A 127,028-nucleotide genomic window follows, 5' to 3' on the forward strand; every position below is an offset into this window, starting at 1 on the left:
GTAAGCCACAGTCACTTCTCTCTGCAGAAAGCCCCAAGCGGACACGTATGGCACGTGACAAAGGCATCTTACGAAAGCGTGGCTGAGGCAAAGAGTTTCTGTGATGGAAGAGGCTCTTCACCCTGAATAACCTCAGGTACAAGCCGGGCCTAAAAAACTTCGGTTTGGAAAGCACCTTGAACCATGAGCTTGTACACGACCCAAGGCAGACACCTAAAGTATCTGGCAAACCCACTGCTCTGTAGCATTTAATCTTTTGTGTCCATATTCCCGGTGATAATTATACTTATAGTTGTATTTGTAACCGTGCGCAAAGCGGATGTGTGGTTTCTTGACCAAATAACTTGCGATCATTGGACTTCTGGGCAATTGTTCACGGATAGTTTTTCATCTATCTCTTTTTTGAAGTTTGTTTATGTATTTATTTTGAGAGACAGAGAAAGCACACACGTGAGGAAGGGGCAGGGAGGAGAGGGAGAGAGAGAATCCCGAGCAGGCTCTGCATCACCAGTGCAGAGCCTGACGCGGGGCTCGCACTCAGTAGCCGTGAGACCGTGATCTGAGCCGAAATCAGGAATCAGGCGCTTAACTGACCGAGCCGCCCAGGCGCCCCAATGGATCGTTTTTTAAACAGGATAAATTCATGGCTGTCATGCAGACAGACTAGAATAGGTCAGAGATGATAGTGAACTCATTGACAAGTTGGACGACTAAGACATTACGGGTGGTTCAAATTCAAAGATCCACACACATATAAATAACGCTGAGAGGGACTTACAGATGGTGCAAAGTTGGAAAAACTCAAAGCGAAAGGGAATTCTATGGTATTTCCACGTATCAAAATGTATCTGCGTGTGTGTGGACAAGAGCCATTGGCGCTGTTCCCAGCCATCTACAATTCACAGACACAAAACAGCTCAAGGACAATGAAAAGCACAGACGCTTCACAGAATTGGATAACCCAGAAGGGGGTTTAGACCCCACCTGCCTGTTTTTCCATTGAACGCGCCCAGTAATCATTTTGCTCTGGTTCAACCGTCTTTCACATTTCTCCCTACATTGTCCGGTTTAACCCCCTTATTTCACAGATAAAGAAAAGGAGGCCTAGGTGAAAATAGCAGCCGTAATAATGTATCAGCCACAAAGAAGGGCAACCACATCAGAGGATCTGGGACATTTGCTTCTCCGGGACTATGCTGAACCTGTACTTTTTTGGTTTTTTTTAATGTTTATTTATTTATGAGAGAGAGAGAGAGAGAGAGAGAGAGAGTGAGCATGAATGGGGGAGGGTCAAAGACAGGGAGAGAGAATCTGAAGCAGGCTTCACACTGTCAGCACAGAGCCCAACACAGGGCTCCATCCCACGAACAGTGAGATCGTGACCTGAGCCCAAGTAGGACGGTTAACCGACTGAGCCACCCAGGCGCCTCTGGACGTGTCCTTCTGGCCGTTACTTCCCAATCTTCCTGCATTCCCTTTGTTGTTTTATTTCCACAGTTCCTTTAATTGACCTGTTGCTTTTCATTTCCTAATATCATCACTGGGCCAACCTTGTTCTTGCCCTGGGTCAAGGTGACAGGCTAGCTTGCCTAGTGACTTCACATACCTGACCTCAGCCACTGTCATTTTATTTGCCAAACTTTGAATAAAGCAGAGCCTTATGTTGTTCCTGCATCGTGGGTACCAATGACTATCTACAGCTAAACCTGAGGTTTGCGATCAGAAAACAAGAATTGCTTTGAATCCCACAAACCAAAAGTAGATGAACCTTAAGTATCTTTTCATTAGCTTGCTGGTTTCTCAGTTTCAGTTTTCTCTCAAAAGAGCTAAAGAGAGGGGCGCCTGGGTGGCTCAGTCGGTTAACCTTCCGACTTCTCAGGTCATGACCTCACAGTTCGTGGGTTTGAGCCCCGTGTCAGGCTCTATGCTGTCATAACAGCTCAGAGCCTGGAACATGCTTCAGATTCTGTGTCTCCCTTTCTCTCTGCTCCTCCCTGACTTGCACACACTCTCTGTCTAACAATAAACAAACGTTAAAAAAAATTTTTAAAGGGGCATCTGGGTGGTTCAGTCGGTTGAGCATCTTACTTTGGCTCAGGTTGTCATCTCACAGTTCTTGGGTTTGAGCCTCATGTCGGGCTCTGTGCTGACAGCTGCTTCACATTCTGGTTCTCCCTCTCTCTCTCTCTATCCCTCCCTGGCTCATGCACGTGCTCTCTCTCTCTCTCAAAAACAAATAAAAACATTTAAAATATTTAAAAAAAGAAGTCTGCCTTCCCAGAGTGTACAGTTCAAACAGGGGTCTTGATATATACCGTGGGCTGAAAATGCCTTGAGTCAAGAATGACAGGGACATGAAACAAACAGGAAATCAGACGGCAAGGCTTCTCAGTCTGCAAGTGCGATGGGACAAGATGGAGGACCAGTGGGTCAGATTTCCCAGCCTACGGCGCACCTGAGCAAGGTCCAGCTGCGTGTAGGGCTTAGGAAACATGGTGACAATCATCCAAGGAAGGTAAAAGTAACAAGGAACCAGAACATTCAAAGTTACCTACAAGAAAAAAATATATATATATATAAAAAAAAAAAAAGGGGGCGCCTGGGTGGCTCAGTCGGTTAAGCGTCCGACTTCAGCTCAGGTCACGATCTCACGGTTCGAGCCCCGTGTCCGGCTCTGGGCTGATGGCTCAGAGCCTGGAGCTTGCTTCCGACTCTGTGTCTCCCTCTCTCTCTACCCCTCCCCCGTTCATGCTGTGTCTCTCTCTGTCTCAAAAATAAATAAACATTAAAAAAAATTAAAAATATATATATATACAAAGTTACCTACAAGAGAAAGTACCTTGATTCATTTCGGTTGGCATTGCTTGCTCTAAATAGTATGGCGTTGGCCTCCCTATACTTGCCTAAGGGAAAAGATTTGTGGTCCTGTTGTTCTTTCTTCTGTTTTACTGACAAACGAAAGGGCAAAAGGTAGAAGGCCACTCCCAGTTGGCAAAGTTCCGACACTAAACCAGCTGAACTAAGGAGGACACACATGAGATTGGTGTGGATGAGTCCAGATAGAAGTAAGTCATAAGGAAAAAAAAAGTCATATAGTAAACAATACAGAACGAATAAGGGAGGAACAGAGTGAGAGACCACAACCAGTTTCACTAGATGGTTACTTGTTATAAGGCTCTTTAAATTCATATTGAGACTGGATTCACATTGTTTAAACTTGACACTCCAGAGGGAGGTCAGATCAGGCATTCTCAAAGAATGGGATCTTAAAATGCCTACCCTTGGTGTGGTATACGGTAGTTTGGGATAGGGTGCCACCTAGTGGTCGATGGTAAATTTATGTTTTCAAGTTAGGGGTGGGTAGGCAAAGTCAAAGGTCTACACTGGTACCGTCCAAGGCATCTGCAACGAGAGCCACATATGTGGGAAGTATGTAGACAGCTGAGGACCATGCGGGTGTTAGCAGTTTCTGTAGAAATGGACAAAGGTTGTGGGAGGCATGTGTTGAGAATAGAGATCATGAGTGATGATTCTAGGTTTGACCCCTCATCCCTGCAACCAGGCCATTCTTCTGGCCTAAGAATCTGTTGGATGATCCAGGGGCCACAGGCACTGAGCCTTACTCTGGGCCCCCAGCTCTTAATTCAGGAATGTTTTGGACCAGCTGTATTGACCTGAAGTCAGAGAGGGTCATGAATGAAGACTATTTGTGCTGAGGGTACTTGAGGAGTGCCCCAGAGTCCTAGTGTATATTGTTTAACCCCAGGTTTAATGAGGGTCACCTGGCCCTGCACATATCCAGGCTGATATATACACACAGGAGGCATGGGCCTAGGAGGGGCAGTGGAGCTTCTGGAAGGCCTAATGTGACCTTGGCTTACCGGCACTTTTCCATTGGCAACCCACCAGCACACGCATCTATCCTCAGATTTTTTAGGTTCTGAAGCTAGCACCTCACTCTATCCCAAAGAATGCTGCTGATCAATGTGCTATTTCCAGACTCAACTCATATCCTTCTGGACCCCCTGGATATGTTTTTTTTTTTTTTTTTTTTTTTTTTTTTTTTTTTTTAATTTTTTTTTTTTCAACCTTTTTTATTTATTTTTGGGACAGAGAGAGACAGAGCATGAACGGGGGAGGGGCAGAGAGAGAGGGAGACACAGAATCGGAAACAGGCTCCAGGCTCCGAGCCATCAGCCCAGAGCCTGACGCGGGGCTCGAACTCACGGACCGCGAGATCGTGACCTGGCTGAAGTCGGACGCTTAACCCACTGCGCCACCCAGGCGCCCCCTGGATATGTTTAAAAAAAAAAACAAAACTGTTGGATTTGCCTAGTGGGATGATTGGCTTCCTTCATTTGGAACCAACTATTGACATTCACCAATACACCTGACAAGCAGTGGGTGAGAAAATGAGGCCCCAGAACTCATGTGTACGGTGGGCAGAACAGCCTGCTTTGTTGTGGAAGGTTCACGGAACTTCTCAACTATCATTGATTGTGCAGGAACATTGAAGACAGTTACATAACCGGGGCACCCGGGTGGCTCAGTCGGTTAGGCGTCCGACTTCGGCTGAGGTCACGATCTCACAGCTCGTGAGTTCGAGCCCCGTGTGGGGCTCTGTGCTGACGTCTCAGAGCCTGGAGCCTGCGTTGGATTCTGTGTCTCCCTCTGTCTCTACCCCTCCCCTGCTCGTGCTCTGTCTCTCTCTCAAAAATAAATAAACATTAAAAAAATTTAATAAAAAAATAAACTCTTTAAAAAAATGAATCATAAGCCTTGCATGTGATAAGGTTTCATCATCGAACATATACATCTATACACAAATGCAGTCTAGAGACTCTAAGATATCATCAGGAACACAGGCTCTTCAAGCTTTTCACTCCTCCATCCCAAGACTTTTGTCTTCATGGTATAAGATGGCTGTTGGGAGTTCCAGCCATCACATTGACATTCTGGGCACAAGAATAAAATACTGGGTGAAAAGAGAGAGGGAGAGAGAGAGAGAAACATGTATCAGTCTTTTAAAGCAGTTTTCCAAAAACTGCCATATGACTTTAACTCCTTGCATCTCATTGGCAAGAACTCAGTCATGTGACTGTATCTAGCTGCATGGGAGACTGGGAAAATGGGAATGTTTGATCCAAACAGTTTTATGATAAGCTAAAATCAGAAATTATATGACTTTGGAAGATGAAGACAAGTTGGGAGAGGTGGCTAACAGTCTACCTCAGACACATTCCCATATTACACTATTTAAACGGGAGGGGATGTGTAGAAATTTAAGAAATTAGGGGCACTCGGGAGCTCAGTCAGCTAAGCGTCTGATGCTGGATCTCGGCTCAGGTCACAGTCTCAGGGTTCGTGAGTTTGAGCCCCACATTGGGGTCTGTGCTAACAGTGCAGAGCCTGCTTGGGATTCTCTCTCTCCCTCCCTCCCTCTCTCTCTCTGTCCCTCCCCTCTTGCACACTCTCTCTCACTCTCAAAATAAATAAACTTTAAAAATAGAAATATTATTTTTTTAAAAAACAGCTGCATGAAGAAAAAAAAAAGAAAGAAATTGGCTACAAGGGGTGATTGGAAAGGGGTAAAAAGGAGAGAAGAATAGGAATGGAGTAATACAGATGAGGACAGAGTTATACTCCTTCAAGAATATCTTTTTGTTACAGAACGATAGTAATGCTTCACAAGCCCTTCACATTTTCCCCTCCAAAAAATAAACAAGTTATAATGAGGATGTGGTGGGAATCCAAGATGTAATGCAAACAGTAACGCATGAACCTGTATTGTAAATAAAACACAAAATCCCACTGAAGGGGGGAGGAAGAAAAGAACCTTGGAAAACAGGATCTTGTCTGCATAATACAAGGTTAAAGACAAGAAAGAACTACATAAATGCTGTCATCTAGATAATAAATGTGCTTTCCAAAGGTGGGTTAACAATTCTGACACAACTTTATGTGTACTTTATGAGTAAATAAGTAAGAATATTGTATACAATGGAGAGCCTGGTTTCCCACCACTGGAAAAAAAAAGTTACAAATAAGAAACCCTCTAGTTTTGGATTGGAATCAGAAGTATCAGCATAAAATCATGTGGGTTTTTTTTAACGTTTATTTATTTTTGAGAGAGAGAGAGAGAGAGAGAGAGAAAACACAAGTGGGGGATGGGCAGAGAGAGAGGGAGACAGAATCCCAAGCAGGCTCCACACTGACAGCAGACAGCCAGATGTGGGGCTCGAACTCTGAAATTCGTGAGATCGTGACCTGAGCCAAAGTCAGGTGCTTAGCCAGCTAAGCCACTCGGGCACCCCTTAAAATACATATACAGATAGGGTCATACAGATATGTGTGTATGCATGGGTTAGTAGAGATACGTGAATTTCCTACATCTTTTCCCATGGAAAGAGCCTAGAAGCAATGAGATCCCAGTAGCCATGAGCACACTTAGCACGCAGATATCGGTCTCTATACAGCATTCTTCAGTAAAAGGACCAGGATTCCTTGGAGAGTGGTTGATTCAAGGTTTGCGGCAGGGAAAAAATAAGATGAATCCGGACTATTTTGTGGTGCCAGAAGTAAGGAAGGGCTGAAAACTGGAAGGGAATTCTCAAGAAGACACAGGAACCAAACAGAACAAGTTCTGAATGGCCAAAGCTAGAACAATTTGAGCATTAAAATAAATAAATGATGGTGCTGGATTATAACCCATAACATAAGATAACTATTACGAATCTAGACTGACATAAATAAATGAGAAAAAATTCTTACAGAAAAATCCAGTTGATGGATGTAGAAAGAAGAGGGAAATAGAAAACTCAATAGTAGGCAAGTACCACTGTATTAATTCCTTGCAGACAAGGTGGATGGTAAAATTAGCAGGCAAAATTTGAGGAGAAAAAGGATATTTAGATAATCTTGCAGTATCTACTCCAAGATAGTTCTGAACAGGAGAGGAAGACAGTATTTTACGTGGAGAAACTTCACAGGTTTAACCAAATGGTCGAGGTTAGCATGTAACAATGTAACAATGTCATAAACTCTAAATATGTCACACTGAGAAGGACAAAAGTCATTTTATGGTCTTCTTGCCCAAACTGTATAACCTCCTTCTAATCATGAGAGAACATCAGACAAGCCCAAATTGATGGACATCTTACAGAATTCCTGACCAACACTCTTTAGAATGTCAAGGTCCTGGAAGATAAGGAAAGATTACGGAATCGTCACAGATTACAAGAATCTGCGGAGAATAACAGCTCAGCGCTCTGTGAAATCCCCAAACAGGAAAAGGACAGCAGTGAAACGCTGCTGAAATTCTATTAAGTTCCGTACTTTACACAATAGTATTACACCAAGTTTAATTTCCTGGTTTTAACCACTGTACTTGGGTTATACAAGGTGTTAGATAAGAAACTAAGCGGGAAATACGTGGGAACTTTCTGAGTCATTTTTGCAACTTTTCCATATAAGCCTAAAACTGGTTAAAAATGAAGTCTTTTTTTAAAGGTACGGTTCTGGGGTGCCTGGCTGGCTCAGTTCATAGAGTATGCCACCCTTGACCTTGGGGTTATGAGTTCAAGCACCACTTTGGGCCTAGACCTTACTTGAAAAATAGAATAGGATAGGCGCCCGAGTGGCTCAGTCAGTTAAGCGTCTAACTCGGTTTCTGCCCAGATCATGGTCTCATGGTTCATGGGTTCGGGCCCCGAGTCAGACTCTGTGCTGACAGTGTAGAGCCTGCTTGGGATTCTCTCTCTCTTCTTGTCTCTCTCTCTCCCTCTCTCTCAAAATAAATAAATAAACTTAAAAAAAAAAGGATAAAATAAAATAAAAGGTGTGGTTCTATAAATGTGAGATTTGGTGTAAAAAATAATATATTTTGGTGTGAATAAATTATCATATCTAACAGTTGTTATTAAATATACTTCATACTGTTTTAAAGGGAAGCAGTTTAAAATTATTGCATTGGGGCACCTGGGTGGCTCAGACGGTTAAGCAATGGACTCTCGATTTACCCTTGGGTCATGATCCCAGGGTCCTGAGATCGAGCACTGCATCTGGCTTGAGATTCTCTCTCTCTCTCTCTCTCTCTCTCTATTCCTCTGCCCCTCTCCCCCAGTCGTGCTCGCTCTCGCTCTCTCTCTGTCTTAAATAAAAATAAATACATAAATACATAAATTGTTGCATTATGTTTTAATAAGAAATATGTCAAGAGTTCAGCTAAGCTATCCATGCTATCACTGCCTTGGCATTTATTTTGTTTAACCAAGCTGCCTGCAAGGGAGCCTAACTGTCATTAGCCCCCCATACAACCACATGCCCTAGATAATGACCCGAAGAGTCACAAGCCACTATAAGTTCCTGACATGACTTCCTCAACAGCGCTTGTGACCCACAGTCTCTCCTCTCTCCAGAGCCTTCCCCTTGTGCACCCCTTAGATAAGATTCCTTGTGAAGGAGTGCCTGGGGTTAAGACTCCCACTTCAGCTCAGGTCATGATCTTGCATTGCAGTTGGGTTCGTGCCCCACCGTGGGGCTCTGTGCTGGCAGCTTGGAGTCTGGAGCCTGCTTCAGATTCTGTGTCTCCCACTCCCTCTGCCCCTTCCCCCCACTCTCTGTCTCCCTCCCTCAAAAGTAAACATTAAAAAAAGAGTCATGGGGCTCCTGGTTGGCTCAGTCGGTTGAACGTCAGACTTCGGCTCAGGTCATGATCTCACAGTTCGTAGGTTCAAGTCTGGCGGGCTCTGTGCTGACAGCTCAGAGCTTGGAGCCTACTTCGGATTCTGTGTCTCCCTCTCTCTGCCCCTTCTCTGCTCAGGCTCTGTCTTTCAAAAAGAAATAGATGTTAAAAAAAATTAACATTAAAAAAGATTAAAAAAAAAAAAAAGACTCCCCACGGAGCTTTTGGTGTTTGAGTTGACCAAGATCCGGCCTTACCCAGGACCCCTGAAGCCCCCCCCACCCACGGGCAGAGATAAATGTGTGTGGCCCAGGTCCTGTCGCTCTCTGCCTGCACCCGACCTTGGCCTTCCCAAGTGGCCCCTCGACACGTGCTGTGCAGGTCCCCCCCGCCCTTGTGAGTAACAATGTTCCCTATTTCAATTTCTTTCCTGATCTTTTGTCGAACCACAGCTCCTCACCTGTGTGTCTGCATTTCTTCAACAAAGGTTAATTTAACAAAGTGATAACGAAAACATACGCTGGGCTTCTAGAATCAGGAAACGGAACAAAGAAAGTAGGGGTGTAGTGCACGAAACTGGGGTGGAGGGGAAGACTCGCACAAGCAACGTAAAGACACCGGGGACCCAGTCACCAGTAAAGCCGGTGGAAATTATTTTAAATATAAATAACAAAAAACCCATGAAATCGTCTACTTTTTCCCTGCCGCTGCCCTGGAGCTGACCAGCCGCGAGCTCACGCTCACGCAAGGTTCGGCTCCACCCTAAACCACAGAAGGCAATTGCTTTGGGGGGGGAGGTGATGGGCGACCCTACTGCTTTGCCAGAGGCGCTGAAGACCGCGCTCCCCCACCATGGCCCGGCCCGTGGGGTTGGCACCAGCTGCCAAAGCCTTGGTCAAGCGCCAAACCCATCTCTGTCCGCTTGCATCCACCTGAGATGAGCCTATGCAGGTCAGGCTGGTGGAGGCCCTTTGTGCCAGACACCAAAATTAGTCTAATTCAGGCTGATGACAAGAAACTAGGCGGATGGGTGGGCCTCTGTGACACTGACAGAGAGGGACAATGCTGTGAAGGGTTGGTTGCAGATGTGGTGGTTAGGGACCATGGCAAAGAGGCTCAGACAAGGACATTCGCGAGGAATACTTCAAATGCAAGAAAGGAACAAATAAAAAAAACGCAGATCCTGGGTGGCTCAGCTGGCTGGGCGTGGGCTGGGCATTGGACTCTTGATTTTGCTTCAGATCATGAGCTCACCATTGATGGGTTCGAGTCCCACATCGGGCTCCAAGCTGACAGTGAGGAGCCTGCTTGGGATTCCCTCTCTCTCTCCCTCTCTTTGTCTGCCCCTCCCCCTCCTCAAAATAAATAAATAAACTTAAAGAAAAAATTGGTGGGGCACCTGGGTGGCTCAGTTGGTTAAGCATCCGGACTACGGCTCAGGTCATGATCTCACGGTTTGTGAGTTTGAGCCCCGCGTCGGGCTCTGTGCTGACAGCTCAGAGCCTGGAACCTGCTTTGGATTCTGTGTCTCCCTCTCTCTCTGCCCCTCACCTGCTCATGCTCTGTCTCTCTCTCTCTCTCTCTCAAAAATAAATAAACATTAAAAAAAATTTTTTTTAATCTCTAGAAATGGTCCCAAGGACATATAGTCTATGAAGAAACATTTACTAAAAAAACAAAAACAAACAAAAAACTTAATAAATACAAACACTATCGTATTTATAATTTCTTTAAGTAGGTTCCACACCCGGTATGGGGCTTGAACTCAGAACCCTGAGATCAAGGGCCGCATGCCCCACTACTGACTGAGCCAGCCAGGCGCTCCAAGAGTATATGGTATTTGAGGTGAAACCTATCTACCCTCTTCCCCCCCACTCGCAACTCGGCGAGAGGAACACTCAAGACTAGCACAGCCAACAAAGACCACAGGACTCCCTCGCCCCCCAGCTCCCGGTTGGAGGGCTATTTCCTACCTGGGGCAGGACATCGCCAGTTTCATCTTGTCCCCATCAACCTAATGCTGAGGCTAACCTCCTGCGAGTGTGGCTGAGAAACGAGGGCTCCTTTCTTCGGCCCAGATCCCACACCCAGTACTGAGGCTCTACCTCCGATGTGGCACCACTGAGAATCCGTAGGGCTCTGATTGTCCCGCCTCAGCTCACCAGGTGGTGGTTCCATGCTGGAAGAGGCGAGAGAAAACGTGATGTTACTGCCCCCTCTCTACTGAGGGCTCAATTCCTAAGGCAACAGTGTCACTGGGAGGGAAGTGTGCCGCTGTCCCCATCCCCCCTTCAGAGTGAGGGCTCAGAGATTTTGCCTAAGGGAAGAAGCAGGCTGGAAAAAGAAAGCTCTTATTCTCTTCCAAAGGAACTGACTTCATCTGCTACCAATGTGGAGAAGTTCAAGCCTGAGGGTTCTCTGAAAAACAGGGGAGATTGTGGTGAAAGGCAATTGGGGGGAGACTGACACATTTATTGGACACATAGGCAAAGTATAGGCCAGCTGGTTTCCCTGAGAAACCCTGGGAAAGAGAGCTGGGAGGAACCTGCCTGGGATCAGAATAAACTCAAATACTGCGCTCAAAATCTAGCCAGTCAAAGGAGCCTGAAATTGATTGGTTTAGTCTGGGGAACAATTTTTGCACCAGGTCTGAAAATAATAGAGTAGCCAGTGGATGCTTACTGGAGTTTAACAGTGGTGTGGCCCAAGGAAGAGACATCAAAGAAAGCCCCCCCAAGCCCTCCACATCCAGGACAAGTGTGGACAAGCAGGCTTCCCCCAGCCCCAGGGTGACAGTAGAGGCTACCACAGGGAAGGGGGAGGAAGGAGAGGGAACAGACTACACTAAAACAATGCAGCCGGTCACTAAACAAATAAGCAAATAACAACAATAAGCCCTACTGGAAATGTTGCTACAGTATTATCTAAAATGTCCCGGTTAAGCATCCGACTCTTGGTTTCAGCTCAGGTCATGATCTCATGGTTCATGGGATCAAGCTCCGTGTAGAGGTTCATAGTGACAGCTCGGAGCCTGCTTGGGATTCTCTCTCTCCCTCTCTCTCTGCCCCCTCCCCAGCTTGCACACACACATGCACGCACCTGCTGTCTCTCTCTAAATAAAGAAACCCTTAAACATTAACCAATTAATCGAAATAAAATGAAACGTCCAGTTTCAGGGTGCCTGGCTGGCTCAGTCGGTAGGGCATGCAACTCTTGATCTCAGGGGCATGTGAGTTCAAGCCCCATGTTGGGTGTAAGGGTTACTTAAATAAATAAATAAACTTAATAACTTCCAGTTTCTGGGGTGCCTCGGTGACTCAGTCATTAAGTGTCCAGCTTTGGCTCAGGTCATGGTCTCGTGGTTCTTGAGTTCGAGCCCCATGTCAGGCTCTGTGCTGACAGTGCACAGCCTGCTGAGGATTCTCTCTCTCTCCCTCCCTCTGTGCCCCTCACTCACGTGCACCCTGCCTCTCTCTTAAAAAAACAAAAGAAAACATAAAAGTGGGAATTAAAGTGTGTGAAGAGGAAAAAACGTCACTCAAATACCAGCACACTAAATTCAGCAACATATAAAAATTATGCACCATGACCAAGAGAGATTTATCCTAGGAATGCAATTTAACACCTGAAAAACAATTATTTTAATATATCATGTCACTAAAATGAAAACAGAATTACAGGATCATCTCAATAGACACAAAAAAGCATTTGATAAAATTTAATACCTTTTAATGAAAAAAAAAACAACACTCAACAAACTAGGAACTGAAGGGAACCTGACAAAAGAGTGTCTATAAAAAACTCACAAATGGGACACCTGGGTGGCTCAGTCGGTTAAGCGTCCAACTACAGCTTAGGTGGTGATCTCATGGTCAGTGAGTTCGAGCCCCACATCGGGCTCTTTGCTGACAGCTCAGAGCCTGGAGCCTGCTTCAGACTCTGTGTCTCCCTCTCTCTCTGCCCTCCCCCACTCACACTCTCTCTCTCAGAAATAAACATTAAAACTTTTTTTAAAAAAAATTCACAAACAGGGGCGCCTGGGTGGCTCAGTCGGTTGAGCGTCCGACTTCGGCTCAACAAATAACATAATATCTAATAGTGAAAGTTGAATGTTTTCCCCCTAAAATCAGGAATAAGACAAGGATGTCCACCCTTGCTATTTCTGTTCAAAGTTACAACAGAAGTTCTAGTAAGGGAAATTAGGCAGGAAAAAAAGGCATCCAGGTTGGAAAGGAAGAAGCAAAACTGTGTCTAATCCACAGATGAAGTAAATGCGGGAGCACAAGGCAAACTAGGGGCAAAGTACAAACTACCACACACCCTCCACCAGGTGGGGCATGTGTGATATTCCTCAGGCACTCCTGGCTGCCCAAGGACAAAGGAGACGGAAAGAAAACCAACGGTTAACTTATAGAGCTAACTGTCATGATGGGACCTGAGTCTCCATCAGTTTACAAGTATCTTTCAAAATTACAAGAAAACGGTAATCTTTTTTTTTTTTAATTTTTTTTTTTTATCGTTTATTTATTTTTGAGACAGAGAGAGACAGAGTGTGAACAGGGGAGGGGCAGAGAGAGAGGGAGACACAGAATCTGAAACAGGCTCCAGGCTCTGAGCGGTCAGCACAGAGCCTGATGCGGGGCTCGAACTCACAGACCGTGAGATCATGACCTGAGCCGAAGTCGGACGCTTAACCGACTGAGCCACCCAGGCGCCCCAAGAAAATGGTAATCTTATCAATACCCTAATCTCCAGGAACTCTCTACTGTCTTAATGTTAATGCTTTGCTGGAGGGAAAAACAACCTTAGTTTGGCCATAGCTAGGCCTCCAGGATCCTGTGAGTCTCCTTTAACTTGTGAAAATCTCTTTGGGGCACCTGGGTGGCTCAGTCTGATTTCAGCTCAGGTCATGATCTCACGGTTCGTGAGTTCGAGCCCCGCGTGAGGCTCTGTGCGGATAGCTCAGAGCCTGGAGCCTGTTTCAGATTCTGTGTCTCCCTCTCTCTCTCTGCCCTTCCCCCACTTGCACTCTGTCTCTTTCGCTCTCTCTCAAAAATGAATCAGTAATAAACAAAAATTTCTTTTAACCCCTTTAAGAAACTTCCTCTTGGGGTGTCTGGGTGGCTCAGTCGGTTAAGCGTCTGACTTGGTTTCAGGTCAGGATCTCGCAGTTCCTCAGCTGGAGCCTCAGTTCAGGCTCTGTGCTGACAGTCAGAGCCTGAAGCCTGCTTCAGATTCTGTCTCCCTCTTTGTCTGTCCCTCCCCCATGCATGCTCTGTCTCTCAAAAATAAACATTAAAAAAAATTTTTTTTTAATAAAAAAGAAACTTTCTCTTGACTTTACCTCCCCCAGCTCCATGGTATATAATGAGCCACGCTTCACAGCCCCAGTGCAGCTCTTTCTGTCCACGGGTCCTGTCCCCGTGCTTTAATAAAATCACCTTTTTGCACCAAAGAGGTCTTCAAGAATTCTTTCTTAGCCGTCAGCTTCGAACCCCCACCATTCTAAAACCTCATCAATGTGACCTTGTATATAGAAAATCCTAAGGAATTACATGGAAAACTATTATTCAATTTTCATTAAAGTTGCAGAATGCAAGAACTGCAGAATACAAAGGTCAATTTTGGATCAAAATTGTCAATACAAAGTTGCAGAATACAAAAGTCAGTTTTTTCTATGTACTTTCAATGAATAATCTAGAAGTGAAATTAAGAAAATAATTCCATTTGAAATAGCATCAAAAAGAATATAATACTTAGAAATACACTTAACAAAACAAGTATAATATTATACTCTGAAAACTACAAAACATTGTTGAAAGGATATCTAAATAAATGGGGGGGGGGGAATCCCATATTTATGGGTCGGAAGACTTAATATTATAAGGGTAGCAATTCTCCCCAAATTGATCTAAGATTCAATGCAATCTCTATCAGAATAACCAGCTGATATCTTTATGGAAACTTATAAGCTGATTCTAAAATGCATATAGCATTGGGGCACATGCGTGGCTCAGTTGGCTAAGCGTCCAACTTCTGCTCAGCTCATGATCTCATGGTTTATGGGTTCGAGTCCTGCAACAGGGTCGGAGCTGAGCCTGCTTGGGATTCTCTCCCTCTCCTCTCTCTCTCCCCCTCCCCCACTCGTGCAAGTGCACTCTCTCTCTGTCAAAAATAAATAAACAAAACTTAAAAAAAATAAAATGTATATAGTATCACAAGAACTTCTGAAAAGCCCAAAACGATCTTGAAAAAGAACAACCTTGGAAGACTCACACGTCCTTATTTCAAAATGCAGTACAAAGTAATGGTAATCGAGACAGTATGGTCCCGGCTTAAGGTTAGACACAAATGTCAATGAACAGAATCGAGAGCCCAGCAACAAACCCATGTGTCTAGGGAAAACTGTGTTAAGTTTATTTATCTTGAGATAGAGACAGAGAGCAGGGGGAGGAGCAGAGTGTGAAAAGAGAGAATCCCAAGCAAGCATTTCGCTGTCAGTGAGCCAGCCGCGGGGCTCAATCCCACCAACTGTGGGATCATGACCTGAGCTGAAATCAAGAGTCGGAAGCTTAACCGACTGAGCCATCCATGCGCCCCTAGGGTCAATTTTTGACAAAAACACCGAGACTATTCATTGAGGAAAGAAGAGCTCTTTCAAACATTGATGCTGGCAAAACTGGATATCCACATGCAGACCATATATAAACATTAACTCAAGATGAACCAAAAACTTAAATGTAAGATCTATAACTACAAAACTCTTAGAAGAACACAGGGGTATATCTTCATAACCTTGGATTTCACAACGTACTCTTGGATATGACACAAAAAACATTAGCAACAAAGAAAAAATGGATAAATTAAGCTGCTTCAAAATTTAAAACTTTTACAACATGGGTAGACCCTAACAGCATTATGCTAAGTGAAACGTCGGAAAGAAAGACACATACTGTACTACCTCACTTATATATGTAATCTTTTTTTCAAGTTTATTTATTTATTTTGAGAGAGAGAGAGAGAGAGAGAGAGTACAAAAGCAGGGGAGGGGCAGAGAGAGAGAGAGAGGGAAAGAGAGAATTCCAAGCAGGCTCCACACCATAAGCACAGAGCCCAACTCAGGACTCTATCCCAGAAACCATGAGATCACAGCCTGAACCGAAATCAAGAGTCAAATGCTTAACCAACCAACCCAGGTACCTCTTATATGTGGAATCTTCAAAAATAAATGTAACTCACAGGTACAGAAAACAGATTGGTGGCTGTCAGAGGTTGAGGATGGGCAAAATGGGTAAAGTGGTCAAAAGGCACATACTTCCAGTTATAAAATAAATAATAAGTTCTGGGGATGTAATGTATAGCATGGTGTCTAGTTAATATGTTGCATATTTGAAGGTTTCTAAGAGAGTAGATCTTAAAAGCTCTCATTATAAGTGAAAAGTTTGTAACTGTGTATGATGGATATTAACCACACTTGTAGTAGTAATCAGTATGCAGTACATGCAAATATCAAATCATTATACTGTATACCTGAAACTAACATAATGTTATATGCCAATTATATCCCAATCTTTAAAACTTCTGTACTTCGAAGGACACTATCAAGAAAGTGAAAAGATAACCACACTATGGGAGCAAATATTTGCAAATCATATTTTTGATAAAAGACTTGTGTGAAGAATACTTAATTTATACAACTCAATAATAAAAAGACAATTTTAAAATGGGCAAAGAGGGGATATGGGCAATTTTAAAATGGGCAAAGAGGGCAAAGACTGGCTGGCTCAGTCGGTAGAACATGTGACTCTTGATCTTGAGGTTGTAAGTTCAAGTCCCACATCGGGGGTAGAGATTACATTAAAACATTTTTTAGGGGCACCTGGGTGGCCCAGTTGGTTAAACACCCGACTCTTGCTTTTGACTTGGGTCATGATCTCATGGTTCCTGGGATCGAGTTCCGTGTAGGGCTCTGTGCTAATGACACAGAGCCTGCTTGGGATTCTCTCTCTCCCTCTCTCTGCTCCTCTCCTGCTCCCACACTCCCTCTCTCTCAAAGTAAATTTTAAAAAAATTTAATAAAATATTTAAAAATTTTTTAATTAAAAAACATAAAAATGAGCAAAGAGGGGCATCCGGCTGGCTCAGTTGGTGGAGCATGTGACTCGTGGTGTCGAGCCCCATGTTGGACATGGAGATTAATTGAAAAAAAAATAAATAAATAAAATAAAAAATAAAATGCACAAAGGATCTGAACAGACATTTTTCCAAGAAAGATGTGCAGTCAATAAGCACATAAAAAGATGCTCGACATCATTAGTCATCACAGACTTGACAATCAAAACCGTAAGATATAAAATAAGAGATAATAACAAGTGTTGACGAGGATATGAAAAGAGCAGAACCCTCCCACACTGTTGGAGGGAGTGTAAAATGGTGCAGCTACTTTGGATGCGATTTGGAAGCTCCTGAAAAGATTCAGCATTTGAGTCTGAGCAATTGCACTCCTAGGTATACACCCAAGAGAAATGGAAACGTACGTCCACAGAAATACTTGCACATCGAGATTCATGGTAGCTTTATTCATAAGAGTCTCAGAGTAGAAATAATCAAATGGCCATCACGTGATGAATTAATAAAGCAACATGGTATTTACAAACAGTGGAATATTAGTTGGCTATGAAAAGGAATGGAGTGCTGATACAGGCTGCAACTTGGATGAACCTTGAAAACGTTACGCTAAGTGGAAAAAAGCCGGTAATAGAAGGCATACATTGTATGATTCTCTTCATATGAGATGTCCAGAATAGGCAAATCCTCAAATAGTCGGTTTGAGATACAAGGCAGATTAGTGATTGCCTGGAGGTATGGGAGGAGCAGGAAAGAGCTAGTAACGGGTGCAGCGTCTCTGTGAGTAGTGAGGAAAATGTTGTGGAATTTGATAGTGGTGATGGTTGCACAACTTTGTGAATATACTAGAACATACCAAACTGTAAACTTTTAGTGGGTGGATTGCGTGATATATGAATTAGATCTCAATATACCTATTTCTTTAAAAAAAGAAGCAAGAATGAGCAAAGAAACTGGTGACCGTGAAGGTGTATCTAAAACACATACACAGGGGCGCCTGGGTGGCTCAGTCGAGTAGGCGTCCGACTTCAGCTCAGGTCACTATCTCGCGGTCCGTGAGTTCGAGCCCCGCATCGGGCTCTGTGCTGACTGCTCAGAGCCTGGAGCCTGTTTCAGATTCTGTGTCTCCCTCTCTCTGACCCTCCCCCGTTCATGCTCTGTCTCTCTCTGTCTCAAAAATAAATAAACGTTAAAAAAAAAATTAAAAAAGGGGGCTCCTGGGTGGCTCAGTCGGTTAGGCGTCCGACTTCGGCTCAGGTCACGATCTCGCGGTCCGTGAGTTCGAGCCCCGCGTCGGGCTCTGTGCTGACAGCTCAGAGCATGGAGCCTGTTTTGGATTCTGTGTCTCCCTCTCTCTCTGACCTTCCCCCATTCATGCTCTGTCTCTCTCTCTGTCTCGAAAATGAATAAACATTAAAAAAAAAAAAAGGTTAAGGATTGCAGTTGATTAAGACATTGTGTATATAACATTTTTATTTTTACATTTATTTATTTTTGAGAGATGGAGAGAGACAGAGCATGAGAGGGTGAGGGGCAGAGAGAGAGGGAGACACAGAATCCAAAGCAGGTTCCAGGCTCTGAGCTGTCAGCACAGAGCCTGACACGGGGCTCGAACCCACAAACCGTGAGATCATGACCGGAGCTGAAGTCGGACGCCCAACTGACTGAGCCACTCAGGCACCCCAAACATATTGGGTATATAAAAAGTCATGATTTGAGAATAATTTTTTAGAAAGGAAATAGTCCTGGAGATAGCCAGGACATCAATTTATTCCTCTGAAAATTGTTAATTACAGGGAAAGAACTAAACACTTCTGCTTTTCTAATGTAAGTAGAACTCCAATGTGACCTGATATCTCCATGTGTAAGGGAACGTGTTTCAGTATAGAATTCTAGCTAGAGCTGGGGCTAGGGTAAGGCGAGTCGTGCCCAGGGCAGAAAATTTAAGCAGTCACTCACCTAGCCCTGATTCTAGTCAACAAACGCAGCAGCGTCCAAGTTAGAAAATTGTTTCAACCATTGGTGAAATAACTGACTCAGGGAGTAGTCATTAGTGCGGCTAAAATAACTACAAGAAAAACTGATAGGAAATGTACAAAAATCAGGTTGTCACTATCTGAATCCAGTGATCAATCTTAATGGCATGAGAAGTGAGAAAACCAACATCACGTGCCTCCTGGTAAGGGTACAGAAAGTACACAGCACCACTTAGGATTTTCAGGGGAAAAAAAATTTGAATCATAATGCAACGAAACTGGGGTACCTGGCTGGTTGGCTCAGTCTTGTGGAGCATGGAACTCTTGATCTCAGGATTATGAGTTTGAGCCCCACGTTGGGTGTAGAGACTACTTAAAAAATAAAGTCTTTAAAAAAATGCTTTTAATGTTTATTTATTTTTGAGAGAGACACAGAGTGTGAGCAGGAGAGGGTCAGAGAGAGAGGAAGACACAGAATCCAAAGCAAGCTCCAGGCTCCGAACTGTCAGCACAGTGCCTGATGCAGGACTCGAACTCATGAACCTGAGCCCAAGTCAGACACTTAACCGACTGAGCCGCCCAGGCACCCCAAAATTAAAATCTTTAAATAATAATCAGGATAATAATGCATTCAAACCTTTAAAACTGACCCCTAGTCTGCAAGAAATATTGAGCATAAAGGATTCAGTCCACAAGGAAGCAATATACAAGATCTCAAAGGAGGGACTTTATATTAGACTCTAATTTCATCGACAAGCCAATGAAAGGAAAAATAAGAGGGGAGGGGAGTGTTCTAGATTAAGAGAAACATAAGACTTAAAAGACTTAAAGGAAACACAAGAGTCATAACAACCAAATAAAACAGATCCTGTTTGATCTCGATTCTAAACAGAAATCACAAAAAGAATTTTTTATACAGCTGACGAAATTTGAGTATGGCTCGGTAATTGAATGATATTAAATGATCATTTGCATTTTGTTAGATGTGATAATGGCATTGTGGTCACGCAAGAAAATACTCGGAGATTTCTTTTTGAGTTGCATACTGAAGTGTTTAGAGGTGAATGGAACCATGGCTGGGATTTGCCTTAAAATATTCCAGCAAAAAAAACCTAACGAGGGGGAAGGGGCAGATGAAACAAGTCTGTGGTTAAATGAAGCTAGGGGATGGCCACATGGGGTTTGTTGTACTCTCTAGCTTTGGGGAAGTTGGGAAAGTTTCACAGTAAAAATTCCAAAAATATGGGTACACCATTATTCAACTAAAACCCACTGTGGAGTATGTGTCCTAGAGGAGCTCTTATTATCGTACATATGTTCAAAAGTGAGTTCTGCTTTGTAAAATGAAAATTGGAGATGAGTTCAATGTCTGCCAGTACAAGAACAGACAGAGGGAAAGTGATAAGAGGTTGTCCTGTCAGCAGCCACTCCCCGTCCCTCCTAGTTAATAAAATCCTGATTTTCTTTACCCCTCACAGAAATACCTTGTGAATGCAATGTGTCTTTTCACCAGTAACTGATGCAGCGGCAGGGAGGCAACCACCTGTGCCAAAGAGAGCTCAGGGCAACTGGGTGAGAGTCTAGGAAGTTCCACCACACTTCGTTGATTCTAAGGCACACAAGCTTTCATTTCTGAAATTGGCAGATTTCTCACAATTGATAGCATCTCACAAGCACTGTCACTGGATGGCTGTTGTAATGTGTTTGTCACTCCGTGTGTGTGTGTGTGTGTGTGTGTGTGTGTGTGTGTACAAACATGATCTGAAAACACATCCTTTGTGACATCTTCTGGTAAGATCCAGAAAGTACGAGGACTACAACTTTTAGAGTGGGTCTTCTTCTTCCCCCTCCTCCTCCCCCTCCTCTTTCTTCTTCTTCTTCTTCTTCTTCTTCTTCTTCTTCTTCTCCTTCTCCTTCTCCTTCTCTTCCTCCTCCTCCTCCTTCTCCTCCACCTCCTCCCCCTCCTCCTCCCCCTCCTCTTTCTTCTTCTTCTTCTCCTCCTTCTCCTTCTCCTCCACCTCCTCCCCCGCCTCCTCCCCCTCCTCTTTCTCCTTCTTTTTCTCCTTCTTCTTCTTCTTCTTCTTCTTCTTCTTCTTCTTCTTCTTCTTCTCCTCCTCCTCCTCCTTCTTCTTCTTAAGATTTTATTTTTAAGTAATCTCTATACCCAACATGGGGCTCAAACTTACAACTCCGAGATGAAGAGTCCCTCGCTCCACTGACTGAGCCAGCCAGGTGTCCCCAGAATGGGTCTTCTTGAGACAACACGGCACACTCTGTGAGGAGATGCTGCACTGGCAGTGTTCCTGATGGCACAGAGGGTAACATCTTCGGGGAGAACACAGACATGGAAGGTGCTGATTTAAAAAGTGATTTAGAATAGAACTCTGGTGACAAGGCCTTCTGAAAACACCAATTTCTTTCATTTCTATTTTCCTGTTTTGTATGCCCAGGATAATTTTTAAAGACTTATGTCAAAGTTTGGGGCATCTGGGTGGCTCAATCAGTTAAACCGTTCGACTCTTGGTTTCGGCTCAGGTCATGGTCTCGAGGTTTGTGGGTTCGAGCCCCACATCCTGGTCTGAGCTGACAGTGCAGAGCCTGCTTGGGATTCTCACCCCATAAATAAACTTTATTTTAAAAAAATATTTATGTCTAAGTTTAAAAGGGCCATTTTTAAGAGTATAAAACAAAACTTCTAAGGGATAAGAAAGCATTGCCAGTTTAAATGTCGGAATTTTTGTTTTTTTAGAACTTAAAAAAAAGTGTGCTTTACAATTGATGAAATGAGGTACCTCTCTATTAGGAAATAAGGCTTGTTGGGAATGCAAGCTGGTGCAGCCACTCTGAAAAACAGTATAGAGGTTCCTCAAAAAACTAAACATAGAAGTACCCTACGACCCAGCAATTGCACTACTAGGCATTTATCCAAAGAATACAGGTGTGCTGTTTCGAAGGGACACATGCACCCCCATGTTTATAGCAGCACTATCAACAACAGCCAAAGTATGGAAAGAGCCCAAATGTCTATCAATGGATGAACGGATAAAGAAGATGTGGTATATACATACAATGGAGTATTACTCGGCAACCAAAAAGAATGAAATCTTGCCATTGGCAACTACGTGGATGGAACTGGAGGGTATTATGCTAAGTGAAATTAGTCAGAGAAAGACAAAAGTCATATGACTTCACTCATACGTGGAATTTAAGATACAAAACAGATGAACATTAAGGGAAAGGAAGCAAAAATAATATAAAAACAGGGAGGGGAACAAAACAGAAGAGACTCTTAAATATGGAGAACAAACAGGGTTACTGGAGGGGTGCTGGGAGGGGGGATGGGCTAAATGGGTAAGGGATACTAAGGAATCTACTCCTGAAATCATTCTTGCCCTGTATGCAAATTTGGATGTAAATTAAACAAAATAAAATTAAAAAAAAACAATAAAAGCTTTCAACAGACAGGCCAATTCATAATTAATAAAAAATTCTTTTGAAGGTTAAAAAAAAAAAAGAAAGAAAGAAAAGAAAAGAAAAGAAGGCTGGGGAGCTTGGGTGGCTCAGTCAGTTAAGCGTCTGACTTTGACTCAGCTTAGGATCTTGGAGTTTGTGAGTTCGAGCTCCACGTCGGGCTCTGTGCTGACAGCTCAGGGCCTGGGGTCTGCCTCGGATTCTGTGTCTCCCTCTCTCTGTGCTCTTTTCCCACTCGTGCTCTCTCTCTCAAAAATAATAAACATAAAAAAATTTTTTGTTAAAGAAAAGAAGGCAGAAAGGGGAAATTCTTCTTGGCCCCCTTCATCCCCTTCCTGCTCTGGATAGTGTCAGGCCAGGGCACAGCTGTGGCAGTTATCTTGGGACCACCAGGGGAAGACAGAAAGGATCCCAGGGAGGCCAAGTTGCATCCTTACATTGCTGAGTCACTAATCTAGCAATGGAACATCGTACCTGCAGATTTCCATCAATGAGGTAATTAATGCCTGTATCACTTATGAGACTTTTACTTCGGAATCATGCTATAAAACTATACTGAATTAACAATTATCTAGTAGAGTACTGAGCAGTTTAAAATACACAATATAACTGAATATAAATAAATATTTTGTATATTTAAAAATATATTTTATCTAGATATAAACATATTTTACATGAATACTGTATATTTTATAAACATATATACATTTCTATCTCAAAAATATAATATTGAGTTAAAAAAAAAAAGCAAGTTTCAGGGACGCTTGGCTGGCTTAGTCAGTTGAGCATCCAACTTGATTTCAGCTCAGGTCATGATCCCAGGGTTGGGGATGGAGCCCCATCACTGGGTTCCATGCTATCGTGGAGCCTGCTTAAGATTCTCTCTCTCTCACTACCTCTGCCCATCTCTCCATCTCACACACTCTCTCTAAAATAAATTTTAGGGGCGCCTGGGCGGCTCAGTCGGTTGAGCGGCCGACTTCGGCTCAGGTCATGATCTCGCGGTCCGTGAGTTCGAGCCCCGCATCGGGCTCTGTGCTGACAGCTCAGAGCCTGGAGCCTGTTTCATATTCTGTGTCTCCCTCTCTCTGACCCTCCCCTGTTCATGCTCTGTCTCTCCCTGTCTCAAAAATAAATAAAACGTTAAGAAAAAAAAATTTTTAATAAATTTTTAAAAAAGGAAGTTTCAGAATAATATCACATGTGCAATACTTATATAAAGTTAAATGACTAATTCAGTGTCGTGTATGTGTTTTAAACAAGGACTAGAATACGTGGATACACGGACGAGAAGGACACATCTTCAGCGTAGTCGATACCAGTGGGAAGAGAGTAAGGGAAACGCAATCAGGACGGGAATATAAATGGGACTCATCTGCACCAATAATGATTTGCGTGTTTTTCAAAAAAATATCCAAAGCAAATGTGGCAAATATTAACTTTGTTAAATCCAACTGGTAAATAAACTTGTCATATTCTTCATTTGTGTGTGTGTTATGAAATACAATTATGAGGGTGATGATAAAACTCTCATTACTCAATTTTCACGTTTATAATTGAAATAATCTCAAATTCATACTGTAGAGCATAATAAAAATATGCTGAACATACATACATTTTTTCTTCACTTTTAAATTAGAAATGTTCACTGCAGATGGCGCCAGAGTCATGAAAAACACTAGGCTGTTGCCAGAATTAATTCTCTTCAAGAAAGATACCGATAGAATTGTGAAAATTCCATGTATGCTATTAAGACTTCTATCAGCAATAGCTGACATTTACATATGGGTGGCTTAGAATTCATGATAAAGATACAAATCTAAATGCCAACAAATTTGTAGAACTCCCAAAGGAGTAAAGGACCTCCTTCAGGAGGGCATGGGAGGAGAGGGGACGACTGACTTAATAGGTTGTTTCCAAGTCTTTTGCCAAAGGATTTATACTGGCCAGGGTCTAAGCAGGAAAAGAGAAACCACTCTAAGCATTTAAAACAGGGGAGGAAACCCCAGAGGGAATCTAATACAAGGAATTGGATGGAGGAGCAGAGAAACCTGGCAAGGGAGTGAGGCAACCCAGACCTTAGCGAGAGCAGGACCCAGTACTGCCTCCTCCTGGAGCAAGCGGGGAAGGGGGGTGGGGGATGTTCATGGAGTCCAAGGGGTCACTGAGCAAAACCAGAACTACCCAAGCCCGTTTGGGGATGAAGCCTTTGCCAGAAAGACTACCTGATCGCCTTCTGATTCCCCAATGATGCCTCTCATTGGCTGGGCTTAGCCAGGAGTCAGCTCACCTGGGAGCCTGGGAAACAGCCTGTAGGAGCGAGCCCGTGATACAGAGCAGAGCAGAGCCAAGAGCAAAAATGAGATCTCAGGGAGAGAGGATCCGATCCACTGGTTGTAACCTTCATTAGTTATAGTTAAACTTTCTTGGGACACCTGGGTGGCTCAGTGGCTTAAGCGTTGGACTTTGGCTCAGGTTGTGATCTCGGGATTCCCGAGTTCCATCCCATGGGGCTCTGGGCGATCAGCACAGAGCCAGCTTCAGAAACTCTGTCCCTCTCTCCCTGCCCCTACCTCTCCCCCACCTCCACTTCTGCCCCCTCTCTTTCTCAAAAATAAACATTAAAAAAACAGATTCTCTCTCCCTCTGCCCCTTGTCCCTCTCTGCACCCACCCCCACACGCATGTGTGTGCCTAAGTGCGCACTCTCCAAAAAAAACCTTTCTTGTTTCTCATTTTTTTCCTCATATTTATTTACGTTATTTTAGGGAGAGAAAGAGAGAGCATGTGCGATTGGGGTGAGGAGCAAAAGGGGAGAGAGAGAGAGAGAGGGAAGCAGGCTTCCCACGAAGCCTGATGCCCACGGCCCCGAGATGATGACCTGAGCCAAAATCAAAAGCTGTATGCTCAAGCGACTGAGCCACCCAGGTGTCCTCCTCGTATTTATTTTTTAAATGCTTCTCAACTCCGGTATACCTAGAGTCGTCAGATTTGGGGGATGGGAGGGAGAGACCCTAGATGCCAACTGAATCTGAATTTTAGATAAACAATGCAAAATTTGGAATACATATAACAAAAATTTTTAGTATTTATCTGAAATTCAAATTTAACTGGGCATCCTGTGTGGTACACACATTGTACACCATATACTAGGTATAACTCTAAATGAAATGCTTTAAAAATAAAACTAACTTGTGCATCCACCTCTACAAAAAACAAAACGTATCCTAGCTGCACGCGTGTAAGGGAGTAGGAAAGACCGTTTCACAGAAGTGGATGATGCCACTCTGTTCCACTCTGGCGACACAGGCTTTGGATATGGGGCCAGACGGAGGCAGTGGACTTGGGTGCAAGATTTAATGGGGTACCAAAAAACTCAGTAAGTAATCAAGATAAATAATAGTTTAATACAATATTTTTAAATAAAAATGAATGCAAAAAATCCACAAGGAAGAAAATATCAAAAATTTTAGTATGACTGGATCAGTAACAACGCTGTGCTGAGACACATTGGAACCTGAGGCAAAAGGAAAAATGGGTAATACTGATCCCATCTTTACTTAAAATATTGACATATTATTCAACATGAATATATTAATTCCTGATTTTTAAAAATATTGCCTTAGGGGCTCCTGGGTGGCTCAGTTGGTTAAGTGTCGGACCCTTGATTTCAGCTCAGGTCATGATCCCAGGGTTGTGGGATCAAGCCCTACATCAGGGTCCTCGCTGGGCATGAAGCCTACTTGGGATTCTCTCTCTCTTTCTCCCTCTGTCCCTACGTCTCCCCTGCCAGCCACTTGTGCGTGCACACACGCACACTCTCTCAAAATAAATCAATGTAAAAATATTGCCTTAAAACGTTATTTGTCTTGATTACTCAATTTCTTGGCACTTCCTTAAATGTTTGCACCTGAAGTGAGTGTTTAGCACTGTTTGGAACCATTTCAGGGTCACACAAAATTTACCAGATTTGGATCAAAGGTTAGTGGCACACTTTCAGTTACCAAATAGTTTTCCCTTAGAAGCTTGATTTGAATATCCAGTGAATAAAAAGTGAAGCTGGGATGGGAGCTTGATGTCCATCCCTGTGGATGTCACTGCTTTGGTGCAAAACCAGCAAAAATTTATGCTTTCACATCTCTGTAGTACTTCTTGGCAATTACGATTCACTGTGATGAGTTGGTTGCAAAATAATTTGTAGTTTCCATCAGAAGTTTGATTATGGGAATAACGACATTTAACTCTTTGCACCCTTAAAAAAAGCCAGATCAAGAGTCCAAGAACTCTTTTCAAGTGCCCGTTCTGACACTTACTAGCTGAGCAAGTTGGTTTACTTCTTGGAGCCTCAGTTTTCTCATCCAAAAAATAGGTTTGAGTATCCACGTCCATATCACGAGGATGTTGAGGACGAAAAGAAACAACGCAAAACCTCTTTATGAAACCGTAAAAGACCATACAAAAGTGTCACTACCCCGAACACTGAGGAATTCTCATTGTCTAAGTCATGCTGCATTCGTGGATATTGGCATGTTTGCTAAGCATAAGTACAATGATGATATTTAAAGACAGTATTTGGAGATTACAGCTGAGGTGATGGAGAGGGGATTCGTACCAAGAGATTGTTTCCATAGTGGAATAGAAGACTTGAAAATTACTAGTACAGGGGTGCCTAGTGGCTCAGTTGGTTAAGCATTTGACTTTGCCTCAGGTCATGATCTCATAGTCTGTGAGTTAGAGCCCCGCGTCTGGCTCTGGGCTGATAGCTCAATGGCTCAGAGCCTGGAGCCTGCTTCGGATTCTGTGTCTCCCTCCCTCTGCCCCTCCCTCATTCATGCTGTCTCTCTCTGTCTCAAAAATAAACACTAAAAAAAAAAAAAAAAGAAGAAGAAAATTACTAGTACAGCCTTGGGTAGTCAGGAACGTCTTCTTGAGGAGAGATGATGCCCGTGTTTTCAGGGAAGGAAATGGGTACTGGCTGTAAGGGAGGGTGTGGATGGGGTGGAAGCTGAGAAGGGATTATAGGCAGGTCATGAAGGGTCTTAACCCATTTTCAGGACTTTGGACTTGGTGCTAAGAGCAGTGAAGTGTTTTAAACAGAAGTGGACATGATCAGATTAGCATGAAAAACCTATCTCTGGGGGGCGCCTGGGTGGCTCAGACTTCGGCTCAGGTCACGATCTCGCGGTCCGTGAGTTTGAGCCCCGCGTCGGGCTCTGGGCTGACGGCTCAGAGCCCGGAGCCTGCTTCCGATCCTGTGTCTCCCTCTCTCTCTGCCCCTCCCCCGTTCATGCTCTGTCTCTCTCTCTGTCCCAAAAATAAATAAAAACGTTAAAAAAAAAAAATTTTTAAAACCTATCTCTGGCTAAATGAAGGCATTCTAGAAGTGGAGAGACTGGATGAGAAGGCTGCTGTGGCTCCTGTCTCAGTTAGAGGTGATAATGACCTGGGAGAGTGGCAGTGAGAATGGAAGGATCCATCAAATGGAGGAGGTAAAATCCAGGGACTCGGCTGGTTGGTTGGTTGGTTGGTTGGACGAGATGGGGGATGGAGAATCGGGAGATGGTTTGCAGTTATTTATTGCTATATGACAAGCACCCCAAATGTAGCAGTTTAAAAGAACAACTTGTATATCCACATGCAAAAGGATGAAGTTGGCCCCCTAGCTGGCATGATATATAAAAATTAATCCAAAATGCGTCAAAGACCTAAATGTAAGAGCTAAAACGATTTTTTTTAAAAAAGAGCCAAGAGGAGCCCGATGGCTCAGTCAGTTAAGCATCCGACTCTTGATTTGGGCTCAGGTCATGATCTCGAAGATGTGGGATCAAGTCGTGCATTGGGCTCTGCACCGAGCACGGAGCCTGCTTGGGACTCTCTCTCTCCCTCTCTTTGCGCCTCTCCCAGTCTCAGTCTCTCCCCACCCCATAAACAAACAAACATTAAAAAAAAAAAAACACATTTAGGGGCACCTGGGGGGCTCAGTCGGTTAAGCGTCCAACTTCGGCTCAGGTCATGATCTCACAGTTTATGGGTTTGAGCCCCACATTGGGCTCTGTGCCGACAGCTCAGAGCCTGGATCCTGCTTTGGATTCTGTGTCTCCCTCTCTTTCTGCCCCTCCCCTGCTTGCACTCTGTCTGTCTCTCTCTCTCAAAAATAAGTAAACATTAAAATATATATATTAAAAAAAAAAGAGGGGCGCCTGGGTGGCTCATTTGGTTAAGTGACGTGTCTGACTTTCGCTCAGGTCATGATCTCACCGTTTAGGAGTTCAAGCCCAGCATTCGGCTCTCTGCTGTCAGTATGGAGCCTGCTTCAGATCCTCTATCCTTCCCCCACCCCGCCCCTCGGCTGCTCACTCTCTCTCTCTCAAAAATAAACATTAAAAAAATAATAAAATTTAAAAAGAGTTAAAAAAATTATAAAATTCTTAGGGAAAGCAAGAATAAATCTTCATGACCTGGTTTATTAGATATGATACAAAAAGCAGAGTTGACAAAAGAAAAAATAGATAAATTGGACTTCATCAAAGTTAAAAACTTTTCTGCTTCAAAGGACTCAATCAAGAAAAAGACAAGTCATAGATGGGAGAAAATACTTGCAAATTATATATATGATAAAATATGACTTTTACAATTAACAATATAAAGAAGGGCGCCTGGTTGGCTGAGTTGGAAGAACACGCTACTTTTGATCTCGGTGTTGTGGGTTCGAGCCCCGTGTCGGGCTCTGTGCTGACGGCTCAGAACCTGGAGCTTGCCTCAGATTCTGTGTCTTCCTCTCTCTCTGCCCCTCCCCTGCTCACACTCTGTCAATCTCTCAAAAAATAGACATTAAAAAAAATTTGTTTTAATAAGAAAGCTGAAACAATTTCAGCAACAAAATAGCATAATACTGAATCGTAAACACAATAGAAAATAAACATTCATGAGTCCATAATGATAAAGTTTATGACTGAATAAGTAACTGAATGCGGGAGAAGAGACAGATCTCCCTTAGAGAAGGTAATCTATCTACATACACGCCTTACTGCAGGAGGTAGGACGTTCTAAACTGTCCTCCACTCCCCCACTGGAGTGTCGAACTGCATGTAATGACTCGCTTCCCAAGAGTAAAGTGTGGGGGTAACTTTACAGCGGAGAAGCCTGGCAGACACCCCAAGCCAGGTGATCAAGGGTAACATCGTCATTTTGCTAGGATGCTCTCTCCATTTGACATGAGAACAGCACGTCACCTCTGTGGTTTTCCACCTAAAACCCCATAATTTTAGTCTAGCTGTAGCTGAACTCAAGGGGTGCCGCCCTTGGGGTGCATCAACTTGAATACCACCCAAAGAAGTGCTGAAGGCAAAGAACTTTTTATCACTTGTTACATGGAAGGAGACCGATAGTTCTCGAAGCACTGTCTTCCCGTGGGATTAGTACAGGATGTTGTTATTCAGGCTTTCAGGGGGCAGGGCAGGGAGCTTGCATATACATTAAAGAACTTACACATATTCTCTCAGGCTCTTTGCCCCGACTGTGCATGCCTAACATGCTAACGGGCTAGTGCATATCGGGATGCTCAAAAAATGGCAGAAAACCCCACCTATAGGAGATCTTAGTATTATAACGACCTAAAAGCAACTTCAAAACAATTCAGGGGGACACAAATAATAATGAATAAAAAATGGGGTGCCTGGCTGGCTCAATCGGTAGAGCATGTGACTCTTGATCTGCGGGTTGTGAGCTCGAGCCCCATGTGGGATGTAGAAATTACTTCAAAATAAAATCTTAAAAAAAAAAAAAAAAAAAAAGACAATGCTGGGGGGCTTCTGTGTAAGATCCTCAGCTCCAGTCCAGCTCAAACTGGCTCACCTAAGGGGCTATCAGGTGAAACACCTAGCTGGGCAGTCTCCTTGGCTGGAATTCCTGGTTCTGCAAAACGAAACACATTCCTTCCCTGTTTTTGTCCCTTCCCCTCCTCCCTTCTGCTGAGAGCTTTGAACACTCTGATCTGAGTAACTCCTCTGCTGGGTCCTAGCTAACAGGGGCAGGGGTATCCTGAAATGACAGACCCCGTTGATCGGAGGCCCATGAAGTCATACTAGCAGGTGTCCTGGTGCCACTTTATCTGGTCTCCTGGAGGTCTTTTCCATGTCAAGAGACTTGGAATCTAAAAAATGCCTTTATTCTTCATGTTTAAGATTTCACTAGGTACATTTGGTAATTGTATCTATCTGTAGCGTAGTGCGGATTAACTACTTGCCCCACAAATTGTCTTGAATGATAAAGCAGGCATTCATACCCCTGGAGCCGAAGCCTATGTGTTCCTTGGTTGGTCCGGCCGTGCCTGGGTACATATTGATGAGGGAGCGTAAGACAAACTGAGGGCAAAGTACAGGCTAACAGCACCCCCGGGCCCCCAGGTGGAATATGTGTGATATTTCTTGGACACTCCTGGCTACCCAAGAACAAAGGAAAGGGGTTTAAGTGCTGGCCATGGTAATCTGGGAAACTCAGGCAAAAGAAATTTTAAATTCCCTTACTGCCTACAGCCCATTGACAAGTGCTTGAAATAGGCAGAGTGCCCTCCCTCTAGGAGCTCAGCTGCCTCCATGACGACACTTTGCTAGGGACAAAAGGGAATCTTGGCTTAGCATCATCCTGACCCCCAGGAACCTGTAAGTCTACTTTAACGTTACAAAAATTCCTTTGGAGACTTCCTTTATCTCAACACCCCCAAGATATAAGCTGGCAATCATATTCTAAGCTTATGGCCCCCTGATATACAGATGTGTGTATCTGGGTCTCATGACTGAGGTTTTACTAAACGGTAATAAATGGTGTTTTCCCAACAGCACCTAGCCTCTTAAGGTCCTGGAAACCTTGCTTCCGAAATTCCTTAGAGTCTTAACCTATCCCTAACCTCCTCCCTACCTGAGGATATATAATCAGTCACCCGTCACAACCCCAGGGCAGCTCTTTCTGCCCACGGGTCCTCTCCCATGTTTTAATAAAATCACCTTTTTGCACCAAAGACGTCTTCAAGGACTTTCTTGGCTGTCGGCTCCAGACCCCACCATCGCCCCAAAACTTCATCAATATGACCATTAACGTTTTGAATTGACAAGTTGGATGTCTGGGTGCCAGCTTCATAACCGTGAACAAAATATTGGGAAACCCAAATCAAAGAGCATTCTTCAAAAATCCTGACCAGTACTCCTTAAAGCTGTCAAGATTGTCAAGAACAAGAAAAACCTGAGAAACTATCAGCCAAGAATAGCCTAAGAAGACATAATGAATATGTGTAATGTCGTGTCTTTCGACAGGATACTGGAACAAAAAAGAGACATCGGGGAAAACTGGTGAAATTCACATAGTAATGTACCAATCAAGGTGGTTTCTTAGATGTGACAGACGTACCATGGTAACGTAGTCAAAATTTAAGAGGCTCACAACAGGGGACTCTAGGTCAGGAGTATACAGGAACTCTATGAATCGCCGTTGCAATCTTCTGTAAAGCTAAAACTATTCTAAAATGTTTTCTGTTCAAACGGCAACTGCAACAGTGCCTTCCCACAGAATTGTGGGAAATCAGCGAGAGCTTACAGGCCAAGTGCAAGGGGCAATGCTTAGCGCACAGATGACAGGTGTTACTAGTGCTATTTTACGTCAACTGCGGGAGGGACGAGAGCCCCGACACCAAGGTATTTTAATCACGATAAGCAAGAGGCACTCACCCCACGATCCCAACCGGCAAACCCACCACGCGCCCACAACTCCACGCGAGCGCACTTCCGGCCGGGCGCGCGCGCACGCACACGCACTGGCCGCCGGGGGCGGGGCGCGCAGGACGACGCCGGCGTGGGGCGGGGCTGGCCGCCGTTCCCACACGGGCGGCGGCCCCCGGAAGTGGCGTGTCTGGGGATGTCGCGGAGCGGAAGCCGAGTGTGGCGGGAGGCCGGCTGGAGACGCGGTCTCCTGTTGCTAGACGACGCGAACTAGCCTTCGTCACTTCCTCAGCCCGCCGTCTACCCACTCCCCAGGCCGGAACTCAGGGGCCCGGAGCCGCGGTGGGCACAGAGTCGTTCTCCGAGGCCCAGGACCGCGGCCCGCTCGGCAGCTGGAGTCGAGGCCACGCCACCCGCGGGGAAGAACCCAAGCTGGAGTGGGAAGATGGCTGCAGACAAGCCTGCAGGTGAGGCGCCCACGCCCGGGGCGGGCGGACCCTGGCGCTGAGTAGGTGGGGACTAGGGGGTGGGGACCCGAGGGTGACTTTAATTTGGGTGTGCGTTCCTCTCCCCCATCCTCTCCCTCGGCCGCCCCTAACGTGAGTCTTTGGGCCCCCTGGCCGGTAGTTTGTTTTTACGTAAGTGCCGTATGAAGCCGCCACCGACCGCCTTTGCCCCGCTCGCCGGAATTTCGGACTTACATTTGTGTAGCTACTTCACGGGCTTTTCGGTTTTCCAGGGGGGAAGGCGGATCACCCCGCAGCACACGGGTGCCTTATGTCCCCTGGCTCGGGATAGGGCTCACCTGGGCTATTTCGCCCACGTAAGCCTGCCTCTGGTCAGCGATGTCCTCTAAAGTTAGCTTTGTGAAAGCTATTTATTTAAATAGTCCTAAAACTGAAGTGTCTCTCTTCGTTCTGTGCTAATACCTTGCGCTTAGGACCTATTTTCCCCTAGTTCCTCAAGGTTAGCTCATTTAATTTCGACTGATTTCTTTATGGATTAGTACCCCATTCCTAGAGTCTTCTCCGTTAAGGTGTATAAAATTCTTTCCTGCCTGCCTCTGGGAGGGTCTGCCGTATGTTTCCTGTAAGAAGTGAATGTTCTCTGTGGCATCCAGGTTCATTGGAAGAACTTCACTCGCAGGTCTTAGAAGTGGTCAACACTTTGTCTCTTCTAAAGATTTCACTGTAAAAAGCCCATCTCAATATTCCGAAGGTTTCGATCTCAATGACTGATGGTCGGACTAGATTTGAAACGAAAGTGAGCCAGTCCTACTATCGGAAATTTGTTAAAAGATCTCTGCCGCAGTCGGCTGAGAAGGAAAACCATAGAGAAAAAGTTTACAAATTGAGGATAATAGAGTGTGCTGTAGAATGTTAGGTAGGCTGGTCCCAGGAGGCTTCTGGTGGGGGTGGTATCTGAGCAGAAACTCCCATGAAATGACAGAGTGGCCGTATGGAATGGGGCAGGCTGGATAGCGAGAATGTTCCAGGCGGGAAATCAGCGTGGCTTGTCCGGGGCCGGACCACGCTGTCCGACATCTTCCGTCCTTAACTGAAGGCAGCGTCTCTGTGTCCCGGGTTTACGGTTCCTACTTGGCCATATCCTTGCGCTTGCTTGGAATGAGCTTTTTATAAAAGGCCTAGGGCCTGTCCGGTTTCCAAGTCCTGCCGTGAAGTATTCCCGTACTTGTCCCTTCATTCACTCACGAAGATTGGGTCCCAGGCACCGTGTTGGATGTTGAAGAAACGGATATGACTCGCCCCGTGCCTCCGACGTGTCTGTTTAGTCTGTAAGGACCGCGCCGCTGGGTGGCAGTCCCGTCTGGTGACGTGTGCGACGCGTAACGTGGCGGCGTAACGCACGTGGTGGAGGAACGAGGCCCACGGTGATTCGGGGCCGTGTCTTTGGCTGAAGCTTTGTAGCCACGTGGTAGGAAACGTCTCACCTAGATGACGTTACGTTCGTCTCCAGCCGAGTGTTGAGTGTGGTCTCCTTGAATCTGGCCTCGTCTCCGTCCCCGCTTCACCTGCTGTGATTCTAGCCTTTGTCCCTAATGTCTCCCTCGCGCGAAGCCGCCTTCCGACTGCCGTCCCTCTCTCTTCCTGTCCGGTCTGTTCTTCGCACTGTTGTCTTTTGATGTCTGAGACGCTAATTGCAGCAAAGCATTCCGACGCCTGTACGCTTTCTAAGCTTATGCCATGTCGTGTGCAGCACATCCTCTGTCCTTCATGTCGTTCGTGAAACTTCACCGTGTGTTTCCAGCCGACGTTTCCGTATCCGCACACCTCGCTCTTCACCCCAGAAACGACTCTTGGACATACTGTTCTTCTGAGCTGCTGAGTGGTAGTGCCTTCGATTTTCTTTTCTCTTTGGTAAACACGCTCCTCGTTCAAAGGCTTTTTTTTTTTTTTTTTTTTAATATTAGTAACGTTTTTTAAAAGTTGATTTATTTTGAGAGAGAGAGAGAGGGGGCCGAGCAGGGGAAGGGTGGAGGGGGACAGGGGGTGAGAGAATCCCAAGCAGGCTCCACACTGTCAGCACAGAGCCTAATGAGATGTGGGGCTCAAAGTCACCAACCATGAGTCCACGACCTGAGCCAAGATCGAGAGTCAGACGCTTAACCGGCTGAACCACCCGCGTGCCCCTCAGGGTCTAGCTTATATGCTGCTTCATCTCTGAGCTCCTGAGCTCAGGGCCCTTGTCACGGAGGGTAAGAAAAGAGACCCATGAAAGCATTTAAGAAAGTGACCTGATCACAGCGTGGGAAGGGGGAGGTTTCAGTGAAAGGAGACTGGGAGCCCAAAGACTAGGTAAAAGCGGCTAGTGCTATAGTAATTTATTCAGTAAATACTTACCCATGGCCTGCCTTGCCAGGCACTGACATAATCTCTGTAATCATGGAGCTTATGGTATGAAAGACAAACACGTAAACTAAAAAAATACTTGTGAGTTTAGGTTGTGATGAGTATTGTGAAGAAAAGGAAGTAAGAGGACCACGGATAACTGAGAGCAAGGACCCTGTTAAGAATGGATTGGTTAGGGGCGCCTGGGTGGCTCAGTTGGTTAAGCGGCCGACTTCGGCTCAGGTCACGATCTCGCGGTCCGTGAGTTCGAGCCCCGCGACGGGCTCTGTGCTGACGGCTCAGAGCCTGGAGCCTGTTTCGGATTCTGTGTCTCCCTCTCTCTCTGCCCCTCCCCTGTTCATGCTCTGTCTCTCTCTGTCTCAAAAATAAATAAACGTTTAAAAAAAAAACTGTTTAAAAGAATGGATTGGTTAGAGAAGGAAACACTCTCTTAGAGGTAACATTTTGTGACTGATTGGGTATAGTAGGTAAGCAGAAAGGCTTACTCTTTATGCAAGGTTCTTAGTTGAACCTCAGTTTCTCATTTGCAAAATGGGGGTCCTAATAGGTTTCCAACTTACTCATGTATTTTTTTTAACATTTTATTAAAAAAAATTTTTTTTACGTTTGTTTATTTTTGAGAGATGAGTTAGAGAACAAGTAGGGAAGGGGCAGAGAGAGAGAGATAGAGAATCTGAATTAGGCTCCAGGCTCTGAGCTGTCCGCGCAAGAGCCCAACGCAGGTCTCGAATCCACGGACCGTGAGATCCTGACCTGAGCCAAAGTCGGATGCTTAACCGACTGAGCCACCCAGGCACCCGTGAGATTTCATTTCTAAGTAGGCTCTGCACCCAATGTGGGCCTCGAACTTACAACCCTGAGATCAAGAGTCGTGTGTTCCACCGACTGTGCCAGCCAGGCGCCCTCTAACTTTTAATAGCGTTTTAGTTTATTTACTCACAGGGTTGTTGCTTGTGTGCTTCAGCTGAGGTCAGGTGTTTGTTTTGGCTCACATCCTTTGAGAAGCAGAACCCAATTCAAGTGCTCTCAGCTTGGAAGGTGCAAACGCAGAGTAGTAGAGGCGAGAGAGGAGAAAGCCAGGCCGAGGGAGGTGCAGTATGTTACATACTTGGCTCTTGTTCCTCCCTGAGCTGAGAGAGAGCAGGCCGCTTGCATGTGGGGTTTTTCTGAAAGGGCTGCAGGAGACACTACCCTTCAGGATAGTCCATATGAGAGAGAAAAAAGGGATAGCTTAGCTGTCCAGCTTCCTCCTGTTTCCTGTTTCTAGTTGGTAAAGACTCATTCCGCGGGAGACAGATGTACCCGTGCTTCTGGATTGTATGGCTTCTCAGTGACTGATCGGCCAGCAGCTCTCCCACCCTGATTTGTATGAGACCAAATTGTAGAGGGAGGACGGATGGAGACCAACCAAAGACCAAGGTTCAAGGGGGCAGTGGGGGGCTCACGAGGTCCGTGTCCCTGTATAACATATAAAAGTGGTGTGAAACTGGTTTCATTTTTTACTAAGGAAGTACCAACAGTGTTTTAGGGTGATTTATTTGACTTTAATTTTTATGGTCATCTGAGAGGAGAAAGTGGCTGGAATTAGGACACAAAATCCTAGATTTGAATTTATCTGAGAATTTGGACTGTGGGCATGGCTGTAGTAGGCTTCGTAGAAAAAGGTTGATAATGTTATGAATAAGGGAAAGATAGAGCCTGACCTGATGGGTAACATGAAATCAGCTTTCAAAGATAGCTTTAAAATTTTAAGCCAGGATGGCCATAAAAATGATAAGAAGAACAAACAAATGGGAAGATTTTAAGCCAAGGCTATTTTTATTTTATTAAAGACACCCAAAACTGATGATGATGATGATGATGATTATTAAATGTATATGGTAAAAAACTATTAAGTCCTCTATTGCCCCTACCCAATTCTTGCATCCAGGTAGCCAATACTGAGTTTGTGTGTTCTTCCAGACTTTTCTACACCTACCCAAGCTCACACTGACTTAAAAATATATATGGCTCAGTCATTTGAACATCCGACTCTTGATTTGGGCTTAGGTCGTGATCCCAGGGTCGTGGGTTAAGATTCTCTCTTTTCTCCCTCTGCTTCTCTACCCTGCTCCATGCTTTCTCTCTCTCTAAAATTAAAAAATAAAAATAAAATATATGTGCAGATTACGTGGTACTGTCCTGCCATTTGTTTTCTTCAGGGTTCAGTAGGGAATCTGCATATTTGGTATTTTTTCAGCTTCGTATTACAAGTGATTTCAAACATCCAAAAAAATGGAAAAAATGAGTATCCATATACCCACCACCTAGTTTAACAATTGTTACATTTTGCCGTAGTTGCTTCTTCTTTATCTAGCTAAAATTCTTAATGTTGAATATTTCTTTTGTTTTTAAGTTTATATATGTTGATAGAGCGTGAGTTGGGGGGAGGGGCAGAGAGGAGAGAGAGAATCCTGAGCAGGCTCAGTGTTGAAAGCGAGAGCCGGATGCGGGGCTCCATCTCGTGACCTGAGCTGAAATCAAAAGTTGGACGCTCGACCACCTGGGCCACCCAGGCGCCCCAATGTTGAATAGTTATAGATACTTCATCTCTAAATATTTCACCATGCACTTTTTTTTTTAACGTTTATTTATTTTTGAGACAGAGAGAGACAGAGCATGAACGGGGGAGGGTCAGAGCGAGAGGGAGACACAGAATCTGAAACAGGCTCCAGGCTCTGAGCCGTCAGCACAGAGCCTGACGCGGGGCTCGAACTCACAGACCGCGAGATCGTGACCTGAGCCGAAGTCGGACGCTTAACTGACTGAGCCACCCAGGTGCCCCATGCACTTTTTTATTTTTTTTTTTTTTCAACATTTATTTATTTTTGGGACAGAGAGAGACAGAGCATGAACGGGGGAGGGGCAGAGAGAGAGGGAGACACAGAATCGGAAACAGGCTCCAGGCTCTGAGCCATCAGCCCAGAGCCTGACGCGGGGCTCGAACTCACGGACCGCGAGATCGTGACCTGGCTGAAGTCGGACGCCCAACCGACTGCGCCACCCAGGCGCCCCAGCATGCACTTTTTTAAAATAAGGCCTTTCACCTACATAACCGTTGTCATACTTTAGAAAATCACTATTTAAATATACTAAACTTCCCCAAAGTAAGCTGTACTTACCTGACAAAGTATCAGTTATAAGGTAATAATAAGTCAAAATGATGAAAAGTACAGCCCAGGGAAGAGAGTCAACAATACAGTGACCACACTTATTGTGGTGAGTGCCAAGTAATACAGAGTTGAATCAACATGTTGTACACCTGAAACTAATCAGTTAGAAAAACCAGCTGTGCTTTTCAAACTGAGATCCAGTCAAGATTCACACATTATATTTTTTAGGTCTCTTCAGTGTTTTCATTCCCAGTATCTCCCTTTTCGTTTTGTTTTGTTTTCTTTTGTTTTCTTTTGTTTTGTTTTGTTGCATGACAGTGATTTTTTGAAGAGACGAAGTCAGTTGTCTTGTATAATACCCCACATTCCGGATTTGTCTGATTGTTTCTTCCTGGTATCCTTGTCCTTGGTCCTTGTCTTTTGTATTTTCTGTGAACTGAAAGTTACTTCTCAGGCTTGGTTAGATTTAGATTTACCATATTTGTATATTTTTAGGTGATTCTGTATACTTTATATAAAGTGCATGATGTCAGTTTCAATTTGTCCACCATTAGTGATGCCAAGTTTGGTCAATTTGGTAAGGTAGTGATAGGAACATCTTTTTCCAATTATAATTAGAAGTAATCTAATGGATAATAATTTAGAATAATATAAACATCCACCATTGGTGATCAGTTGTATCATGGGGGGGCTGCAAGCTGGTACTTTTTCTAGTTCCATTACTGCTGACATTTATTTGCTGATATTCTGTAAAGAACAGCTCTCCTGTATTAATTAACTGGGGATGAACTATAATTTTTCCCAGAAAGGCATGTTAAATGTTAAAAACTTGAAAATTCATCCTTTGCATTTACTAGTTTTTAGGATAAGGAGTTGATGTAATAGTGACCTACATTTCATGCTTTTAAGTGTTGTTAATGTTTAGGAATTTAGAGTAATATATTGGTCTTAGGATTCCAATTTTTTTTTTTTTAATTATTTTATTTTGAGAGAGAAAGAGTGCAAGCAGGGGAGGGGCAGAGAGAAACAGAATCCCAAGCAGACTCTGTGCTGCCAGCACAGGCCCAATGTGGGGCTTGATCTCACAAACCGTGAGATCGTGACCTGAGCCAAAACCAAGAGTCGGATGCTTAACCAACTGAGCCAACCAGGTGCTTCTCCAATTTTAAATGTATAGTTGAGTGAATAGTTGATTTATACTTGTGAACTTTCATTGAAATTTTAACTATATTATTGCATGGACGTTAAAGAATACCTGAGTCACTATTTTCATAAGTTTAATTTTTAGATTTAAGTTCTCAGAAAATTATCTTTTTAAGTCAACTGTACTTAAAATTGAATGTATGAAATATTTAAGGTAGTTAAAATTTTATGTCTGAAGAGTGTTTAACGTTGTAAAGGCGATCAAACATTCATCACATCCCTTTAAAATTAGAACTCCAAATAGAACGTCTAAGGGACTCCTGGCTGGCTCACTCAGAGGAGCATGAGACTCTTGATCTCCGATCGTGACTTTGAGCCCCACGTTGGTACAGAGATGACTTAAAAATAAAATCTTTTTTTTCTTTAATTTTTAAAAAAATTTTGTTTTTACATTTATTCATTTTTGAGAGAGAGACAGAATACAAGCGGAGGAGGGGCAGAGAGAGAGGGAGACACAGAATCCGAAGCAGGCTCCAGGCTCTGAGCTGTTAACACAGAGCCGGACGCGGGGCTTGAACCCACAAACCGCGAGATCATGACCTGAGCCGAAGTCGGACAGCTAAACCGACTGAGCCACCCAGGCGCCCCTAAAAATAAAATCTTAAGGGCACCTGGGTGGTTTAGTCAGTTAAACGTCCAAGTCTTGATTTCAGCTCAGGTCATGATCTCACAGTTTCATGAGTTTGAGCCCCGTGTCAGGCTCTGTGCTGGCCCTGCAGAGTCGGCTTGGGATTCTCTCTGTGCCCCTCCCCTGCTCGCGCACGCGCTTTCGCTCTCTTTCAAAATAAATAAACTTTAAAATATTATAAAAAATAAAATCTTAAAAAGAAAAGTCTAAGTTGAATATAAAAGTTTGAGGAAAATCTACACTTTCTGAATCTGTAACATTAATAAATCAAGTATTAATATTTAAAAAACGGTCTCTTTTCTGTATATAAAAACTACTCTCAAAAAAAATAAAGGGGTACCTGGGTGGCTCAGTGGTTGAGCGTCTGACTTCGGCTCAGGTCAGGATCTCTGGTTTGTGAGTTCGATCCCCACGTCAGGCTCTGTGCTGACAGCTCAGAACCTGGAGCCTGTTTCCGAGTCCGTGTCTCCCTCTTTCTCTCTGCCCCTCCCCTACTCATACTCTGTCTCTCTCTCAAAAATAAATGAAGATTAAAAAAAAAAAAAACAAGCAAATAAATAAATACTAGTCTCAGATACGAAAATAAAAACATACTCCTCAGCAGGGGCATCTGGCTGGCTCATTCAGTGGAGTATGCAGCTCTTGATCTTGGGGTTGTGAGTTCGAGTCCCAGGTTGGGTGCAGAGATTACTTAAAAAATAAATCTTGGGGCGCCTGGGTGGCTCAGTCGGTTGAGCATCGGACTTCGGCTCAGGTCATGATCTTACAGTTTGTGAGTTTGAGCCCTGCTTCAGGCTTTGTGCTGACAGCTCAGAGCCTGGAGTCTGCTTTGGATTCTGTGTCTCCCTCTCTCTCTGCCCCTCCCCCCATTCACGATCTGTCTCTCTCTCTCTCTCTCTCTCTCTCTCTCTCAAAAATAATAAACATTAGGGGCGCCTGGGTGGCTCAGTCGGTTGAGCGTCCGACTTCGGCTCAGGTCATGATCTCGCGGTTCGTGAGTTCACGCCCCGCGTCGGGCTCTGTGCTGGCAGCTCAGAGCCTGGAGCCTGTTTCGGATTCTGTGTCTCCCTCTCTCTCTGACCCTTCCCCATTCATGCTCTGTCTCTGTCTGTCTCAAAAATAAATACACGTTAAAAAAATAAATAATAAACATTAAAAAACATTAAAAATAAAAACCAAGATACTCAGCAGTGGTAGAGATCTGCTTTGTCTGTCTTCCCCAAAGCATGTTGTTACTGATCGTTGATATTCTCTTCCTTTATTTCTGAAGTGCTGGACAGAGTGCTCAAGTCTGAGGCAGTGCTGGTCACATAGTGTTTCTCTGAGCTGTATACTAATCAGCTGTTATATATAGGGTTTTGATAAATCAGAGATGCTTGTCCAAGTGATAGGAAACCACATAGGGTGTGTGAACTTTATGGTGACCTTGGCAGACGTGAATTATTTTTCTTTCGGATGGCGTCCTTCTTTTTTAAAACTTGCCTTCACAAAGGAATCAGCACTATTTTGTGAGTGTACCAGTGGGTTTCCTTAGGCCTTAACATTATTTTTTCCTTAGGAAAAAATGTCCTTTCTTGAAAATCATTGAGCTATATTTTGAAAAGGTAGCTTGTGTGGAAGAACCTCCTGCAGTCAGATTGGAGTTGTTAACATTCTGTATTGGAATGTATCTGTGCGTTCAGTTAACTGACTTTTCAGTTTTGAAAAAGCAGTGTGTTTCTTTTCGACTTAGTTCAGACCTAAAGGCAATTGTTTGGTTCAAAATGAAGCCTGTTGGCTTAAAGGGTGTCCGGGTTTGTGTGCCTAAGAGCCCTGTACGCCTAGAAGCTCAGCCATGTTCGTTAGGCCAGAGTAGAAGGAAAGTCAGGTTTAAGGATGAAGGGCCATTTTCTCTTACAATCGGCAACGGAGACTACTTTTGGACAAATAAAGACATATTGTGGAATTATGTGCAGACTCTTTCTGGTAAGAACTCCGCAGTCACAAATAAATAATCTAGGTTTTAAAAACCTGACTACAAAAATAACACCCATGCCTTACAGGAAACTTGAAAAGTAGAGAAAGATAACAAGGAAAACAAAAATAGTAATCCCATTGGAGTGTTTTTGTTTCACAGTTATATCTTGAAGTTAAAATGCAGATAAAATAATGGTTAACTGGTAAAAGGCTATTTCTTGAGCTCTGTTCTCCAAAACGTCTGTAGAAATGGGAATTTCAGACTCTCTTGTAAGCCTTAGAGTCTAGTTTATTTATCTTAAAGCTGGCTTCTCTTTCTCAGGAAGATTATAGGAGACGTTTATAGTTCCTAGAGGGTAATGATGCAGAGTAGAAGCCTAAACTCTTCAGTGCGTTGGTGACTTGTTGGGTATTTCCCCTTGCTTTGCAGTATTCATAAATCACTTTTTGACAGTTGGGCCTGTCAAAGAATGTAACCTAGAGGGATGCCTGGGTGGCTCAGTCGGTTAAGCATCCGACTCTTGATTTCGGCTCAGTTCGTGATCTCAGGGTTCGTGGGATCGAGCCCCTCGACCGGCTCAGTGTGGAGGACAAAGCCTGCTTGGGATTCTCTCCGTCTACCCTTCTCCAGCTTGTGTGCTCTCTCAGTCTCTCTCAGAATGAATGAATAAACTTAAAAAAAACTAAAGTAACCTAGAGACGGTGTAGCTTATTTTTTATGATTTTTTTTATTTCTTAAAGTTCATTTATTTATTTTGAGAGAGAAGACGTGCATGTGTGAGCGGCGGAGGGGCAGAGAGAGCGGGAGAGAGAGAATCCCAAGCAGGCTTAGCGCTGCCAGCATAGAGCCCGGCGCAGGGCTCCGTCTCAGCTGTCCCCTGAGCTCAGTGTCAGACGCTTAGCTGACTGAGTCACCCAGGTGCCCCGAGAGCATACATTTTAGAAGAAGCTGTGGGGAGAACTCGATGGCAAACTAAGAAATTTTGACATTTGGTCTAAATTTAATGCATTTCCTTGGGAGGGAAGATAAATGTTTTAAATTAAACACTCTGGTTTTCCTAAACGTTTTTAAAGTTTTGTATTCATTGTTAAAATTTTATGACAGATACATATGCGGTATAGTGTTCTGCTTTAATCTAAACTCATTCTTTCTGGAGCTTTGAAATCCTGGGTTCCAGGGGCGCCTGGGTGGCGCAGTCGGTTAAGCGTCCGACTTCAGCCAGGTCACGATCTCGCGGTCTGTGAGTTCGAGCCCCGCGTCAGGCTCTGGGCTGATGGCTCAGAGCCTGGAGCTTGTTTCCGATTCTGTGTCTCCCTCTCTCTCTGCCCCTCCCCCGTTCATGCTCTGTCTCTCTCTCTGTCCCAAAAAAAAAAAAAAAAAAAAAACGTTGGAAAAAAAAAAAAAAAAAGAAATCCTGGGTCCCGTTTTTACACAGTTAAAAGTAATGGCTCCTTACTGTTGTGCACCTGAAAATTTTGCAAAACAGATGTATTGTGTAAACAGTTGGGTTAACAATAACTCATTGTTATTGGCTTTCTAAAGAAAAAACTGTTTAATGATGTCCTTTTAAACTTTTCTCCAATAAACTGTCAGCTTTCCTCCCCCCTATAAGGACTCAATTCTTATTTATCTGTATGCTGAAGTAGAAGTGAAATGTTAATTTATCTGCTAACTTTTTTTCCTGTTTCATTTTATATAATTTTTTACATTTCATGTAAGTAGTCTCAACACCCATTGTCGGGCCCAGACTCACGGCGCTGAGATCCAGAGCTGCGTGCTGTCCCTACTGAGCAAGCCAGGCGCCCTTTGTCTGCTATGTGTATCAGAAGTAACACTTCTGAAAGACCCAGATACCAGAATACTTTTTGTTGTTGTTGTAGGGCAGATCTAAGTCTTCGATAAGTTCACTTAGCACAGGTTGTGTTTTGTTCTTGATGTTAAGTGGCGATTCTCAAGAGTGGGCAGTCTACCGGGGATTTGACGGTGATCTAAGGGCTGTCCCATAATCAAGTCATGCTAAAGCTGTTTTCACTGTTAATTGTATGTTTAGAACGCAGAATATATCTATATCTATATCTATATCTATATCTATATCTATATCTATATCTATATCTATATCTATATCTATATCTATATCTATATCTGTTTTTGAAACTGCCAGAATTGTTGGTTGTTTTGCCAGAAGGAAGGGGAGAGAGCCAGTACTTACTTAGCATCTGTAAGCAGAGAGTTAGGTGGCCAAGGGGAGGCCGACCGAAGATGTGACTGATTCCAAGGGTTGTACAGTTTTCGTTGCACCGTGTTGCCCTCTTGAGAGAGGGCAGTTGGGAATCTTTACTGACGGCCAGGATGTACCAGGCCAGGGCTCCCAGAGTCAGCTCTGTGCAGGACTGGTTCTTTGGAACGCTCCTGGAATATAGGTTTTTTAGATAGTTTCAAAAATGCCCACATTGTGTTTGCTTCGGCAGCACATATACTAAAACAGGAACAGTGCAGAGATTAGCACCACCCCCGTGCAGGAGGACACGCAAATTCACGAAGCATCTTGTATTTCTGTACTGTGTTTGGAATGTTAAAAAAAAAACGCCCACATCATGAATGTACATAGTTTAATGACTCCTTACACACCCAGGAAGAAGCCCCTCCTGAGAGCTTGCTTTGAAGATTAAATGAGTTACCCTATTTGAGGTGCTTACATGCCTAACACCTTGTGAGCCCTCACAGCGTGTTAGCTTTATTGTTACGATTACGGAGACGTCGCGGGTGGTATAGAATGGAGGCGCAGATAGTATCTCAAGCTAGAACTTGGTTTAGCAGGGGCCGGAAGGAGTGGTGGTTGTTTCAAAGCCGCACGCGGTTTACATTTGGAGCCCTGTTTCCTCAGGACTTCCCATACCTGACTTCTGAGTCAGGTCCGACCTCACTTGCCATCTCTGTGCCCTCTCACAGCCCTTGTTACTGCCATGGCATTAGTCACACCCGGAATCCCGGATTTGCATCTTATCTCCGCAAGGAACCTCTGAGTTTCTCAAGTGCGGGAGCCCTGTCTGTGTGGTTCATGTGTCGATCCCTTGCACTTAGAATGATGCTTGACCCTTATGGTCTCTCAGCTATTTATTAATTGGATGTATGGCCTGAATTTATTATATTCAAGCCATACTGTCACAGTTAAAAAAAAAAAAAAAAAAGACTCTCGGGCGAGTGTCGTGCGTTTCTTCACGGTCAAGGTTAAGGAATGAACAATGTCTTCTGGGAAGCTTGCGGTGATGGCGAGGGTGGTGTTTGTAGGAATGATTGAGTAGTAAATCTGGGGGACAAGATGATCGGCCCTACCTCCCCACTTGGAGATTTGTCTTCCATTGCTACTTGAGTTGGATCGTGTTGCTTTGTGAACAAACGTATCCACTGCTTTATAGAAGCTTGTTTGGGGTTACTGAATTTCTGAGTTGGAGGGCACCCTAAAAGGCATCTAAGACAGATGCTCTTTAGTAACTAGGAAAACCGATATTTGCCCCAGTTCCACTTGTGTATCAACTGTGTAATTTCAGAAGTGGCACGAGAGTTCTGGTCTTCTTACTTCAGTTCCAGGTACTGGCTCTACCTCCCCGTGCTCCCGGGTCCCATCTGTGTGTTGGAACAATCAAGTCTGCACCACCATGCCACATAGGGGGACCTACTCTGCCGGATACATTCTCACCGCTTCACGTATATTCTCGGTGAAGCCTCCCAATAACTCCGAAAGGGGCTTTCTTATCTCCGTTTTTTACCTCGGTTCAAGCTTTGGAGGTCTTTAGATTCCAGGCTGGAGCAACAATTCTATCTGAAAAAAACTCTTGTGTAAATAAATTCAAATATTGTGAGACTTTGATAGTCTAAAGAATTTTTTATTCTGAGTCATCAACAATGGCATCACCCTCACGTACCTGTGTTTGCAGCCCATGCGTCCTATTTATGCAGTGGTCCTATTACTTTCCGTTGGTATTCCGTTAATGGTGCGTGGGGCTTTTGTCGGTGAGTAAAACTAAAAAAGCCAGAATATTCTTTGGGAGATGATTGAAACCTAAAAGTCACCTTTTTAAAACAAAAGGCAGATTTTTTAAAATTAAAATGTTGGGGCACGTGGGTGGCTCAGTTGCTTAAGTGTCCGACTCTTGACTTCCGCTCAGGTTGTGATCTCATGCTTGTGAGATGGAGCCCTCGTCAGGCTCTGCTCTGGGGTGTGGGCCCTGCTTAAGATTCTCCCTCCCTCCCTCTGCCCACCCCCCACCCCCCACCCCATTCTCTCAGGCTCTGCTCTGGGGTGTGGGCCCTGCTTAAGATTCTCCCTACCTACCTCCCTTTGCCCCCTGCCATTCTCTGTCTCTTAAGAAAATTAATGTTAAAAATGACTGATATTTATTATCCCATATATAATATTCTTGCCATAAATGTTAGACTAAATGCATGAGGAAACAATCAGATAAACCCAGAATATGGAACATTCTACAAGGTAACTATCTTAGACTCTTTATTTTTTTTTTTAAGTTTCTTTCTTTCTTTCTCTATTTTGAGACAGCACATGAGCAGGGGGAGGGGCAGAGAGAGAAGGAGAGAGAGAATCCCACGCGGGCTCCGTGCTGTCAGCTTGGCTTCATCTTACTAACCATGAGATCATGGCCTGAGCCAAAACCAAGAGCTGGAGGCTTAAGCGGCTGAGCCACGCAGGTGCCCCAGCTTAGACTTTAAAACAAGTGGTGACTTGAGGAGCAGCAGAAGGTCAGGAAGTACTCTGGAGTAAGAGAAACAAAAGCTATTTAAGGGAAATATGTGAGCCTTGATTGACACCCGGATTGGGAGGGAAAAATACAGTGATAAGATATTTCTTAGAACAATCAGGGAAATTGTTTGTTAGATGATATTATTGATTTATTGTTACTTTTCTCAGTGTAACCATTTTAGTAGGTTATGTAGGAGAATGTCCTTTTTTTAAAAAAAAATTTTTAATGTTATTTTGAGAGAGAGTGTGTGTGTGAGTGGGGAAGGGGCAGAGAGAGAGGGAGACAGAACTGAAGGAGGCTCCAGACTCTGAGCACAGAGCCCAAGGCGGTGGTCTAACCCAGGAACTGTGAGGTCATGACCTGAGCCAAAGTCAGACACTTACCCGATTGAGGCACCCAGGTACCCTGGTGTTTTTTGTTTGTTTGTTTGTTTGTTAGTTTTTTAAATCAAAAGAAAGTTTTCTAAGTGGGAAAATTTTCAAATAGTAAAAGACCGTTTCTAAAGACTGATCTTTATCTTTTTTTTTTTTTTTTTTTTTTTTTTTTTTTAGCGTTTATTTATTTTTGAGACAGAGAGAGACAGAGCATGAACGGGGGAGGGTCAGAGAGAGAGGAAGACACAGAATCTGAAACAGGCCCCAGGCTCTGAGCAGTCAGCACAGAGCCCGACGCGGGGCTCGAACTCACATACCACAAGATCGTGACCTGAGCCGAAGTCGGACGCTTAACCGACTGAGCCACCCAGGCGCCCCTATCTTTTTTTTTTTTAATGTTTGTTTATTTTTGAGACAGAGAGACAGAGCACAAGCAGGGAAGGGGCAGACAGAGAGGGAGACACAGAATCTGAAGCAGGCTCCAGGCTCTGAGCTGTCACCACAGAGCCCGATGCGGGGCTCGAACCCATGGACCGTGAGATCGTGACAGCCGAAGTCGGATGCTTAACCGACTGAGCCACCCAGGCACCCCTAAAGACTGATCTTTATTAAGTACAAGTTGTATTTTGAGTTCAGTACCTCAGGGCAAAGCAAGAAATGTTGTGATTGATTTGAGATTAAATGAAGTTAAAATAATCAGCATTACAGTTTGCTGTAGCTTTCAAGGCACTGTCACTTTCCTCCCCTTCCTGCCGTTCCCATTCCCAGTGCTTAATTATTATTATGGCATCGAATAAATGTGAAAAGGGCTGAAAGATTTTGAAATCTGTTCAAACATGGAGTTAAAGGATTTAACATTCTTTATGGTCCCTTGATGTACTAGATGCTGATTATTTTTTTATTTTTTTTTATTTTTTGGCTCTGTAGATGTGGTTACCTGGAAGTATTTATTCCTATTAACTTTTATAACTTTGTTGCCAGTTCTTTCCTTTATTTTTAAAAAAAAATTTTTTTTAATGTTTATTTATTTTTGAGACAGAGAGAGACAGAGCATGAATGGGGGAGGGTCAGAGAGAGGGGAACACAGAATCTGAAACAGGCCCCAGGCTCTGAGCAGTCAGCACAGAGCCCGATGCGGGGCCGAACTCACGGACCGCGAGATCACGACCTGAGCCGAAGTCGGCCGCTTAACCGACTGAGCCACCCAGGCGCCCCTCTTTCCTTTAAAAAATTTCAAAAGCTCAGGTTTGTTTCTTAGTGTGGAATGGCTATGTTTTATGTTTTATGTTTTATGGCTACTGCTATGTAACTTTACAGAGGAAACTCTGTTGTCTCCATAGAGTGTGATTTCATGGTTTAGCTTCTTGTTACTTCTCTGACATCAAGGCCCCAAATCCTAAGGAAAAGCATGATTTCTGCCAGTCCCTCTCCCCAGAATCATCTGCCAGAATATATAGATGAGACTTAGTTGAGACAGATCCCTGGTGAACAAGAAGAGCTGAGACCATGTGACTGCATCATGCAAAGTTGGGATCGATGATGCTTTCGTTAAAAAGTATTTTTTTGAAGCATTTGTCAGAGCAGTTAAGAGTAGTGAACTGGAGTAGTTTTAGACTTGATTTAGCAGAGATTTTTACGCTTATTTTGGAATTCTGTTTTCAAATAAAAAATTAATTTTGAAAATACAAAATTGTGGGGCAGGAATCATTAACCTTAGAATGTATATGGATACTTGGGGCACCTGGGTGGTTCAGTGGGTTGAACGTCCAACTCTTGACTTCAACTCAAGTCATGATCCCAGGGTCATGGGATCAAGCCCCCTGCTGGGCTCAGCGCTCAGTGTGGATCCTGCTTGGGATTCTCTCTTTCTCTCTGACCTCCTTTCCCACTTGCATTCTCTATCAAAAATTAGGGGTGCCTGGGTGGCTCAGTTGGTTGAGTGTCCAACTTCTGCTCAGGTCGGGATCTCATGGTTCGTGGGTTCGAGTCCTGCATCGGCTTGCTGCTGTCCGTGCAGAGCCACTTCGGATCCTCTGTCCTCCTCTCTCTTTGCTCCTCCTCCCCCAAATAAACATTAAAAAATAAATTAATTAAATTAAAATTTAATAAAATAAACTTCTGGGAAAAAAGATTGTATATAGATATTTAACCATGTTAAGGAAGCTTTAAGAAAAAATTTCTTTTTAATGTTTATTTATTTTTGAGAGACAGCACAACCAGGGAAGAGGCAGAGAGAGACAGAGACACAGAATCTGAAGCAGGCTCCAGGCTCTGAGCGGTCAGCACAGAGCCCAATGCCGGGCTCAAACTCATGGACCACGAGATCATGACCTGAGCTGAAGTCGGACGCTTAACCGACTGAGCCACGCAGTCCCCCCCCCAAGGAAGCTTTTTAAATGTGTTAATGTTGGCTTTTGGATTTCTAAGCCTATGGAAGCATTCTTGGCCTGGAAATTAACTATGAGTTCTTAGCAATGTAGTTTTCTAATTGTTAAATGTTATTATATTCCAGCTGGATTATAACCTTTTTGAAGGTATTGTGTATGCATTTATAATCTTCTTGTGTCTCCAGAGCCTGGCATAGTTTCTTGAATATGTGGGACTTTGGTATAGATTGCTGGGGGACAGATCTAATATGTTTTGAGTGAACGCAACATTCTCAGTCCTGATGGACAGAGCTGTGATTCTTCCATACGTGGTGGTGGGTTTTCATTGTGCCAGACCATGGCTAAGGGAAAGGTTTCTTTAAGTTTCTGGAGGAGTGACTTCCAACTCCTTATAACACTAATAAGTCGTGGTAATTGAGAGCGCCCTAACTATAGCAACTTCATTAGGAAGAAGACAGGAAGAAAACCAGGGGCACACTCACTGTACAACTTTATTTCTAAAGAACTGCAAAACTTGTGTGCTTGCAGATCAGGGAGCAGAGAAACATGAAGGGACAAGTCAGTCCTCTGGGATCACCGATCAAGAGAAGGAGTTGTCCACCAGTGCTTTCCAGGCCTTCACAGTAAGCAGTGGTTTCTCTCGATTTCCGTTTTTAGGATCTGTCGAATATGAATCTTTTCACAATGAATTTTTAAGTTTATAACTTTTGTTCTGTAATAACTCAAGAATTAAGTTTAGAGAGTAGGTTTTATTTAAATTTTTTAAAAACTGGGAGTTTAAATATGGTAAAAGGAATGGGAGTAATTTGAGCCATTCCCAAGTTTTTGTGTTTCATAAACGTGTTGACTCTTACAGTGTTATTTTTTTTTCAGTCTTTTAAACTTAGATTTGTAATTATATGGGTCAGTCTTTTCAGTTCACTTCTTTGTTCAGTTCTCTTTCTTAAATGTTCTTTAAAATGGAACCCCAGTCAAAGTCAAAACTTTAACTTTTCTGATGTTAAAACGCTATGAAAGAAAACCTTATTTGACTATTAGGTTACATACATGTAAGCAGAAGAATTTGATACTTGGGTATTCAGAGCATGTTTATTAGAAATTAAATCATATTACTTTTCTTGGGCTAGCCTCAGCTGTTATACCGTGCTAGCAATATATACCTATATACGCGTGTGTGTGTGTGTGTGTGTGTGTGTGTGTGTGTGTGTGTGAGAGAGAGAGAGAGAGAGAGAGAGAGAGATGTGGTTTTATACATGTACATAGGTATATGATAGACTTACGTGTCTATGTATGTCTTATACACATAGTGGTGTTAGAGTGTGAGTCTTGAGAAATAAATATCTATAATTTCCAGCTTTATTGAGATATAATTGACATATCCCAGTTTCTTAATTGACATGAATATTGTTTCATTCAGTGACTTTAGTATATTTGGGGAATTAGATCTGTCTTTTTAAAGAGTTTTCCAAATAGAGACGAATGAAACGTATTTGGAAATGAATGTCTTAGTTTTAAAGGTAATAGGTAATTTTGTCTGTGTGCGTGTTTTTTTGTTGGTTTGTTTTAGGCTGGAAATTATGATGCCTGTCTGCAACACCTTGCCTGCCTACAAGAAGTGAACAAAGATGATTATAAAATAATTTTGAACACAGCAGTGGCTGAGTTTTTTAAAAGTAACCAAATGACAACAGACAGTTTGAGACAGACACTTAACCAACTGAAGAATCAGGTGACACACAAATGAATTCAGCTATAAAAATGTTGTGATACTCTCTGAATTGTGAAGTAAAAATACTTAAGGAAAATTAATATGACTTGTCGGTTATTGGTAGCACAACTTCTAACGTGTCTAAAACAATGTGCATTAATTTTATTTGTATAAAATTATTATTCCAGGAAATGAAACGTATGCTGTGTAATTTATTTTCTAATTTGAACAGAATAGACTAATCTACCAAATTTGAATGAGCTTTGGAACTTTGAAGGAAAATTAAAGTGGAAATCTATGAAGAAGCTTAGCTGCTGAGATGATCTTTCTTGTGACTGCAAAGATCTGATTATAATCATGTGAGATTGTTTTAGCATTTTGGATCAGGAGATGATTCATTGACTAAATAGAAGATATTCTGATTTATATATGGTTTGGTGCTTGCCTTGGTCATCGGTCATAACAGCAACATCTCTCACATCACAGGGTCAGAGCTTTGGTAATCAAGAGGGCTAACGAAGATGACGATGATGGTAGGGTCGGGTGGCAGACGTTTGTTGCCTACTATGTAACAGGGCCCTGCTGAGAACTGTGCATGCAGCACCTCCCTCTTTCCAGCAGTCCTATAAAGCAGCCACTATGATGTTTCTCATTTTACAGATGCGAAAGCTGAGGTACAGATAGCCGGTGTAAATTGTCCAAAGACGCAAAGCTCTTAAACGAAAACAGCTCCGTGAACCCAGTCTTCTTTGACTCTAGGGCCTGTGCCTCTGAACCGCTTCAAGGTCTTGAGACCTTTTTGAGCCCCTGTCCTGTGTTCCTGGGTACCATTATACAGTAGAGTATCACCCTAAAACGTGACCTAGTTAGAAATAAGTGACCCCTCCAGGCTCTTTGTAATTTTTTTTAGGAGTAAAGATACTCTACAGTATCACCCTATACATGGTATTGTTAGAAATAAGTAACCTGTTCAGGCTCTTCCTGATTACAGGAGTGAAGTAATTTACTGGCTGCATCGATCTTGATCTCAGAGTTGTGAGTTTAAGCCCCATGTTGGGCATAGAGATAACTTAAAAAAAGAAAGAAAGAAAGAAAGAAAAATGGCCAATGTTTATCAAACTCTTATGTGATTCCAAATTCCATATTAAATGCGTTTTATGTTTTATCTCCTATAATTCTCATATTCAACCCTTGAGATAGGTCGAGAGCCTAATGATTTTAATTTATATGGCCAGGAAAAGTAGGAGCAAGATTCAAACCAGACCTTCAGACTTCTTTTTTTTTTTTTTTTTTTTTAAGTAAACTCTACATGTGGGATTCAAACTTACAATCCAAGGTCAAGTGTTGCATGCTCTAAGGACTGAGCCATCCAGGCACCCCCAGACCTTCTGACTCTTTTTATTTTTAACATTTTTTAAAATTAGTTTATTTATTGGGGTGCCTGGGTGGCTCAGTCGGTTGAGCATCCGACTTCGGCTCAGGTCACGATCTCAGGGTCTGTGAGTTCGAGCCCCGCATCGGGCTCTGGGCTGATGGCTCAGAGCCTGGAGCCTGCTTCCAGTTCTGTGTCCCCCTCTCTCTCTGCCCCTGCCCTGTTCATGCTCTGTCTCTCTCTGTCTCAAAAATAAATAAAAAACGTTAAAAAAATTTAAAAAATAAAATAAAATTAGTTTATTTATTTTGAGAGAGAGAGCAAGCAAGCTGGGGAGGGGCAGAGAGACTGGGGGACAGAGAGTCCCAAGTGGGCTCTGTACTGACAGCAGCTAGCCCGATATGTGATTTGAACTGACAAACCGTGAGATCGTGACCTGAGCCAAAGTCGGCTGCTTAACCAACTGAGCTGCCCAGGCACCCTGAGTTTTTCTTATAGATTGTAAGTGATCTCTACACCCAATGTGAAGTTCGAACTCACAACCGTGAGATCAGGAGTCTCATGCTCTACCAACTAAGCCAGTCAGGTACCCCAAAATCTTTTTTATTTTTTTATTCCTTTAATTAAAAAAAAAAAGGTTTGTTTATTTTTGAGAGAGAGGCAGAGAGAGAGGGACACAGAATTCCAAGCAGGCTCCATATTGTCAGTGCAGAACCTGACCTGGGGCTCAGACTCACGAACCTTGAGATCATGACCTGAGTTGAAATCAAGAGTCGGATGCTTAACTGACTGAGCCATCCAGATGCACTGCCCAAACCTTTTTTTTTTTTTTTTTTTTTAATGTTTTTGTTTATTTTTGAGACAGAGAGAGACAGAGCATGAGCAGGGGAGAAGCAGAGAGAGAGGGAGACACAGAATCTGAAGCAGGCTCCAGGCTCTGAGCTGTCAGCACAGAGCGCGACGTGGGGCTTGAACTCACAGACTGTGAGATCATGACCTGAGCCAAAGTCGGACGCCCAACCGACTGAGCCACCCAGGTGCCCCTGCCCAAAACCTTTTTTAGAATAAGAAAGAGACTCTTGCAAGCTTCCTGTTAAGCCAAGAAAACTGCTTTTTAAAATCCTTTCACCAGCCTTTTTTTTTTAATGTTTATTTATTTATTTTGAGAGAGACAGAGATGAGAGAGAATCCCAAGCAGGCTCCGCCCTGTCAGGGCAGAGCCCTATGCAGGGCTCATCCCAGGAACCATGAGATCATGACCTAAGCCAAAATCAAGAATCAGAGGTGGTTGTTTTTTTTTTAAACAATGATCCACCTTTTGGTTTTTTAATTTTTTTTTTAACGTTTGAGGGACAGAGCTTGAGTGGGGGAGGGGAAGAGAGAGAGGGAGACTCAGAATCTGAAGCAGACTCCAGGCTCTAAGCTGTCAGCACAGAGCCCGACATGAAGCTTGAAGTCACGAACCATGAGATCATGACCTGAGCTGAAGTCAAACGCTTAACCAACTGAGCCAACCAGGCACCCTTCACCAGCCTTGATTCTTAATAAGGCTGGTTCAGTAATACCCCTCATGCAATCCACTGCCTTGTGTTTCCTAGAGGTGTTTATACCCGTGTCTCCTAACTTTTCTCTAAATCATACTTCTGTTCAAGGTCCTATGCCCTGGGCATAGTTACATACATACCTTTTCAACCCATTCCATTTCTATTATGCTTTATCTCATTTAACGAATAGTTTTTGTTTTGGCTAGAGCCAAACAAGTTCATGTTTTTCGTGAATCACAGAAAGTGTGGTGGTTATATATGTCATAAGGTCAATCCTTTTTGAATCCAAAATTCCTTAATTTGTCCAAAACCCCCCTTTCTGGCTAAGAATTAACCCTTTCTTAGCTCATTCTCTCTGCATTACATTACTACCAAGAAGTATTGTCTTTCTTTGGAAATTGAGTTTTCTCTACAGAGACTATTTTTAATCATGGGAAGATAGTGACTTGGTAAGTGAAGATTATACAGAAGCTCCAAATTCACTGAGATGCACGTGCTGTTGGTCAGAGAGGACCAGTTGGTAACATTTGCACCTCCCTGTCAGGCTTAACGCATGTATGACTGAAGTCTGCAGATGTCTGATTACAGATCACTATGTGTCCTGAAACTTCCGGTACCTTGTCATTAGCAAAACGTTAAGTTCATCATGTGTATCAAAGTTCCACTGCTTAATGTAGGGGAACGTCAGTCTTAGAATTAATTATTTAACATTGCTTGGTAACTTATTCCAATCTTCATAGTGACAAAGAAAAATTAGTTTTAATACTAATTCCAGCTTTGTGTATTACATGAAAGTACAGAATGGCTATGAAACTTTATTAAAATTTGTAAGCCTACTGCAATAACTTAAGGAGGGGATAAGCAGGTAGTCATTAGCTTTAAAATGCAGAGTGTGGGGGCCCCAGGGTGGCTCAGTCAGTTAAGCATCTGAGCCCCACATCGGGCTCTGCACTGACAGAGCAGAGTCTGCTTTGGATTCTTTCTCTCTCTGTCCCTCCCCAACTTGTTCTTTGTCACTGTTAAAATAAATAAACTTCTAAAAATAAATTTAAAAAATAATACAATGCAAACTTTTTTTTTTTTTTTCTGGTATCAGATGTAGATGTTTAGTAAAGCCATCAATAGCCTATTTTTGTTGTTTATTTAAAGATTCTATTTTTTTAAGAGCTCCTGGGTGGCTCAAGTCAGTTAAGTGTCTAGCTCTTGATTTTGGCTTAGGTCATGTCACGACTTCACGGTTCGTGGGATTGAGACCTGCGTCCATCTCTGTGCTGACAGTGCAGATCCTGACTGGGATTCTCTTTCTCTCTCTGCCCGTTCCCTGCTTGTGCTTGCTTGTGCGTGCACGTGCTGTCTCTCAAACATGAGAAAAAAATTTTAAATAAAATAAAAAATCTGCTTTCTTTAAGTTATGGGAACAAAACCTGAACGTAAGAGGAATTTCAGAAAATATACTTCCTAGCTATAAGGCCTTGGGCAAGATAGTTAAGCTTTTTGTGCTGGTCTTCTTATTTATAAAATGGGAATGATAATGTCTATGTCCTTGAGGTATGGTAAGGATTAAATGAGATATTCTCTGGAAAATGTTTAATGTAGCAGGTCTGGCCCATAGTTAAGTAGTTAGCTGTTTGTTAATGTTTAAGTTTTAGTTTAGTTTTTACAAAATGGAATCAAGCTTATGTATACATAGTGCGTAACATAGTGCACATGGGAAAGATTGTTTTGAGTTTTGCTCGCCCCCAAGGAGGCTACAAAGTGGGGAACCAGTTCAAAAGCCATGTTGGCGGTTGAAACGTTCTTCACAGTGGCAAGGAACAGACTTGCCTTGCCTTGCCTACATAAAGTCCCATGAAAATGTTTTACTTAACGGAATTTTATTATTAATAAAATAATTTTTAGTAAGAATAATTAAAATCTGGAAGTTCTGTTGAAAATGTGGAAAAATCAGAGTGAGAAATGTTGGCCTGTGTTCCTGTTTACTCGCATAGCTTCTTTCATTTCTCTTTATTTTCTTACCGTTTTGAGAACATATCCTGGCTGACTGTTTCGTAGGTCCACTCAGCTGTCGAAGAAATGGATGGCTTAGACGACGTGGAGAACAGCATGTTGTATTACAATCAGGCAGTCTTTCTGTATCATCTGCGGCAGTACTCAGAGGCCATAGCAGTTGGTGAAAAGCTCTACCAGTTCATAGAACCTTTTGGTATGTTCTCTCAAGTCCAGAACTTCCCTGTCATAGTCAGAGGGGGCTCTGGTAGTTTCTTACCCAGTTAAATCAAGGAATCACATGCCAGTATTTAAAGAAAGAAGGAGGGGCGCCTGGGTGGCTCAGTCGGTTGGGTGACCGACTTCGGCTCGGGTCATGATCTCGCGGTCCGTGAGTTCGAGCCCCGCGTCGGGCTCTGTACTGAGAGCTCGGAGCCTGGAGCCTGTTTCAGATTCTGTGTCTCCCTCTCTCTCTGACCCTCCCCCATTCATGCTCTGTCTCTCTCTGTCTCTAAAATGAATAAACGTTTAAAAAAAAAAAAGAAGGAAAAAAGCTGTGTCCAGTTTTAGCCACTAAAGATAAAAAAGATAAGAATGACGTTACTTTTAGATGAACCCGGGTTTTCTTCTCCCATTTCCTCCCCACTCCTTCCCCTCGATTTTTGCAAATTGTGATGAGAAATGAGGTTGCTAATTGGAAAGACTTCGTGCTGTTTGTTTTTTCCTTTGCTGTGTGAACACAGCTTCGTGTACCTGATCCGTTCTTTATTGAGCAGTGTATTAAGACTGGGGATGTTAGCGGACAGCGTGGTACTTTCTTGTCTGTTGCCCCCCTGACAGTTTTGTGGGGAATCCCTGGAGTAGATAGCACAGACTCTGTTTTGGTGTCGCGATTATCTTGCAGTTAGCAGCCTCGAGTAAGCGTAGTAAGAAAGGTACAGGCAAGGGAAGAAAGAGGGAGCAAATAAGGCAGCAAAGCCAGATCCAGGAGGTGGTTGTTAGAGAGGGCTGTTTGTTTCCAGCCCACAAGCAGTCAGATTTCAGTTGTGGTCATGTTTTTGTCTTTTTCTTTAGGTTACTTTCTTTTAAATTCAAAACACTAATGCCGGTTCTTGACTTATAAACACCTGATTGCTAATGTGGTTCCCGCAGGATAAGAAGTAGAGTGTGACGGCTCCTCTGTGGGGCTTTGGGAAGAGTTACAGGGTCCCCTTTTGCCGTCAGCTGGTTGAGTGGCTGTTTCCTGTGGCTCCAGGGAGGCGTTTTCAAGGTGCTCCCCTCTTCCTCTGTCCTGAGGGCATGGTGGCTGGACAGATTGGGCAGGAGAGATGCCCGTGGCGAAGATGGTGTAAACAGCGGCCAGTTCCTTTCTCTGTAAAGCTGGAAATCAGAATTATACCTCCGGGATGACACGGATGGATTTTCCTTTTTAAATTTATTTTGGGAGAAAGTGCGCACACATGTGAACTGGGGAGGAACAGAGAGAGAGGGAGAGAGAGAATCTCAAACAGGCTCTGTGCTTGATCTCACATACTGTGGGATCATGCCTGACCTGAGCCAGAATGAAGTTGGACTCTCAACCAACTAAGCCACCCAGACGCCCCCTCAGATGTATTTTTCTGTAAAGCCTTTTTTTTTAAAGTAATCTCTACACCTGATGTGGGGCTTGAACATGTGACCCCAAAATCAGGAGTCGCACGCTGCACCGACCTTGCCAGCCAGGCACCCCTACGAAGCTGGTTGTTAGAATTTCGGGAACCGTTCATGAAATCTTGTTCATATGTACGGTGGCCAAGTGGAATAAAGCCACCGAGGCAGAATTCAGATCCATTTTTCTTCTTCTTTGAAAATCGTTATTGTTATTTTTAAAAACTTTACTGCTTGGTTCTTCACACAGCATGTATTTATTGAACATACACGGTGGACCCAAACTGTTCTGGGTTCTGAAGATAATGTAGTGACTGAAACAGAGAGCCTTTACCCTCGTTAAGCTTATATTCTAACGCGAGAGAGAGCGACACAATAAGTATGTATTGTGAGGTAGCCAAATGCCATGAAGAAAAGCTAAAATTGGTAAGAGGATACAGATGGACTGGGAACGCTGTTTTTAGGTAAGGCAATCAAGGAAGGCCTGGGGTAAGACAGCCTCTGAAAAGAGACCTGAGTGAAGAGAGGAGGTGAGCCACGTGACTCTTGAGGGGCAGGCATTCCAGCCAGAGGTGATAGTGTGTACAGAGCATCTGAGATGAGCTTGAGTTTGCTGAGTGAGAGGAACAGCAGGTCATTGACGCTGGAGCCAGGTGGGGAGAACAGTAGCAGGTGACGTCAGAGGCAGCAAGGTAAGGAACAGGTGAAGTCCTGTGGCCTGGGTAAGGACTTAATGTTTTTCTTGGTTTTTTAATTTTTTTTAATGTTTTTATTTTTGAGAGTGACAGAATGTGAGTGGGGGAGGGGCAGAGAGAGAGGGAGACACAGAATCCGAAGCGGGCTCCAGGCACAGAGCCCGATGTGGGTCTCCACATCACGGACCGTGAGATCACGACCTGAGCTAAAGTCGGACGCTTAACCGACTGAGCCACCCAGGTGCCCCAAGGACTTAGTGTTTTAAGAGTAGTGGTGGGATGGAGGGGTGCCCGGTTGGCTCAGTCGATTGAGTGTCCAACTCTTGGTTTAGGCTCAGGTCATGATCCCAGGGTCCTGGCATCAAGCCCTGCATTAGGCTCTCTGCTGACAGTGCTCTCTCTCTCTCTCTCTCTGTCTCAAAATAAATAAACTTAAAAAGAGTGGTGTGAAACCCGTAGAGATATATGACATTTGTGCATCAACCATGTTGATTCTAGTTTTCAATTGATTCCACTCCGGCTGCTCTGTAAGAACAAGAATGGAATCGGGAAGACTTGTTAAAAGGCTCTTAAGGGCTTTTAAATTTTTCTGGTCTTGATTTTAGCATCCTTTTTTAGATCTTATTTTTCCTTTTATCTTCTCTTTTGAAAGGAAAAGAAAATAGTATTATGACATGCCAGGTTACCCTTTCTCTCTTCATTGGGCTCTTCTTCCTTTGAAGTCCTTGTTAGAGTTGGAAGGAACCTCAAGAGATCACCTGGTTCACTCCCCTGCCTTCAAGCAGGTGAAGTATTCTCCCCATTTTACAGGTCAGCCAGCTGAGGTGTAAAAATTAGCTCGCTGATATATAGAGGCAACATATCCAGTAAGTAGCTGAGCAGGTACAGGAATTGAGGTTTCCTTCTACCTGAAGTGATTCTCCTCATTTGGTGTGTTGGTAGATATTTTGCCAAAGAAGGATCAGCTAGTGGAAACCCAGCGACGGGAGGCCTTCAGATGGAGAATACTGCAATCGCATTGTTGGTATTGCAGGTTGCTTCCCTTCATGGCTCTGGGGGATGAACACACATTTAAATAAAGAGACTTAGGGGGCGCCCGGGTGGCTCAGTCTGTCAAGCGCCTGACTTTGGCTCAGGTTATGATCTCACGGTTCATGAGTTTGACCCCTGCTCTGAGAGCACCGAGCCCGCTTTGGATACTCTGTCTCCTTCTCTCTCTGCCCCTTTCCCACACATGTCCGCCCTCCCTCTCTCTCATTCTCTCTCAAACATAAATAAACATTTCAAAACAAAAAACAAAACAAAAATAAAGATTTAGGCTTTGCTCTTTAGGAATCTGGGGAGAGGAGTGGTCTGAAATGTTTGCTTTACTTTGGATTGTAACTTTTCTTTTCCTGTTTTTTTCCCCCAGAAGAAAAATTTGCCCAAGCAGTGTGTTTTTTGCTTGTAGACCTATATATATTAACCTATCAAGCTGAGAAAGCTTTGCATCTTCTTGCTGTCCTAGAAAAAATGATTTCACAGGGTAACAATAACAAAAATGGGAAGAATGAGGTGAGTGTTGTAAGGTGATCAGATTAAAATGTATGATTATTAAATATTTTAACAGCTTTATTGAAATGTAACTCATTGTACAGGATGGTGGCTATCATTAATAATACTGTATAACATATTTGAAAGTTGATAAGAGAGTAGATATTCAAAGTCCTCAGCACAAGAAAAAGACCTTTGTAATTGTACAGTCTAGTGATGGATGGTTTAACTAGACTTATTTTTTTTTCCTTGCAGTGTTATTTATTTTTGAGAGACAGTGTGAGCAGGGGTGGGACAGAGAGAGAAGGAGACACGGTATCTGAAGCAGGATCCAGGCTCCAAGCTGTCAGCACAGTCTGACGCGGGGCTTGAACTCACGAACCGTGAGATCATGACCTGAGCCGAAGTCCGACACTTAACTGACTGAGCCACGCAGGCGCCCCTAGCTAGACCTCTTTATTTCACACTTGATACAGATATCTAATTGTTATGTTGTAGACCTAAAACAATGTTATATGTCAATTATACCTCAAAAAAATCTTTTTTGTTACAGCTTATTTTTTGTTGTTATGAAAATTTTTTTAATGAATAAAAATCAAAAGAATTATGCCTACCCTCAGGTGGCCCACAGGCTACGTAGGGAGAGACAGATGAGTTAAATTTTTTATTAATGAGGGCATCTGGCTGGCTCAGTTGGTAGAGTGTGTGGCTCATGGTCTCAGGATCATGAATTTGAGCCCCACGTTGGGCATGGAGCCTATTTAACTAAAAAAAAAATTTTTTTTGATTAATGACCTAAAAAAAGCAAAGGTAAATATAATTCGCATCCACAAAATTTACCTTTTTAAACTGTATAATTCAGTGGTTTTTAGTATCCTTACTGAGTTGTACAAGCATCACCACTGTGTACATTTTCATCACCCCAAAAAGGAACCCCGTACCCGTTAGCACTTTTTCTTTTCCCCTTCCCCCAGCCCCTGGCAACCACAAATCTTTTTCTTTTTTTTAAGTTTATTTATTTTGCAAAAGAGAGGAAGCAGGGAGGGGTAGAGAGAAAGAGAGAGAGAGAGAGAGAGAGAGAGAGAGAGAATCTAAGCAGGCTCTGTGCTGTCAGAGTGGAGCATGATGCAGGGCTCAAATTCCTGAACTATGAGATCGTGACCGGAGCCAAAACCAAGAGTCAGACACTTAACCGACTGAGCCACCCAGGTGCCCCTGATGTACTTTCTGTTTTGGTGAATTTGGACTATCCCGGCCGTTTCATATAAATGCAGTCATATAATATGTGGCCTTTTGTGATTGGTTTCTTCCACTTAGTTTGATACTTTCAAAGTTGACCAAGTTGTAGCATGTATATTTCTTTGCTTTTTAGGGCCAGATCATACTCCATTGTATCAATTTGCCACAGTTTTTTATCCATCAGATGATGGTCATCGGGGTTGTTTTCCACATTTGGTGATATAAGTGATGCTACTGTGAACATTTGTGTGCAAGTTTTGTGGCGGCATGTTTTCATTTCTCTTGGGTCCATGCCCAAGAGTGGAATTGCTGGATTGTATGGTAATTCTGTGTTTAATCTTAGGAGGAACTGCCAGCCTGTGGTACAGAGGCTGAAAATGTTACACAATTTTACGTTCCTACCAGCGTCTTACGAGGGTCTCAGTATGTTAGCATCTTGGCATGTGTGAGATACTAATTTTACAGAATGTAAAGATTAGAATTAAGACAATAGAAACCCCAAAGCTGGATAAACAGGCAGCTTTCACTAGAAAATATTTCATCATGAAAGTTCTTTAGAAAGAATGCACATTTATGACATATTCTGATAAGAGACTTGGTAAGAATACTTCAGGGGCGCCTGGGTGGCTGAGTTGGTTAAGCATCCGACTTTGGCTCGGGTCATGATCTCACGGTTTGTAGGTTTGAGCCCTGCGTCGGGCTCTGTGTTGACAGGTTGGAACCTGGAGCCTGCTTTGGATTCTGTCTCCCTCTCTCTCTGCCTCTGCCCCGCTCGCACGCTCTCTCTCTCTCTCTCTCTCTCTCTCTGTCTCTCTCAAAAATAAACGTTAAGGGGCGCCTGGGTGGCGCAGTCGGTTAAGCGTCCGACTTCAGCCAGGTCACGATCTCGCGGTCCGTGAGTTCGAGCCCCGCGTCAGGCTCTGGGCTGATGGCTCGGAGCCTGGAGCCTGTTTCCGATTCTGTGTCTCCCTCTCTCTCTGCCCCTCCCCCGTTCATGCTCTGTCTCTCTCTGTCCCAAAAATAAATAAAAAACGTTGAAAAATAAATAAATAAATAAACGTTAAAAAAATACTGAAAAAAAAAAAAAAGAATTTGGTTAAATCATCTTAGCATTATTCCTAAACACTATGTGGTAAAATACTTTATTTTTATATTCAGTACTGATAAGAGTTGAGAAAATGCAGTTCTGTTCAACAGATGCTTGTGTCCTTTGCTAGCTATTAAAGTGACAAAAATGAAAACGTTTTCGCTTTTCGAGGAACTCCAGTGTGTGGGAGGAGAGAGCTGGGGAACATCTGTCAAGGGACTGGGAGGAAGGCGGGGAAGGAAGTTTGGATGTTTGATTTAGGCCTTGAAGGATATAGTTTGAGTAGACAGAAGCAGCAGGCTGGAGCAGGGTAGCCGTCGTGGCAGAGAAAACAGCACAGACGTGAGAGTGGAATATTGGAGGAATTTCCGGCCACCTGAAAAGTCAGTGGAGGTCAGGAGGTGAGGTTGGCAACTCCAGTAATGGGTCTCAGTGTGAAGGCTTTTGAACGCTGCTAGGAATCTAGGGTGTGATGTTGCCAGTGTTTATACCAGAGAAAATTTTTGAGAAGGGAATGACGTGATCTGTTCTGGGTTCCGGAAGGATAACCTCAAGTTTTGCTTGAGTCATATCTGTGCTTTTTAAACCTGGCTATCATCATGCTCAGTGCAAGCTTCTCAAAAGTAGAGTTTCCTTAAGAAAAAAAAAAAAGTTGCCTATTACTCCAGACTGTTACACCTGAATGTCTGGCTTCTGAAGTTTGGAAATGCTCGCTAAGTGATTCAGACTAGCACGCTTGGAAATCACTGATTCAAATTATGGCAAAAGAAATCTTAATTTCAGTTAACTTTGTGTCACCACCCTACAGACTGGTAACAACACCAGCAAAGACGGATCTAATCACAAAGCTGAAAGTGGAGCCCTGATAGAAGCTGCAAGATCCAAGATCCATCAGGTAAATTCGAAGAGAGAGTCTGCGTCATGCGTGGTTGCTAATAGTCAGGAATGATGACGAATGTGCAAGATCATCGAAAGTAGTAAATGAATGTAAAAAAATGTGAAAAAAAATGTATGTCTTTTTGGCTTTGGAGTATTACAATTTAAAAGCATGTTCATCCTTCTAAATACATTTGCTTAAGATGGTAATGCAGTATCATTTCTTTTAATTCCTTGATAAAAGATTGAGGGAAATGGCCTGGGTGTATTGGATGGCAAAATCAGTTTGGAGACTTTTAAGATTCATTCTTAGCTGTGGGCACGTAAGAACTGGTAGGAATTACAGAAGCGCTGGATCACTATACTGTGCACCTGAAAGTAATACAACACTGATTTTTAATGTTTATTTTTTGAGAGACACAGAGCAGGAGCAGGGGAGGGGCAAAGAGAGGGGGAGACACAGAATCCCAAGCAGGCTCCGGGCTCCGAGCTGTCAGCACAGAGCCTGATGCGGGGTTCGAACTCACGAACTGTGAGATCGTGACCTGAGCCGAAGTCGGACGCCCAACCGACTGAGCCACCCAGGCGCCCCGAAAATAAAGTAACTTTTAAAAAATAAAAGAATTGTTAGGAGTTTTGCTTGCAATTCGGGTATAAGTTTTATTCCACCATTACCATGTTTTTTGTTTTTTAGAATGTCTTCTGAGAGTACAGTGAAAATAGATTCTTTGAGATAATTTAAAATTTGCTTTTGCAAGTAACTGGCATAACTATGTTGTGAACAGGTTGGGTTGAATGTCCTTAGCTAGAAAGTCAAGCTGCCTCACCACGTGTAAATGTACCATTGTTCTTACATACTAGCATTTTCTTTTAATAGTATAAAGTGAGAGCTTATATCCAAATGAAGTCCCTGAAAGCATGCAAAAGGGAAATCAAGTCGGTCATGAACACAGCCGGAAATGTAAGTTTCTTCTTGACTTTTCTTCCTTTTTTCTTTTTTTCTTTAATTTGCCAGTTTTAAGTAATTGATTTCAGTCTTAATCTAGTGTATATCTACCAGTAGATAAGAGCCTTGACATGGAGTGGTGAAGCAGTGATCACACCTTGTCTCTAATTTAATGCAGTGCTTTTCTCACTTAAAATTGCAGCTTGCATTTTCCCTTCATATGCAACTCTCAGAACCACCGTTTTAAATAGCTGTCTAGCATTCTGGGAGTTGTTTATCATAATTCACGCAAACATTTACTATTAGATACCTCAGGATTTTTTTAGTTTACACTCAAACCACTTACTAAAGATGAACAGTTCAGTTGTAGCTCAAACCTGCCCTTTCCAAACGGTCTTTGGCTTGACCTTCACTTTGACTAATGCCAGAGTACTGGAGACACAGTGCTCCTTCCGTCCACTCCACTGATACATGGTTTTTAGGACTATGGAGGGAGAAAACAGAATTGTACACATCCGCGATGCTTTCAGGAATAGTGTTAATTTTAAGTATGGAGTCATAAGGAGATATGGTTTGTAGTAGGAGTACTTCGGGTAAATTGACCCTAGAAATCCCAGGCAGGACCCAGATTAGTCAGCGGGTCACTGCTCAGGTGATTTTTGAGGAGAACAAGCGGTAGCCCAGGTCTGAGGCGTAGACTGGAGGCTAAGGGGGGAAGGCCTAACTAGCCGGCCCACCGTCACCAAAGCTGTTTGGAGATAAAAGGCATGATTTCTGCCTGAGTGGATGCCCTAGTCCCAGGGAGAGAGAAACAAGAAAAGAAGTAGTGATGCTGCGGACTGGCAGTAATGCCCAGATCCGGAGGGGGCACTGCTGCCTGGAATGAGCCTGCAAGCCCTTGTTTCCTCGGCGACCAGGAGGCAGCGGAGCGGGAGCAAGGACTTGGAAAGCCTGCAGCGAAGCTGGAGCGAGGCGTGAGGGGGCCGGGATGCCCGAGGTCCTCCTGGCTGCGTGTGCGCTCTGCAGATGTGGGCACGCTTGTGCGCCCGCCGCCACGGGGGTTTCCAGAGAAGTGAGGCTCCGCGCGCCTCCCAAAATGTGATCTTTGCCACGGCAAGGCTCACTCTCGAAAATAGGCGGTTCTTCCGTCCACAGAATGACACTGTTGTAGATCCCTCTTTGGAAAAGCATCTGATTATTTGTATCCTAAAAAGTAAGGGAGACCGTCAGTCTCTGTAATAGTCATTGAAATGAAAGGCCTAGTTCGTGCTGTTAAGTTGGCTTCCAGTTAGTGGTGTAATAGATATACATATATGGTGTATGCATTTTTTAAGGCAGACCTTGAATTGAGTTTATGAGGTGCTTTCTGATGAGTTTCTTTTTTGGGGTTGTGAGAGCAATGGAAAATTTTGGGGCTATGGTTTTTTGTGAGCATGACTTAAATTACGCTCTTGAATACATACCAGTATAGTGGTACAGTTGTGACCTCACATCACACATGTGAAGACAGAGTATAAACAGTTTATATTTTCTTTACAGTCTGCCCCCTCTCTGTTTCTTAAAAGCAATTTTGAGTACTTAAGAGGCAATTATCGAAAAGCTGTGAAGCTGTTAAATAGTTCAAACATTGCTGAGCATCCAGGATTCATGAAAACAGGTAAAAGAAAATTATGAAATTCTAGTACGCTATTTTATTTCTGGCTCTCTGTCTTTTGTTGTCTCCTGTACTTCTCTTCAGGGTGATTTTTTATAGTTTTTTATTTTTATTTTATTACTGTTTTTTCTCTTAGACCATGAGTGTGAGTAGGGGAGGGATAGAGAAAGAGACAGTGTTACGTAGGCTCCACACTCTGTACGGAGCCGGCGCGGGCCTCGATCCCACAACCCCTGGAATCATGACCTGAGCGGAAATCAAGAGTCGGACATTCAACCGACCGAGCCACCCAGGTGCCTCGAGTGTCCGTCTCGCTACCACCACCCCCCCCACCTCTTTCTAAAAATAAAAATAAAAATGCAAAGAAGAGGCGCCTGGATGGCTCAGTCGGTTAAGTGCCCAGCTTTGGCTCAAGATCCTAATCTCAGGGGCGCCTGGATGGCTCAGTCGGTTAAGTGCCCAGCTTTGGCTCAAGATCCTAATCTCATGGTTCGTGAGTTCAAGTCCCACGTCAGACTTTGTGCTGACAGCTTGGGTCCTGGATCCTGCTTTAGATTCTATGTCTCCCTCTCTCTCTGCCCTTCCCCTGCTCATGCTCTGTCTCCCTCTCTCTGAAAAAAATGAATAAACATGAAAAAAAATTTTTTAAAAATGCAAAAGATGAGTAAGTTTTATGATACATTTTGTTTTAGATTCTATTTAGATTTGAGCACAGACCGCATATGCGAACATACTCAACCCCTCTTGCCCTTTTACGTCCTCTGTTTGGTGGGGTGGTAAAAGATGGAGAAAAGCAGTTTGTTCCATTATAATGTTCTTGGATATTCTGTTTATTCTGAGTATGCTTTTTTTTTTTTTTTTTAAACTTTTGTGTGTGTTTATTTTTTGAGAGAGAGAGCAAGTCTGGGAGGGGCAGAGAGAAAGGGAGAGAGAAATTCCAAGCAGGCTCCGTGCTGCCAGCACAGAGCCCAATATGGGGCTCAAACTTGAGAAGCGTGAGATCATGACCTGAGCCAAAGTTCAGAGTTGGACGCTTAACTGACTGAGCCACCCAGCCGCCCCTGAGTACCCATTTTTAATTCTGCTAAATTTTCATTTTTGCTGTTTTTATTGTCAAAATTTCCCCTCAGAAGCCCGTAACACCCAAACACTGAAATGATCTTTCAGACTAAAAATTCAATATGCTTGAGAAAATTTTGCTTAGGATTGTCTTGATGTAGATATCAGAATTGACATTGTCAGGCACTGCAGTGGAGTGCAGAGCAGGGCATGTGGTTGACTAGTGAATGGTTAAGATTATGTAATAGGAAAGGTTTTTATACAGCAGTTTTATTTTTTGATATTTTTCTTTTCTCTTTTTAATTTACATCCAAGTTAGTTAACATATAGTGCCAACAATGATTTCAGGAGTAGATTCCTTAGTGCCCCTGACCCATTTACCCCACCCCCCCTCCAGTAACCCTCTGTTTGTTCTGTATATTTAAGAGTCTCTTCTGTTTTGTCCCCCTCCCTGGTTTTAGATTATTTTTGTTTCCCTTTCCTTATGTTCATCTGTTTTGTCTCTTAAAGTCTTCATACGAGTGAAGTCATAGGATATTTGTCTTTCTCTGACTAATTTCACTTAGCGTAATACCCTCCGGTTCCATGCACGTAGTTGCAAATGGCAAGATTTCATTCTTTTTGATTGTTGAGTATTGATATTTTTCATAGTTATTAATGTCAAAATTGTTCATTTTCTTCTCACATGTGAAATTTAGGTTTTGCTGCTGACAAAATATGCTTATTAGAGATTTGGGAAGAGAATGTTTCTTAAAGTGTTCACAGTGCTACTATCAGAGGCAGTCTCCTTTAAACATTTTAGCGTATTTCCTACTGTCTTTTTTCCTAAACCTAGTTTTTGTCTTTTTAAAATATCCTTGCTTAATTTTAAAATGTCAGAAGAAAACCTTTAGATTTTAGTATTAAGTATTGAATATCCTGATTATTAATTTTCTGTGTCTAGTCTGGCATTTATATCATTGAGGAATAGATGGACTGTCAGTGAGATGTTTTGGAGCATTTGGGAAGCAATTTAGAAGAGGAATCCTGAAGCTTAGATTGCTTTCATTACACCAGAACAAACCCCAGAGAAATGAAGGATTAAAATGTAAAAATTATAAAAGCAGCTAAAACAACAGCAACAACAACTTGAGTATTTTAATTTTGTGGTAGGGAAGACTTGATCAAACCAAGAAGCATAGAGTTTAGAAACGGTGACTAGAGGCGCCTGGGTGGCTCAGTCAGTTAAACATCTGACTCTTGATTTCATCTCAGGTCATGATCTGGTGGTGAGATGGAGCCCCAAGGTGAGCTCCGTACTGGGCTTGGAGCCTGCTTCAGATTCTCTCTTTCTCGGGGCGCCTGGGAGGCTCAGTCTGTTGAGTGGCCGACTTTGGCTCAGGCCATGATCTCGCCATCTGAGTTCAAGCCCCGTGTCAGGCTCTGTGCTGACAGCTCAGAGCCTGGAGCCTGCTTCGGATTCTGTCTCCCTCTCTCTCCATCCCTCCCCTGCTCGTGCCTCTGTCTCTCACTGTCTCTCAAAAGAAAATAAACATTAAAAAATATATATTAAAAAAAAAAAAAAGATTCTCTCTCTCCCTCTGCCCTTCTCCCACTCACACACTCTGTCTTTAAAGATAAGTAAAAATTTTTAAAAGATGACTAAATTTAACCACGTAAAAACGTGAAACATTAAAAACATAACACACACGGGGCACCTGGGTGGCTCAGTCGGTTAAGCATCCGACTTCGGCTCAGGTCATGATCTCGCAGTCTGTGGGTTCGAGCCCCGCGTTGGGCTCTGTGCTGACAGCTCAGAGCCTGGAGCCTGTTTCGGATTCTGTGTCTCCCTCTCTCTGACCCTCCCCCGTTCATGCTCTGTCTCTCTCTCTGTCTCAAAAATAAATAAACGTTAAAAAAATTAAAAAAAAAAAAAAAAACATAACACACACACACACACACACACACACACACACACACACACACACACACACACACACACACACACACACACACACTGAACCAGGTCACAAGACAGATGACCCAATGACATTGTGGGTAATATTTGAAACAGACATGACCCAAGTTTTCTGTAGCATACTAACAGGTAACCAGTAGGAACAACATCTGTAACCAAGTGAAAAAGTGGAAAGACCATAAAGAAGCAGAATACAGGATACAAATGCCTAACAAGCATGAGGAGAAAGACGCTCAGCCATAGTGATACATTTTTTTAAATGTTTATTTTGGCAGAGTGCGTGGGTGTGGACGTGCAGGTGCCAGCAGAGGAGAGAGAGCGAGAGAGAATCCCAAGCAGGCTCGCACTCTCAGCACAAACCCAGCGTGGGGCTTGATCCCACAACCTGGGATCGTGACCTGAGCTCAGATCAAGAGTTGGACGCTTACCCGGCCGAGCCATAGTGATGTGTAAAGACATAGGAACTAAAAACAGCGGAGGGGCCCCTGGGCGGCTGGGCTGGACATCCCACTCTGGGCTTCAGTTCAGGTCACCGTCTCTCAGTCGTGGGATCAAGCAGAGCTCGGAGCCTGCTTTGGATTCTCTCCCTCTGTGCCTCTTCCCTGCTTGTGCATGCATGTGTGCAGACATGCCTGCACTTTCTCAAAATGAATAAAATTAAATTAAAAACAAATTCATTAAAAAAAAAATGAACAGCAGAGACTTAAAGTTTAACAAGCAAAAGCGGGAGTTTATGTGTTCTGTTTGATGTATTCTTGCTATTCATTGAATACATTTCTGTTTTAAATGTTTCCACATATACTTTGTTCTTTCCAGTTTCTACATAGTATTTTGTTGTGTGGATGTAACGCATATGATGTTACTAATACATATTTTTTGTCCTTTGCGTTATTGTATCATTTGCCTATAACTATTAAAAGTTGAATCGGAAACGAAGACTAAACAGGCTAACAAAATTGATGTGCACAGTTGGTTTATCACCTGTAAGAAAAGATTGTGAAAGGAAAGGAGCTTACAAAATTTTCAGATGTTTCTTAAATTTCAAATGCCTCGTGAACTTTTCTGTAGGGCCTAGCGGATGTGATTGCGTGGCTGACTCTTGTGTGGCATGTATCAACAGTAAAATCTGTGGACAAATTTATCTGTGTTCTCAGGTGAATGCTTGAGATGCATGTTCTGGAATAATCTTGGTTGTATCCATTTTGCCATGAGCAAGCACAATTTGGGAATTTTCTACTTTAAAAAGGCCCTCCAGGAGAACGACAATGTTTGTGCACAGCTCAGTGCAGGCAGCACTGATCCAGGTGAGCTCTTTGCTGGAAGACAGTTCGTATTTGACCGCCTGAGGAGGGCGTGACACTAGAGAGCAGCTGAGCACTGAGGCACGTATGCAATTGTCAAATCACTCTATTTATACCTGAAACTGATATAACACCGTACCTGATGTACACTGGAATGTAAAAAATGCTAATTTTTTTAAAGAAAAAATAAAAATAAATAGGTAGATTAGAGATCAAGTGGTCCAAATGTATGCCTCATGTGCCTACCTAAAATTAACATTGGCCCTTCCCAACAGGTTTGACTCTGGGCATTAGTAGATATTGCTACTTCAAATAACAGGGTGGTAGGAGTAATTATCAAGGAAACCTAAATTACGTTCACTTTTTCATGGATACAGAGATGAGTAATCACGTATGGTAACGTGATCAAGCAAAATAGATTGTGGGAGTTCTCAACTGCTAAGCTGGGTTTTTTTGTTTTGGTTTTTGTTTCAAGTAAGCTCTGCATTCAGTGTGGTGCTTGAACTTGTGACCCAGAGATAGAGAGTCCCGTGCTTTACCAACTGAGGCAGCCAGGCACTCCTAACCTAGTTTTATTATAGGTTATTTCCAAGGTTTCACATGTGAGGTTATTGGTAGTATCTAACAATCTTTTTGAGCAAATTCCTGAAGTCTTTTATTTAATATTCATACGATATGAATCCTTCACCTGGAATGCTTAAAACCAAGCAGTTATTTACCTTATTGAAATATAAAACTAACAGATGAAAAATGTATCCAAAATTATAAGTAGTCTTTATTTATTATAGACTGAAACTTTGAAAAAGCGAACCATAGTCTTTGTAGGTATAGTATATTAATTTTTATGTTCATAGAAAAGTTGCTAAATCCCCCTAACATTAGCTGCATGTTTCTGGGTAAGAAAGCACATGACAGTAAAATGGTTAACCAAACTGAAAGTTTAAAAAAAAACAAAAAAAGTGGAATCAGGCCTGAGTGACTCAGTCGGTTAAGCATCCGACTTCGGCTCACGTCATGATCTCGGTTCATGGTTTGAGCCCTGAATTGGGCTCCGTGCTGACAGTATGGAGCCTGCTTGGGATTTTCTCCCTCTTTCTTTTTCTCTTTCTTTCTTTTCTTCCTTTTCTTCCTTTCCTTTCTTTCTTTCTTTCTTTCTGTCTGTCTGTCTGTCTGTCTGTCTCTCGCTCTGCCCCGGCCCCTACCCCACTCACACTTTTCACACTTTCTCTCTCTGAAAAATAAAAGAAAAAACTGCAATCTTCTAAAAAGGTGGAAAAGGTACAGAGGAGTCCGTGGGTCCTGTCTCTTTTCTTTGCCTTTCTGGAAGATTGCTGTCTGGCTGCACCAGCACAGGCAACTGAAATGACTCTGGAGAATGTTTGTGGGGTTGAGGGGGACGATCATCACTGGGAGAGAGCTGTTACAGCTTTACAGTGGGGTCACTGATATTACACGAGGTAGCATTCAAGTACTTCGTGGGATAAATGTTTTCAGTGTGACTGCTTTTTTTCACCTGATGAATTTTTTCTTAACCTAATTTGTCTCACTAGGCAAAAAGTTTTCAGGAAGACCCATGTGTACGTTACTAACCAACAAGAGGTACGAGTTGCTGTATAACTGTGGAATTCAGCTTCTTCACATCGGAAGACCTCTTGCCGCCTTTGAGTGTCTGATTGAAGCTGTTCAGGTTTATCACGCAAATCCCCGCCTCTGGCTACGGCTGGCCGAGTGCTGCATTGCTGCAAACAAGGGGGTGAGTGCCCCTTGGGCATCGTTTTGAACCGTCCCCCAGCTCGTTACATAGAAAGCAGCAAACGCCGGGAGACATACGAGACCTCATTCCCTTTTTAAGTCTCGGGGAATGAACGTAGTCCGTCCTTTAACAGTTGGACAAAAGATTTCGTTTCTGAGAGTCGTTTGTTGACATTCTGCTTCTTGAAGCATCGCGGCCTCTGTCAGCAGTCATATTAAAGAGGTGGAGTCGTTGAGAGGGTCGAATGTGGTGGGACGGTGGTCCGCTGGCTGCTGGGGGCGGGGGCCGTGTCGTCTGAGGCCGTGAGAATGGCACCTGCACAGGTGGGTAGAAAAGGACCGACGGTAACCCCGTGAGTGCGACGTCGCTTTCCTTTCGATCCAGTAAAAGGACTGTCGGACTGCCTCTCCCACAGGAGCGTCCCCCGTGACTGTGCCAAAGAGGCCGGTTTACGTGGGTGTCCTCGCCTAGATGAGCTGCACGTGGGGGTTGCTGGAAGCCTTGGGAATCTGGAGTGGGGAGCGGTCAGTGGGGGCGGGGGGAAGACCGCTTGGATGAGAATCGCCAGACGCCTGTAAGACCCGTTTCCTCCCCGCCCGTGCCGTGCTCCTTGGCTGTGTGGAGACTGGGTGGCCTGGCACCTGAGGCGTGCCTGCCGTCGGCGACCCGAGAGGCGTCGGCTGCCCTCGCCACTTGCCGAGGAACCGCTGCGGCAGCCCGCGTGCGGAAGGATGTTTGCCTGGCGGTTCTCACACGTGGTATTTACGTGGCTGATGATCTGTATCCCCCTGGGGAAAGAGAAGCGTGCCGTCCTCGAAGGGCTTTAAGGATTTATTTGATTGTAATTTGCCTTTTAAAAGACAACTTTCTTATTGGAGCATTCTTTTTTTTTTTTTTTTTTTTTAATTTTTAAAATGTTTTTATTTGTTTCGTTGTGAGAGAGAGAGAGCGAGCTAGCAAGGTAGGGGCAGAGAGAGAAGGAGACGGAGGCTCTGAAGCGGGCTCTGCACTGACAGCACAGGGCCTGACGTGGGACTTGAACTCACGAACAGTGAGATCAGGACCTCAGCCGAAGTCGGACACTCAACTCACTGAGCCACTCAGGCGCCCCTCTTATTTGGTAATTCTTAAATTAATTGACAAATAATTCTAGGCAGAATGTGTACTTTTGAAAACAAAAATCTCTAGGAATTGTTTATTCTCTTTAATCCATTCATGAATTTAAGTATTGGAGGCCTCTCATTTGGACAGTTATTGGAAACCAGGGAATTACATCAACCAGGGAGTAGAGAAATACAGTAAGGCTTAATATTTTCTTTTAAAATGACTTATTTTTAGGGGCACCTGGGTGGCTCAGTCGGTTGAGCTTCCGACTTCGGCCTGGGCCATGATCTCACGGTTGGTGAGCCGCTGCCGGGCTCTGTGCTGACAGCTCAGAACCAGGAGCCTACTTTGGATTCTGTGTCTCCCTCACTCTCTGCCCCTGCCTCACTCCCACTCCCTCTCTCCCTCTCTCTCTCTCTCTCTCTCTCTCTCTCTCTCTCTCTCTAAAAAATAAATAAACATTAAAAAGAATAAATTAAAACAATAAAGTTGTTATTTTTAGAAGTAGTGCTTTTCAGACTGTCTTCATTCTGTGGATTTTATTATGAAGTCACTGCCCCATTCTGCAAAGTTCTAAATCTCTAATTTTTAAAAAATGGTGGAGATGACTTAATTGCCATAATTTGGTGGATGTCAGAATATTCAGTTTGTGCTACAAATAGGAAATATGCCAAAAATAATTATCTGTCTGTGTGCTCTCTCTTCCTTCTAAAAGGATGCTGAAGTGCCCTAAAAGACAGTTAAGACAACCCCCAAACACTCTCTAATAAAACCAGAGAGTAAAATCCCAAAAGCAGAAATTACAAACTCTAAATAAAATTCCATAAAATGTATTGAGTTGGGATAGAAGGAATGCTGAAGAAAGCAGTTTCTACCCTCAGAAATAAATTCATCTTTTAATAAAAAGAGCAACTTGGGGCACCTGGGTGGCTCAGTGAGTTGAGTGTCCAACTCTTGATTTGGGCTCAGGTCACAATCTCAGGATCATGGGATCTTAGTGGAGCCTGTTTAAGATTCTCTCTCCCCCACTGGCGCTCTCTCTCTCTCTCTCTCTCCAATAAAAGTTAAGAAAAAATATTTTTTTTAAAAAGAACCAACTTAATTGTTAAATTGGTGATGCTGAGGAGATCATTTATGTCCTGTTTATCTGACGGACATTGCTTCAGACTGCTTTTGGCAGAAGTAGGGCTTACGCTTACTTGGATGGGTATAATACATGAGAAAAGATCCGCTAATTTAAAAACAACCACAGACTTTACTATAGGGAGAGTATGTAACCAATTTAAGAGAAGGCTGCTAAGGGGTGCCTGGATGGCTCAGTCGGTTGAGCATCCGACTTCAACTCAGGTCATGATCTCGCAGTTCGTGGGTTTGAGCCCCACGTTGGGCTCTGTGCTGACAGCTCAGGGCCTGGAGCCTGCTTCAGATTCTGTGTCTCCCTCTCTCTCTGCCCCTTCCCCACTCATGCTCGCTCACTCGCTCTCTCTCAAAAATAAATAAACGTTAACAAAAATTAAAGAAAAGAAAAGAAAGTTTATTATTGTGGATTTATAGTTCCATTCCGTCTTTGTTTTCATCTGTTGCACTTCCACATCTTGCTTGCGTGATCTTGTGTGACCTTACGGATCGGGAAGGAACGTATGGATGAATCATAAATTTATCACCACGAATAGGAAAAGAAGTCAGAATGGGAGTGCCTTCCAAGAATGGTTCAGAATATCCACTTTTTGTTATTTTTCATTGATCTTGCTTGGCTGCCCCCTCGACACAAAATTTCCAGTCCGAGCAGTTTTGTTGTATTTTTTAAGCACTGTGTAATATTTTCTTTTTAAAATGAATATACAGTGAATCCCCGTTTTATCAGAAGTCATGGCTGGAAGTACAACTACAGTAAAGTTCCAGTAGGAGCAGTGAGTAACAGTACAGAAACGCGCTTAGAGAAGGACTGTTTGCAGGGCAGAGTTTAGCTCTGCGAGTTCTCATGGGTCGGCTCCAGTTTATTCCTGCACGTGAGAGCTGCGTGACTCTATAAAATGACAGGGTGGGATTCCACCTGCAGGCAACCCAGAGACCTCGAATGACGGGAAGATAAATGCCGCTGGCACATTAAGTTCTCGTAGTGAGGTGATGCTGCTGTGTTCGTGAGACATCCCAACACTGTGTGTGTGTAGGTAGCTTTTACTGTTGTCGGTCTAATGTTTACAGGGTTTTAGAATTTCGATTTTCTAGAAGGAAAGAATTGTCCCTGTGTAAATGTTAACATGTAGCTTGTCCCAGTTTATATGTTGTTAAAATTTAATTAATGCTTTCAATTAAGAAAGACACGCTGGGTTCTAGGAAGTAGAGTGGCTTCCCTTCCTGAGTTTTTGCGGCTCTCCTGTTTCCTTACTCTGATACAGCATGGTGTCCGGGGTGTAGGATATTCTAACTAGATCGTTCTAAATAAATGCTTAAGTCATTCTTGAATTGCCTTTTTTCCTTAGAATTACCTCAGACTTCATATTAAAATATAGCATATATGACAGACTTCCCGCTTCATGTACTAATTAACCATCGTTTTCTTCAGTACTGAACATATTTCCTTTATCACCAAAACTCCACATTGGTGGATCGTAGGAACTTCCTTGGAGTACTTCGAAAAATATTAGATCATTTTTCACATCCTGTCTTACAGTTGCATTGATTAATTGGAAATTATGTGTGTTTTTGCAGACTGCTGAACAAGAAACTAAAGGCCTTCCAAGTAAGAAAGGAATCGTACAGTCTATTGTTGGTCAAGGCTATCATCGTAAAATAGTTCTGGCATCGCAGTCCATACAGAATACTGTATATAAGTAAGTATTATGCAGAGAGAGAGAAAGCGTAGATATTTGATATTATTTCTCAATGTCATTTATGTATAAAAATATGCTTAAGATTTTTCATAGGAGGAACCACTTTGCAACTAGGTTTTATTTCTACTTCAACAACCAGAGCCTCATATATAAGTCCATAGTTTATATTATCTGACACAGGGTTTCGGTTTAGTTACGTATGTGCTGAGACTGTTGATGGCTCAGAGAACCCAGTCTATTCAGTTCCATTATTCAGAATGTCCAGAAGAGGGCATCTTGATGTTTCTTAAAATTTTATATAGTGTATCATTGCTGCTTTTTATTTAGGTATTTTCCCTAAACCTGATTCTTAGTATTAGGAGAAAAAAATACAGATACATAAGTAACAAAGCAATTTAAAGCTGTCACATGCAGGACCTTCAGTTGAATAGCTTTTAAATATGAACATCTTTATCTTATATAGAGAAAGATTCCGGGGCGCCTGGGTGGCTCGGTCAGTTAAGCGTCCAACTTCGGCTCAGGTCCATGACTTCGAGCCCCGCGTCGGGCTCTGTGCTGACCGCTCAGAGCCTGGAGCCTGTTTCCGATTCTGTGTCTCCCTCTCTCTCTGCCCCTCCCCTGTTCATGCTCTGTCTCTCTCTGTCTCAAAAAGAAATAAATGTTTAAAAAAAAAAAGATTCCAATTTGCAGTTGCTATTATTTTTAAAGTAGTAGGCTTTGTAAAAAATTTGCTGTTTTTTTCCTTCGCCAAAAATAAAATTGTTCTCTACCATTTAAAAGTTTTTCCAAAGTTTTTTTTTTTTTTTAAGTTTGTTTATTTTTGAGAGAGGGGGGGAGACAAAATCCCAAGCAGTCTCCACACTACCAGCATGGAGCCCGACACGGAACTCAAACTCACAAACCCTGAGACCGTGACCTGAGCCAAAATCAAGAGTCGGACGCTTAACTGAGCCCCCCCAAAGTTTTAAAGTAGTATCTGGCACACATTATTTTCGTGTTAATTTATTTCAACTATACTGCAGATTTATTTTTTAAAGACTTAAAATTTCAAAATTATTACTACTTTTCACTTTTTTTTCCCCCTAATAAAGTTTAGTTTGGTGTATCAATAGAAAGTTATATAAAATCTCAAAAAAGGGACACCTGGGTGGCTCAGTCAGTTGGGCGTCCGACTTTGACTCAGGTCATGATCTCACGGTTCGTGGGTTCAAGCCCCGCATCGGGCTCTGTGCTGACAGCTCGGAGCCTGCTTGGGATTCTGTGTCTCCTCCTCTCTCTGCCCCTTCCCTGCTCATGCTCTGTCTCTCAATAATAAATAAACGTTAAAAAAAAGTAATAAATTTAAAAAAATAAAATAAAATAACATAAGATCTCAAAAAAAATATTGTAAGACAAAACAAAGCATTTTCGAAAACGAGGATCAACTGAAACAAGGCTCAGGTGTAACCTTTCTTTCCAGTTCTTACTATACTTGTCCTGGCCCTTGTTACAATTTTCCTTGTCTGTAACTCCTCTGTTGTGTTAACATGGGCACTACAGATCACCTCCAAGTCGTTTTCCATCCCTAGTCCCATTCCTGGAGATACAACTGGGTATTATTCATGCTTCCTACACTTGATATGCACCGTTTAGGATTTGGGTGCTTTAGCATTCTCTTGGAGTGGCTTGTTTTCAAATTTTCCCTGTCAGAGGGCACATTTTCTTTCATAATTCTATTGGTTTTATTCCCGATAATAGAAAAGTCTTACTACTCTTTATGTTATTTACTTGGCTAATTCGGTTTTACTCTTTCAAGCGATGGACAGTCTTCAGCCATTCCTGTAGCCAGCATGGAGTTTGCAGCCATCTGTCTCCGAAATGCCTTGCTGCTCTTACCGGAAGAACAGCAAGATCCGAAGCAGGAAAATGGGTCTAAAAATAGTAACCAATTAGGTGGGAACGTGGAGAGCAGCGAAAGCGGCGAAACTTGCAGGTATTCTAATCCCTTGGACCCCCTTTGGTGAAGCCCCTCAGGACTTCATTCGTGAGCCCCTTTGTCCTACAGATGAATTCTTAAAATCTCCAGACTGAATTTCCTAAATCCCCTGTTTTGAATAAGAAGAAAGGAAAGTATGAATGTTAAGTATTTCTGGAAGGGAGAAATAAAGTGAAGGCCAAGTGAGGACAGAACCTTGGAAGAGAAAAGTGGAAAGAAACAGCTTTTCATTGACAGGAGATACAGCTGTAAAGAAATCCTTTCACACTCAGGGATAGGGCTTTGTTTTTACTTTTATTAAAGTAAATACTTAAATCCTAAAACTTCTCACTTCTTCTTATCCTTTGCCTTTTGTCTTAACATACCGTAAATCACTAACCTCTAGAATATTTCTATTAATTTCTGGGTTTTTTTGTATAAATGTTATACCAATCCCTAGAAACTAAGAGACTTTCTAGTAATCATAAAACACCATCATATATAAAGTTATTTTTACGCATAGCACCTTTAAATTCAAGTGTTTCCTCCCAGCATTTTTTCTGGATTATTATAAAAATACATTCATTAAAGAAAATTTGAAACAAAACTGTGGGGTTTTTTCCGCCTCCATCAAGAGGTTATCTTTTACTGTAGTTGATACAAAAAAAAAAAAAAAGCAATCAGAAGAAAGAAATGTGTGAAAATACGAGAGCGGTCTCCTTTGTAGAGATATTGTTTACAATTAGAAATTTAAAAAAAATTTTTTTTAATGTTTTATTTTTGAGACAGAGACAGACCATGAGCAGGGGAGGGTCAGAGAGCAAGGGAGACACAGAATCCGAAGCAGGCTCCAGGCTCTGAGTTGTCAGCACAGGGCCCGACACGGGGCTCAAACTCAGAAACCACGAGATCATGATCTGAGCTGAAGTCGGACACCTAACTGAAAGAGCCACCCAGACACCCCAACAATTAGATATTTTTAAAAGCAATATTGTGTATTGGAGAAAAGAAGCTGAAATACAGTATAGCTTTAACACATTGGTGTTACCAAGTTACTAAGCATTTTTTCATTGGTTGTTTTGGCTCTTTTGCATTTTTGGCATAAAAAATTGCATGGGAGTGGGGATCGGGCAACCAAATTTTATATTTAATTGCTTGTTTGCTCTTTATAATTAAGAGTCTGTCTTTATTTTAGCAGTAAAAGCCATGATGGAGATAAGTTCATTCCAGCTCCACCTTCCTCTCCATTGAGAAAACAGGAATTAGAAAACTTAAAGTAAGTATGTAAACAAAAGTTAGCATAGCAGCTACTGCATGTTATTTTTAATCTTTATTTTGTTGATATTGTGAATGGTATTGGTGGAATGTCAAATGTTAAACCAGTCTTTCAATCTTGTGATAAACCCTACTAGTCAGAATGTATTATCTTTTTTTATAAATTTTTTTTAATGTTTATTTATGTTTGAAAGAGAAAGACAGAAAGGGTGGGGAGAGAGGGAAACACAGAATCCGAAGCAGGCTGTCAGCACAGAGCCCCAACTCAAGGCTCGAACCCACAAACCACGAGATAATGGCCTGAGCCAAAGTCAGACGCTCAACCGACTGAGCCACCCAGGTGCCCCTTTTAAAATTTTTTTTTTAATGTTTCTTTATTGTTAGAGAGAGTGCAGGTTGGGGAGGGGCAGAGAGAGAGGGAGGCACAGAGCCAGACGTAGGGCTCAAACCCACAAACCATGAGATCGTGACCTGAGCTGAAGTCAGATGCTTAACTGACTGAGCCACCCAGGTGCACCCAGAATTTCATTTTTTAAGTATCAGATTTATCACTGCTCTTACTTTTTATCCATTTCATGTAATGTGTAGAAAGGCCTTCTTGCCTCCAAGGTTCAGAAAATAATTCACACATGTGTTCTAGCACTGCCACAACCACCAATCTAAATTTTTGTTTCATGTAGAATTTTGTTTTATCTAAATGAACAAGGTATAGGAATCTATCCTGTGTCTAATTTTTCGTAGTAGTCCATTTGATTAAGTTAATTTAACTTTCAAAATAAAGCATGAAACAGAACTATGAATGTTGAGATTTTATGTGTAAACATTTAAAATTACATTTTTATAAAATAACATGTATATGTCTGTTTGCAAAAAAAAAAAAAATCTGGGAAGGATCTGTGTCAAAACCTTCGTAGTGGTTATTCCTGAATGGTGGAATAACTGATTTTCATTTTCTTACTGGATATGTTTTTTTCCTAACTCTTTAAGAAAGGAAGATATTTCCTTAATGTTAGTGATGCCCCTCCTTGCATATCTAGTGTTTTTGGAGGAAGATTGGCCAGCCGGATGTGCCATTTTCTCTCTTCTCCCTCCCCTCCCCTCCCCCACCCCCCCACCACTTAAATAAAGACACGCCATTTTCTGATCATAGGTTGTCAGATCAGCGTGTTCACAGTAGGGCATTGCTGTCCTTGAGCTCGGGGTGCCACGCACCATGTTCACCTAAATGACAACTTTTTATCTCTTTATATCTTTACTCTGTTGAAGTATACCATAAATTCACACTATGCAGTAATGCCCTCTCTGGCCGGGGTATTATTATCAGGAGGGAAGAATTAATCCTCTGATTATAGAGAGGAAAATCTTAAATTTCAAATTTAGTTAGAAACGGGGAGTTGGTCATTTAAGGTACATTTTGAAAGTAGTGTTTTGGGGTTTTTGTTTTGTTTTGTTTTAATTTGACAAAGATAATTGTTTTATTCAGTAATCTTTAGAGTAAAATTTCTTTTTTTTTTTTTTTTTTTTTTTTTTTTAATTTTTTTAACGTTTATTTATTTTTGAGACAGAGAGAGACTGAGCATGAATGGGGGAGGGTCAGAGAGAGGGAGACACAGAATCCGAAACAGGCTCCAGGCTCTGAGCTGTCAGCACAGAGCCCAACGTGGGGCTCGAACTCACGGACCGCGAGATCATGACCTGAGCCGAAGTCGGCCGCTTAACCAACTGAGCCACCCAGGCGCCCCTAGAGTAAAATTTCTTGAATTCTCTTGTAGTGATAAGATAGCAAGAAAATAAAAGTACTGTAACAAAACCAAAATATCAGAAAAAGGTTGCCGTTGAATACATTAAAATTGAATTTTTAAAAGCAGTCAAATTCCAACAGTATAACTAAAACTCACTGTGCTAGATTTTTGTCCTGAGTAGAAATGTGTAAAAACAAAGCAGGTTCTGTAAAGCTAAACTGTATTTGGTATAAAGTGAGCTGGTAGGGAAGAGGTGGATTGTAATGTTCAGCCAGGACAATATTTGGGAAAGTGCTTTATTGCCAGAAAATACACTGTTTTCCCCTGGTATTACTGCTTACTGTCTTCTAGAGATGCCTCTATGGAGCCACCTGTATTTCATGTTTATCTAAGGGTTCATTTAGTTTTCATAGGTTATTTTGTATGGTAAAAATCTCAGTACAAAGTGTGATGTGGTGTAGGGGTGCCTGGCTGGCTTATTTGGAAGAACGTGGACTCTTGATCCGCAGGGTCATGAGTTCAAGCCCCCACATCGGGGTAAGTAAAGCATTAAAAAGAAAAAAAAATGACATAGTGTAAAGTAAAATTTGACCCATCACAGCCCTCTGTTTCCAAGATCTTCCAGAGGGATGACCAGTGACTGGTTTCTTTTATGTCCTTCCAGTGAGATTTCTCAGTCATATGTCAGCAAATGGATATATGGGTTTTTTAAGTTTTATTTCATTTATTGAGAGAGAGAGAGTGTGTGTGCACTTGCATGCATGCACATGAGTCGAGGAGGGCAGAGAGAGAGAGAGGGAGAATCCCCGGCAGGCTTCTTGCTCTCCTGACCTGTGAGATCACAGTCTGAGCCAAAATCCGAAGTCCAGCGCTTAACCGACCGAGCCACCCAGGCATTCCTGTGGCATTTTGCACACTAACACTTGTCTAGTGTCCGTCTTGTTCTGTACCCTGCTTTTCCCACTTGACAGTGTATCTTTAGAGATTGCTCTGTCTTGGGACCAACCTCTGTTTCACTCTTTATAATAGGGGCATAAAATTACATTCTATGGATATGACACGTATCATTCATTTTAGCTGTTTTCAGTCTTTGATGTTACAAATAATGCTGCAGTTAAGTATCACTGGACACAGTTCTTAAGGAGAATCTTTAATGAAGAGAGCATTTAAGCAGTTTTTAGGTTTAATTTTTACAAATTTATTTGAGTGTTGTATTAATCTTAGGGTTGTCTTATGCATGCGGTTAACAAGTATTTTATTCCATAATGGTCGAACGGCTGCAGAGCTGTGCAAATTAATCTTGCATTCTTAAAGTGGCATTAAAGAGAAGGGTACGTGCGGGTGTTCTACTTCCTCTCAGAGTTTTGTACCTCTCGTGGCACAGCTCTTGGCTTTCCACGTGTCCTGGTGGGAGGACTGGTGATTTCTAGAGAAAAGAACTTTACTTCCCTATCTTTGTGGAAAGGGGCAGAGGGCCTCCATGGGGAATTCCGTCATCATAAAGGGAGGTAAAGATGGGTTTGCGCGAATCTGTTAACCTTTTTTTTCATGGAGCAGACGGGAGAAAGGAAGTGGGACAAGATGGAAGGAGCCTTAGGGTAGATTTCATAAAAAGAACTGCTGTGCAGGATAGTAGTGATGGTAATGTGGAGACAAATGGTGCAGGGAAGGAGTTGTGAAAGATTTGTGGGTAATTTCCCAAGCTATAAAGGCTCCTAATGCAGTTGGGCGTGTTAAAGGGCAGTTCCGTGGCAGGGGCCAGCTGTCCTCTGTGGAAGGAAGGGCACTGAGCACATTGGTTTGCTGTTAAGATCATGGAATTCTTAGAGATTTCATCCACTTCTGACCTGCATTCTTTTATGTGATTGGAAAGTGTGTGACTAGTGTATACTTTAGTTTTTATGGACTATTCTATTTGACCCCTTGTGCTCTGTAATACCCAAGACACCAATGTAAAACCTCAGCTCCTATTTTCAGCATAACTAATATGCAGTAAATTATCATGAGTGTTCTAATGGCTGCTTCTTATAGTATGGGTTCACAGCCTCTCGAGTACTTTCTTTTTTTTTTATTTCTATATAAATGAAGATGGGTTCCAAAAGATACTCATTCTAACCAAGTTTCAGACAGATATGTTTTGAAAGAATTGTGAGATTCTGTATTAGAATTAAGATAGTTTTCAGAAAAATATTCTCTCAGTTAAAACAGATTTGCCCCAAATCGGGAAAATGTGTCAGAAATTAACGAGGCAGTTGAATTGGGAAGCTCAGATGAACGCTGTCAGAATATTGTTCAGTTCCTGAATCTGTCAGAGCTCTGCAAAGCCATCCGTTTCATTCAGTTAAGAAAGCATACACACGTTGTACAGCCTTAAATTAAATAAATGCGGTGACAACATTTTCAAATAAAAGGTGACTCTACTTCTAGGTACTTACCCAAGGGAAATAGAAGCTTGTCTGCACAATGAGTAATAGCAGCTTTACTCATGACAGACAAAAACTAGGGATAGTGCAGATAACCATTAGTAGGAGAATGGGTAACTACATTGCAATCCACTTTATACTACTCAGCTGTAAAAAACAACAAATTAATGGGGTGTCTGGGTGGCTCGTGTGGTTAAGCATCGAACTCTTTTTTTATGTGTTTATTTTTGAAAGTGTATTTATTTTGAGAGAGAAAGAGAACCCTCATGTGTGCGAGCAGGGGAGGGGCAAAGAGAGAGTTCCACACAGGCTCTCTGCCGGCAGCACAGAGTCCAGTGTGGGCCTTGATCTCCTGACCCGAGAGATCATGACCTGAGGCGAAACCAAGAGTCAGATGCTCAACCTTCTGAGCCACCCCGACACCCATGTCTGCCTCTTGATTTCAGCTCAGGTCATGATCCCAAGGCTGTGGGATTGAGTTCTGCGTCAGGCTCCGTGCTGAGCGTGGAACCTGCTTGAGATTCTCTCTCTCCCTCTGTCCCTCTCCCCCACTCTTGCGCGCCCGCTCGCTTTCTCTCTCTCTCTCCTCTCAAAACATCAACAACAAATTATTGATACTTAAGTCAATATGAATGAATCTCAAAACATTCTGTGTTTCTGCGGCGCCTGGGTGGCTCAGTTGGTTAAGTGTTCAGCTGAAGTCATGATCTTGTGATTTGTGGGTTCAGGCTCTGCCTTGGGCTCTGTGCTGACAGCTCAGAGCCTGGAGCCTGCTTCCGATTCTGTGTCTGCCTCTCTCTCTGCATCTCTCTCTCTCTCTCTCTCAAAAATAAACATTAAAATTTTTTTTAAAAACCGTTGTTTTTCTTCTCATGCAGTGCAAAGTACATGCTGTATGGTTCCATTTATGCCATTCTATGCCAGGCAAAAACTATGCAAAACAAATTTAGGTTGATAGAAATTGCAGCAGTGGTGGGGCAGAATTGACTAGAAGGATCTTTCTGGGGTGATAGAAATGTCTGTATCTTAATTGGGCTAGTGGTTACATGTATATATCCAAACAAATCAAATTGTACCCTTGAAGTTATGCATTTTGGTGTATATAAATTAATCTCTCCTAAAATTTTAAGGTTTTGGGGCACATGGGTGGTTAAGTCAGTAGAGCATGTGACTTTCATCTTGGGGTTCTGAGTTCAAGCCCCACATTGGGGGTAGAGATGACTGAAAAAAAAACTAAAACGTTAAGGTATTTTGAAATTTTGCAAAAAGTAATACAATTCTACATATATTATGTTGGGAAATATAACCAGTAACGATTCATACCTGGTCCGTTCCGCATTCTGGAATGTCATGGAAAGCTCGGTTTCTTAACGAAAAGAGAATTCTTGCCACGTACTCCGTAGACCCTACGGTTGTGCTACGGAGTGGCACAGCCACTACCACATCTCTACCAAGCACGTGGAAGGCGCACTGTTTAATGTGTGATGCCAGGGGTTTCGAAACTCACTGCCAACACTGCGTAAAATGTGTCAGCAACTTTTTTTACGTTACATGTTGAAATGATATTTTATGTATATTGGGTTATTTTAAATATGTTAAAACTAATTTCACCTGTTTCTCCTACCTTCTTTAATGTTTCTATTAGAAAATTTATCTATTTTTTTTTTAATTTTTTTTTTTAATGTTTATTTATTTTTGAGACAGAGAGACACAGAGCACGAATGGGGGAGGGTCAGAGAAAGAGGGAGACGCAGAATCCGAAGCAGGCTCCAGGCTCTGAGCTGTCAGCACAGAGCCCGACGTGGGGCTCAAACTCACGGACCGTGAGATCATGACCTGAGCCGAAGTCGGACGCTTCACCGACTGAGCCACCCAGGCGCCCCTCTATTAGAAAATTTAAAAGTATATTCCCTGCTCCAATTACATTTCTGTTGGACAGTGCTGCTCTGAGGTTTCGGAACTGTGTTTGAAGTGTTTATATTTGTTCACACATGGTTTTCACAAATATGTAATACTGTTTCTATGCCAGCTTCCTCACATGCCGTTTATTTTAGCTGAATATCTCAGAAACATTTTTTTTTTTTTAATTTACATCCAAGTTAGTTAGCATATAGTGCAACAATGATTTTAGGAGTAGATTCCTTAATGCCTCTTAACCCATTTAGCCCATCCCTCTCCCACAACCCTTCCATGAACCCTCCATTTGTTCTCCATATTAAGATTCTCTTATGTTTTGTCCCCATCCCTGTTTTTATGTTATTTTTTTCCCCTTCCCTTATGCCCATCTGTTTTGTCTCTTAAAGTCCTCGTATGAATGAAGTCATATGATTTTTGTCTTTCTCTGACTGACTAATTTCACTTAGCATAATACCCTCCAGTTCCATCCACATAGTTGCAAATGGTGAGATTTCATTCTTTTTGGTTGCCGAGTAATACTCCATTGTGTGTATATACCACATCTTCTTTATCCATTCATCCATCCGTCAATGGACATCTGGGCTCTTTCCATACTTTGGCTGTTGTGGATAGTGCTGCTATAAACATGGGGGTGCATGTGCCCCTTCGAAACAGCACACCTGGATCCCCTGGATAAATACCTAGTAGTACAATTGCTGGGTCGTAGGGTAGTTCTATTTTTAATTTTTTGAGGAACCTCCATACTGTTTTCCAGAGTGGCTGCACCAGCTTGCATTTCCACCAACAATGCAAAAGAGATCTCTTTCTCCGCATCCTCGCCAACATCTGTTGGTGCCTGAGGTATTGTTAGCCATTCTGACAGGTGTGAGGTGGTATCTCATTGTGGTTTTGATTTCTATTTCCCTGATGATGAGTGATATTGAGCATTTTTTCATGTGTCGGTTGGCCATCTGGATGTCTTCTTTGGAGAAGTGTCTATTCACGTCTTTTGCCCATTTCTTCACTGGATTATTTGTTTTTTGGGTGTTGAGTTTGATAAGTTTGATTTTGGATACTAACCCTTTATCTGATATGTCATTTGCAAATGTCTTCTCCCATTCCGTCAGTTGCCTTTTATTTTTGCTGATTGTTTCCTTCGCTGTGCAGAAGCTTTTAATTTTGATGAGGTCCCAGTAGTTCATTTTTGCTTTGGTTTCCCTTGCCTCCGGAGACGTGTTGAGTAAGAAGTTGCTGTGGCCAAGATCAAAGAGGCTTTTGCCTGCTTTCTCCTCTAGGATTTTGATGGCTTCCTGTCTTACATTTAGGTCATTCATCCATTTTGAGTTTATTTTTGTGTCTGGTGTAAGAAAGTGGTCCAGGTTCATTTTTCTGCGTGTCGCTGTCAGGTTTTCCCAGCACCACTTGCTGAAGAGACTGTCTTTATTCCATTGGATATTCTTTCCTGCTTTGTCAAAGATTCGTTGGCCATACGTTTGTGGGTCCATTTCTGGGTTCTCTGTTCTGTTCCATCCATCTGAGTGTCTGTTCTTGTGCCAGTACCATCCTGTCTTGATGACTACATCTTTGTAATACAGCTTAAAGTCTGACATTTTTGTCTTTAAAAGGCCTAATGTCCAAATGAATCTTAGAATGAAGACAGTTGTGCAGGATTGATATTTTGGCTCTCTGCTTTGATTGAAATATTAATGTTTCCACATGCATTTGAGAGATCATGATTTTCTTGTAAACAATTAGTTATAAAGGCATTCTTTTCTTTTAATCTTTCTAATTTAAAACAAAAAAACAAAACAGCCAAACATTTACTGTCTACTGATACGTTATGTTTTTTTTTTCATTTTTGTTAAGTTTGTTTATTTTGAGAGAGGCAGAGAGAGAGGGAGAGAGAGTCCCAAGTAGGCTCCACACTGTCAGCATAGAGCCCAGTCGTGACCTGAGCCGAGATCGAGTCAGATGTTTAACTGACTGAGCCACCCAGGTGCCCTTTACCTTACGTTTCAAAAATGGATTTATTGAGATATAACTCAAAAATCATACAATTTGCCCTTTTAAAATTTACAATCCAGTGGTTTTTAGTATATTCACAGAGTTGTGCAACCATCACGACAGTCACTTTTAAAACACTTTAGCACCTCAGAAAGAAACCAGGCACCCTTTTCACTGTCCTTCCTCTGCCCCCAGTCTGCTCTCCAGCCCTCATTAATGTACCTTCTAACTCTATGGGTTTTTGTGTTCTGGACATTCATATGAGTGGAATCAAAGTAATATGTGGGCCTTTATGACTGGCTTCTTTCACTTAGGATAATGTTTTCAGGGTTTATCCAAGTCGTAGCATGTACCATAGTCGTTTTTATTGCTGAATAATATTTCATCATATGGATATACCTTATTTATCCATTCATCCATTGGAAGACATTTGGATTATTTGTCTGTCTTTAAGATTTTTTTAATTTCTTTATTTTTGAGTAATCTCCACACCCAACGTGGGGCTCAAACTTAAAACCCTGAGATCAAGAGTCATGTGCTCTAGCAACTGAGCCAGCCAGGCACCCCTGGATTATTTGTCTTAAAGCTATTGTGAATAAGGCTGCTACCTGCATTTGTGTACAAGTTTCTGCGTAGGCGTATGTTTTTACTTTTCTTGGATATTTACCTAGAAGCAGAATTGCCAGGTCACGTAGTAATTCTGTTTCTCATTTGCGGAATTGCCAGACTGTTTCCCAGAAGGGTCGTACCATTTTATGATCCCACCAACAGAATGTGAGGATTCCACTTTGTTCACATCCTCACCAGCACTTGTGATTTGCCCGCAGTTGGATTGCACCTTGTAGTGGGTGTGAACTGGCGTCTCGCGGTGGGTGAGGTTTGCCTTTCCGTGAAGACGAATGATGTTGAGCTTCTTGTCATGTGCTCGTTGGGCATTTGTGTATCTTCCTGGGAGAAATGTTCATGCAGATCCTTTGCCCGTTTTGTAACTGGGTTATCACCCTTTCATTGTTGACTTGTAAGAGTTCTTTACGTATTTCAGACACAAGACCCTTATCAGATACGTGATTTACAAATATTTTTTCCCATTCTGTGGGTTGTCTTCTCACTTTTTTGAAAGTAGCGTTTGAATCACAAAAGTTTTTCATTTTAATTGAGGTTAAAAAAAAAATAGAACTGAGGTAAAAGTTTTTCATTTCAATGATATTCAACTTACCTATTTTTTTTTCCTTTGATCATGCTTTCTGTGTCATATCTCAGAATCCTTTACCAAGTCCAAGGTCATGTTGGTTTACCCCTATGTTTTCCTCTAAGACTTTTATAGTTTTGGCTGTTACATTTAGGTCTTTGATCCATTTTGAGTTAACTTACATATGATAAGAGGTAAGGTCTCAGCTTAATCTTTTGCATAGTAATACCTTACTAACAGTAAAGAAGTAAGTTCATATGATCAGTCACATATTAACATTTCATTATTGCTTAGTGGTTTAATAGCAGTCTTGGGTATGTACTGAGTCTGCATTTAATAGGGCATCTTTGTTATTCATTCTGAGATTGTGATATTAGCTGAACCTTTAATTTCTGAAACTGAAATGGAATCTGTCTAGAACTTGGGGAAAAAAGTGTAACAGAACTGAAAAATAATAGGAAATAATTTGGGGGCCCACATGGGAAATGTCTGTATGAGAAAATTTTAATTACAGCATACAAAATAAAAGTGAAATTTCAATTTGTCTTTTTTTTTAAGAAACTATAAAAATGGATAAAAAGAAAGTGCTCAGATCAAATTTAATTAAGCCCAGTTATTTAACAAGTATAAATTAAGGAACTTTAATGAGTTCATTTAGACTCTGATACTAAGTGAGTGATTTCCCATTCAGTTAAAAGGGACCTCTGAAGACCCAGTTTTTATGGGAAAAAGATGAATCAAACAAATGCTTAATAACATAAATACTACAGACAGTTCTAGTGTACGTAATCCTATTTTGGGGTGTTTAGATGGCTCAGTCGGTTAAGCATCTGACTTTGGCTCAGGTCGTGGTCTCCGGGTTGGTGGGTTCAAGCCTGCATTGGACTCCATGTTGACTGTATGGAGCCTGCTTGGGATTCTCTCTCCCTCCCTCCCTCCCTCCCTCCCTCCCTCCCTCTCTCTCTCTCTCTCTCTCTCTCTACCACTTGTACACTCTCTCTTTCTCTCACAATAAATAAATAAACAAACAAAAAAAGAATCCTATTTGTTTTCAGTTTTCGTCTGGTGGCTATATTATAGCTCATGAGACCTACCTAGAACGGAATTATGGCTAGGTTCATAATTATGGCTAGGTTCATCTTTTGAACCTCTTGTTGCTTTTACGACCAAGTATGTGGTCCTTACTGAAATGTGTCCATTTAGAATCAATTCTACCAAAGAAGGAACATGCGTGTGTGACATTTCTTTCACATTATCAGCAGTGTTCGTATTGGCGGGGTTCGGATAATTCTTCCGTCGTCTGCCGTTCTGTGGAAGCCCCATAGGGCCACCGCAGCCATTTACCAAATCATTTAACCCCTCTAGGCCTTACTTTTCTTTTTTGTCACGTAAGCGAATGGGGTTGGGCAGTCTTCAGGTCCTGAGTATAAAATGCTGTGTCTGTGGCTTCAGGAATTTGATTTGCTGCCTAGGCTAGGACTGGGTCCTTTGGCATGGTAGATTTGCTTGAAAAAACCTTTTTTCAGCTTCTTTGTGCTGGGCTTCGTTTGTTTTGGATTGGGGTGTGTGAGTAAGCGTTTTTGCAGAAAGCTGTTATTAGAAAGCAAAATGTTTATGGAAGACATGACGTGAAAAACTTATTTAACTCTTAAATTTTCTTAAGATTTGAGAGTTGACAAGTTTAACATTTTGGAGATTATTGTAAATACATGGAAATAGTTTGAAGGATTTTTTTTTTTAAGTAGGCTCCATACGCACAGTCGGGCTCGAACTCATGACCCCAAGATCAAGAGTTGTGTGACCTACCAACTGAGCCATCCAGGCGCCCTCATTATTATTATTATTATTTTTGTTTTAATTATAAAATCTAGTACCATAATCAGCTTGGAAGAAATCCTTTTTTATTTTATTTTTTTAACATTTATTTATTTTTGAGAGACAGAGCACAAGTTGGGGAGGGGCAGAGGGAGAGGGAGACACAGAATCCAAAGCAGGCTCCAGGCTCCGAGCTGTCAGCACAGAGCCCGACGCGGGGCTCGAACTCACAGACTGCAAGATCGTGACCTGAGCCGAAGTCGGACGCTTAACTGAGAGCCACCCAGGTGCTCCCGTTTGTATTTTTTTTTAATGTTTGTTTATTTTTGAGAAAGAGAGTATATGCAAGCCGGGAAGGGGCAGAGGGTGGGGTCAGAGGATCGAAAGCTGGCACTGTGCTGACAGAGCCCGATGCAGGTCTCGAACTCATGAACCGTGAGATCATGAGCTAAGTCAAAGTTGGACTTGGGGCCCCTGGGTGGCTCAGTCGGGTAAGTGGCCGACTTCAGCTCAGGTCATGATCTCGCGGTCTGTGAGTTCAAGCCCCGCATCGGGCTCTGTGCTGGCAGCTCAGAGCCTGGAGCCTGCTTCCGATTCTGTATCTCCCTCTGTCTCTGCCCCTTCCCTGCTTGCTCTCTGGCTCTCACTCTCTCAAAAATAATAAACGTTAAAAAAAATTAAAAAAAAAAAAAAAAAAGTTGGACACTCAACCGACTGAGCCACCCAAGGTGACCCAGAAGAAATCCTGTGTTGGGTTTTTTGTGTGTTTAATGTTTGTCTATGTGTTTTTGAGAGAGAGCAAGCACGGGCAGTAGAGGAGCAGAGAGAGAGGGAGGTAGAATCCCAAGCAGGCTCCGCGCTGTCAGTGCAGAGCCTGATGCAGGACTCGAGCCCACAAACCGTGAAATCGTGACCTGAGCTGAAATCAAGAGTCAGACGTTCAACCAGCTGAGCCACCCAGGCGCCCCTCTTCATTGGATTTTTTGGGGCCAATTTTTCAAACAATGTTCGCTATAAGATTGCTTTGTAAATGTATTTTCCTTTGACAAATGGTGACTAAGTTTACCCCCATTTTAGCCTCTCTTAATAAGGGTTAAACTATTTCAGACATTTGTTTTACATTCATTTAACTTACAGAGTGTGTGGCTTGGCAGATTTTGATGCCCAGTCTTACATGGCTTGGTGCTTTAAGGAAAGTCCTCACCCCCATTTCTTTCCTTTCTCTTTTCTTGTCTTTTTTGTTCTCTCCTTTCCGAGGGTTGGCGGTCTGTGGACCCAGAGCGAGCTCCTCCAGCATGCAGAGGAGAGAATGTGGGGTTGTGACAGACCCTCCATGGGAGGGGGAGAGGGGCCGGGAGAAGCTCTGTGTCTCTTCCCTTGAGGTATAGTTCTTCCAGTCTGGTGACCTGTCAGATCCACTGAGTGCTTGGTAAAGCAGATTGGACAGTGACTCGAGGAAGCAGTGGGGTAGGGGTGGGGGGGGGGGGGGGGCTCGGTATTTTAAGTAGCAGCTCTCAAAAGTAAAGTGAGTTCTCCAGGGGCTTGGTAGACCGAGCTGTGTGTGTTTGCAGTGTTCGAGCCCTGCAGGAATTGTGCACAGTGGAGTGTTGACTCCTAAGAGGCAAAGGAGGATGAAAGGAGGAGGATGAGAAGCTGGGGCAGATTGTGAGGCACCGAGGAAAGAGGAGCCATAAATGTTGGCTTGAGTTTCGTGCAGTGATGCTTGCTTAGTCCTGACAGCTCTTGATCAGAATGCCAGCCCACAGAGTTCCACGTTCACATATGTGAGTATTTTTGACAAGAGAGATCGTTGTTGTGATTTGACACGATACCTTGTGGGAGAAGAGGTAAAAGTTGAGGAAACCACATTGTACCTGGTACATGCAACAGGAACCTGCTGCAATCTTACATGACTGATTTCTGGACCCAAAGTGGGCTTGACAGGGGGCTGGAGCAGTAATAGCCCCCCACTGTCGGGAGAGGCTGGGGCAGGCTTTTCCCAGCAAGCCAGCCCCAAGGTGTGGCCGTCCCGGACGCCAGGCCCCACAGCTTGTGGGACATTCCCCTGTCTGAGGGAGCTTTGTCCTCGAGGCAGCCTTCCAGCAGGACAGGTAGAGGTCTGGGTGCCTGAGTCAGAAAAAACACTGAAAGCTGTGGCCTCACCTGTTAGCCACCGCCTGCACAGATGCTGAGGAGTTGCGATAGTCTGTGGGCAGGAGACAAAAGATAGTGGGCTTCTGCTTTTAAGGAGCTTATGTTTTGCCCTGACCTTCGGCCAAGTCATGAATGAAAATGGACATGAAACTTTGTGATGGTCATTCGTATAGGCCCTAAGCCCATGGGAGGCCTTGGGCCTCTGGAGATGGAGACTCAGGCCTTAACAGTCGTTTGTCTTCATCAGCAGTACGTATGTACCTGGCTAGTGAATGAGTATTCATTGCCATTTTAAAATGGAAACTACAGGGCGCCTGGGTGGCTCAGTCAGTGAGGCGTCTTGACTCTTGGCTTCGTCTCAGGTCGTGATCTCCCGGTTTTGTGAGTTCTGGCTCTCGGTGCTGGCAATGCCGAGCCTGCTTGGGATATTCTCTCCCTCCCTCTCTCTCCCCCTCTCTCTCTCTCTGTCTCTCTCTCTCTGCCATCCCCCCCACCACTTGCGCTCTCTCTCAAAATAAACAAACCTAAAGCAAAATTTTCTCACGGCAAATTTTTAAAAAACAATAAAGTAAAAACTACAAATAAGCCAAAAGAGGAAATTAAGTCCCCCTTAATCTCAGGACAGAGCTAGGCACTGAGGAGCTTCTGCACAGGGGAGAGAACTAGCCAAGGTCTCCCTCCTCTGGGCCCATGAGGAAGGGGATGTTGCCCAGGGGCTGTGGCCACAGAGCAGCCTGGCTGGTCGAGACAGCTCCTGGAAACACTGACATATCCCTTTGAGAATGACACTCCTTGCCTGCTTTTGCTCTTTTCTGTGAACAGGGTTCAGATTTTCAATTAGGAGTTCAGTTAGAAAATTGAAACTTCTGATGTTTGGAGTACATTGGTTGCTTCCATTTTATTTTATTTATATTTTATTATTTTATTGTATTATTTTTTTTAAGTAGGCTCCATGCCCAACGTGGGGCTTGAATTCACAGCCCCGAGATCAAGAGTCACATGCTCTACTGACTGAGCCAGCCAGGCACCCCTGTTTTCTTCCCTTTTAAAAAGACGAGTTTGAGTACCTATGTGTGCATAGGTATACATGCATTAGAAAAATCGTAACATAATCCTTCCTTTCTGTTTTATCTGTAGGCTGTCCTGTGAACTAATAGAGTACCACTGTGATCGGATGGGAAGGGCGGTGAATTGGGGATCAATATTAGTCCCGACTCAAGTCACACACACTCTAAGCTAGGGAATATATTTAATGACTTTGGATTTCAGTTTCTACCTTCATAAAACAAGGGACCGCATTAGGCACTCTTTCAGCCCTGCCACTGTGGCTTAAGGCCGTAAATGTCCATTTCCTTGTGTTTCCTCTGGGACCAGTCTACCTTTCTGTGTTCTTCGATGCTGAGGGAGCACTTTGCCTTCAGTGGACAAGTTTCCAAGGTTCCAGAAACCAGGAGTCATCCAGTGAAGCGGAAACAGCAGATCGCTTCTGGATTTGCCCCACTGTGCTTTCAGAAGGGCCGTTTCTAGTCAGAGGATTTCAGATTACTAGAAAACTGCGGTGATGCAGTGGTTCCATTTTGCTTAGACTGAAATCACAACCCAAATGCACTTAATGATACACATATGTACTGTAATTTGTAAACATAGCTCAAAACCCTGTATCTTCGTTGGTTCCCTTGTGGCTGGCCATTCAGACCTCATTTCTACTTGACAGGGGTTTATTTTAAGATCGCTTTTTAGAGCGGTTGTTTAACATTCAAGTGATCTATTAGTGCCAAGTCCTTGGCTAGACCTGCCGTAAATGAGCTGCCCGTTAAGTAGAAAACCGAATGGAAATTTAGCTTTCCAGCCCAACTTAGCAAAATCAACGTAACCTGAATTTTCTTATCTTCACACGTAGCTTTTCAGCCTGCTTTCTCTCTTGAATATTCACATAGTGTGTAGGTGAATGGAATTCTTTTAGTTACTCTTGATACTGTTGCTTAGGGAGAACTATAGACTTCTTAACAGGTTCAGAGAGGAACACTTTACAGGAAGCTAAGTGGATTTGTTAGTAACTTGATTGTATTTCTTCAGGAAATGGGTTTGACAAAATAAGATCTGCTTCTGTAACTGTATTTCCAGGATGTTAAATGTTCTGTGGGAAGTAAGTTCACTAGGCCCGTAACTGCATTCTTTTTTTGACAGGCAAAATGTATATTGTAACTCTTTTGGTTATTTTGTTAGAGATGGGAGTCAGCCGGATGGAAGCTAAAGGTGATTTAGGTAAATGGCAGCACAGCGTGCCTTAGATGGTAGTTTCTCCTTCATCCTAACGCTTAACCGTGGCTTCCTCCTTTCCAGATTGTCACAGCTATCATCAGGGCCTTCTTTCCTATTGAATAACAAATACAGCTGTTGTCAATTTTGTAACTCGGGTTTTCAGCCCTTCCCTTTTGTGTTCCAGATGCTCCATACTTGCCTGCAGTGCTTACGTGGCTCTGGCTCTAGGTGATAACCTTATGGCTTTGAATCACGCAGATAAACTTCTTCAGCAGCCCAAGCTGTCAGGATCCCTTAAGTAAGTGTGGCTTGCCCTGTGCGTCCGGGTTTGTTTTGTGTGGGGGTTTTCGATAGTTTTTGGTGCATATTGCTGCTTTTTGCCCCCTCGGTGGGATGTAGATTATCTAGACAAGGCAACTGATTGAAGCATTAATTTGGTAATTCCGTGTGAGGCTCTTTTCCCTTGGACCTCAAGGATTAACAGCGATAGCGTTTGCCGGACGGGGCGTCAGGAAGTGGGAACTGCTCAGTGTCTCCTGTCCGCTGCTGCGCCTGTCTGGAGCGCGTGTCCACATATTGGTCCCCAAGATAAAGGGAGTCCTCAGGGAGAAGTCCCACACGACAAGGAGTTTCTTCAGCGGGATAAATCTGATGCAAGGACTGCGGTTTCAAGGGGCCGACAAGCATTCTGAGTACAGGAGTTTTATTCAGACTCCGCAGAGGCCTCCTCACTAGTAGTGTCATTGTCATTCTAACATTTGCTAAAGCACATCTTTCCTTTTATGGAAATTGAATGAGAAGCGGCGCCCTCTGAATCTTTGTGTGCGGCTTTTACTCAAAGCCACAAATACTCTGCATACCATTAGGAAAGTTGTTTTTCTCATTCATCCTGTGGGTGAATACTTATGATCTCCAAAATAGAATGACTTACTCTTGCGTTTTAGTGGTCTTGTTTATAATGTGCAGTGCTTAGAATTGTGAGATCGGGCTCTGAGCGATAATTCTGCTAAGGTTTAATTATTTTTGTCTTCAAGAAAACGTATTACTGTATACAAGCATCTAAAATTAACATCGATTAAGGCTGTTTCAGGCCAGTGTTCCCCAAACACACGTTTGTATTTCAAAAAAAAAAAAAAAAAAGAGCATCCGGTGAGGTAAGAGACTCCCACAATTCAGACCTAAAGACAGCTGCCCTTCTGCAAGAAAACCTCATCCAGGGTCCAGGCCGGGAGGGAGCCTGAGTTCCAGCTGGAGGCAGGCGGGCTCCCTCTGAGGGGAGGCTCCGTCGCCCAGCTCCATGAAGCCCCAGCGAAGTCCCAGCCAGCCGGGTCGGCTGCCACAGCCATCGCCACAATCCAGCGCTCAGGCTGTGGCTGTGACGCGCTCGGCCAGTGCGAGAGCCAGAGCGGTGTTCTGTTTTTCTTTTCAACAGAAATGAAACCCAAGTCCTCACTGCTTCTTAAAATTCTTGGGTTGACATTGTGGTCCCTATTCTCAGATAAATCCCAAGTAGGTTCGTGCCCTCTGTTGGACGGTTTCTAAGTTCATTTATCAACTTTCAGGGGATTGGCCAAGTCATGTCTGGTCATTTCTTTTTTGATTCTCTTAACTCTCCTTTCCTGAGTGTTGGTTTCTTAGTGAACAGCGAGATCGCTGTCTGTCTTCCCAGTAAAGACAGGTAGGTCGTTCTGCATCTGGCAGCTCAGCAGCTCGACCCCCCTCACTCCTTGTTGCTTTCTGGACACGTAGTCAAAGGTTTCTTGGCTTTGGGTGTCACGAAGGCGTTGCATTTGGCTAAAAACGGAAAATGTCTTGAAATAAATTCACAGAAAACAATTTGAACTAGTTCTTTAGATATATGTGTTTGTGTTTTGCAATGATTACTGGCTTGTGGATACTAAAGAAAAACTTCAAATTATCTTATTTCAAAATATAATTGAAGTTACTGATTTTTTAAAAACTTGTCCGTTCTGTTAGAGTATTTGGTGGAGAAGCAAAGTAAAAAGTCATTGCAGCTCCTGGTACTTAGAAGAAATTCCTTAATAAAAAATTAAAGAGCTCTTGAGTAGTTAATGCATATTTAAAAATCCCTAAAAAGATTATATTGAAAAAAGCCTAAAATTTGAGGGCTTGAGATTCATGGGGACAGATTCAGTTGGGGCAGGCTAGCTATAGTAGGTGAGACCTGAGCTAACCATTTAAAAGGAGTTGGGCATAGAGATTAAATAAATTAAGTAAGTAAAAAAATTTAAAAAAAAATATGGGGGGGCCCCTGACTGGCTCAGTCAGTGGAGTCTCCAACTCTTGATCTTGGTGTTGGGAGTTCAAGCCCCATCATGGATGTAGAGATTACTTTACAAATAAAATCCTAAGTAAGTCAATCTTTAAAAAAAGAAGAGGAGTAGATATTGGCTTGTGGGGATGAGGCCAGGCTTGCCCAAGAAGGCAAGGCCACCGGGGAGCAGTGGGTGTGCCCAGCCCAGGACACTGTCTGGTGGGATGAAGAGCCATCTCTGAGGGGGTGGGAATAGTGACTGGATATAGAAACGTGGGACCAAACTTGGAGAACTTTAAATCGATAAAAGTTTTGTTTTGTTCTCATGTAGAAAAAGTCATTAAGATTTTCAGCAAGCGTGTAAAATATCTAATCCTGTTTTATTTTTGAAAAATCAACCAGGTGATCGTAGGGAAAAATCATCTTGTAAGCAAAGGACTGGAAGAAGCAGGCTGTTGTAAGCCAGGAGGATGTGTATCCGTCCTGATGTCAGTGGGCATAAAATAGATTTGACAAAGCAGGAAACCTTTGGAATAGAAGTAAAGTTGGTCCAACCCACATCTGGTCTCAGTCCAGTCTGGCCCTCCGCTGTCTCTGGACCCGTCCAGCAGCAGAGCCTGATGGCTTCATCCTTCGACCGAGCTGCTGTTTTAGAACTTCGTTCTAAAACAGAGCTTCATGTTGATGTTACTTTCTGCATAAACAGAACAGTATGTTTGCCTGTTGTCAGCTGCTTTCTTAATTGACGCATGTCATTTGTTCCAGCTTAGCTAATATAAACAATGTTGTATATTTTAAGATACTTTTATAAAGAGATAAAATTTAGCCCTTAATTAATCCATTTATAGACGTGAAATACATGAAGCATATGTACACCAAAGCTTGTTGTACACTGGGTGTTGTGTGTATGTGATCTGTTTATTTCATTTAGGTTTTTGGGCCATTTATATGCTGCAGAAGCCCTCATCTCTCTGGACAGGATATCTGATGCCATTACTCACTTGAACCCCGAGAATGTCACTGATGTTTCCTTGGGTATCTCTTCAAATGAACAGGACCAAGGTTCGTGAGGACACATTTGATCAGAACTGGTCACCATTTCCACAGCCTTCCTGTTGTAACTCAGGATGTGTGGAAATTGAAGGGCACAGTTGGAAAGGGAAGGAAATTTTAGGTTGGCCGTCTACAAATTTGGCTGTACTTACTTTGTAGTAATTGTTTGCTGGGTAGATCTGGGAGTTGATTATCATATGGTCTAAATGCTCATTATAGAGGGGTTCCTGGCTGGCTCAGTTGGTAGAACGTGCAACTCTGATCTCGGGGTCATGAGTTCGAGCCCCGTGTTGGATGTAGAGATTACTTACCAAAAAGAAAAGAGAGACTATTTTAAATCAGTTTTCACTTTTGAAAGCATGGTACTATTAGAAAAATTTGTTTTGTTTTGAAACATTTGTGTGTATCTATTTTGAGAGAGCGTGTGTGCATGAATGGGAGCCGGGCACAGAGAGAAGAGAGAACCCCGAGCAGGCTTCACGCTCAGGGCAAAGCCCAACCCCAGGGCTTGATCCTGCAGCCTGCAAGATATCAACCTGAGGCATTATCAAGAATCTGACACTTAGGGGCACCTGGCTGGCTCAGTGGCTTGAGCGTTTGACTTCAGCTCAGGTCATGGTCTCAGTGCAAGAGTTTGAGCCCCGCATCGGGCTCTGTGCCAACAGCTCAGGGCCTGGAGCCTGCTTTGGATTCTGTGTCTCCCTCTCTCTCTCCCCCTCCCCTGCTTGCTCTCTGTCTCTCTCTCTCTCTCTCTGTCTCTCAGAAATAAATAAACATTAAAAAAATTAAAAAAAAAAAAAAAAAGAATCTAACACTTAACCGACTGAGCCACCCAGGCACCTCTAGAACGATTCGTTTTGATTCTCATACTGTATTTTTCTCTTTGGAGGGATTCAGCAGTCCAGGGAAAAGTAGAAAGCACTCAAAAGTGAGTTTTAAATCATGGCTAAGTTTTTAAGGAAGCAAGACTGGCATTCATTGTATTCAAGATTATTATGCAGGCATGGGGGGAGGGGGCTACCTGCCGGTACCCTCCAGTAGAGCCTCCCACGACATACTGAGAGATTGCTTCGATAGAGTGGATTTTTCCATTTCATAAACAGACTAGGTTTCTAGAAAATACGCCGTGTTGTCCTACCCCCCTCAGGTTTGTTTTCTTGTCTTTGTAGGATCGGACAAAGGTGAAAATGAAGCAATGGAATCCTGTGAGTAAGAAGTTTCGTAAATACTTAAAGTAGCCTGGCTCACATCCCAAAGATGTAGACTCAAGCCTTCTGTGTCCTTCATTTGCCAGCCTAAAAATAGGGCTGAGCTCTATTCTGCGCAGCCGCTGGGGCGGTCGATTGGGTGGCGCTCTTGCCCTTGCCCTGGCCTCTTCAGCACGGTCCGCGCTCTTTTTCCCCAGCTGGGAAGCGGGCCCCCCAGTGCTACCCCAGTTCCGTCACCTCTGCCAGGACCGTGATGCTGTTCAATCTCGGCAGTGCCTACTGTCTGCGGAGCGAATACGACAAGGCTCGAAAGTGTCTGCACCAGGTGAGGCCAGCAAAAGGTTTGCAGTCTATGGGTCTTGTTGCTGAGTTTGAGGCTCTGGTCAGTTTGTTAAAAATCAGAATATTACTTTCCCAAGCTTAAAAATACCCTTGCAAGGTAAACAACCGATCAGCTATTGAAAATGAACTAGGCACTTACTGGAGAGTTCTTCCTGATAGTTTTAATAATTAAAATTTCAAAAGACTGGAAACCAATGTAAATAAGGGATCATCTAAATAATGGTGCATCCATATAGCCGAACACGTGCATCTGTAAACTCTGTGTAGCAAAGTGATGACACATCCGAGACCTGCTAAGTGAAACGACCTTTTGTATGTGCATAAAAGAGCTGTCGAAGGGCACGCTAGAAGCTGCAGAGACTGGTCATGGGGCGGCAGGGTACGAACCGTGGGGCTGGAGCACTAACGCAAGAGACTTCAGACAGAGAGCTGGCAGCCTGTCCCTGAAATGCACCCCTGAATCCTGCCGCTGAAATGGTGCATCATCACTAGGGCCCCGGGAAGATTTTGACTGAGCCTCTTTAGGATTCCCGCCCATCCCCGGATGAGTCACGGACCCTTACCTATAGAAGGGGAGGATGTATCACCAGTGGCAGCTCCAGAGGGATGTCACAGACTCAGAAAGGGGCAATTCCTCAAAAGGATAATCATTCAGCAAGTGTCTGAGCACTTATTTCTCAGTAAGCCATGGGAATAAGACAGTAAACAGGTAGGCATGCTACGACCCTGCCTAAGAAGGGAATTGCAAGGTCAGAGGGATGCAGACTTCTAAGACTTCAAATACGGAGAGTTTGTGCCGAATGGTGTGTTCACCGGCAGCACATGAGGGGGCCCACGTCCCTGTATGCTTGTCGGGGGAACTGACGTTGAAATTGAACCTGTTCTCCAGAGATAATGGTGGCTCCTGGAAGTTTCCTAGGAAGTCCACCATACTGTGTATAGCATTGAAGAACCTTACTGTGCAGAAATAGCCAAGAGTGATATCTAGTTAACTTAGTGGCATCTCGTCGGCACTTCTGATCCCAAATCAGAAAAGTTGAGTGATGGGACTATCCAGGGAAACGTGTGTGCTGTCATCTCGCAGTTGAGTCACACAAGTTGACGGGGAAGGAGTTGAAAAACTCACTGCTCTTAGTGGCAGGGCTAGGGTATTTAACAACCCTTCTGAGAGTGCCCATGGACCCCAGTGACCGGAGCAAACAGGGCCTTTGATCCAAGCTGCAGCGTGCACAGTCTAGCTCAGGTTCTCGTGCAGCAGGTGGCCGCGGCGGCTGCCACGCCGGGAGAGACAGATGGGTCAGGGCTGGCTCTGGGTCTGAAGGGGCGGGGTTGTTTTGGTCCCTTGGGGTTTAGGTTAATCCAGTGCCTGAACCTGTGTTAATTGGGAGGCCCGCCCTGCCTGGGAGGGCAGGGCCGTGCTCTGCGGAGATGGTTCCGAGGTTCCCTGCCCACCACTAGCCTTGCTGAACGGCCAGTGAGCACAGCACCAGCAAGTCTCATAAAATTGCTGCTGTGAATTCTCGTACCTGCGGGAAAGCTGCAGACTGTAGTCCACGCAGAGAACGATAAGTGACCTGCGGTAACTAGCCACCTGGAGGCAAAGTGGACATTGCAGCACCCACAGCATGCTGGGAAGAGGCTCTTGCCCGAATGAGGCTTGGCCCGGAAGTGTGAACTCTGTTTCCTGAACCGAGTGGTTGCCCCTCAGGGCGGTGGTGAGAGGAACAAAAGCCTCCCTGCTTCACTCGTGAGGAACTTAGGTCGTGTGCCCTGGGTGCGAGTCCCTGCTCACCCGAGATTTCTCCTGGGGCTGCCGGGAGCTGACCTTGTGCAAGCGTCTGGTCCCCCAGACGTCTCCCATCTCCACAGCTGGGCCTGCGAGTCCTGTCTCCCCATTTTCTGCTCCGATTCCATTCTGAGAGAGAGAGAGGACTGAGGCGGGCGCCTCCCCGAAGCTCTCCGTTCCCCAGAAACCTATTTTTGTCTGCGTATCCACAGTGCATTCGCTCTCCTCTCTCCCTAGCATTTGGGGAAATCTGTTTGCATTACTGTTAGCCGTTTGCACGCCTGTGGTTCTCAGGATGAGTCCGTGTCTTAGCCGCACGGACTAAGACTTCCCATCTGGTCAGGAAGCGTCTGTACGAGTGCACTTTCTGATCAGGGAGCAGGCAGACCAGCCTGGCACCAGAGCACCCGAGACTGGATGGGGAAATACGAGTTGATAGTGCGGGTGGGGAAAGGGCTGCAGCCCAGAGAGGCCCAGCCTGAGGAAACAGACCTCTGGTCTCGGCACGGCTGACCCAGAGCAAGCCTGGCGTCCTTTCTCAGGACTGGTCAGGGAGAAACTGCTAGCTGGAGATGTGACCCTCAGGTCCAGAAAAGGACAGCGTGTTGCTTAAATAGTTAAATTATTTTATTTGACAGAGTGCTATTTCAGTCCTCAAGAATGAGGACATCGAAAATGCTTAGTGGTATGCTTGTTTCTAAGTTTTTGGTGGGTTTTTTTTCCCCCCCGAGAGCAAGTGTTGTGGAGGGGCAGAGAGAGAGGGAGAGAGAGAATCCCACGCAGACTCCACACTGTCAGCACAGAGCCCAACACAGCGCTCAGACTGATGAACCATGAGATCATGACCTGAACTGAAATCTAGAGTCGGATGCTTAACCAGCTGAGCCACCCGGGTGCCCCCGTGTCACCAACTTTTTCTTTTTAGTTTGAATTCTTACTGCTTAGGTTGGGAACTTGGGGCCTACGATACTGAGTTGTCACTTAGGAACCCAAATGGACATGCAGATTTGAATATAAATGCAGCGATGTCTAGAGTGAAAGCCACCAACAGACCTGCACCAGTGAGTGACTGGAGTGTAGAATGAGAAATGTCTGACATCTTCTTAAAACCAAATAGAGTCAACACATGGGAGAAAAACCCCAAGCAGGCAAAAACCAAGAGGGAAGAAAAGTTTTCCCCTATTAAGAATTCATGATGGGGGCGCCTGGGTGGCTCAGTCGGTCGAGCGGCCGACTTCGGCTCAGGTCATGATCTCACGGTCTGTGGGTTCGAGCCCCGCGTCAGGCTCTGTGCTGATGGCTCGGAGCCTGGAACCTGCTTCGGATTCTGTGTCTCCCTCTCTCTCTGCCCCTCTCCCACTTGTTCTCTCTCTCTCTCTGTCTCTCTCTCAAAGATAAATAAAATGTTAAAAAAAATATTTTTAAAAAGGAATTCCTAGGTAAGGAAAATCATCGAACTAAAAATTACATGTGCAGTTGAATCTGTAGGGACAAGGGCAGATGTCAGAGCAGAACTGTAGTCGCTCCTGGGAGCTCCTGTGAGAAGGAGCTGCACAAGTTTGCGAACTTGGCATTGGTAGGCTTCGTTTTTCTCCTGTGGGCATTCCTTGGAGTTTGTCTCGAGCGGTTGGTTTTTCACGGGGGTCTTTTTGTTTCGAGCACAGGCGGCTTCAATGATCCACCCTAAGGAGGTGCCCCCTGAGGCCATCTTACTGGCGGTCTACCTCGAGCTGCAGAATGGTAAGTGAGTCTTCTCTCTCGCGAGGACTGGACCCTTTCAAAGAGCCCCAGGCTTTTGGTGTCTGCTTTACCTCCTGGAATCTGAAACTTTGCCTTCCTTGAACGTATTGCCCATCACGTTCTCCTAGCGGTGAACTTTTGGTATCTTACAGATTCCTGCTTCTTGCGAGTGAGCCATATCTGCTTCTTTTTTTAATCTGTGAAAAGGCAGGGAAGCATAGCTTCTGACAGCTAATTACGGTTTAATCCCTGCTAATGAACCTTTCTCTCAGGCAGCCCAAATGAATTGAGAACATGAGTCAGGACGCCAGTCGCTAAGAGTTGTACACTGTAGCACTTGGAACATAGATGTCATTAGTGAGTTTTACAGGAAGCCAGTTTTGCTGAGAATCATCCAAACCTAAATCCAGGCCATACCTCTGAGCACATACAACCCTTGAGGACGTGGCTTCTGAGAAGAACGGCTGCGGGCCCTAAGACAGCGTGAAGCAGAGAGGAGACCTGTGTGGAGGAAATTAAAGAAACAGACATACTAAGAGTTCTAAGTCGTGTCTCCTTTTGATCGTGGGAATCCTTACATGCTTCCTTTCTTTTTAATTTTTTTTTTTTTTTTTTTTTTAACGTTTATTTATTTTTGAGACAGAGAGAGACAGAGCATGAATGGGGGAGGGTCAGAGAGAGGGAGACACAGAATCTGAAACAGGCTCCAGGCTCTGAGCTGTCAGCACAGAGCCCGACGCGGGGCTTGAACTCACGGACTGCGAGATCGTGACCTGGGCCGAAGTCGGCGGCTCAACCGACTAAGCCACCCAGGCGCCCCGGTTCCTTTCTTTTTATAGCTGTCGCCAGCATGTAAGTGCCTGGTACCCAGCTGGCCTTGGCTTCCCGAAAGCTGTGATTAGGGCTGGCCCACTGGCCCCAGAGCCCTCTTCCATGCAGTCGACCCTCGGAGACCAGTTCTCAAGCTGGGCTGTGTCTTCGAATCACTGTGGGGCTCTTGCCCAGGGCGCACCCCGTGTCTCTGAAATCGGTTTCTGGGGACGGGACAGATGTGTTATGTGGCTTCAGGGTGCAGCAACGGCGGCAGACTGCTGCTCTCCTGGACCACCTTTGGCTCCCTTGCACGCTGCTGATGGCTCGCTTTGTGCGTGATGGTGTTTATGCTGCTTCGTTAACGGGAAGTGTTTTTATAGGTAACACCCAGCTGGCCTTACAGATCATCAAAAGGAATCAGCTGCTTCCTGCGGTGAAAACACTGTCTGAGATGAGAAAGAAGCCAGTGTTCCAGCCTGTCCACCCGGTCCAGCCCATCCAAATGCCGGCTTTCACTGCACACAGAAAGTGACATTTTTGCTGTCAGAAAACTGTTACTTGAGACCGGGGGGTATCTACAGGCCTTTTCAGTTGTATCACGGCAGAACGAATAAAAGAAAGATGGTGAAAGGTGCTAGTTTTGAAGACACGCTTTTGAAACGATTCTAACCCCTGGTTTTCTTTTTGCAGGAAGCTTAGTTAAAATTAAGGGTTCACAAACTCATTTTCATCTGTTCTTCTTTAGTCTTAAACTGTGAGCCATTATGGGATGTATCTGTGTCATAGGCAATTAAAACACGGTCTTACCAGAAGAGTCTTGTACAGTTTTGTTGTTCTTGCAGCCGTTGGACTGTCTTAGCCCCTGAGGTTTAGTGCTCAAGCTTTCAAACCTGCCACAGCTGTCAGTAGATGAGCAGCCAACCCAGCAGCTGGCCTGGGGGCAGAGAGGAGGGACACCGATGTGTTTTCTGCCTCCTTGGGACTGAAAGAACCAGAAAATGCAGAGTGAAACCCACGGGGCCAGTAAAATTGGCTTCAGAGGAGACAACTGGGCTGATAGGAATCACTTGCTTCAAGATTAGAGATGAAGAGCAAGCCGGTTGAGGGCGCTGGTTTTGTTCACCCCGCCTGCACCCTCAGGCAGAGGCCCCGCTTCTGGAGGCTGTCAGCAGGGAGCCCCAGGTTCATGGCTAAGCCCCGTGCAGGTGCAAACGAAAAGTTAAAAAATTGCATCTTTCTGGGGCACCTGGCTGGCTCAGTCGTAGAGCATGTGACTCTTGATCTCGGGTTATAAGTTTGAGCCCTATGTTGGGTGTAGACATTACTTAAAAGAATAATTTTTTAAAAAAAAGTTTTTTAACGTTTACTTTTGAGAGCAAGAGAGAGAATGTGAGTGGGCAAGGGGCAGGGAGAGAGGGGGAGACACAATCCAAAGCAGGCTCCAGGCTCTGAGCTGTCAGTACAGAGCCCGACACGGGGCTCAAACCCACAGACTGTGAGAACATGACCTGAGCCTAAGTCAGACGCTCAACTGACTGAGCCACCCGGGTGCCCCGAAAGAATAATTTTTTTAAAAATTGCATCTTTTCAAGAGACGGGTATATGCTATGGGATTGACATGACCAAAATTTGTCCATAAGGTCAACAGATTAACTTTGGGATAAAAAAGCCGTAATACAGACTTGTTTAGAAAAATTGGGTGAGGAGCACCTGGCTGGCTCAGTCAAAGGAGCATGCAACTCTTGATCCTTAGGGTTGTGAGTTCAAGTCCCACATTGGGTGTGAAGGTTACTTAAAATCTTTAAAAAAAAAAAAAAAGAAAAAACTGGGTGACCTTCTGGTTGAGACCGTGTTTCGTAGGTTCATCCAAACTTGCTTTTAGAAGTGTCCCTTGCTGTCTACACCTCTTCAGTTCCCCAGTTTGGAGACCACGTTCAGACAGGGAAGTATGACACCCCAGCTGATCTCTGTACTTCCCCATTTTCACACCTGGAGAGGAAAGTGTTTGGATAACAGCACATCATTTACTCAACACTTGATGTGACTTACTCTGTTGCTGAACTCACTTCAGATAGGGATATCTACCAGAACAAGGTATTTGTGGAGGTAACTAGACATTGCCCACAAAGGACTCAGAGAAGGGGCGGGGGGGGGGTCTTTCTCCACTTTTTATGTTTATTATTTGGGAGAGAAAACGCAAGCTGGTAAAGGGCAGAGAGAATCCCAAGCAGACTCCGTGCTGTCAGCCCCAGATCAGCAGCAGCTCTGGGGGACCCAGTCGTGCTGCAGGAGGGTGGCAGAACTGTTAGGCCTGGGCATTTCTGGAGAGTGAGTCCACAGAACTTATAAATTGGTAAACTGCAGAGGATCATGGTAGTGTGAAATGGAGAGGCCTGTTCATTGTACTTGAGGACAATACATCTTTGCATAAATCTCAAGAAATGAGAACTTTCCTTGCTTGCCACTTGGTTTGTGGGAAAGCAGAACAGCTGTGAGCAGGTGAGGCCCCATATTGCTGTGTTAAGTAGAGAATACATTGGGCTGTTAGTACACAATAGGTTAATTTTTTTTTTTAATTTTTTTTCTACATTTATTTATTTTTGAGAGACAGAGACAGCGTGAGCAGGAGAGGGGCAGAGAGAGAGGGAGTCGGAATCCGAAGCAGGCTCCAGGCCCTGAGCTGTCAGCACGGAGCCCGACGCGGGGCTCGAACCCACGAACCGTGAGATCATGACCTGAGGCGAAGTCGAACGCTCAACCGATGCAACCGATGGAGCCGCCCAGGCGCCCCAATAGGCTAATAATTTTAACAAAGCCTTTTCTCTCGCTTGGGAAGTGGATACATAGGCAGCTGTCGGCCTTGGTTCTAGTGCTCAGTGATGCCCTCGGGGACTCCGCTCTAGTTTTCCCTGCCGTTGGCCTTAGCATCTGGGCTTTTGTCCCCGGTCACAGGATGTTCCATCATTATGTCTGCATTGAAGGCAAGAAGAGGAGGGCTAAGGCAACCTGTCCTCACAGGAGACTCTCAGGAACACACTTTCCCAGAAACCTCAGTAGGTCCCAGTAGACCTCAGTTTCACATCTCCTTTGTCCGGTCAAGTCAGGTAGCCACCCTTAGCTGCAGGGAAGGCCGGGAAAGAGATCCCACTGTCGTTGCCAGGATCTCCCTGCACACCCTAAGGGGAGGCCAGGTCGGTGAGTTTCCAGCCTGAGCACTCTTCCCGACGCCTTGTCGGCCCAGCCGTGCCTTCCAGAGTCCACCCTGAGCAGATGCTAGCACATTCCACAGAAGCTCTTAGCTTGCGTGGCTGTCTGTACTTGCGTGGCTGTTGGCGTCAGCCAGGAAGCCCTCCAGATCCTTCCTGTCCCAGTTTGTGACCGCCACCTTTCTTACGTGAGGTAATCCTAATACGCTAAAAGATTTTAAATGCCATTTCCCTGAAGTCTGTCCTAGGTGTCCCCGGTTTCTTCCCCCTTTGGCTCTCTTGTGATACGTACCTCTTCTTCTGTGGCATATGGTTTTCTGTAAGCAGATATGGGTGTTGTAGGCATCAATCTTAAGCCTTACTTCCGAGGGTTGTGACTTTTTTTTAAGATCTTATTTTTGGGGCGCCTGGGTGGCTCAGTCGGTTAAGCGTCCGACTTCGGCTCGGGTCATGATCTCACAGTTCGTGAGTTCGAGCCCCGCATCGGGCTCTGTGCTGACAGCTCAGAGCCTGGAGCCTGCTTGGGATTCTGTGTCTCCCTTTCTCTCTGCCCCTTCCCTGCTCGTGCTGTGTCTCTCTCAGTCTCAAAAATAAATACACATTTAAAAAAAAAAAAAAAAAAAGATCTTATTTTTAAGTAATCTCTCCACCCAACGCGGGGCTCGAACTCACAGCCCCAGGGTCAAGAATCGCAGGCTCAACTGACTGAGCCAGCCGGGCGCCCCTGAGGTGAATGCTGAGAAGAGGCTCGTTAGCTTCTCTTCAGGCTCCGCTACCTACTCGGCTTTGTAAAGGGCAAAACTCACAGACCGGCGAGAATGGGAACGCCAGTGTCCCCGAGCCGTAAGGTGTGAACCCTCAGAAGGGCTGGCACCGTCGTCCGTTACACCCCCGGCCCTCGCATCCGAGGCTGGCTCCCCGCAAGCCCCACTCCGCGGAGTCCCCCCCCCCCCCCCGGCGTCCTGGCCCGCCACCTGCCTGCGCGGGGACACCACTCACCCTCCGCCAGCGTGTCCTGTCGTGACCGCGCACCCTGACGTGTCCGGCACGCGTGTGCCACTCTCTGACCGCTCATTCAGCCTGAGCGGCCGGGCGGATGACTGCCTCTCTCTCTCGGGTTCTTACCCGCTTGGCCAAACGAGGGTGCCTTTCCCCAGGATCCGGCGACGATTCAAACGGGGCGAAGAACGCAAAGCGCGGCCAGCTGGCGGGCATCCACCACCAGGGAGTTCACTTGGCCCTCCTCTGAGCCTCCGACCCGCTCAGCCCAGGCCTTGTCCACACTTCCTTCGCCTGAGTGTTCCCTCTCTCGGCCTCCAGTCCGTTCCCCTCGGGGAGGGGAGGCCTTGGGGAGAAAAGTGACCGATGACTTCGTGGACTGGCTTCGTGGGACGCGTGAGCCGGAGCAAGTCCTGCTGCTTCGCCCCTCAGTCTCTCCATCTGTAAAATGAGGGCGCTAATAGTCACCTCCCCGCCGGGTTGGCCCTTGCTGTAGCTGGAAGTGCCTGGGCCCCGAATGGGAACGCCACCGTTTTCACGGGGTGACCTAAAGGATATCAGAGCAGAGACCGCTTCCTGCTTCGTTAGGGAAACGGCACACGTTGAGGCAGGCCCACAGACGGGTGGTAGGAGCAGGGGCTCCGTAGGTAAACTACCTTCTTCACTTCGGATGTGTCCAATGTTAAAAGATAAACTGAGGCGTATCAAAAAGTTGAAGAGTTTGAGCAAAAGCCGATTCCAATCGGGCAGCATTCAGTCTAACGGAAAGGGGCTCTGAGGACCTGTACAAAATAATAGACAGGGGGCGCCAGGGTGGCTCCGTCGGTTAAGCATCTGACTTTAGCTCAGGTCATGATCTTGCAGTTCATGAGTTCGAGCCCCGAGTGGGGCTCTGTGCTCACGGCTCGGAGCCTGGATCCTTGGCTTCAGATTCTGTCTCCCCCTCTCTCTGCCTCTCCCCTGCCTGTGCTCTGTCTCTCTCAAAACTAAACATTAAGAAAGAAGAAGGAAGGAAGGAAGGAAGCAAGAAAAAAAGAAGAAAGATGGCAGAAGGGAATGGAAGATGGAAGTTACGCTGGCCAAGAGGGTTGGTTACTGCAGAGTTACCCACAGGTGGTGGCAGGGCTATCAGGCAGATGCCCTCACTGGTGCTGATCTGATGAACTGGATTCAGATTCCGTTTCTGGGAGACCCCACACTGTAAGTTGAGGCTCAGTTTGGCGAGGAGGGGCTCAGCATCAGCGGTTCTATTTGGAGCCTCGTGTTTTTCATACCAGGATCGGGGGCCTGGTAGTTGCTCAGTAAACACTGGCCTCCTGTGTTCTCATCCCATTCTACCCACCCCGCCCAGGTCCTCACCTTCTGTGACGCCAGGTCACAAGTCTCCCTGCCTCAACCCCGCAGGTCACTGCCTACAGCACAGTGCTGAATCCCGCCCAGGGGTTCCTTCCGGAAGGCCTGAAGGCGCTCTTCATGGTACCTCCTCCGCTCCACTGAGCCTCCGTTGACCCCTCCTTTATGTCGCACGCGTTACCCAAACCGGGTTCCCTGCCGTCTCCCCAAAGGAGTCGGCACTTCCCACCTCCCGGGCTCTGCTGTCCTTCCACGCCCTGGAAATCTCTCTCCTCCGGTTCCAACATGCCAACATCCAAGCCATCCCACACTGCCTCTCGGTGGCCCTAACCCCCGAGGAGCTTCATTTGTCTTAAACTCCAAGTCTTCATTGACTCCAGACATGCTCACCACGGGTATGTTCTGGGCTGGTGAGCCTTGTCGTTGAGCCCCACCGTGGAACTTGGCACGTCTTCAGGCACGGTCTATGTTCTGTCTCTTGTCAGCTGTTGTCTTCCCCCTCTGGGGTTGCAAGTACTTTGAAGACATCGTTCTAGACCTACAAGGTCCACTGAGCGGAATTTTGGGTGACTTTTTTTTTCTTTCTAGGCCTGGCAGTGTCCCAGGACCCACTTCTTTCCAGGTGGAGGCGGCCTATTAACTTAACACAAGGTTTGCCGGGCCTCCGCATCCTTGACCTCCTGAGCCTTATCAAGTGAGTTGCATAGTGGCCCGGGATGGATGGGTTACTGGTCCAACTCGGCTGGTCCAGCCTGAAGTAACTGAAACCCGGATACACACACAGCAAGCAATTGACACATTCAGCCTCTTTCTCCCTGGGAAGAAGAAGGCAGAGACGCAGGCTCCGAGGTAGGAGTGGGGGTGCCACGGGGGGGGGGGGGGGGGGGAGGCAGCCGAGTTCATTAGCCCCCTCATTTGGGGCAAAGGGGATCCGTGTGGTGACAAACAATTGTCCTGGGGGATTTAGGAGGATTTGGCCAAGTGTCCCTGTGGGCCCCAAGCCTCCTCCTAATCCCGTCCACATTTCAGACTACTTAGGATCGCATTAAATGTCAAAGCCGGCGTTTAGGGAAATATCTACATTTCGTATGCATCGCTCGGGTCAAAAGAAAAGCTGAAACGAACCTTCGAGCATTTGGCGCGAGAGGCTCTCTGTGTGGTCCGGAGTGTGAATGGGGAGGGGGGCCGGCGCCCTCGCGGCCTCCCCGCCCAGGAATGCGGGCTTTTCACATATAGAAAATGCTAATTCTTTGTTCCAGCCTGGCCTCCCGGAGGCGCGGAGGCGCCCGGCCGGATTGTCACAGCTGCATTTGCATGTGAGCGGCCCCTGGTCCCCATCCCCACCCCCACCCCCACCCTCCCCCCGCACGGCGGGCCGAGGACTTCTGGGACTTCTGGAAAGGCCGCTTGCAAACGTCCTCTGCCATCACTGAATCCCCGGGAAAGCCACAGGTAGCTACTCTGGAACTTTCTGAACGGATATCGTTTCCCTTTGTGCCACTGGGCAGGTTCTTCCCCGCCCCCCGCCTCCAACTCCCACTTTATTTAGCGCCTTCAATTATTTTATATAAAACAACTCGTTCCATCGAGGAGGAGGAGGAGGAAGGCATTGGGTGACCCACTCGCATCTGTGCCCTGGCGGCAGGAACCCCGAGCTCCACGTGACGCTTTGCAGGCGCTCAGAGCGAGCAGCCGCGGGTGTGCGCGCGTGTGTGCGTGTACGCGTGTGCGCGTGTGCGCGTGCGCTTCTACCGAAGGGGACACAGCCCTCAGGTTGTAGAGTCGCCCGAGGTCCCGCAGCAAAGGCGCACCGAGCGCGCACGCCGCCCCGAGGCCCCGGCCGCGCCGGGCCGACTGGATGCTCAGGGCCCAGGGCGCCACCTGTCGGCGGCGAGCGAGCCCCGCGGGGCGCGGGCGCAGCCGAGGGGACCCCGCGTTTCCCAGGCCGGAGCTTTAGCCCTGGGCGACGCCGGGGGCCTGCCTAACCGTCTCCTTCCATGATGACGATGTTTTCCTGATTCACTTCATGTGTTTCATCTTGTTTCTTCTTCCTGTTTGTTTTTGTCATTTAGTTTTTTTTTATTGAGTTGTATTTATTTTACCTTTTATTTCTTTACTCTTATTTCGTGTATTCTGTTTCCTTACTTTGTTTGGCTTATTGTTTCATGCATGTTCATTTCACGTGGCCAAGTTCATTTCATTAATTAATTTCGTTTATTTTATTTAAACGTCTCTAGTCCGTTATTTAATTTCATTCCAATACCCTCTTATACGTCTTATGTCGTTTAACCTCATTGGTTTCGCTTTTCTTTTACTTTATTTGTGGGTGAACAGAAGAGGCTGATACCTTCTTCACCCTGTGCTGGGGCTCATGTATTCTGCCTCCGAGTTTGGAAAAATAGAAAAACAAATCGTACCTTAGCTCCTCTCCGCAAGCGAATCTGAAACACCTAAAAGTGGGAGGCAAGGTTTGATGTCACAGCCTGTCCAGGAAACTGTGGTCAGTGACTGAAAGTCATTCATAGATCGGTCTCCACTTGACACGGTGTAAAACACTCCCGCCCTGGCGATCAGATCTGTACCCTCCGAGGCACACTGTCCAAGTTGAGTTCGGAGCACGCGGCCCGAGCCTCCAGAGGCCCAAGCCAAATTGAGGGCCGAGACAAGGACCCAAGAATTCAAAGAAGGCTTCCTGGAGGAAGGCTCATTTCAGGTGGGCCGGACAGAGAGGGGCTGGGGACTGCTGCAGGTGACCGGGCCATCGGGGGCACATTGCAGACAAATAAAACCTGGAAAGGTCTCTGTCACACTGCAGAGTGTCTGCTGCTGGGGGGACAGCGGATTGAAACCGGACGCAAAGGGTCGTTTGTCAGGGACGCGTCTCAGTTCTCAGACCCTGTGATTCTGGGGGGGGGGGGGCATAGAGGGCCTCAGGGCCTGTGACTCCCCTGAAAGACCGTGGACATCAGGGTGTGTGTCCTGTGTTATTTCGGGGAAGGAGAGAATAAGTCACTACTTGCTGTTGGTTCTCTGGAAGGTTCTATGAATTGCCTTTCGGAATTTTCACCTGTCTTCCTCCCTTTTGAGAGAGATGAAATATTTATGTCGAAAAAAGTGCAAAAGTGTAATCAACTTTTACTAGTGAACACCTTTGTGTCCTAGATCCACCTGTTAACGCTTTACTAACATTTGCTTCAGCCTCTCTCTCTCCTGCACGCACACACCCCTGCGTTCATTTATTTACTCAACTAGCTAGTGAACTTTTGACGGGAAGATGCTGGACACAACGATACTGTATCTCTCAGAACAGGGCCATTGTCTACGTAAGCAAACGCAATTATAGCTCCCAAGACGTTTACAATTTTATTTAGCAGGACACAATCCACATTTAGATTTTCTCAGTTGCCCCCACCGTGCCCTCTTCCGTCATTTTACCCCTTCGTCCAGAGTCCACTTCAGGATCCTGCGTGGCATTTGGATGTCGTGGGCCCTCTTTAATTCAGAACATTCCGCAAGCCTTTATGGTCACTCAGGACATTGATAGTTTTCAGGGCTCCAGGCCAGTGGTCTTGGAGAGGTTTCCTCTACCTGGATTTATCCGATTATCATTACTTTTTGTTTGTTTTAATGTTTATTTTTGAGAGAGACAGACAGACAGACAGACCAAGTGCCAGCGGGGGAGGGACAGAGAGAGAGCACAGGAGGGGAGGGGCAGAGAGAGAGGGAGACACAGAATCCGAAACAGACTCCAGGCTCCGAGCTGTCAGCACAGAGCCCCACGCGGGGCTCGAACTCACGGACCGCGAGATCGTGACCTGAGCCCAAGTCGGACGCTCAACAGATGGATCCCCCAGGTGCCCCTCTCTGATTATTCCTTATGATTGGACGCACATTTTTGTGAGTTGGAGGCTCATTGTTTTCATTCCTGACACCCCTTTCCCAAGCTGATGTACCCCCAGAAGCCAGAACTGTGGTTTCTGACAAGGCTTTCAGCTCTTCCTTTCCTGTCTGTTCAGATTCCAACATCCCAATTTCCACATCATGCTCAAAACAACCAATAGGAAAGCACCAAGACATGCAAATTTCCCTGCCTTAAACTGGCACATCTTCCAGGTTGAGAAACTCAATTTTTTCCTTTCCTTTCTCTTTTCCTTTCCTTTCTGTTCTTTTTTCTTTTCTTCCCTTTTTTCTTTCTTCTCTTGTTTTCTTTCCTTCTCTTTTCTTTTTTCTTGTCTTTTCTTTTTTTTCTTTTCTCTTCTCTTCTCCTTTTCTTTTTTCTTTTCGTTTTTCTCTCTTTTCTTTCCTTTTTTAATTTCTTTTCTCTCTTCTTTTCTTTTCTTTTCCTTTTTTTTTTTTTTTTTTTTTTTTCTAAGTAGGCTTCACGCCCAGCACAGAGCCCAACATGGGGCTTGAACTCAGAACCATGAAATCAAGACCTGAGCTGAGATCAAGATTAGGCCATTGAACCAACTGAGCCACCTGGTAGCCCTCGTCGCCCCAGGAAACTCAGTTTTCTGCTGCCATGTAATTACTGTGGCTTTCTTTCACAGCAAACACAGGCCAGGGAAAGACCTGGGAGATCTGGGGAGCAGACCCAGGTAGTGGCCAAAATGTTGGTTGGAGGAGACCTGCTAGGATCGGAGAAGGGCCACAGAGGTGAGAGACGACTGGCCCGGAGCGGTTCATGCTTGACCCACATCTGGTGAGATGCAGGGTGGATAGGAGTCTTGAGTTGGGGTTGTCCCATGTGCAGTTGAGGGGAGATCTCGGGGAGCTTCTAACTCATCTCAGGGCTAAATGAATCTGCAGATGGGCAGGGATGGGAGGGGATACAAAGATAGAAGCCTCCTCCCAATTCTTGGACCCCATGGCTCCTGTTGCCACAGTCATCAGTAGGACCGAGGAGCCTGTTGGACAAGATTCCTGCTGTCCCCGTGGAGAGGGCTCCCCGGGGAGGGCGGGGTTGGCGAAGGGCCCAGTGAAGACACTGCCCAGGCATGACACCCAATGAAACTCTCAAACTGGGCAAAAGATGGGTTTCCTTTGGGAAGAGACCCACTTTGCTTTCTTTCTAGTTTGTCGGTGATGCATCCACTTGGATGCCCTCTCTTCCTGGAGCTGGCTTCAGGGAAGGTGGGAAACACACAGACTCTAGAGCCTAATCGCCTGGGTGCGAGTCTCAGGGGCACTCCTTCCTGTGTGACCTCGGGCAACTTACTCACCTCTCTTGCTAGAGTTTCCTCATCTGCAGAATGGGCGTGTAATACTATGAACCTCGGAGGCCTGTTATGAAGCTTCTATGAGGTCATATTTGTAAAGCTCTGGTAACAGTGCCTGGCTCTTATTAAATACCAGATCGGTGAAGATTAAATAAGTAAAAGAGAGAGAGAATCCCCAGCAGGCTCTGCACTGACAGTGCAGAACCTGATTCGGTGCTCGAACTCCTAAACCGGGAGATCAAGACCTACCTCTCAAGAGACAGAGTCCGACGCTCAACTGACTGAGCCACCCAGCTGCCCCAAAGGTTTTTTCTTTTTCTAATGTTTACCCATTTTTAGAGAGAGACGAGACAGAGCGTGAGTGGGGGAGGGGCAGAGAGAGAGGGAGACACAGAATCGGAAGCAGGCTCCAGGCTCTGAGCCATCAGCACAGAGCCTGACACGGGGCTCGAACTCGTAGACCCGGAAATCATGACCTGAGCTGAAGTCGGATGCTTAACTGAGCCACCCAGGCACGCCTCCCCAAAGGTTTTTTAAAATCAAAATGAAAAGGTTTTGTTTGTTTGTTGTAAATGAGAATAGAGTTCTGAAAGGGTCAGGACAAATGGGGGAACATGAAGGTAACCCGAGCCACAGGAGCCATTTAGGCCTATACCTCCCCCCGCCCCCCCCCACCAGAGGGTGCCTGGATGATGCTGGAGAATGCTACGGGGGGGGGGGGGGGGGGCGGCTTTCCTTTCATAGGCCATTGGGCTTTCCTTTCCCAGAAGGAAAAGGGGATTCTTTTCTTTTTCAATTTTTGTTTATGTTTATTCATTTTTGAAAGATAGAGACAGAGCACAAGCAGGGGAGGGGCGGAGAGAAAGAGGGACACAGAATCCGAAACAGGCTCCAGGCTCTGAGCTGTCAGCACCAGAGCCCGATGCAGGGCTCGAACTCACGAACAGCGAGATCATGACCTGAGCCGAAGTCGGGTGCTCAACCGACTGAGCCACCCAGGCACCCCTGGGATTCTTTTCATTACAACCCAAAGTAGAGGTGAGTTTAGGCGGCTGCATGCCTGGATTTTCCACCCTTCAGACATCCCAGTCTGCTGGAGAAGGTCTTAATTAGGTCTCGTGGCCTTAACTAGAGCCGCAAAGCCCGCGTTTCTTTTTTTAGAGGGTGATCCCACCGAATTAAAATTCAATTAATCCAACTTTAGGGGCAAGAAAAACTATTCGCGAAAAATCATTAAACGGCACGTAAAACCCTTTGAGGAGCAGCAAAGACCAGGACAACCTGGCTTTTGTTAAGGTCCTTTGGGCCCAAAGAGTTCACTTTTTTAAGGAATTTTAACAAGATAGTGGTCACAGTGGAATTTGTTCATGTCGCTTATTTAAGGTTTTACGAGGCCCTGAAAAGAGCCCCCCTCCCCTGGGTCTGCACGACAAGATTTGGTAACAGCAGCACGGTGAGAGGTAAAATCCTGGGGGGTGTTTGAACCCTGGGAGGGGACAAGTGGCCTGGATGCTTCAACAGTGTCACAAAGGGTCGGGGGGATTCCGTGCCAGGTTAAAGGGGACAGGAGACGCAGGGCCCTGGGAAGGCAAAACCAGACATGCCCAGAAAGGACATTATTAGGACAGTCTGCGGATTAGATAACGGCATTGTATCAATGTGACATGTCCCGATTTCGGTAAGTGTACTTGGGTTCTGTAAAATAATGTTTGTATTCTTAGGAAATGCACAAGGAACTGATTACAAGTAGAAGGGTATCATATCTCCTTCCAAATGGTTCAGAAAAACAATTAGATACATAAAGTTATATGTGGCGCGTGGGTGGCTCAGTTGGTTAAGCGTCCGACTTGGGCTCAGGTTATGAACCTGTGGTTCATGGGTTCAAGCCCTGTGTCAGGCTCTGTGCTGACAGCTCAGAGCCTGGAGCCTGTTTCAGATTCTGTGTCTCCCACTCTCTCTCTCTGCCCCTCCCCTGTTCATGCTCCGTCTCTCTCAAAAATAAATAAACGTTAAAAAAAGCTTTTTTAAGAAAAAATTTAAAAAACATAGATTATGTACTTTTATAATAGTATCAAAACTTGTGAAGAATTTTGTATTCTTTTTTCTTCATAAATGCTTTATTACAAGTGGTCTTCCATATTTTCACATAGAATTCATTTACATTGCTTTTAGTTGACTACGTAACATTTCTTTCAACTGAGTATCCCATACTTAACAATTTCACCATTGTTGGGGAACATCTATTGGGATTGCTTTTTCTTCTTCTGTTACCAAGTATATTTGCTTTTGTTTACTCTAGATTACTTTAACGGTTTAAAACTGGGCCCCTGGGTGGCTCAGTTGGTTGGGCGTCCAACTTCAGCTCGGGTCATGATCTCACGGTTTGTGGGTTCGAGCCCCGCGTCAGGCCGCGTGCTGAAGGCTCAGGGCCCGGAGCCTGCTTCTGATTCTGTCTCCCTCTTTCTCTGTCCCTCCCCCGCTCATGCTCTGTCTCTCTCTGTTTCAAAAATAAAAAAGTTTTTTAAAGTTATATTTATAGAATTATGTACACACACACACACACACACACACGGCCCTTGAACACCAGGAGTTTGAACGGCACTGGCTCCACTCATGTGTGGATTTTTTCCCATTAATTCAGTACAGTTCTGCACATGTATTTTCTCAGTAACGTTTCCTTTTCTCTAGCTTCCTTTATGGTAAGAATGCAGTTTATAATCCACGTAACATACAAGATATGTGTTAATTGACTGCTGATGTTATTGGTAAGGCTTCCGGTCATCAGTAGGCTGTTAGTAGTTACGTTTTAGGGGAGTCAAATGTTATCCACGGATTTTCAACGTCACGGGGGTCGGTGCCCCTAACCCCACGGTGTTCAAGGCTAACTGTGTATAATACATCCATTTGTACATGGAATACATATGTATTAATGTATAATCATATTACAGGCATAACGGGCACCTGGCGGGTTAAGTGGGTGCAGCACGTGACTTTTGATCTTGGGGCTGTGAGTTCGAGCCCCATGTTGGCACTTGGAGATTCCTTAAAAAAATAATAGGAGGGGTGCTTGGGTGGTTCAGTCAGTTAAACGTCCAACTCTTGGCTCGGGTCACGATCTCAGCTCAGGTCTGTGCTGACGTCATGGAACCTGCTTGGGATTTTCTGTCTCTACCCTTCCCCCCATTCTTGTGCTCCCTCTCTCTCTCTCTCCTCCCCCCAGCCCCTTCCCCTTGCTTGCACGTGTGCACACATGCGCTCTCTCCCAACATAAAAAAATCAAATGATTTCAAAATACAAAGTAAACAAAAATAAAAACGAGTAAAACTAAATAAGCCTAAGAAGAGACAAACGCTAACAAAAAAGAAAGAGAGAAAGGAGGTGCCGTGGGGGCAGGTGAACAGCATGCTCACGTCTGACGACCACACTTCCCGGGTTCCTCCTGCCTGATAACACCCTCAGGTGGGTTCCAGCAGACCGCTCGAGGGGTCCCCCTAAGACGCTCGTGACCAGACGGGGAGACCTAAGGCCCTTGCCTGCGGTCGCCGGAAACCCGGGGCCACCGTGCGACGAAGAGTCACGGAGGGTCACTGGTGCCCGCGGCGCGCGACTGGCCCCCACCTCCGGGGCGCCGGCGGTTTGGAACGGGGGACGAGCACGGACGACGGTTCCGCGGGGTGTGGTCCGGTCCGGCAGAACCCGAGTGGCAGCAGCGACGCGCGCGTTCGGGCCCGGGTCTGGGGAGGGAACCCGCCGGAAGCGCCCCCCGCCCCGGCCGGGACCGCGGAAGCGGGAGGTTTCGGAGGCCGAGGACCAGCCTCCCAGGAAAACGCGGTGAGCGCTGAGCGGGACGGCGGGCCCGGCCCGGCCCGGCCCGGCCCGGCCCGGCCCGGAGGTGGGACGCGGTCGGCGCGGCCGCGATCCTCGGCAGGGGCACGTCGGGCAAAGGCGGCGGGCTGGGCGGCCGAGGCGCCGCCGAGCGGCTTCGGGGAGGCTGCGTGCGGCTCGGGGCCGGGCCCCGAAGGGGGAGCCCGCGCGCGGCGTGAAAACCCCTCCCCGCGGGCGGCGGGCGCGTCTGGCCCGGAAGCGCGGCGCTCGGAGCGGGCGAGGCCCGAGGTGAGCGCCCGGGGCCCGTGAGGCCGCCCGGGGCGGGTCGCGCGCGGTGTCTGCCTGCTTCCCAGCCGGGCCCGCGAGCCCCCTCGCGGGGCCGAGCCGGGAGGACCGGACGACCCGACGTGTTGGTCACAGCCGGAGTCTAGGGGACAGGTTTGGCGGAAGACGCGGCGCCGGAGCCGCGGAAGAGAGGCGGCCGCCGCGCGACAGCAGCCGGGCCGCCCCGGGCGGAGAGGGACGACGGGGGCAAGGGCCCGGTGCTTCGCTCCTCCCCACGCCCCCGTCCGCCGGCCAGACCCCTTCGGAAGCCGACCGACCCCGGAACGCGGGCCGTGCCGGTGCCAGGCCGCCTCTGGGACCCGGGACCGAGCAGGGCAGGGCGGGCAACGGGGGCTGGGGGCACACGGGCCCCCGAGGAGCGCCGGCACGATCTCCCCAGGCACCGCGTTGGCCCTTCCCGGGAACCGCACGATCCGTTTGGTATTGATTCCGCCATAAACCCGCTCGAGCTCCCAGTGTCCCCATGTATCCAACCGCTCAGGCCAAAAACCTTGGAGTCACCCCCTCTTCTGCTTCCTGACTTCAGTCTTTCTATTTTCTTTTTTCTTTTCCTTTCCTTTCCTTTCCTTTCCTTTCCTTTCCTTTCCTTTCCTTTCCATCCTTTCTTTTCCTTTCCATCCTTTCCTTTTTTCTGTCCTCTTTTCGTTTTTCTTTTCCTTTCCTTTCCATCTTTTCTTTCCTTTTCCATCCTTTTCTTTTTTCTTTTTTTCTGTTCTCTTTTCTTTCTCTTTTCTCTTTTTCTTTCTCTTTTCTCTCTTTTCCTTTCCTTTCCATCTTTTCCTTTCCTGTCCTTTTTTCTTTTCTGTCCTCTTTTCTTTTTTCTTTTCTGTCCTCTTTTCCTTTCCTCCTTTCCATCCTTTCTTTTCCTTTCCATCCTTTCCTTTTTTCTTTTCTGTCCTCTTTCCTTTCCTTTCCATCCTTTCTTTTCCTTTCCATCCTTTTTTCCTTTCTGTCCTCTTTTCTTTTTTCTTTTCTTTTTTTCTGTTCTCTTTTCTTTTTCTTTCTCTTTTCTCTTTTCTTTTTATTTCTCTTTTCTCTTCTCTCTTTTCTTTTCCTTTCCATCTTTTCCTTTCCTTTCCTGTCCTTTTTTCTTTTCTGTCCTCTTTTCTTTTCCTTTCCTTTCCTTTCCATCCTTTCTTTTCCTTTCCTTTCCTTTTTTCTTTTCTTTTTCTTTTCTGTTCTCTTCTTCTTTCTCTTTTCTCTCATCTTTTTTCTTTCTCTTTTCTCTTTCCTCTTTCTCTTTTCTCTTTCCTTTTCTTTTCTCTTTCTCTTTTCTTTCCTTCTCTTCTCTTCTCTTCTCTTCTCTTCTCTTCTCTTCTCTTTTTTCTTTTCTTTCTTTTCGAGAGAGAATCCCAAGCAGGCCCTGCACAGGTCAGTGCAGAGGCCAACATGGGGCTCAAGCTCAGGAATCCTGAGATCATGACCTGAGGTGAAATCAAGAGTCAGATGCTTAACCCACCGAGCCACCCAGGTGCCCATCTTTCTCTCATTCAACCTATTAGGAAATCCACACCCTTTCATCTCAGTTCCGACCCAGCTGGGACTTGCACTCCACATTCGTTCATGTGTACACCATCTGTCTCCTCCTTCACGGTGAATTCCCAAAGTCTGGCACATAGTAGGTGCTCAGGAAACACTCGTCGAGTGACGTCACCTATTGCCTCATTGTCTCGCTGCATTGACTTGGGTAAGTCCCCCCTCCCGTCAGTTGGCAGGTAGGCTGGAGGCTGGCTGTCCTGCACAGCCTCATTCACATGTGTGTTAGTTGGCCAGGCATCGGGGTGGGGAGAAGGTGTACCTGGGCTCCGTGTCTCTCATCCTCCCAACAGGTTGGCCCAGGCGATCACAGGGGTTCAAGAGCAACAAGAGGGCTGAGCTTCATTTTTTAAAAATATTTATTTATTTTTGAGAGAGAGAGCGCGTGCGAGAAGGGGAGGGGCAGAGAGAGAGGGAGACACAGAATCCGAAGCAGGCTCCGGGCTCCGAGCTGTCAGCACAGAGCCCGACGCGGGGCTCGAACCCACAAACCACGAGATCGTGACCTGAGCCGAAGTCGGAAGCTTAACCAGCTTAACCGACTGAGCCACCGTGGTGCCGCAGAGGGCTGAGCGTCACTCAAAGACTTGCAGGTTTCTACTTTTGTCACATTTACTACCGTCCCATTAATCAAAGCAAATCACATGGCTATGCCAGAGCCCTTGTGAGAGGACACTACTAAAAACCGAGGACACAGGGAGGCATGAACAACTTGGGGATCACAGTTCCTACAAACTCCTCCCACAGGCAAACGTGGCAGATTTCACAAGGGAGGTAACCGCTGAAGTGCAGTGAGGGTGGGAGGGGAGGGAGGAGAAAGGACTTCCGACCCTGGGTTGTGAGTCAGGATGGGTGGGCTTAGATGGATGAGGTGGAGGGTAATGACGTTGCAGATGATGCAGCATCAAAGTACCTGGGGCGGGGGTGGGGGGGGGAGTGTAATTAGTAATAATACTAGCATGCATCACCATCGTTTTCTGAGCTTTCCCATGTACCCGGTTCTGAGCTGAATACTTTAAAGCATTATCTCATTTAATCCTCATAATGATCCAGAAAGCCAGGATCTCTCTATCTTTATCCCAATTTTACAGAAGAGGAAAACAAGGCCTAGAGGAGGATTTTTTAGATCATCAAAGCACAACCCATAAAAGAATAAATCAATAAATTGAATAAGTTGGACTTCATCAAAATTTTAAAAAGTTTTTTTATGTTTATTTTTGAGAGACAGAGGGCAGAGTGTGAGCAGGGGAGGGGCAGAGAGAGAGGGAGACACAGAACATGAAGCGGGTTCTAAGCTCTGAGCTGTCAGCACAGAGCCCAACGTGGGCCTCGAACTCACAAACCGTGAGATCATGACCCGAGCCAAAGTCAGACACTTAACCGACTAAGCCACCCAGGCGCCCCTCAAAATTTTAAGTTAACACAAAAGAGAATGCAAACATAAGCAATAGTCTGGGAGAAAAATCTTTGCAAAGCAGGCATCTGATAAAGGATTTATATCCAAAAATATATAAAGAACTCTCAAATAATAATAAAACAGTCAATAATAAAAGAACCCCCTCAAAAGAGGCTGAAGCTGTGAACACTTTCATCATTTACAAATAAACACACGAAAAGAAGCTCAATATCATTAGATATTAGGGAAATGCAAATAAAACCACAATGAGGGCCCCTGGGTGACTCGGTCAAGCGTCCGACTTCGGCTCAGGTGGTGATCTTTCGGTTCGTGGGTTCGAGCCCCGCGTTGGGCTCTGTGCTGACAGCTCAGGGCCTGGAGCTGCTTCGGATTCTGTGTCTCCCTCTCTCTCTGCCCCTCCCTCCCTCTCCTTCTCTCTCTCTCCCAAAATAAATAAATTAAACCTCACAATAAAAAAAAAAAAAAAAAAGATTGGGCTCAGAAGAGGCATAGCGTCACTTCTGCCATATTCTGTTGGCCCAAGCCAGACTCTAGGAGAGAGGCAATAGACCGCAGCTTTCAGTAAAAGCTCTGGAAGTCCGGGAGACACAGAACAGCCAGGGCAGAAAACAGACAGTGAGTCTGAAGCAGTGTTAGCTGTCCATTGATAGGTGGTGGAAAGGGGTTTACGTGGAAGGGTGGTGGAAAGGGAGGTCTGGGACAGAGCACAGAGATCTTTGGCCATCAGGTTAAGCAATTTGAGTTAACTTTTAGGTAAGAGGGACCAGGTGGAATCGGGAGCAGGTGGAATGAGTGAGGGTCAGGGTTGCGCTGAAAAAAGGAAAACTTAAATGGCATAGAGACCTTCAGCTACAAAATCAGAGAGCATTTGGAATGAGAAGCTGCACAGGCTTATACATATTTTGATTTTCTGCTATATTTGTCTTTAAAACAACCTTTGTTGTTCTTTGCCCCCTTATGAAAGGTACACATTTCATTTTAGAAAATCTAGGCTGGGAGCTCAGCTTAAAAACGGCGGGCCACAGTGGGCGCTGGAGGGGAGAGTGACAGGAGGAGAGATGGCCACTGTGTTAGAGGGGAAGGAGGACACAATTGGTTGTATGAGACGTGGAGGGCCAGCGGAAGGTAGTGATGAAGCAATGATAGATTTAAGTGGCAGGCACTCACTGAATAATGATGATAAAAAGCTAATGTTCAAGGGGCGCCTGCGTGGCTCAGTCGGTTGAGCACCAACTTTGGCTCAGGTCATGATCTCACGGTCTGCGAGTTCGAGCCCGGCATCGGGCTCTGTGCTGACAGCTTGGAGCCCGCTTCGGATTCTGTGTCTCCCTGTCTCTCTGCCCCTCTGCCATTCATGCTCTGTCTCTCTCCATCTCTGAAAAGTGAATAAAGCTTTAGAAAATAAACATTAAAAAAATAAATACAAAAAGCTATTATTTAAATATGTGCTTGGGCATTTATGTGTCATTGGTGCTATACTAAAAATCGTACACTTAATAGCTCACTTATCCCTGACGAGCTACGTGTTTGCACCAGTCGCGTTACAAGCATGAGAAATCTGAGACAGGGAGGTTAACTAACTTGGTCAAAGTCATACAGCAGAGTGGTGGAGATGGGAGGTAAGCCTAGCTGAGCTCTGAACTACTTTGAACTACTAAAGCTACCTAGCGATTTTTACTTTTCCTGTGTACAATTCAAGTGTCTCTACCATAGTCTCGTCAATTTCTGGGTAACTAGAGTTTACATTATATCCCCTCCCTTGCTGCTATTCTGAACTCAGGGTTGTTGAGAGCAGCTGATGCGCTTCTGTCAAATGATCTCAAGGCCAGAGTCAGGGTATGGAGTCAAGAGTTGGCCAGGTGTGCAGAGCTCCCCCCCAACCTCAACTGGCAGGAGGCAGGCAATGAATGACTCAACAGCTGTCTGTTAAGCTGGTACACCCCCCCACCCCCCCAGCATGGCTCAAAATAGTAATTGTGATGTAATATTTGTTTAATGTCTGAAAAGAATACTCTGGTGATTTATGTACTTCAAAATTATGTAAATGTACCCTCAGGATGCTGAGTGAAAGGTGCAATTTTGACATCAGAACCAGCGGATGCATCAAATATTTAATTAAAGGACCAGATGAAAAAAGCAGATGATGGAAATGTGGTCTCGCCACTCCCCCCGCCCCCAGGTCTGAGACAGCAGCAAGGTCCTGTGTCACCCTTGAAAACAAAACAGGACTACAGATGAATTCGAGAAAAAATGCACATTTACCGTCTACCTATTTTTAGGGCGGGTTTCTTTTTAAAAGCGGCTGTTAAAATACAAACGATGTATTTTCAGGACTCAGGAAAGAACATGTAGTCCCTTTCTGATGTTAACCAGTGGAGGGAAAGCTGGAAGGCTGCTTGCTTAGGAAGGGTGTTTATTAGCTAGGATGGCAGTGAAAAATTTAATACTCGTTTATAGCAGGGGACCGTCTTGGGCCCTTCGTCTGGGTACGTGGCTCTCCTTCCTCTCATGAGTAAGCAATAGCCTTAGGAAGTCTCATCCCAATTTGTCCTTTATCGCTATACAGTATTTCAAAACCTTAACTGTATTTCCATAGCAGTGGGGTTAATTACTTGCTGCAAAGATTCCCCGATTTCCTACAAGTTGTCTTAATGGAAACTCGGAATGTGCTGCATGAACCATTTACACCGCAGCCCTGTTTCCTGGCAGTGTCCTGCCAATTCAAGAAAGGAAAGAAAGGGAAGGTACTTCACCATAAGGAAGCAAGACCTTTTTTCTCCCTGCTTGCTTTCTCCTTTCTTTTCTTTATGGTTTATTGTGGGGAATCGTCTCCAGGAAACCAGCCCGCCAACCGCGGTCAGGTGTGATTCCTGTTCCTGGAGTTACACCTTCCTGCTCCACCGGGGTGTCTCAACTGGCTTTTCGTCTGGGCCATCCGCTAGCAAACTGGCTTAGAGCCGTAGGACCTGGAGGACAGATGAGTCTTTCCCCCTTGGCATCTTTTTTTTTTTTTTTTAACCTTTTTAGCTGCTTGAGGGTGAGGCTATCCAACAGGGCGTCCAGGGGGCTGGTGGCCCATCCCTTTTCTGACCCTCTGGGGCCATCTTCCTTCTGGCAGTTCTCTTCCCCCATCTGTTTTCCTCTTGTTTTTGTTTAAAACAAAACCAAAAAAAAAAAAAAAAAAAAAAAGGAATTAAAAACAACCAGAGAAAGGAAAAGAAACAAACCCAGAAATACACACAACACGTCTGGAGCAAGGCCAGCATGGCAGAAAATTCTGTAGCAGTGTGGAGATTCATGTGTGAGCATGTACATGTTTACACGTGCGTCTCAAATTATGAAAGAAACTCAGATTGGCAGTAGATGGGACCAAGAGGGGCCCCTCCCTCATCTTTAAAGTATAAAATGTTTACTTCTGTTTCATGGTAAAAAAAAAAAGGGGGGGCTCTGTTTTGTTGTTTTCCAGTTTTATTGACATACAACGAACATATGTTTTGGTTTCCTCTGATGATGATTTTTCCACTCCTCACACATCCCAGTGAGTGTGCACTGAGCCCGGATTCAGTCCAGGGGCTGAGGTGAGCGCTCCTAAGAGCAGCTGAGGACCCGGGCCTTTCCTGTGGGGCTGTGAGGCTCTTCTACCTTGAAGCTCCTTCCATCTCAGGACAGTACTTGGGCCGCAGGAAGAATCTGTCCTGTAAGGGAGCTGTTTCTGCAGCCCGAGGCCTTCAAGCACATTTGTTCAGCTGGGATGATTGGAGAGCTCTTTCCAGGTTGATTTTTCCCTGGAAAACTACCTGAATTCTGATGAACCAACTCAGAGGAGCTGGGGATATTTACATAGTTGTGTTTTTTTTTTTTTCCTTCATCATTTTGGTTATTGAGGCTGAACACCAAGTTATTTTTTTTCTTCTTATTATAGTACAATTTACAAACAGTGAAATCTTGAACAGATCTTAAATGGCAGACTGACAAGTTTGGACCAATGTATATACCAGTATATTTCTATTTCCTTACTGCAGAAGGTTCCATCCTCCCCCCTTCCCAGCCCAAATCCCTTACCCCCAAGGGTACTGGGCCTATCCCCACAGCTTAGTTTTGCACGTTCTAGAATTTCCTGTGAATGGACTCGCACAGTATGAACTCTTTTGTGTTTGGCTTCCTTCTAACATGATGTTTTCGAGATTCATCCAGGTAGTTGCCCGTACCGGTAGGGCCCAAGATGTCACTAACGTGACGTGTTAAGATGGGGACAGTTGTTCACCCGTTGGCCTTCAGACCAGACGCCCTCTAGACCCTGGTATGTGGCCTTCTGTGCTCTTCTAAGCCAGCCCCTCTCCAGGGCCGAGCAAGTTCCTCTCCCAGAACTGCCCAGGCAGCCGGAGGAACCACCCAGATGGCCGCGGGGCCGTCCCCGGGCAGCCTCCCCTGAACCGCTGACCTCTGCCCCCCACCCCCCATTAAACTCAAAGGAAACTGGCTCGTCTGCAGATCAGAATTCAAGATTCATTAAATTCCACGCATCCAGTAGTACACACAAGTGTGTGTTTGGGGATCATACGCAGAGTCCTTGAGAAAACGTAAAAGGAAAAAAAAAAAGTGTGTGTGTGTGTGTGTGTGTGTGTGTGTGTGTGTGTGTGTGTGTGTCGGGGGCGGGCGGGCGGGGGGGGAACCCAGACCTCGCTGGCAGTGGATCTCGGCCTCGGTAGAACCAGGATTCAAAATGAAATCTTTTCTTTTTTAAATAAACGGAAGAGTCGCTCTCCGCTCCTCGCTCGGAAGGTTTCAAAGGTCGTCACACCGAAGCCCGGGGGCGTTCATCTCCCCAGCGGCCTGGAGAAGGGAGGAGGTCGGAGGGAGGAGGGAGGGAGCACACAAAAGCGAGCCGTGCCGAGAGGGCTAATGTTTCCTGTTTGCCTGGAACCCCCTCCCCTGTGTCCCCTCCCCCAGCCCCCTCCCAGCACTCGGGCGGAAGTGAGTTTGCTCCTTTGGAGATTAAAAGGATTCCGAATTCCGATCAGTCCCAATAACCGGCGTACCGAGAGCGGAGGAGAAGGAGAAGGAGGAAGAGGCGGCAAAGCAGAGAAAGAGGGGGCACGCGCGCGCGTGCACGCACTCAGGCCGAATTGGGGAGGGGAGTTGTGCACAGCCCCGGGAGGCCAGGGCGCACGGCGCGAGCAAGGGCCAGTAGGCGCGGCGCGGCCGAGGCCACCCGAGTCCCGCTCGGGGACTCCGAGAGAAGATGACGCGGGCCGGCGGCGTGGGCCACGCGGCTCCCGAGCTCACCGCGCCGGGCTGCTGCCGGCTCCACTGATTCCTGCGCGCCCCGGAGGAAGCTGCGTCCCCGCGGCTCGGGATCGGAGGGGGGACCAAGGCGAGGGCGAAATGGCCCGATGACAAAGGAAATGTGATCCCCCTTCGCTGCCAAGGTTTCAGAGAGGACGGACGTGAGGAGGAGGGGCGCGGGGCGCGCGCGGAGCTCGGATAGCATTGCACGACGGCTCGCGCGGAGCGGGCAGCGGGTACATCTAATATCTTCCTGCCGATGAATAATTCAGGCCGGCCCGCGGGGACCTGCGGCCCCGCGCTGCAGCGCGGCTAACCCGGA

At 44.8% G+C, this 127,028-nt stretch overlaps 1 protein-coding gene, 1 long non-coding RNA gene, 2 other non-coding genes and 1 pseudogene across 9 annotated transcripts; 3 read left to right on the top strand and 2 right to left on the bottom strand.

The window, feature by feature from the left end:
• Positions 1-4,297: 4,297 nt before the first annotated feature.
• On the bottom strand, positions 4,298-32,091 carry LOC144612809 (uncharacterized). The gene is made up of 3 exons (XR_013549952.2): positions 31,976-32,091; positions 10,657-10,862; positions 4,298-4,975 (listed from the first exon to the last, which is right to left on the bottom strand). It is a non-coding gene; the product is annotated as an uncharacterized LOC144612809 (long non-coding RNA).
• On the top strand, positions 6,438-9,913 carry LOC132684125 (small ribosomal subunit protein eS12 pseudogene; annotated as a pseudogene).
• Positions 32,092-32,158: 67 nt separating the features above from the next.
• On the top strand, positions 32,159-104,332 carry CNOT10 (CCR4-NOT transcription complex subunit 10). Of its 6 annotated transcripts, none has more exons than XM_060638163.3 (19): positions 32,159-32,433; positions 49,823-49,917; positions 50,862-51,023; positions 55,971-56,121; positions 59,658-59,800; positions 62,914-63,000; positions 63,859-63,942; positions 65,467-65,584; positions 69,752-69,901; positions 71,449-71,651; positions 75,468-75,589; positions 77,385-77,561; positions 78,739-78,819; positions 94,467-94,601; positions 97,510-97,640; positions 98,801-98,836; positions 99,037-99,164; positions 102,632-102,707; positions 103,901-104,332. In XM_060638163.3, exons 1-19 carry the CDS (start codon positions 32,412-32,414, stop codon positions 104,050-104,052), a joined length of 2,253 nt encoding a protein of 750 aa, XP_060494146.2. In that variant the 5' UTR covers positions 32,159-32,411; the 3' UTR covers positions 104,053-104,332. The 6 variants fall into 6 exon arrangements, with proteins under 6 accessions (XP_060494146.2, XP_060494141.2, XP_060494144.2 ...); XM_060638158.3 differs by lacking the exon at positions 32,159-32,433 and adding an exon at positions 41,534-41,784 and having other exon boundaries at positions 78,742-78,819; XM_060638157.3 differs by lacking the exon at positions 32,159-32,433 and adding an exon at positions 41,535-41,784.
• On the top strand, positions 44,229-44,331 carry LOC132684459 (U6 spliceosomal RNA). The gene has a single exon (XR_009612673.1). It is a non-coding gene; the product is annotated as a U6 spliceosomal RNA (small nuclear RNA).
• On the bottom strand, positions 52,890-52,962 carry TRNAR-CCU (transfer RNA arginine (anticodon CCU)). The gene has a single exon. It is a non-coding gene; the product is annotated as a tRNA-Arg (tRNA).
• Positions 104,333-127,028: the final 22,696 nt, after the last annotated feature.

This window comes from Panthera onca, chromosome C2 (assembly GCF_046562875.1).
Source record: "Panthera onca isolate mPanOnc1 chromosome C2, mPanOnc1 haplotype 2, whole genome shotgun sequence".
In the NCBI taxonomy this organism is placed as follows: domain Eukaryota; kingdom Metazoa; phylum Chordata; class Mammalia; order Carnivora; family Felidae; genus Panthera; species Panthera onca.

Bases quoted from the DNA above. Each gene is read 5' to 3' on its own strand.
- CNOT10 (XM_060638157.3), top strand. From the start codon at position 41,583: ATGAAGCCTGTTGGCTTAAAGGGTGTCCGGGTTTGTGTGCCTAAGAGC. The intron at 49,918-50,861 runs GTAAGCAGTGGT...GGTTTGTTTTAG, and splicing joins GTGCTTTCCAGGCCTTCACA to GCTGGAAATTATGATGCCTG. The intron at 71,652-75,467 runs GTGAGTGCCCCT...GTGTTTTTGCAG, and splicing joins GCATTGCTGCAAACAAGGGG to ACTGCTGAACAAGAAACTAA.